This window comes from Oncorhynchus nerka, linkage group LG27 (genome assembly GCF_034236695.1).
Source record: "Oncorhynchus nerka isolate Pitt River linkage group LG27, Oner_Uvic_2.0, whole genome shotgun sequence".
Taxonomy (NCBI): Eukaryota; Metazoa; Chordata; class Actinopteri; order Salmoniformes; family Salmonidae; genus Oncorhynchus; species Oncorhynchus nerka.
In genome coordinates, this window is record NC_088422.1 from 85,382,562 (window position 1) to 85,525,941 (window position 143,380).

The window sequence follows — 143,380 nt, forward strand, 5'->3', positions numbered from 1 at the left end:
GACTCACATTAAGCATCTCCAATTCAACAAAGCCTCCTTCACTCATGCTGCCAACCATACCCTCGTAAAACTGCCTATCCTACCAATCCTTGACTACGGCGATGTCATTTACAAAATAGCAAATTTGATGCAGTCTATCACAGTGCCATCTGTTTTGTCACCAAAGCCCCATATACTACCCACCACTGCGACCTGTATGCTCTCGTTGGCTGGTCCTCTCTACATATTTGTCGCCAAACCCACTGGCTCCAGGTCATCTATAAGTCTTTGCTAGGTAAACATCCACCTTATCTCAGCTCACTGGTCACCATAGCAACAACTACTCGTAGCACACTCTCCAGCAGTTATATTTCACTGGTCACCATAGCAACAACTACTCGTAGCATACGCTCCAGCAGTTATATTTCACTGGTCACCATAGCAACAACTACTCGTAGCATACGCTCCAGCAGTTATATTTCACTGGTCACCATAGCAACAACTACTCGTAGCACACTCTCCAGCAGTTATATTTCACTGGTCACCATAGCAACAACTACTCGTAGCACACTCTCCAGCAGTTATATTTCACTGGTCACCATAGCAACAACTACTCGTAGCACACTCTCCAGCAGTTATATTTCACTGGTCACCATAGCAACAACTACTCGTAGCACACTCTCCAGCAGTTATATTTCACTGGTCACCATAGCAACAACTACTCGTAGCACACTCTCCAGCAGTTATATTTCACTGGTCATCCCCAAAGCCAACACTGCCTTTTGCCTCCTTTTCTTTCCAGTTCTCTGCTGCCAATGAGTGGAACGAATTGCAAAAATCACTGAAGTTGGAGACTTATATCTCCCTCACTAACTTTAAGTGTCAGCTGTCAGAGCAGCTTACCGATCACTGCAGCTGTACACAGCCCATCTGTAAATAGCCCATCCAACCAACTACCTACCTCATCCCCATATTTGTTTTTTTTTTCTGCACTTTTGCACACCAGTATTTCTACTTGCACATCCTCATCTACACATATATCACTCCAGTGTAAATTGCTAAATTGTAATTACTTCGCCACTATTGGCCTATTTATTGCCTTACCTCATTTGCACACACTGTATACAGATGTTTCTATTGTGTTATTGACTGTACGTTTGTTTATTCCACGTGTAACTCTGTGTTGTTTTTGTCTCACTGCTTTGCTTTATCTTGGCCAGGTCGCAGTTTTAAATGAGAACTTGTCATCAACTGGCCTACCTGGTTAAATAAAGGTGAAATATATATATATTTTTAAAAGGTACCAGTGTGGAGGCATATATGTACTGTATCTTTCTCCCACCATACTACAGGTATGAAGGCTCTGACCTGGGAATGGTACGATCTGGATCTAAATCCATCTCTCTTTTCTCAGGACCTGGAGTCCAGCTGTTTCAGTCCTCCATACACACTCTTCAGAAAATATTCTATGGGCGATGTAATACTAAAATGAGGAAAAGAGACGCACAACAAATATATAGGGGCAATAGATTTATCCAAAAATTGGGGAATGATTAGGCTACACTGATGATGATTCCATCTGTCCAGCAAAATCAACAATTTATTTGAGAAACCACAATCTTTTGGGTAAGACCCTTCAGACCTTAGTACACACTTCAGTTGATAGCCAATCACAAGTGAAGTGTGCTTCCTTCAGCCCCTTGTTGCATAATGATTGTATTCATCTGCACATTTACACTTGAAGCCAAATGGCAGTTCAAAACTGAAATGCCAAAATGTCAAAGCCAATAATAATGAAGCATTTGCTTTATATTGAATTGCCATTGTCCTCCATGAGAGGCTGGGTATTTGCACATGTCTGAGACAGTCGAGACGGCCATGATGACTATGCACTACTCTACCAGGCAGCTCAGTATTAGTATTCTAGTCACAGACGAGGGAGGGAGAGAATGAGGGAGAGGAGGAGAGGAAGGAGGAGGGAGAGAAGGGGGGCACAAGCAACATAAGCTATTGACTGCTCCTGCATTATCTTGAAAGCACAGAGAGTGATTTTCCACAAAAGAAGTAGCAGTCTCTTTTCTGTCCAACAGGTTAAAGCAAGTTGACAATAGTTTTAATTATCTGAAATGCAGTGGACCAATTGAATTGCAACAACAAATGGCAACAAGCTGAATTACTAGCACAGGTGACACTGAAAAGAGCATAACAAACAACACTGACAGATAAAAATATAATTGAAAGTTTGTGTGAGCTTGGAGTAGCTCTCAGTAATGGGACCTGGCATGTTCTTTTGGTTAGAGATGATCGAGGCAGACACTTCTACGTCTCTCTCTCTCTCTCTCTCTGTCTCTCTCACTCTCTCTCTCTCTCTATCCTCTCTCCCCTCTCCTTTTCTCTATCTCTCTCTCCCTCTCTCCCTCTCCTTTTCTCTCTCTCTCTCTTTCTCTCTCTCTCTCTCTCTCTCCTTTTCTCTGTCTCTCTCACTCACTATGTCCCTGTACAGTCCTCTCACTCTCCCTACAGCCTCCTGCTAGAAACACACTCTGTCAATCATCCTATATGTGATGTGTTTATTAACAAGATGATTCTTAGCAAGATGACTCTAGACTGTTCTGACTTGTTCTGAATATGTGGACAACTATAAATACCTAGGTGTCTGGCTAGACTGTAAGCTCTCCTTCCAGACTCACATTACGCAACTCCAATCCAAAGTTAAATCTAGAATTGGCTTCCTATTTCGCAACAAAGCCTCCTTCACTCATGCTGCCAAACATACCCTCGTAAAACTGACTATCCTACCGATCCTTGACTTTGGCGATGTCATTTACAAAATAGTCTCCAACACTCTACTCAGCAAATTTGATGCAGTCTATCACAGTGTCGACCCAAACTGTACTGTGCTGTCTCAGATATTTTCATTTCACCTTGTCCTTTACAGAATGGTTCTACTTTAGCAACAATGGTGGATATGTAACCAGCTCAGTAAAGCACTAAAGCTCAGCTCAGCTTTGTTCAGCTCAGCTTGGTTCAGCTCAGCTCAGCTCAGCTCAGTTCAGCCCAGTAGTTTGAAAAGGGAAATAGACATTGAACATTTTGGCATGAATAGAAATCTCTTGTCCCAGTTAGTTTTTTATTTACCTCAGTAAGGTCTTACATATGGTTTAGGCATTGATGATCACTGTCTTGTCTGTATAATTATGATCTACAGTAACATCTTCTTCCACATGAGTGTGGATGAAGGGAAAGATACGAAGGAGAGGAGGCATATTTAGACCATATTTAGACTATTGAGTTGCACCCCATCATGACCTTAAAGAGTCCATCCTGGTTAGGGTGGGGTTGACAGGAAAGGAGCGATAGCTCGGCAGAGGACTACTGAAGAGCAGTGACACACACACAAACACAGACACACACACTCTCTCTCTCTCTCCTAGTTTCACTGCCTTCAACGTCAAATCGATTTATCCTCTGTGACCTTTCTAAGCCAATGAGAGTCATTTCACGCAATTCACACCTTCTTCCCACAAGGCTCACGGCTTACTGGTCTGTGAAAGGACTTTCCTAAGGGTCTAATGGAGACCCAGTCAACTTCACACATAATACCAAAACCAATACACCATGAAATAAAACACAATACATTTCTGGGTACAGTACATGACCTATAGGAAGCAGAACATACTTCTGACTGAAACAAGCACCCATTTACTGCTATATAGATATTTATTACTATATTCATTATTATGTCATTTGCTCAGCACCTTCGAATTGTATTGGTCACATACACGTGATTAGCAGATGTTATTGGTCACATACACATGGTTAGCAGATGTTATTGGTCACATACACGTAATTAGCAGATGTTATTGGTCACATACACGTAATTAGCAGATGTTATTGGTCACATACACGTGATTAGCAGATGTTATTGGTCACATACACGTGATTAGCAGATGTTATTGGTCACATACACGTGATTAGCAGATGTTATTGGTCACATACACGTAATTAGCAGATGTTATTGGTCACATACACGTGATTAGCAGATGTTATTGGTCACATACACACGTTCAGCAGATGTTATTGGTCACATACACGTGATTGGCAGATGTTATTGGTCACATACACGTGATTAGCAGATGTTATTGGTCACATACACACGTTCAGCAGATGTTATTGGTCACATACACGTGATTGGCAGATGTTATTGGTCACATACACGTGATTAGCAGATGTTATTGCGGGTGTAGCGAAACGCTTGTTCTTCTAGCTCTGACAGTGCAGTAATATCTAACAAGTAATATCTAACAAATTACACAACATATACCCAATACACACAAATTGAAGTAGGAATCTATTAAGACTATATACTGTACATATGGACGAGTGATGTCAGAGCGGAACGGACTAAGATACAGTAGAATAGTTTCAAAAACAGTATATACATATGAGATGAGTAATACAAGATATGTGAACATTATTAAGTGAATGAGATACTGTAGAATAGTATAGAAAACAGTATATACACATGAGATGAATAATGGAAGATATGTAAACATTATTAAGTGACTAAGATACCATAGCATAGTATAGAATACAGTATATACATATGATATGAGTAATGAAAGATATGTAAACATTATTAAGTGACTAAGATACAGTAGAATAGTATAGAATACAGTATATACATATGAGATGAATAATGGAAGATATGTAAACATTATTAAGTGACTAAGATACCATAGCATAGTATAGAATACAGTATATACATATGAGATGAGTAATACAAGATATGTAAACATTATTAAGTGAATGAGATACTGTAGAATAGTATAGAATACAGTATATACATATGAGATGAGTAATGGAAGATATGTAAACATTATTAAGTGACTAAGATACCATAGCATAGTATAGAATACAGTATATACATATGAGATGAGTAATGAAAGATATGTAAACATTATTAAGTGACTAAGATACAGTAGAATAGTATAGAATACAGTATATACATATGAGATGAGTAATGCCAGATATGTGAACATTATTAAGTGACTAAGATACAGTAGAATAGTATAGAATACTGTATATACATATGAGATGAGAAATGCCAGATATGTAAACATTATTAAAGTGACTAGTGTTCCATTCCTTAAAGTGGCCAGTGATTACTAGTCTATGCCTATAGGCAGCAGCATCTAATGTGCTAGTGATGGCTGTTTAATAGTCTGATGGCCTTGAGATAGAAGTTGTTTTTCAGTCTCTCTGTCCCTGCTTTGATGCACCTGTACTGACCTCACCTTCTGGATGATAGCGGGGTGAACAGGCAGTGGCTCGGGTTGTTGATGTCCTTGATGAACTTTTTGACCTTCCTGTGACATCGGTTGCTGTAGGTGTCATGGAGGGCGGGTAGTTTGCCCCCGGTGATGCGCTGGGCAGATCGCACCACCCTCTGGAGAGCCTTGCGGTTGTGGGCGGTGCAGTTGCCGTACCAAGCGGTGATAAAGCCCGACAGGATGCTTTCAATTGTGCATCTGTAAAAGTTTGTGAGTGTTTTAGGTGACAAGCCAAATTTCTTTAGCCTCCTGAGGTTGAAGAGGCTCTGTTGCGCCTTCTTCACCACACTGTCTGTGTGGGTGGTCCATTTCAGTTTGTCAGTGATGTGTACACCAAGGAACTTGAAGTTTTGATTGATCCCTCTCTCATATTCATCCAAACCAGTGGAGTGAGTCAGACTCGCCTGAGATTTTCGGTCACCGTGGTAACATCGCCTTAGGGAAGCACTGTTCCAACCCAGAAGAAATTAGCCATTGTGATGAATTGATTTCCCCCCAACCCTTTAACCAACATCTCTGCAGGGATCCAAATCATGATGACAGATCTGAAACACATCTGATATTTATGGAGTTATCTGTTTTCCTTTGGTGTCAGGATCATTGTTAGCCTCCAATACATACAACACATGTTTTGTATTCACAGATAGTTCTGGATGAGAGCGTCCGCTAAATGACTAAATGTAAATGTGTGTCTTATAAGAGCTGGTTTGGAACAGACACTTATTCTTAGGTATCTCTTGATGTTGTTGGCCTATTTGAAGTGCTGACTGTGGAGCAAAGCCTTTGAACCTGACCTTCTAAACCCATTTTATGTTGAGAGATCTGTAGGGACCCTTAAAGGCTGAATATCCATAGTTCTCTCTCTACTTACACATTAGAGACTCTGCCCTGTAGCCTCACATTCTCTGTATGTCTCTTTCTCTCTCTACCCTTCCCTTGCTCTCTTTCTCTCCCTCACTCCCTCTGTATCCTCTTCTCTTTCTCTCTCTACCCTTCCCTTGCTCTCTTTCTCTCCCTCACTCCCTCTGTATCCTCTTCTCTTTCTCTCTCTACCCTTCCCTTGCTCTCTTTCTCTCCCTCACTCCCTCTGTATCCTCTTCTCTTTCTCTCTCTACCCTTCCCTTGCTCTCTTTCTCTCCCTCACTCTCTCTGTATCCTCTTCTCTTTCTCTCTCTACCCTTCCCTTGCTCTCTTTCTCTCCCTCACTCCCTCTGTATCCTCTTCTCTTTCTCTCTCTTCCCTTCCCTTGCTCTCTTTCTCTCCCTCACTCCCTCTGTATCCTCTTCTCTTTCTCTCTCTACCCTTCCCTTGCTCTCTTTCTCTCCCTCACTCCCTCTGTATCCTCTTCTCTTTCTCTCTCTACCCTTCCCTTGCTCTCTTTCTCTCCCTCACTCCCTCTGTATCCTCTTCTCTTTCTCTCTCTACCCTTCCCTTGCTCTCTTTCTCTCCCTCACTCCCTCTGTATCCTCTTCTCTTTCTCTCTCTACCCTTCCCTTGCTCTCTTTCTCTCCCTCACTCCCTCTGTATCCTCTTCTCTTTCTCTCTCTACCCTTCCCTTGCTCTCTTTCTCTCCCTCACTCCCTCTGTATCCTCTTCTCTTTCTCTCTCTACCCTTCCCTTGCTCTCTTTCTCTCCCTCACTCCCTCTGTATCCTCTTCTCTTTCTCTCTCTACCCTTCCCTTGCTCTCTTTCTCTCCCTCACTCCCTCTGTATCCTCTTCTCTTTCTCTCTCTACCCTTCCCTTGCTCTCTTTCTCTCCCTCACTCCCTCTGTATCCTCTTCTCTTTCTCTCTCTACCCTTCCCTTGCTCTCTTTCTCTCCCTCACTCCCTCTGTATCCTCTTCTCTTTCTCTCTCTACCCTTCCCTTGCTCTCTTTCTCTCCCTCACTCCCTCTGTATCCTCTTCTCTTTCTCTCTCTACCCTTCCCTTGCTCTCTTTCTCTCCCTCACTCCCTCTGTATCCTCTTCTCTTTCTCTCTCTACCCTTCTCTTGCTCTCTTTCTCTCCCTCACTCCCTCTGTATCCTCTTCTCTTTCTTCCTCCAGAAGTTGGTCCTTCCCTCCCTCTTCCTCTCTTTTACACACACCACAGAGTCTTTTCCCACTGCCCAGTGACAGAGACAGCCGCACAGCGCCTCTCCCTGGCTTTAAAAGTCCCAGAGTCCTCTGGGACTCTGCACTCAGACTCTGTTTCATCCTGCCTCATTCTGGACACTCATCTCATTCATCTGTAGTTTATGCTTTGTACCATTTGAGTCCTCTCACATTCTCTGGAGTTGGGGGGGGGGGGTAAGAAAACATGGTTCATATTCAATCAAAAAGAAAATAAGGGCTAAATGGTCATACAAAGTGTTGCACGACGTTTTAACGAGTGCAAGGCTGTAGAGTGTGGTCATCCGCAGTGCTACTTGAATCATTTAGAAGGATCAACTATAAACACAATTTGTTATAACAATATGATCATCTTTAACAAAACTGGCAAGCATTGGTGCTCTTAATGTCTGTACACATCCAAACACAATCTGAACCAAATCCTCAGATTGATTGTAATAGAATCCCGAACACACTTTCTATATTTGGCCAGCGCTTCTGGTGCAGTGATTAACCGACACACTTCAGCTTCCTGGCAGTGTTGATTTAACTCTGCTAGAGCAAACACACCTCCATTCACACTGGTGATGAACTGTTTAGCATGGCAGGTATTCAACTGCCTTGTCTATCAAACCTGAGAATATATTAGATAACAATTCACCTGAGTGAGGCCCTCGTTCATGTACTTTATCTGGTTGTCTAAAAGGAACCAATGATCTGAGAGGTTGTAGTTATGACGGTGTGTGCCACATGATGTATTCTTTAGGATGATCATCAGTGAATACTAGTTCCTATAACATATTTAGTGGTAGAAGAGGAATGGAATCAAGAAATACATCAGAAAACAGATCAGATGCTTTGACAGGGGTGTTCAAATCTTACCCTGCGACGTCCGGAACAACTGCTGCTTTTCTGTTCAAAAAGGTGCCATCTAAAACCTAAACGGGTTCTTCGTCTGTTCACATAGGAGAACCCTTTGAAGCACCATTTTTTGTTCCATGTAGAACCTTCTTGGGTTCCATGTAAAACCACAAAGGGTTCTACATGGAACCAAAAAGGTTTCTACCTGAGGTTCTTCTATGGGGACAGCTGAAGAACCCCTTTGGAAACCTTTTTTCTAAGAATGTACCTGAAAATGACTTGCACCCACCTGGTAGCCCCGGTCTAAATCAGTCCCACTCCCTGATTAGAGGGGAAGAATGAAAGAAAAGCTGTGGAACTGGCTTCGAGGTATAAATGATAATTTGAGGGACCTATACTGAGCATTAATGCAGCACTAAGCATCATTTCAGTTAGTTAGCTTGACTAGTCCTAGTCACATGATACAGCTAACCTGCATACTGTACACATGATACAACACATTTAATATACAGCAGTTACCAAACACAGTCCTGGGGAGCCCAAACATTCTGTTTGTTATTCCCTAGCATTACTGTACATAGCTCATTCAAATAATCAAAGCATGATGATGAGTTGATTATTGGAATCAGCTGTGTCGTGTTAGAACAAAACCCTAGGACTGAGTTTGGAAACACTGACGTACAAGGTGATAAACTGAAGAACATACAAGGTGATAAACTGAAGAACATACAAGGTGACAAACTGAACAACATACAAGGTGATGAAGTGAAGAACATACAAGGTGACAAACTGAAGAACATACAAGGTGACAAACTGAAGAACATACAAGGTGATAAACTGAAGAACATACAAGGTGACAAACTGAATAACATACAAGGTGATGAAGTGAAGAACATACAAGGTGATGAAGTGAAGAACATACAAGGTGATAAACTGAAGAACATACAAGGTGATAAACTGAATAACATACAAGGTGACAAACTGAATAACATACAAGGTGATGAAGTGAAGAACATACAAGGTGATGAAGTGAAGAACATACAAGGTGATGAAGTGAAGAACATACAAGGTGATGAAGTGAAGAACATACAAGGTGATGAAGTGAAGAACATACAAGGTGATGAAGTGAATAACATACAAGGTGATAAACTGAATAACATACAAGGTGACAAACTGAATAACATACAAGGTGATGAAGTGAAGAACATACAAGGTGATGAAGTGAAGAACATACAAGGTGATGAAGTGAAGAACATACAAGGTGATGAAGTGAAGAACATACAAGGTGATGAAGTGAATAACATACAAGGTGACAAACTGAATAACATACAAGGTGATGAAGTGAAGAACATACAAGGTGATGAAGTGAAGAACATACAAGGTGATGAAGTGAATAACATACAAGGTGATGAAGTGAATAACATACAAGGTGATGAAGTGAAGAACATACAAGGTGATGAAGTGAAGAACATACAAGGTGATGAAGTGAAGAACATACAAGGTGATGAAGTGAAGAACATACAAGGTGATGAAGTGAAGAACATACAAGGTGATGAAGTGAAGAACATAACAAGGTGATGAAGTGAAGAACATACAAGGTGATGAAGTGAAGAACATACAAGGTGATGAAGTGAAGAACATACAAGGTGATGAAGTGAAGAACATACAAGGTGATGAAGTGAAGAACATACAAGGTGATGAAGTGAAGAACATACAAGGTGATGAAGTGAAGAACATACAAGGTGATGAAGTGAAGAACATACAAGGTGATGAAGTGAATAACATACAAGGTGATGAAGTGAAGAACATACAAGGTGACAAACTGAATAACATACAAGGTGATGAAGTGAAGAACATACAAGGTGATGAAGTGAAGAACATACAAGGTGATGAAGTGAAGAACATACAAGGTGACAAACTGAATAACATACAAGGTGATGAAGTGAAGAACATACAAGGTGATGAAGTGAATAACATACAAGGTGATGAAGTGAAGAACATACAAGGTGACAAACTGAATAACATACAAGGTGATGAAGTGAAGAACATACAAGGTGATGAAGTGAAGAACATACAAGGTGACAAACTGAATAACATACAAGGTGATGAAGTGAAGAACATACAAGGTGATGAAGTGAATAACATACAAGGTGATGAAGTGAAGAACATACAAGGTGATGAAGTGAAGAACATACAAGGTGATGAAGTGAAGAACATACAAGGTGACAAACTGAATAACATACAAGGTGATGAAGTGAAGAACATACAAGGTGATGAAGTGAATAACATACAAGGTGATGAAGTGAAGAACATACAAGGTGATGAAGTGAATAACATACAAGGTGATGAAGTGAAGAACATACAAGGTGACAAACTGAATAACATACAAGGTGATGAAGTGAAGAACATACAAGGTGATGAAGTGAATAACATACAAGGTGATGAAGTGAAGAACATACAAGGTGATGAAGTGAAGAACATACAAGGTGATGAAGTGAAGAACATACAAGGTGATGAAGTGAAGAACATACAAGGTGATGAAGTGAAGAACATACAAGGTGATGAAGTGAAGAACATACAAGGTGATGAAGTGAAGAACATACAAGGTGATGAAGTGAAGAACATACAAGGTGATGAAGTGAATAACATACAAGGTGATGAAGTGAAGAACATACAAGGTGATGAAGTGAAGAACATACAAGGTGATGAAGTGAATAACATACAAGGTGATGAAGTGAAGAACATACAAGGTGATGAAGTGAAGAACATACAAGGTGATGAAGTGAATAATATAGAAGCTCTCTCTGTATTGTCCCTGCTGTGTTCTGCCAGTAGCAGTCTCAAGAGTTTGCCAGTAACAGTCTATGGGGGTCTGCCAGTAGCAGTCTCAAGAGTTTGCCAGTAACAGTCTATGGGGGTCTGCCAGTAGCAGTCTCAAGAGTTTGCCAGTAACAGTCTATGGGGGTCGGCCAGAAACAGTCTATGGGGGTCTGCCAGTAACAGTCTATGGGGGTCGGCCAGAAACAGTCTATGGGGGTTTGCCAGTAACAGTCTATGGGGGTCTGCCAGTAACAGTCTATGGGGGTTTGCCAGTGACAGTCTATGGGGGTTTGCCAGTGACAGTCTATGGGGGTTTGCCAGTAACAGTCTATGGGGGTTTGCCAGTGACAGTCTATGGGGGTTTGCCAGTAACAGTCTATGGGGGTTTGCCAGTGACAGTCTATGGGGGTTTGCCAGTAACAGTCTATGGGGGTCTGCCAGAAACAGTCTATGGGGGTCGGCCAGAAACAGTCTTTGGGGGTCTGCCAGTAACAGTCTATGGGGGTCTGCCAGTAACAGTCTATAGGGGTCTGCCAGTAACAGTCTATGGGGGTCTGCCAGTAACAGTCTATGGTGGTTTGCCAGTAGTAGTCTATGGGGGTCTGCCAGTAGCAGTCTATGGGGGTCTGCCAGTAGCCATCTATGGGGGTCTGCCAGTAGCCGTCTATTAGGGTCTGCCAGTAGTAGTCTATGGTGGTCTGCCAGTAGTAGTCTATGGGGGTCTACCAGTAGCCATCTATGGGGGTCTGCCAGTAGCCATCTATGGGGGTCTGCCAGTAGCCATCTATGGGGGTCTGCCAGTAGCCATCTATGGGGGTCTGCCAGTAGCCGTCTATTAGGGTCTGCCAGTAGTAGTCTATGGTGGTCTGCCAGTAGTAGTCTATGGGGGTCTACCAGTAGCCATCTATGGGGGTCTGCCAGTAGCCATCTATGGGGGTCTGCCAGTAGCCATCTATGGGGGTCTGCCAGTAGCCATCTATGGGGATCTACCAGTAGTAGTCTATGGGGGTCTACCAGTAGCCGTCTATGGGGGTCTACCAGTAGCAGTCTGGGGGTCTGCTAGTAACAATCTATGGTGGTCTGCCGGTAACAGTCTATGAGGGTCTGCCAGTAGCAGACTATGGTGGTCTGCCAGTAGCAGTCTATGGGGTTCTGCCAGTAGCCATCTATGGGGGTCTGAATGTAACAGAACACTGAGCAGTAACAACACAGGAACCCACCACCGAGTTGAGGTCTTATTCAGTGCTGGCAAGGGTTAATGGTAATGCCACCTGCCAACCTCAGAAATATGGTGTCTTTCTCAAAGCAAAGCCTGGATCCAAGGCTGGGCTGGAGCAGGTCTGAGTTATTGCTCTCTGCCTGAAAACAGGGGGCTCAGGGTGAGCGATGCTACTTTATGCAGACCTCAGCACTGGCACCTACAAGCCCCATCGTGCTTTAGTCAAGCTTCACTCACCCAAAGAGAGAGAGAGAGAGAGAGAGAGAGAGAGAGAGAGAGAGAGAGAGGGGGGGCAGGGAGGTAGGAGAGAGAGGGTGAGGAGTGAGAGAGGGAGATGAAAGATGTTAGGAAGTGAGAGAGTAGAGCTAAAGACAGAGATATAGAGGAGGAGGGCAGTGAGAGAGTAGAAGAGAGAGAGAGAGAGAGAGAGAGAGAGAGAGAGAGAGAGAGAGAGAGAGAGAGAGAGAGAAAGAGAGAGAGAGAGAGAGAGAGAGCGAGAGAGAGAGAGAGAGAGAAAGAGAGAGAGAGAGAGAGAGAGAGAGAGGCAGAAGAGAGAGGCAGAAGAGAGAGAGAGAGAGAGAGAGAGAGAGAGAGAGAGAGGGAGGTGGGAGGGAGAGAGGGAGAGAGGGAGATGAGAGATGGTATGTAAGAGGGAGAGAGAGAAAGTAGGGAGAGTGCAAAGAGAGAGGGACTGTGAGAATAAATAAAAAGAGGTGGTGAGATGGAGGGAGGATGAGAGAAAGAGAGAGGTGGGAAGGAGGCGTTTAATTACTGGTAAAATCATCATTAGTGTAGGACATTGTTTTGTTCATGAGAGAGCTGCAAGTATAGAGGGAGAGTAATAATGGAGGGATGTAGATAGAAGGGGACAACAAGTAAGGGAAATATAGGAGATAAAAGTGTCAGATAGACAGATAGAGAGATCCAGGTAGGTAAAACAGTCAAGTAAAGGAATAAGTGTTTGTCAGGTGTTGACAGACAGAGTACCCAAAACAGCCACCCTGACTGCGACAGTGCATCCTAATCAAATGGATTTGGATTGGTGGATTGGTCCAATAGCAACCTGATGTGAGATACAGTCATTTTCACTTCACACTCACTTCTATGCTAAATGCCTTATTTCTTCCCTTGCCAATTAAAAAGCAATACTGTTAATATAACTTGTGGGTTTTCAGTGAATTTATGTAAATCACAAAGCTCATCTGCATTTCTCAGCAACAAAAGAGTGATCAAATTAAGATCCTACCTCTGTAGCATCAGAACACTGGCCCTTGTGAAATGAGTGGGTGGATGGAGAGAGATATAGAGATCTAGAGGTTCCTTTGATCAGTTTCTCACACGGGATCATGGGAAGTGGCAACAACATATGCTCAACTCTGCTGCTGTGTCAATAATGAGATATATCAGTGTATATCAGAAATAGACACACAAAAATAAAGAGTATTTCAGTGACTGCTTATACAAGAATGACCAATGAGGAGGAGATGGAGATGACATAAACTCATGGTTTGACAGTTGCTGCTGTAAGCAACAGGCAGGGTAGTCACCAGAGAAGCATGCTAGAATGGACAAAATAATAATAAGCAAGCATGGTTTCTAGGGTTAGGGTTTGGGTTAAGGCCAATCCTAGACTAAGGGTTAGGGTAGGTTATCAAATCTGCATTTGTGAATAGAAGGCATTGTACTTCCGTCTCCTCCAGCATGGACGGATAGTGATGACCCACAGACATACAGTAGTTCCACGGCTACACTGGCTCACCACAGGCCCTAGTCTCATCTTCACCCAGGGAAGATGGTGTTCACTTTGACATTAGAGCCATTGATCCACAGTCTGGTCGATACTCCCCATATCATCTATAGCTCATTTCCATGGTGCCTTCTCTTGTCTGGAGAATAGTGACTCCATTCCAGGGCAGCATTCCAAATGGCACCCTATTCCCTACATAATGCTATGGGCCCTGGTCAAAAGTAGTGCACTATATAGGGAATAGGGTGCTATTTGGGATGCAGACTAAGAAATTACAATAATATAGATGTCTCTACACAAGACATGCAGACACAAGACATGCAGACTAAGAGATGACAATAATAGAGATTTCTGCTGTCTCAGCAGACATCTCTATTATTGTCATCTCTTAGTCTGCATCCCTTGTGTCTGCATGTCTTGTGGGGCTGTTCCGGAAGCCCAGACTCGACACAATCTGATAACTAATCAACCCTCTGTATTTTCAAGTATTTTGGTGGTAGCATCATGTTATGGGTATGCCTATCCCCTGCAGGGACTGCGGTTTGTCAGGATCAAATTAAATGTAAAGGAGCAAAGCCTAGGTAAAAAGTGCAGAAAACATGCCTCAGTCTTCTGAAAACCTAACCCTGGGATAGAGATGTATTTTTCAGTGGGACAATGAACACATTAAAATACCAAAGACTTAAATCTCCTTGAAAATCAGAGACAGGGCTGAATATTGCTGTCCATATTTTGACTCCCAACCAAACTTACAGAGCTTGAGCAATTTTGACAAAACAATGGATATATGTTGCCCTAAGGGTTGGTAGAATCTCATTAGAAGTGATTTACAGTTGTAATTGCTGCCAAAGTTGCTTCCACCAAGTAATAACTCTGGGGTGTGAAGACATAGAGTTGAAGTTGGAAGTTTACATACACTCAGGTTGCAGTCATTAAAACTCGTTTTTCAACCACTCAACCACAAACTATAGTTTTTGCAAATTGGTTAGGACATCTACTTTGTGCACGATTGTCACGACTTCCACCGAAGGTGGCTCCTCTCCCTGTTCGGGTGGCGCTCGGCAGTCGTCGTTGCCGGCCTACTAGCTGCCACCAATCCCTTTTCTTTTTCGTTTGGTTTTGTCCATCTTGTGTTCACCTGTGTCTAGATTAGGCTAATCAGTGGGGTATTTAATCTCGCCCTACCCGCTAGGTTTTGTGTGGGATTGTTTGTGTTACTGTCGTTGGCTTGTGTTGCGTTTTTCCCTGTTAAGCAGGTTTATTTCACGGGACTGTTTTTCCCGCACCTTAGTTTAGTAGAGGAGTGTGTTCCTCTGTTTTCGACTAGACTGCGTTCCTGTTTTCTAGTGGCTGCTTTTGTGGTCCTCTACCTGTTTTGTTGGTGGACTAGTAAATAAAATGCTCTTCTTGAAATTCTTGCTCTCCTGCACCTGACTCCACACCCACCTCTCCTAGGGAGATACTGACAGAATCACGCACCAAAAAATCATGGAGTCAGTAGGAGCAGACACGCCCTCCGTGTCCATGGAGGAGCGTTTCCTCCAGCATACCACCGTTTTACACCGTCTGGGGACGGCTATGGATCAAGTGATGGCGAGAATGGAGAGATGGGAGAGGAGCGGCCTCCCTACCCCGTCTTCAGCCACTCTCCAGCCTGCACCACCACCTTCTCCGGCGGCATTCGGACCCAGCTGGATTTGGCTCGCGCTCCCGAGGGAGTACGATGGGATGGCTGCCGTCCCAAGGGGTTCCTGCTCCAGCTGGAGCTTTACCTGGCAACCGTTCCCCCGACTCCCTTGGGAGGGGAGAGTGTCAACGTCCTCGTCTCCTGCCTTTCGGGCAAAGCCCTGGAGTCGGCCAACGCAGTCTGGGAGGGACCCTTACCCAGAGTTCACCCACCGCTTCCGGGCTGTGTTCGACCACCCACCGGAGGGCCGAGAGGCGGGTGAACGTCTGTTTCATCTGAGGCAGGAGACGAGGAGCGCACAGGAGTTCGCGCTGGAGTTTCGGACCCTGGCTGCCGGCGCAGGGTGGAATGACAGGGCCCTGATGGACCACTATAGGTGCAGCCTACGGGAGGACGTCTGCAGGGAGCTAGCTTGTTGAGACACCACCCTCACTCTGGACCAACTGATAGACATGTCCATCAGGCTGGACAACTTGCTGGCTGCTCGCGGGCGTCCAGATCGGGTCCTGTTCGTTCCATCTCCCAGCACTCCCGCTACGACACCCATGGAGTTAGAGGGTGCTGCAGCTAGGGTGACCGGAGGAGGAGTCTCCTCCTGCACCAGTTGTGGTTGGAGAGGGCACACTGCCGACCGGTGCTGGAGGAACTCGTCTGGGAGTCGAGAGGGCAGACAGAGCACTGCTCGGACACCCCAGGTGAGTCAGCACCAGGCTCACCCAGACCGCATTGCGGCCTTGCATAATTGGCCGACTCCGACCACGGTAAAGGAGGTGCAGCGGTTTTTAGGGTTTGCCCATTACTACCGGAGGTTTATCCGGGGTTTTGGGCAGGTGGCTGCTCCCATTACCTCACTGCTGAAGGGGAGGCCGGTGCTTTTGCGGTGGTCAGCGGAGGCGGGCAGATATTTTGGTCGTCTGAAGGCTTTGTTTACCGATGCTCCCGTATTGGCTCATCCGGACCCCTCTTTGGCATTCATAGTGGAGGTGGACGCGTCCGAGGCTGGTGTTGGAGCCGTGCTGTCTCCGTAGGGAGACCGGGCAAAGGGTGGAGATGGCAGGACTTAGAAAACCGATCCACAATGACCAGGATCGTGGTGTTGCCCTATGAGGGAGGAAGATCCGTCAGGAAGTCCACCGACAGGTGCGACCACGGCCGTTGTGGAACGGGTAGGGGTTGTAACTTCCCTCTGGGCAGGTGCCTGCGAGCCTTGCACTGGGTGCACACTGAGCAGGAGGAAACATAAACCCTCAAGTCCTTGGCCAAGGTGGACCACCAGTACTTCCCACTAAGGCAACGCACCGTCCGACCGATGCCAGGGTGACCAGAGGAGGCTGACGTGTGGACTCAATAGATCAAACGGTCGCAGACAGCAGACGGAATGTACAGGTGCCCAGCTGGACACTGGGGGGGAGTGGGCTCTGTGCGTAACGCCCGCTCGATGACTGCGTCCAGCTCCCACACCACCGGTGCCACCAGGCAAGAGGCCGGAAGTATGGGAGTGTGATCCATTGACCGCTTCTCTGTGTCATACATCTGGGACAGTGCGTCTGCCTTAGCGTTCTGGGAACCTGGTCTGTAGGACAGAGCGAAAACAAAACGGGTAAAGAACATGGCCCACCTTGCCTGGCGAGGGTTCAGTCTCCTCGCCGCCTGGATATACCCCCGATTGCGGTGGTCAGTCCAGATGAGAAAAGGGTGTTTAGCTCCCTGAAGCCAATGTCTCCACACCTTCAGACCCTTGACAACAGCTCCTGGTCCCCCACATCATAGTTTCGCTCCGCCGGGCTGAGCTTCTTCGAAAAGAAAGCACAGGGGCGAAGCTTTAGTGGCGTGCCCGAGCGATGAGAGAGCACAGCTCCTATCCCAGCCTCGGACGCATCCACTTCCACTATGAACACCAAAGAGGGATCGGGATGAGCCAGCACGGGAGCCAAGGTAAAGGAGCCTTCAGGTGACCAAAATCCCTGTCCGCCTCAGCTGACCACTGCAGTCGCACCGGTCCCCCCTTCAGCAGTGAGGTAATGGGAGCTCCGGTAGTAGTTGGCAAACCCTAGAAACCGCTGCACTTCCTTTACCGTGGTGGGAGTCGGCCAATTACGCACGGCTGAAATGCGGTCACTCTCCATCTCCACCCCTGACATGGAAATGCGGTACCCTAGGAAGGAGACTGACTGTTGGAAGAACAGACATTTCTCAGCCTTGACTTACAGGTCATGCTCCAACAGTCGACCAAGAACCCTGCGCACCAGGGACACATGCTCGGTTCGTGTAACGGAGTATATCAGAATGTCCTTGATACACCACTACACCCTGCCCGTGCAGGTCCCAGAAAATCCCATCAACAAAGGCCTGGAAAACTGATGGAGCATTCATCAACCTGTACGGCATGACAAGGTACTTATAGTGCCCTGAGGTGGCACTAAATGTCGTCTTCCACTTGTCCCCCTCCTGGATACGCACCAGATTGTAAGCGCTCCTAAGATCCAATTTTGTGAAGAAGCGCGCCCCGTGCATTGCCTTGATCGCACTGGCGAAGAGAGGCAGCTGGTAGCTGTACCTCACAGTGATCTAATTTATACCTCGATAGTCTATACACGGGCGCAGACCTCCATTCTTCTTCTTCACAAAAAAGAAACACGAGGAGGCAGGTGAAGTGGAGGGCCAATGGAGGCAGGTGAAGTGGAGGGCCGAATGTATCCCTGCCCCAGGGATTCGGAGACATATGTTTCCATAGCCGCTGTCTCCTCCTATGACAGAGGATACACGTGACTCCTGGGAAGTGCTGCGTCTACCAGGAGATTTATCGCACAATTCCCCCCGTCGATGGGGTGGTAATTGAGTCGCCTTCTTCTTACAGAAAGCGAGAACCAAATCGGCATATTCTGAGGGGATGTGCACGGTGGAGACCTGGTCTGGACTTTCCACAGTAGTCGCACCAATGGAAACCCCTACACACCTCCCTGAGCACTCTCGTGACCACCCCTTGAGAGCCCCCTGTGCCACGAAATAGTGAGATCATGACAGGCCAACCAGGATAGGCCCAGCACCATGGGAAACGCAGGAGAATCAATAAGGAAGAGACTGATTCTCTCCTTGTGACCCTCCTGCGTAACCATGCTAAGTGGAGCGGTGGCCTCCCTAATCAGCCCTGACCCTAATGGTCGACTATCTAGGGCGTGCACAGGGAAGGGAAAATACACAGTAACAAGGGAAATCCCTAAACTATGGGCAAATGAACGGTCAATAAAATTCCCAGCTGCGCCTGAATCTACCAGCGCCATATGCTGGGAAGAGCACCTTATGCTGGGAATGTGGGGAAAACTCAGGAAATTTGATAAACACATACATGTGGGCAACAGAAGGCTCTGGGTGAACCTGGTGCCGACTCACCTGGGGTGACACGATAGTGCCCTGCCTGCTGCCTCGACTCCCTGAGGAACCCCCCCCCTGCACCGACCAGCAGTGTGCCCTCTGCGTCCACAGATGGTGCAGGGAATGGCCCCTCCTCCGTTCTCCCTAAGCGCAGCACCTCCCAGCTCCATGGGCGTCGGAGCGGCGGTGCTGGGGGATGGAACTGACAGGCACCGATCCGGACGTCCGCGGGTAGCCAACAGGTTGTCCAGCCGGATGGACAGGTCCACCAGCTGGTCCAACGTGAGGGTGGTGTCTCGACAGCCCAACTCCCGACGGACATCCTCGCGCAGACTGCACCGGTAGTGATGATCAGGTCCCTGTTGTTCCATACCGCACTGGCGGCCAGGGTTCGGAAGTCCAAAGCGAAATCCTGCGGGCTCCTTGTCCTCTACCTCAGGTGGAACAGACGTTCACACGCTGCTCAACCCTCAGGCGGGTGGTCAAAAACTCTGCGTAATGGTCCAATGCTGTGTCTCTTTCACTCCATACGGCATTTCTCATTCCAGGGCTTTGCCTGAGAGACAGGAGATGAGGGCGGACACACTCTCACGTCCCGAAGGAGCCGGACACACTCTCACGTCCCGAAGGAGCCGGGTGGACGGTCGCCAGGTAGAGCTCCAGCTGGAGTAGGAACCCCTGGCATCTGGCAGCCGTCCCATCATACTCCCTCGGGAGGGTGAGCCGAATCCCGCTGGGACCGGGTGAAGGAGGGCTGGACAGTGGGGCCTGCTGTAGTGGGGCTGGCGGAGGTGCTAGACGACCTCCTCCTCTCTCCCAACAATCCATCGTTTGCAGCACGCGATCCATGGCGGTGCCCAGACGTTGCAACATGGTGGCGTGCTGCTGGACGTGCTCCTCTACTGCCACAGGGAGGGCGTCTGCTCCTGCTGACTTCATTCCAGGTGAGTAATTCTGTCATGCGTTCTGTGTGTAGCTGGTGTAGAGGAGTCAGGTCGCAGGACAGCAGATATGAGTAAATAAACTTACTTTACTCAAAATATACAAATGCGATACAATAAAGAGAGCCCACATTAACGGACCGTACTACATACAAACAATTACTCACAAACAGACATGGGGGAACAGAGGGTTAAATAATGATGTCATAAGGTGAATGCACCAATTTGTAAGTCGCTCTGGATAAGAGCGTCTGCTAAATGACTTAAATGTAAATGTAAATGTAAAAGTAATTGGGGAATTGAAACCAGGTGTGTAAGACGAAGACAAACGCTGCCCGAACAAGGAGAGGGACGACTTCAGCGGAAGTCGTGACTGTGGGCAGAACTGAAAAAACGTGTGCGAGCAAGGAGGCCTACAAACCTTACTCAGTTACACCAGCTCCGTCAGGAGGATTGGGCTAAAATTCACTTATTGTGGGAAGCTTGTGGAAGGCTACCTGAAATGTTTGACCCAAGTTAAAGAATTTAAAGGCAATGCTAATAAATACTAATTGAGTGTATGTAAACTTCTGACCCACTGGGAATGTGATGAAAGAAATAAAAGCTGAAATAAATAAATCTTTCTACTATAATTCTGACATTTCACATTCTTAAAATAAAGTGTGATCCTAACTGACCTAAGACAGGGAATTTTTACTAGGATTAAATGTCAGAAATTGTGAAAAAATGAGTTTAAATGTATTTGGCTAAGGTGTATGTAAACTTCCGACTTCAACTGTACGTAATCAAGGCGTACACTTTGAAAATGTTAAGCAGGTTGTGTAGATGCAAATTTTTATTATTCCTTTTCCTTTTTATATTTAATTTTAAGTCAGCAAAATGTGACAACTGTGCAAGGAGTGTGTAGACTTTCACTAGGCACTGTAGGTGTGTATATGTGTCCTTCAGCAGTCACAACCGCAGACAGACAGGCAGGTGGATGTCAATGATAAGGCCCCTGCAAGTTCTTGCAGCAACTAACTACAGCTCTGAAAGAACCCTGTTCTTTGGCCGAAGTGTTGGTAAAAAAACACAGCAGTAGAGATGAGTGTGCGACTTCCTTTAGAGCCCTTTAAGGAACCAGGCCTCTGGTCAAAAGTAGCGCACCAAATAGGGAATAGGGTACTATTTGGGACGCAACCCATGAATTCTCTCAAACGGCTCCTGTCACCAAACGTCATATTTATTCTGGCAAAACCTTTCAAAAGCTAGTTAGTGTAATAACAGAGCAAAGCTGTCCAGATGGCATCAGGGCTGATGTATCAACGTTTTATCAATTAGGCTCATAAGGAGGAAATATGAGAAAATGTTACATCTGTTTTTCAGCTTTTTCTGTAAAATGTGGTAAACACACAAACCAAGCAGACATGACACACAGAAACACTAGACTCAAGACAATGGGATGACACTGTTTGTCAGTTCCTCTCCTCTCCTTAGTATGTATGTTTGAGATTGACTGACTATATTGCAGTCGGACTGCTCAGAATCACTGATCGACAAATTCCCTTGCATCCCGAAAAGCGACTCATTATGTGATCAAGATGAGTGATTCTGCGCCTCGCCTTCCTCAAACGGATCCCTTTGAACGTGCTAATTTATTGCAAGGTCCGTTTGTCCATGTGAGTTGTGCAACCCCAAACTGTCACCTTTGATCCTGAACAGGACTGACCTTTGACCTCTGAGGAGAACTGGGCAGAGTGTCGCGTCGCGAAGAGCTGTAGCTCTCTGTTCAGGTCGCACAGAGTTAGATCGATGTCCCACGACCGCAGTCCTGTTAACACACAATAACAAATGTAGCATGATGCACTACATGACCCATAATGCTCTATAACTATACAACAAACACATTACTGTTGGAGTGGAGGGGCCTGTCTAGGGTCTGATTTCTACTGCGTGACCAAATGAACATGACCCTGCTGGTTGTTATTTCTCCTTGGCACTGATTGGTAGGTTTCTACTAACAGGCTGGAGAGGGCACACACCTGTCTTTCACCATCTTAATCAACCGCTGAATCAAAGGCATGGAATAAAAACCATTAAACACCATGGCCTTCGAGCACTGAGCTGATAACCCCTAATGTACAGTAACATCGGAAAATGACTGGGTGGGAAATAACCTCTTGTAGGAAGATGATTGTTATTAATATTGGCAGTTATATGATGCACCTGATTACGCCCCCTATAAACAGTGAGCTACTCAGTATGCAAGCTGTTTCCCTGAATGATGCCAGTTCTTATTTAATAGAGTGTCTATTGGGTCAGGAAGAGACATCAGGGCAGGGTTTGTTTTTAGTCTTGATTGGCCAGTGTGTTGCCTCCATGCACAACCGTATTCTATTCAACGACCCGTCACACTTTTCTCTACAATCATTTATCATCATCATATTCACATCAGGTTTTTTTGTCTGGAATTATTTCCGGTCATCTATATTCCAGTGTTTCAGATAACCCAGTAGGGCCTACTGATTGCACATTTGAAAATTCTTAGTTATTCTAGCCAACTGCAATAACTATGGAGAATAATCCATTGCAAACTATAAAGAGTAATTCAGCCCTTTATTCCAGAAACCATTCAGGATATCACATACAGTAGAATAGTTTTGTGTTCCGTATTGCTATATTCAGCCATATAGGGGGCTATACATCTGGTGCAGTGTCCTCTATGTATGCATTACCAAACAGCTCTGTTCAATGTGAAATCCAACCCACTCATGCTGCAGCCTACGTTTGAGATGTAGGCGTCATCCGCTCCCTTTTAGATCCGCTGCAACGGATGAATTAGATGACAATATTCCTAACAAAGTCACAGCTTGTTCTAAAAAACTATTTGGTTTGACTTTTGTCGTACATTTAAATATTGCAAGTGCAGGCCAATGCATAGGGGTCAAGCCTCTGACATTTAAACAAACTACATTTTTACATAGTAACAAAATCTTTGTGGGCAATCTTGAACTTCAACAGTTTAGAAAGATGTGTAGTAAAGACTTATAATACCCAGTCAAGTAGCCCACTCACCCTGTTTTATGTGTTTTTTGGCAGACTGAAGGTGGTGGTCTGTTGAGATTTCTCCGATAACTATCAGCATATAAAATCTCCCGTGGTTGAACGGCGGTCTGGTCCTATGGTGCTGTCCACGGTGAAAGGGTAGGGCGGGCTCGCGCTGCTCCTCCGGCTCTCCTGGCGCTACAGAGAGCGATGCTGCTGCCACGGGGATTTCCATGGCAACAGCACGACGAGTGGAAGCTGGGTCCTTTTCCATCTCCATGACAACTGCATCCGGTGGCAGCACAGTGCATGAGGGATGGCTGGGGGGAGGACCAGTGGGTGTGGCTTGTGAGAGGGACGCGATTTGATTGGTGCAGGGTTATGTGGCTATTTGATGTCACAGCACGCCATTGGCCAAATCCGACATGGGGATTATGATAATATTTATCAAGTTTATCTGAATCGACTGTCTTGCATAGGTAGTGGTTGTGATGATGATGATGATAATGAATATGATGATGAATATGATGATGTTGTTGATGAGTGGTATACCACATGGTCCTCCTCATTTGTTACATCAATAAGTTAGTTAACATAGTTAAGTTCCAAAATACAAAATGGGTCAAATAAGCATAGCTGTAAACCACTAGCATTAGGCCTACTACAACTAGTGCTGTAGTTTCCTAATAGGCCTACTACAACTAGTGCTGTAGTTTCCTAATAGGCCTACTACAACTAGTCCTGTAGTTTCCTAATAGGCCTACTACAACTAATCCTGTAGTTTCTAATAGGCCTACAACTAGTCCTGTAGTTTCCTAATAGACCTACTACAACTAGTCCTGTAGTTTCCTAATAGGCCTACTACAACTAGTCCTGTAGTTTCCTAATAGGCCTACTACAACTAGTCCTGTAGTTTCCTAATAGGCCTACTACAACTAGTCCTGTAGTTTCCTAATAGGCCTACTACAACTAGTCCTGTAGTTTCCTAATAGGCCTACTACAACTAGTCCTGTAGTTTCCTAATAGGCCTACTACAACTATTCCTGTAGTTTCCTAAAATCCCTACTACAACTAGTCCTGTAGTTTCCTAATAGGCCTACTACAACTAGTCCTGTAGTTTCCTAATAGGCCTACTACAACTAGTCCTGTAGTTTCCTAATAGGCCTACTACAACTAGTCCTGTAGTTTCCTAATAGGCCTACTACAACTAGTCCTGTAGTTTCCTAATAGGTCTACTACAAGTAGTCCTGTAGTTTCCTAATAGGTCTACTACAACTATTCCTGTAATTTCCTAATAGGCCTACTACAACTAGTCCTGTAATTTCCTAATAGGTCTACTACAACTAGTCCTATAATTTCCTAATAGGCCTACTACAACTAGTCCTGTAATTTCCTAATATGTCTACTACAACTAGTCCTGTAATTTCCTAATAGGCCTACTACAACTAGTCCTGTAGTTTCCTAATAGGCCTACTACAACTAGTCCTGTAATTTCCTAATAGGCCTACTACAACTAGTCCTGTAGTTTCCTAATAGGCCTACTACAACTAGTCCTGTAATTTCCTAATAGGCCTACTACAACTAGTCCTGTAATTTCCTAATAGGCCTACTACAACTAGTCCTGTAGTTTCCTAATAGGCCTACTACAACTAGTCCTGTAATTTCCTAATAGGCCTACTACAACTAGTCCTGTAGTTTCCTAATAGGCCTACTCACCAAATATCTCAGGGAACACGTGTTCCTGTAAGACCGTCTTTGATATATCTGGATCTAGAGGAACTGAAGTTGTTTCTCTTGAATAAATAGATGTATTTATATCCCTGTCTCTGGATGTACCACCAGGAGATGTTTCCAGTAGGCTTCCACACTGACACTTCTTTGTTCCCTCCCTGAACACAACAACCCTTCATCTGTGCAGAGACGTTCACAACAAAAGGCCTCAGAGACAAAGCTGAATAGAATATGTTTTTGTATAATGTTAATGTATTTCATTATCTCCTAAAATAGCTGGATAATAACCAAATTAGCTACAGAGGGGAAAAGCTGGCATGAAATTACCAGAAAATTGGAGAGTGTTCATTGAGTTCTCCACTTGCCATGTTTTATAACAGGAAACTCGTTGTTGTGGGACATAAATTATCTTGAATCAGGATGCATATTAGCCTACATATACAGTTGAAGTACATTGACCTTTACTTTGGAAACTGAGAACTAAATGAATAGTAAGACTTCATTCTTTTTCACCTTTGATTGACGACAATGAATTAAAAGGGTTGTTTGTCCTCATAGCAGGCCTATGTAACTCATATAGTCACCCTATGACAGAAACATTCAGGTAGAGATGAAATTCAGCGCCAGAATATGAACATTTATTTCAGATTTCGATCTGTTTGATTGTCATTTTAAGGCCATTTTGAAATTATAATTGAAAAACCAAAATCACTGTTTGACTTTGACCCTTATAGTTGACACTATTGTACTATAGGTTCAGTTTCAGACTCATTGCGAGCTCACAGAACAGGGCTCCGGGCAGCCGAGCGGAAATGGAGGAAAACTCGCCTCCCTGCGGACCTGACATCCTTTCACTCCCTCCTCTCTACATTTTCCTCTTCTCTCTCTGCTGCTAAAGCCACTTTCTACCACTCTAAATTCCAAGCATCTGCCTCTAACACTAGGAAGCTCTTTGCAACCTTCTCCTCCCTCCTGAATCCTCCTCCCCCTCCCCCCCCCTCCTCCCTCTCTGCAGATGACTTCGTCAACCATTTTGAAAAGAAGGTCGACGACATCCGATCCTCGTTTGCTAAGTCAAACGACACCGCTGGTTCTGCTCACACTGCCCTACCCTGTGCTCTGACCTCTTTCTCCCCCTCTCTCCAGATGAAATCTCGCGTCTTGTGACGGCCGGCCGCCCAACAACCTGCCCGCTTGACCCTATCCCCTCCTCTCTTCTCCAGACCATTTCCGGAGACCTTCTCCCTTACCTCACCTCGCTCATCAACTCATCCCTGACCGCTGGCTACGTCCCTTCCGTCTTCAAGAGAGCGAGAGTTGCACCCCTTCTGAAAAAACCTACACTCGATCCCTCCGATGTCAACAACTACAGACCAGTATCCCTTCTTTCTTTTCTCTCCAAAACTCTTGAACGTGCCGTCCTTGGCCAGCTCTCCCGCTTCTCTCTCAGAATGACCTTCTTGATCCAAATCAGTCAGGTTTCAAGACTAGTCATTCAACTGAGACTGCTCTTCTCTGTATCACGGAGGCGCTCCGCACTGCTAAAGCTAACTCTCTTTCCTCTGCTCTCATCCTTCTAGACCTATCGGCTGCCTTCGATACTGTGAACCATCAGATCCTCCTCTCCACCCTCTCCGAGTTGGGCATCTCCGGCGCGGCCCACGCTGGATTGCGTCCTACCTGACAGGTCGCTCCTACCAGGTGGCGTGGCGAGAATCCGTCTCCACACCACGTGCTCTCACCACTGGTGTCCCCAGGGCTCTGTTCTAGGCCCTCTCCTATTCTCGCTATACACCAAGTCACTTGGCTCTGTCATAACCTCACATGGTCTCTCCTATCATTGCTATGCAGACGACACACAATTAATCTTCTCCTTTCCCCCTTCTGATGACCAGGTGGCGAATCGCATCTCTGCATGTCTGGCAGACATATCAGTGTGGATGACGGATCACCACCTCAAGCTGAACCTCGGCAAGACGGAGCTGCTCTTCCTCCCGGGAAGGACTGCCCGTTCCATGATCTCGCCATCACGGTTGACAACTCCATTGTGTCCTCCTCCCAGAGCGCTAAGAACCTTGGCGTGATCCTGGACAACACCCTGTCGTTCTCAACTAACATCAAGGCGGTGGCCCGTTCCTGTAGGTTCATGCTCTACAACATCCGCAGAGTACGACCCTGCCTCACACAGGAAGCGGCGCAGGTCCTAATCCAGGCACTCGTCATCTCCCGTCTGGATTACTGCAACTCGCTGTTGGCTGGGCTCCCTGCCTGTGCCATTAAACCCTACAACTCATCCAGAACGCCGCAGCCCGTCTGGTGTTCAACCTTCCCAAGTTCTCTCACGTCACCCCGCTCCTCCGCTCTCTCCACTGGCTTCCAGTTGAAGCTCGCATCCGCTACAAGACCATGGTGCTTGCCTCACGGAGCTGTGAGGGGAACGGCACCTCAGTACCTCCAGGCTCTGATCAGGCCCTACACCCAAACAAGGGCACTGCGTTCATCCACCTCTGGCCTGCTCGCCTCCCTACCACTGAGGAAGTACAGTTCCCGCTCAGCCCAGTCAAAACTGTTCGCTGCTCTGGCCCCCAATGGTGGAACAAACTCCCTCACGACGCCAGGACAGCGGAGTCAATCACCACCTACCGGAGACACCTGAAACCCCACCTCTTTAAGGAATACCTAGGATAGGATAAAGTAATCCCTCTCACCCCCTCCCCCTTAAAAGATTTAGATGCACTACTGTTCCACTGGATGTCATAAGGTGAATGCACCAATTTGTAAGTCGCTCTGGATAAGAGCGTCTGCTAAATGACTTAAATGTAAATGTAAATGTTTCTATGTCTGGTAATTACAGCGTATAGGTGGTTTAGGAGCTATATGACCAGGAGCTTTACGTCATATAATCTCCCTGGAGAGTACTATGCACTGTACCAAACAGACCAATCTGGGTAATTATCCAAGAAAGAACAGGAGAGAGGATGGAGGACAGGACTGGAGAGATTTGGGGAGTAAAACAAAGATTTACACAATTTGTGATGTCATGCTCAGCATTTGAACAGCTATCTCAGAACATAAATAATTGCTGAGTTATAAATACATTCTCCCCATGGAGGTTTTGTTTGACAACCTATACCACATGACCTAATCTGAATACGAAGGGACGTCTCGTTTTTTCATCATTCACTTGATTGGTCTCTGATCTGACGTTCAATATCTGACTGTATTATACACGCATGAATAGTTGAACATTGAGCGTTGAAAGGACACAGCAAATCAGGAAGAGATTGTATTAGTATTTAGTATTTTATAAGTATCTCCATTAGCTGTTGCCAAGGCAGCTGCTACTCTTCCTGAGGTCCAAACAGGAACAAATCAACACATCACAACAAAACAATAGTCTACATCATAAATAAAACATCACATCACAACAAAACAACAGTCTACATCATAAATGAAACAACACATCACAACAAAACAACAGTCTACATCATAAATAAAACATCACACCACACAAGACATTGTGCAATATACACATGTTCACCACTCCACCATTACAAATGTACAATATCAAATGTACAATATTACAACAATACCATTTTTAAAATGTGTGTGTTTTGATCTTACTTTGACATGAAGTATGATCATAAAAAGTTTTTGGATGGTGAAGTGAGAATTTAAATACAAAGAAAGCAATATTTGTAAACAATTAGTAAACAGGAAGCAGTGGGCCTATAGCCATTCACTGTCTTTTCACATGGTGGCATTTGATTCACCCTAGCCTTCCTTCTTCAACACATTTACATGTGCATGGATGCTCTCACTTTATATATCTACCAAGCACACCACAGTGTGCTTTAGGTTACTCTAAGGCTGCTGTGTTTGGGAGGTGCCTGTCAGATGGTGACGTCTCCCGCAGCAGTGAGAGATGGCTGGGGTTGTTAATACTCCACTTCCCTGCTCTGGAGTAAATCTCCCTCCTCTCAGCAGGACAGTGTTTGTAACCCAAATGGTACCCTATTCCCTATTTAGTGTACTACTTTTAACCAGAGCCCTATGGAAATAGGTTTCCATTTGGGACACAGCCTGCCAGTGTTACAGCCCTCAATGAGTCAGCACTCCTATTGATCTCACACTGAGACAGGCCTGAGCCAAAGATCCTCTAAAACTGAACCTGCTGTGTTTGAGAACAAGAGTATCTACTGCCCTCTGTAGGACTAAATGAGAACCCTTTTGGTTTGATTGCTTTAAAAAAAATATTTATTAAGAATAAGTGTAATATTAAGTCCATTGGTTTACTAATAGACAAATCAGTACCGTAAATTAAAATATTAATGTTCATTTTCTTACATAATTTCTCTAAATGAAGTAAACGACTGTTACAATGTTGATTGCTATGCAAGATATTTCAGAATGTGGTTTAGGTTGTACACAGTTAAAGCACAGACCAAAACCAACATATTGGTGTGACAAGTTGAAATGTTTTTAAAACAGTCCCGTAGGCCAGTAGACTCTTATAAGCTTTTAGCTTGTGAATCAGGATGGTTCGTACGAGGCTAGTAGGCCAGTGGTTCCCAACCTTTTTCAGTTACTGTACAACCAACTGAATTTTGCTGTGCCAGGAGTACCCCTGAAGTACCCCATCATGTGCATTTTACCAGTAGACCCATGGTCTCATGATACAGATTCAGAGTGTTTAATAGTCACATGTACAGGGTTACAGGTGTGATGGCAGGATACAGTGAATATCTTAGGCTTTGAGCTCCAACATGCAGGACTAAGTGAAATACAATAACGAAAATGGTAATAAAACAACAATAGTAATAGAAATAGCACTATATAATAATAACAACTGTAGCAGTGATGAATAAATAAATGTCCATGGGTTGGCGGCAGAGTAAAGACTGTTAAGGGTGTGTGGGGAATGACCATAGGGGGAGCAGCAGCATGATCATTGAGGGTGTGTGGGGAATGACCATAGGGGGAGCAGCAGGATGATCATTGAGGGTGTGTGGGGAATGACCATAGGGGGAGCAGCAGCATGATCATTGAGGGTGTGTGGGGAATGACCATAGGGGAGCAGCAGCATGATCATTGAGGGGGTGGGGAATGACCATAGGGGAGCAGCAGCATGATCATTGAGGGTGTGTGGGGAATGACCATAGGGGAGCAGCAGCATGATCATTGAGGGAGTGTGGGGAATGACCATAGGGGAGCAGCATGATCATTGAGGGGGTGTGGAGAATGACCATAGGGGAGAAGCAGCATGATCATTGAGGGGGTGTGGGGAATGACCATAGGGGGAGCAGCAGCATGATCATTTAGGGGTGTGGGGAATGACCATAGGGAGCAGCAGCATGATCATTGGGGAGTGTGGGGAATGACCATAGGGGAGCAGCAGCAGGATCATTGAGGGAGTGTGGGGAATGACCATAGGGGGAGAAGCAGGATGATCATTGAGGGGGTGTGGGGAATGACCATAGGGGGAGCAGCAGCAGGATCATTGAGGGTGTGTGGGGAATGACCATAGGGGGAGCAGCAGCAGGATCATTGAGGGTGTGTGGGGAATGACCATAGGGGGAGCAGCAGCAGGATCATTGAGGGAGTGTGGGGAATGACCATAGGGGGAGAAGCAGGATGATCATTGAGGGGGTGTGGGGAACAAGTGAAAAAAAATCAATACAACAATATAACAAAATTCTAGAATATATACTGAGCAAAATTATAAATGCAACATGGTCCCATGTTTCATGAGCTGAAATAAAAGATCCCAGAAATTGTCCATATGCAGCAAAAAAAAGAATAGCTTATTTCTCAAAAATGTTGTGCACAAATTTGATTACATCCCTGTTAGTGAGCATTTCTCCTTTGCCAAGATAATCCATCCACCTGACAGGGGTGGCATATCAAGAAGCTGATTAAACAGTATGATCATTACACAGGTGCACCTTGTCATGATGCTCCTGTACTGCCCGTGTCTGAGTGATTGAAGAGGGGAGAACAGGGCATGGCTTGGATGGCTGGGGTCGCTGGTGATGTTCTTAGCCTTTCTGTGACACCTGGTGTTGTAGGTGTCCTGTAGGGCAGGCAGTGTGCATCCAATGGTGTGGTCGGCTACATGTATCACCCTCTGAAAAGCCTTGCGGTCCGCGGTGGTAGAGTTGCCGTACCAGACTGTGATATAGCCCGACAGTATGCTCTCGATGGTGCTCATGTAGAACACTTTGAGGATCCTCAGGGACAGGACGTATTTCTTCAGCATCCTGAGGTTGAAGAGTTGCTGTCGTGCCTTCTTCACCACGGTGTCCATGCGGTTAGAGCATTTCACCTTCTCTGAGATATGTACGCCAAGGAATCTGAAGTTATTAACAGTCTCCACTGCATACCCGTTGATGAGGATGGGGGCGTGTCCAGCCTGGTTCCTCCCGAAGTCCAGACTCAGCTCCTTTGTTCAGCTAACATTGAGGGAGAGGTTGTTTACCTGGCACCACGTCGTCAGAGGGCCTACCTCCTCCCTGTTGGCTGTCTCGTCGTTGTTGGTAATCACGCCTACTACTGTTGTGTCGTCAGCAAACTTGATGATGGAGTTGGAACTGTGTGAGGACCCTCAAGTACCCCTGTGGATAGGCCAAGTGCCCCCAGGGGTCCTAGTACCCTCTGTGGATATGCCAAGTACCCCCAGGGTCCTAGTACCCTTGGTTGAGCACCCTAGATTTTACAATTCTAAAATCAGTGAATCAGACAGCCTAAATACATTGAATAAATTGGATTCTCAAACTTGAGCTGTCCCAGTAGGCTACATCACATTTTCTTCTGGATTAGATATTCCATAAACCTGTACCATACAGCTAATGACAGTACAGAATAGTTATAGAACCAACCACAATATAGAACCAACCACAGCATTACCCTACTTTTATTATTTTAGTGCACATTTTTGTTAATGCTCACTTTGCCAAAAGTGATGAAAATATAGCCTAACATAATTACATGATCAACAGTTTAGATTTATTAAAAGTAATCCTAGTCCCACAATAAATAACACACGTGTCATCCTGCACTTTTAGAAGAAACAAAGTTCCAAAAGGGGTCTTCGGCTGGCCACATAGGAGAAGCCTTTTTTGTTCCAGGTAGAACCCTCTGTGGGAATGGTTCTAGATTGAACCCAAAAGGGTTATACCTAGAACCAAAAAGGGTTATTCAAAGTGTTTTCCTATGGGGACAGTCGAATACCCCTTTTAAGTTCTAGATGGCCACTTTTTTCTAAGAGTGTGCGCACCTCAGCACCTACATGCTCTAATTATGCCAACATGTTAAAAATGCCATTGCATCTTTAAGTGGTAGTGTCTGTATCCACACCCTGTCTTCCTGGAAAAGAGGGGGGGGGGGGGGGGGGCGAGAGAGAGAGATGTGAACGCAGTCGACGCGCACCATTATTGCTGCAAAGGGGGCAATACAAATCTCATACATTCTGCTTGCAAAAGAGGAAATCAACTTTTCAGGTAAAGCAATAGTTTGTACTTTCTAGCGCCTAAAACATTTTGGAGGGAAACGTGTCATCATATAGGCCTATTTGAGCATCAATGTCACTGGTTTGTGTTCAAGGACAGGTTCAGAATAGTGTCTTGCGTTTGGATTTTCGTTCTCCAGCTGCTGCGCATTTCATATTTTCGGTTCCAACTCAACTGGTCAGCTTGGCGATATGACGCGCCAACACGATGCACCGCACCGTGTACGTATGTGTCGCCTATAGCCATATGATTTCCATATCAGTGGTGCTGTGTTTAGGGTTGGGCTTGAAGAAAAGTATGCACGATCTAATGCTGCTGTTCCGTTTTTTTATTTAAAAAAATGTAAATAGTTAAATCATATTTATGTATAGGCTAGCTTATTTTAAACATTTTGATTAAACATTTTATGCATATATTATATATTGTTTATCAACGAAATTAGGCTATAAATAATATCAGCTCATGAGGTTGCATGCTGTCCAAGGACAACCCAAAATGTGTCATCTTCATTGCAGGGTAGGAGTGTATTATGGGTGCCTCATTAATGTGCCAAATATAGCCTACTTGTGATTGCTATTGAGTTGTACTGGCTCAAATAACCTTTCTGTGCTGCATGTAGATACACGTTTAAACAAATCTAATCATTTGAATAAAATATCTCAGCCTAAGCTATTCATTCCCATGCTACACTGTTCTTTCTCAGCTGAGGTGGTTTATGAAGACTCAGAGTGCCAGTGGGTCAACTAGACTCAAGGTTCTCTGTGTTAAGATGTAAAGACTAAAGACTTTGTTATAAATACTTATTTCAATAGTTGCCATAGCATCACTAATGGACTTGGTGTCCTCTGACAAAAAATAAGTGAGACGTTTCAGAGTCAATTCCCTGAGGATGTGGGAATTTGTATAAAGCGTTTTCCTACATTCAAACATCAAGCCCTTTTCTGTGGCCTATCTTAGAATGAGATACAAATGTGCCTATAGCAGCATTTTAAATGGCACCCTATTCCCTAGCCATTTCAGACACAGCACATGTCTGGGTAGATGATAGTAGATTATATTGTGGAAACTATCAGTAACCGTAATGTACCATCCTACATCTGATCCAATTGATTTCATTAGTCACACATAGGTAAGCAACTGCATGCTGATTACATACTTGGTTAGAGATAAATGCTAAATGTCCTGGGTCTTGATGCATGTGAAATATTTTCTAATGCTGCCCTACTTTTGTGAGGAACAGATTGTGGCGTCACCATAGAAACAGAGGAAGGTTAAAGTAGTCCTGAGTATCCATGGGACTGGTTTGATTAAACAGATAGTTCACCTATGTCATGAAATTAAATGAAAAGAAGTCCATGTTAGACGAGACAGCAATCCCCACATTGATTTTGTTTACATAGCCAGGGCTGCCACGGTGCCACCAGCTGCAAACACTGGCAATCTTTACCCTAAAAAACTGGCTGAGTGAATGAACTCCAGGCATACAGGAATCCTGTTCAAATAACTTGAAATAAAATAATTCATCTATGTACAGATTATATATACCTAGTATATTATGCTCAAAATGTGTGTATGAGTTATTTCACTCAGCTCCCTTATGGAAAGACTATCCACCTTTGGTTTCACTTCTAACATGCTCATAATGGGGAGAGCCAGCAGGAATTCACTTCTAACGTGCTCATAATGGGGAGAGCCAGCAGGAATTCACTTCTAACATGCTCATAATGGGGCGAGCCAGCAGGAATTCACTTCTAACATGCTCATAATGGGGAGAGCCAGCAGGAATTCACTTCTAACATGCTCATAATGGGGCGAGCCAGCAGGAATTCACTTCTAACGTGCTCATAATGGGGAGAGCCAGCAGGAATTCACTTCTAACGTGCTCATAATGGGGCGAGCCAGCAGGAATTCACTTCTAACGTGCTCATAATGGGGCGAGCCAGCAGGAATTCACTTCTAACGTGCTCATAATGGGGAGAGCCAGCAGGAATTCACTTCTAACGTGCTCATAATGGGGAGAGCCAGCAGGAATTCACTTCTAACGTGCTCATAATGGGGAGAGCCAGCAGGAATTCACTTCTAACGTGCTCATAATGGGGAGAGCCAGCAGGAATTCACTTCTAACGTGCTCATAATGGGGAGAGCCAGCAGGAAGGAGATGAGGAAAAAGAGGTCATTTCATAGCCACCGACAGGTCTGATTGGAGTGCCATGTTATAATGATGGATTGCATTTAGGTTTTTTACCAGTGTCTCAAGCACTTCATATTCTGGGGGCAGCTCACCCCATCTATACAACTGCTATTGAACACAGCCTGTGACTAACCCTAACCTAACCCAGTGTCCTGTATCCACACATCCCTCCTTCAAAGCTCCACTCTACCACATGTAGCCGATACATCAACCAAAGTTCAAATATACATTGTCAGTCATATTATATTTTTTACTCCCAACAAACTGTTTATTACAAGAAAATGCAAACATCATTACAGATATTGTGTAACCTAACTCTCCAGACAGAGGATCTCTTCTTCTTCTGTTGGGTTGTAGAAGGCAGCTGTGTGCTGTTGGGAGATCGAGGGGAATGAGGGAGGCGATGGCTGACTGGGTAAACTCTGATCCGTTAACACCTTCTCTCTCATAAAAAGGTTTCCTGAGAGCCCCCTCGTCTTCCTGTCCTCCTTCCCAATGTTCCTGAGCATGCTGGTTATCTGGCGCCGGCACTTGACCCAGTCTTTACCACATTGACGCATGTCTAAACGGCGAAACTTGGTGGTGACAAACTGTCTTATGGCAGAAAGTTTGTCCGGGTCCAGTTTGTTAAGGCCCAGTGCAGGGATGCCCTTGAGATTGCTGGTGGCGAGTTCACATTGGGAGAAGACCGCGTGTAGAAGGTATTGCACTGTTGCCCTAGGCGTCTGAAACTTGTGTGCGGTTCTAATTGTGCTTGCAGGAAGACGCACATTCCACTTCATGTAGCCCAGCCAAAGCAACTCATCCCTCTCTGTGTGTGTAATGCTTCTCTGAATTTGTTTGCCTGCAACAGGTATCCTTTGAGCTGACAGAGGAGTCTTCTGCAAAGCCTCAGCAGTGGTTTGGCTGCCAGGCAGATGGTTCGTCATTAGGTGGCTTTCTACTACAGCTTTGGCAAGCTGGATAGTTTTATCCTTGGGGACATGAATTGGCAACCTGCGAGAGACATTGGTCACTTTGTCTTGACTAGCCAAGGGGCTACAGATTTCTATTTGGACCTGTTGCTCTGCTTCCTTAATCGACATTTGATCATAGTCCACCTCAACCTTCACAGAACATTGGTCGTTGGTTTTGGCAAGCTGGATGGGTTTATCCTTGGTTACCTGACTTGGGGGCCTGGGGGCTACCACCCCGGTGAGTGACATTGTGTTGACTATCTGGATGGGTTTATGCTGAGCTAACAGACATGGTCGCCTGGTGGCCTTCATAATGTTGCTATGCTGGGTAGGTTTATCCTGGGAGACATGGGTCACTTTGTCCTGACTAGCCAAGGGGCTACAAAGTTCTATTTGGACCTGTTGTCCCTCTTCCTTAATCAACACTTGATCATAGTCCCCCTCAACCTTCACAGGACAAAGCTCCTCAACCTTCACAGAACATGACCCCTCAACCTCCATAAGACATGGCTCCTCAACCATCCCAGTACATTGTTGGTTCATACCATTTGGTTTAGCCATGCTTGGCACGTCTCTCACGGTATGCATTTGATTGTCTCCGTCTGTAAAGGTGTCAACAAAGAGAGAGGATTGAGATGTGTTATCTTTGTAAAAGTCTCTCTCCGCCCTGAGATTGACAGCTTCGACTTGCAGAGCATCATGCCTGGACTGCAAATCATTTAAGGACTTCCTCAGGGCCTCACACGATACACAGGTGCCCAGGTCCTGCTCTTCAGTTTCTTCTGTGGTGTCAACATAACTGTCCCTCAGGTCAGCACCTCCAACCTCACTAAGGTCAAGACACTTCTTCTTCTTCCCTGCCCTGTCATAGCTCTGCAGGTTTCTTTTCCCTTCTGTCTGAGCTGTGTTCGGACTCAAGGCATCGTCCTCTGGGCGAAGGAAGAGGGATGGGGCAAAATCAGGGTGGTCCGGATGTAGGTTTGGTTTTTCTGAAATATGAACTCAAATTAGATTTCAGTCTCTTCAGACAGACACTTAAATTATTGCACTGGAAATGTGGTGTTCTATGCAGTTGCCTGTGTGAACTGTCTGACAGTTTACCGTACATCACTTCCTTCATGAAATCTCTGTAGCTTGCTAGCTCTTTGTCGGGAAGCCAACCACTGTCACAGGAAATGCATCAAATTGACTGGCCAGCAGATCGACCAGCTTGCTCACAGCTGCACTAGGGTCAGACAGGCTTGTTTAGATTAGAAATGGCTTGTATAATGTACCTCAATCCAGGGATGGAAAATTAGTTGTTCTCCGAATTGTCCCATTATCTCAACTGTTACACCGAGAAGTTTGAGCTGCTATTTTTTTGTTGCATTTGTTCAATCTTTTAGGTGTAACAGTTGGGATAATGGGCCAATTCGGAGAACAACGCATTTCTCATCCCTGGATTGAGGTATGTTTTCCATGCCACCCCCCCCCATTGTCTTAATCTACACCGGAAGCCTGTCCTATCCTAGCGCAGCTGTAAGCAAGCGGTTAGGATCTGTTGGCTACGAACTGACCATCAACTTACTTAAAACAAAGTGCCTCCCACAAATGCGAGAGGAGGTAGTAGGGTGCCAGTCGTTTCCCATTTGGAGTACCAATTTACCACCCAAACGGGAAGGCAGATCTGGTTCGGGGTTTTCAATCTTTACCATTTTTATCCAAGTTTTCCTTTGACTTTGAGCAATTTCGTTCTCTCCAGTAGGGAATCGGAAAAACCCTAACCCTCCTCATTCAGATATTGGGCCTTGCACCCCCAAACACAACATTGCATTTTGAAGGTCCGTAGCTAGGTGTTCAATTCTGGTTAACGACGTTAACTAACTAGCATTAGATAGCTAAACTGTCGTATGTTTATGCCAAATATTTCCCCTGTGAATGCGTTTGCGGGTTTCCGATTTCGAAGTTCTGCTGCCAGAACAGCCTTGTTTACAAATGTTACGATTTCGTGAAATATAGCTAGCTGTAGAGTATGACGCTAGTAGTTTTGCTGTTTTATGTTTTACTCAGCAAGCGTCTCAAACCGCGTCTTCAAACTGTTTTGGTATGACGACAGAGCCAGAAGCGTCCCAGATCAATCATAACCATCCTTCTGTGTAGTTTTACGGCGAAAGGGGGATGGGCTAATGAAATTATTGGGCAGTTGTTGGACCACCAAGGTAACTAGCTATGCCAAAAGGACACCAGCTCAAATTGTGATTGCAATCGTAATTCGTAATTTTTAGCAGACTAGCTAGCTAAGTGAATAAATATTATACATGGCTGGTTTTTTATGGACTAAATAGTGTGCTCAACGTTTTGCTCTCAGTCATGTGCTGTGCTCTCACTTCCTAAACGTAGCTAGGCTAACTCGTTATCGGTAGCTAGCTTGTTAGACTAGCAAATTCTGTTATGGTCTTCTAACTAGCTATTTATCGGAAAGAGGACTGCAAGTCCATGGCACCAGAAGGATCGATTCAGTTATTATATTGATCATGTTTACCTAACACTCGGGCAGTTGTTCCTATAATATCTGCATTCGCTCTTTGTTTTGGCGCAGCAGCTACGCTACCTGCTGTCCTTCCATGCCATAACCCGATGGATCCTAGCGGAAGTGACCTGGATTCGAGTCTGCCCCATGCAGAGAACCCGTGCCTGATCGTGGAGGACTCCCAGCCCGACAGTGCGGCACTGGAGGACGACCCGGACAGTAGCTACCGCGCCTTGCTCGCCCGCCGCTTGTCCAGCCTGCAGCCTGCCACCTCCCACAGCCCTGTACTGGTGAGTAGCACTGTGTAGAGACAGCGGGAGGTAACGAGTGAAGATGGGCTTGAACCAGCAACTGTGGTTACAGTAAACCTCCTGTGCCAAAATGATCCATGTCTACTGGCAGGAGTAGTACCGTAGATGAAGAGAGAGAGAGCCATAACGTTAGATTAAAATATCTCTAGGATATATATGACTGGGGGCTTGGGAGGTTGCCCATCTGTAGAATTACTTTGCCCTACTTGCACCAATGTCACTTGATGTATCCATAATTCTATGCAAAGATGGTAATTTCTGACTGCAGCGTGGGTATCGGGAGAGTAGCCCCCGAGGACAGCCAGCCAGAGCAGGGCTTGAACCAGCGACTCGGAGGGCAAGTACGCTAATGTTGCATCCTGTAACATAAAGGTCTAGAGATCTTTTGAGAGGCGGTAATATGCTTTCCAGTCATACAGGGAGGGGAGACGATAGGGGTATTGTTTTTGTCAGTTCCTCCTAGCCTGGTAACAGATCAGTTTGTGTTTTTGCCCACTCCATTGTCAAGCAAGAGAGCAGAAATAGACTGTCACCCAGGCTAAGTTCCTCCTGCTACCTTAGTTTGTTGTCCGATGACCTCAATGGAACTTTGGGGCATATCAACTTAGGTTGTGACATGACATTACTTACCTCTATAAGTCTTTACAACTGATCTAGGACTGGTTTTGTTGTGAAGCTCATATTCATTAATGTTAGACGTGTGGGGATAACAGATCTCAAGTCAGTTGTCAAAAGCAAAAAATATCACTTGGCTCAATTTGAATCCATTTAAGATGCATCCCTCCATCCTACCTGCCATGGAGTCAATACTGACACAATTGGATAGGTGACAGCAGGGTTTTCATCAAATAATCCAGTCATGTCAGATCAGTGCTTGTCCTACTTCATGGGAAGGAGTGATGCCTGTTGTTCTCATATGAACAGGGCCACTGAATCCAGCCTTCTCTCTCCCCAGGAGCTGATGTCATCTCCGGCAGGAAACCGATACTCCGAGACAGACAGCCAATCAGAGAGGGTCCAGAACAACAATCACAACGGGCCAGGTTGGTCTCTCAAACTGTGACCACAAAGGACAGAGATTGGATACCTGGAGCCGTATGTATGAGGCATCTCAGAGAACGAGTGCTGATCTAGGATCAGTTCCCCCTCTCCATGTAATCATATTCACTGGGATCTAAAAGGCCAAACTGATCCTAAATCAGCACTCCTACTCTACGTTTGATACATATGACACCTCTCCATTTGAAGCTGTGGTTCTCTGTATGTGACTGCTGTGATGAGTATCCTTGCCTGGGACCTGAAGAGTTGCATTGGGTTTTTTAGTTGGATAATGCACTCTTATGGTGTGCAGGAAACTCGTGTTCGAACCCTGCTGCTTACATAGATTTGGAACATTTAGTGGGGTGTTGGTCACTCCTATAGCAAACTAATGTACCCTCAGAAACACTAAAAGTCCAGGCTGCTAAGTTAAGGGCACAGAAAATATTAAGTGTGAAATGTAAACTCTGGTTTCAACCATTGCAGCCATTATCAGAGTAATAACAATCATATAGCCTATTGATAGCGCTGGTAACATTGAAAGCAGTTGATAGCATTTGTCTCCCCATAGCAGACATTATATTCTGTCTTAAACCTATTGAATGTATTTTCTTTAGTCAACCAGGAGGAAAGTCAAGTCCTAGAAGTTTGCTCCAATACAAGGAGGTAGGTACTAGGATAACATTGTCACCAAGATGCAGTGAATTGAAGTGTTTGTAAGAGCATTGAGACAGCCAGCTGAGATGTTTGAGAAGTATGCTGCATTCCAAATGGACCCTGGCCCCTGTCTACTACCTAGACACTACTGTAGATCTGAGAGGATTGGATAGGTGGACGCAATATGGTGACATTTCCACCTAACCAATCAGAAGGCAAGATGACTCTATAACGCTTATATCTTTCCAATCACCTCCAATCTACAGAGGTAGCTAGGTTGTAGGGGGCAGGCTAGGGGTCGGTTTGGAATTCAGCAATAGTCTGCTTTACGTTGACATCTTGATCCCTGAAACCATCAGGTGTGCTACAGAAGACATGGCCACGGAGTCTGGGGCGGACTCCACTACACAATGCGCCCAGCCTGAAGGTATGAGCAGTTTTTAACAGAGGAAGAAATAACCATCTGAGACATGTCTCTGAGATAATATACTGTAGCTGTGTAAGTTTTGAAATGCTCCAACAATGCTCTTGTTGGAAACATTATTTTTAGGCTGTGCCACTTTTTCATCATCACCAGGTCAGTATTGCATTTCATGATTTTGAGCTGTGCATGTTTATGTTGTGTGTATTTTAGGGGGAGTGTCCAAGTTAGATTTTCTGGAGCTTTCTGAGAGCCAGGGTCCGGGTGACGTGGTGGGGAACAGTCAGGAGGAGGAGGGCCCTACTGCTGCCCAGACAGACAGCCAGAGACACAACCAGCCAGGTAACAATACTAAGTTATCTTTACTTCTCTTGAGTCCATGGTTGTGTTTAGTAGGTGGAAAACCATTTTAAACGGGGAGAAACAGGGTGGTACTACCTGGGTCGTATTCATTAGGCAACAAACTGAACTTCTGAGGAAAACGGGAAAAAACTACCTGAACTTGTCCAGTAAGAAATGTGCTTTTATTTCATTTTCTGTTGCAAAATGTTTTGCTACAGTGTGCCTAATGAATATGACCCTGAACATGTCCATGAAGAATAAGAACACAGACTTATTTTTATTTTACATTGCAAAATGTTTTGCTACAGTGAATTGGACCCAGTTGAAATGTTGACCAAAGTGAAACATATTTTGTTGACTTGTCATTGTTTTGTTGTCACTAGGTGAACAGAAGAACACAACCAGGGGCTTGCCTTCAGGCAGTCAGGACAGAAAATCCAAGAGGTGAGAATATCCATATCCAGGATGCGTACCTACAAGATCATATTTAGTCATAAAGCCTCCGTGTACCACAAGGGCTCGAGAGTCAAGCTTTAAAGGTCCAGTGCAGTCCAAAATATGATTTCCTGTGTTTTATATACATTTCATCATGATCTGGTTTGAATAATCCTGAAATTGTGAAAATTATGATGATGCCCTTTTAGCGTAAGAGTTGTTTGAAAAGGCAGCCTGAAATTTCTGCCTGTTTTGGTGGGATGAAGTTTTCACCTGCCTGGTGACATCACCAGGCGGTTAATTAGTTAATAGACCAATAAGAGTTCCAAACCTCTCTACCATTAACAGCTAGTTTTCAGTTTTCCCCTCCCAGACAGTCCTAGCTGGGAAATAGCTTTTTTCTAAAAAGCTATTTTTGTTTCTTTTGACCATTTTAATTGAAAACATAGTAAGATACTTAATTGTTACCCAGAAATGATTTGATATTGAGATCAAAACTGCTGCATTGGGCCTTTTAATAAGAAGGGCTGAATCTGTACATGAAAAGTGCACACCTTAATTGGAAGATTCACGTGAATCACACATTGATGTTAGTGGGACATTGGTAGTCATTTTATAAAGCTAGGATTCGGCCCCAAAATTATTGATCCATACCTCACAGATTTACACATGCTAGTTCTGTTGCTCAATCCCAAATCGACTCCTAGACAATATCTTATGCACCTGTGGAGCTCTGGGAAGATTTGATAGATGTAAGCAATATGGTAATGAGTCTAAGTTGCCCAATAGGCTAGGTGGATTGTTCATCATATTGCTTTACACATCAACTTCTCTCAGATCTCCAGAAGTAAATAAAAGGTCCAAGCGTTGATTTGGAATTGTGCATTAGTTAAATAAAGTGTCTGGTTCTTGCCCCAGGTCGGAGGTGAGCTCTAGCAGCTCGTCGGAGCCCCTGGGTCGTGCCTGCCGGGAACTGAGTGTCCAGGCTTTGCTCCACTCCCAGGGCCTGCAGGCCTCCGAGGACCAGGATCCCAAAGGGGACGACTCTGAGCTGCTGTCCTCTCAGGAGGACCTCTTCGACACTGACAAGACAGGTGGGCCGTCCATCTATCCACCCATCCAAACTATCTGTCTGTGTTATAGACATATACTGCCAGGGCTTACAGCACTTCTCCAGTTTCTCCACTTCTCCAGTTAAAACAAGTGTAGTCTGTTGTTCACACAACCATTTGAAGGCGAGCAGGTCACAACTGTTATCAACAGTTCACATGAACAATTGATCACAAAATTAACAGATGATAATGGAGTTCTCTCTCTCTCTCTCTGTAGGCACAGGGGTGGACAGCACAATGTCAGAGGCAGAGAACCAAGGCATGCCCACCCTGACCCCTGCCCACACCCTGCGTCTGCTGCACCTCTCTGGGCAGGGCACCCTGGTGCAGGAGAGCCTCTCCCAGTAAGACCTCTCTCGCCTCAACACTATACTGCACACTCCCACTGAGTTGCAGGGATGCAAACTAGTCACCTTTCGGTGAAATTCGCCGTTTTGAAGCCAAAATAGGTGACCTATATGATTCATGTAGATCAGATGAGAAAAGTCTTTTTTTTTGGGGGGGGGGGTTGGATCACTACTGGCTGTAACGATCGAGTGTTGCGCGTTTGGAGCAATACTGTCTGTATCCAAGGCTCAGCAGATCGTTTACATAACAATAGAATGCAGCACAGCACGCGACTGAAGAAAGAGGAGACAAACAATTTACTAGTTACAGCATCAGCGCGCGCTCTGGAAAGGCAGCGCGCCAGTTACAGCAGCGCGCCCCCTGAACGAGAAAGAAGAGGTACGTTAGGCGAGAAGCCTGACCACGGAGACGGGGTGAGAAGGTGATGAAGCGTATTTCATGAGCTGTAACCGGAAAACAACTGGCATTTGAAAAGTTTGAGGTGAGGGAGATTGTGGTGGAATAAGTATTAGTATTGTTATGTATCTTGCTAGCTGGATCGAATTATCCGTTAGCTAGTGTTACCTTTCTTGCCTCCCCTCCAGACCGTAGTCGGGACGGCTCAGGGGAGCCTTCACTTGCTAGCTCCAAGGCCAGAGCAATGTATGGATGCTCTGGGGTAATTCTCACATTTGGGGATCTTATCCTCTGCTAATGACGTGTTAGCCTGGAATTCCACTGAAGTAGTTAGCGTTTATTAAAACTTGTACATCATTTGAGGTAGTCCGAATGACAAAATAAAATAGTGGGCAAACGGAGCAAAACAGTCCGGCTACATCCCCGTCACACACAATTGCATTCAAACCCGAAAGTTAACTTACTACGTTACCCATAATGCACGTCTGTGTTTAAAAGCTCTACCCCTACTTTACCAACACTAGCCAGAGAAATATTGAGCAACATTAGTCAACTCATCTGATCAAGCAATTGAGTTTATGGTGTGAAAATGAGCTTGCTAATAAAGTAAGACAGCTAACGTTAGCTAGCTAACATTAGTAACCTTACCAATTCGCTATAGTATCAACTGATATTCGACTCCTTGCCGTTCCTCAAATTATAAAGCGTTAGTTGCTTACTGGACCCTGGAAATCTGTGTGAAATGTTAACTAATGTTTCCCCTCTGCAGTATGTGGTTCATTTTCAGAATGAAAATAGAGGTGAAAGGAACACGACACACTTTCCCTCTCACTTTTCCTGGCACATTGTAGAACAGATGTCCACATGCAGAAAGTGTACAATGTAACACTATTCAGTGTAGCCCAAAGATATTGTTTTTGTTGTGTTGAACTTGACAGTAACACATGTGTGTGAGTGAGGGAGGATTATATATTTTTTTACTCAGTGAAAGTTATTTTTGCACACGTAACCTTGTGCACTTGATCACTTGATCGATGTATATATTGGCCACTATAATAGAGCAAAAATAAAATGAAACAAACAGGCATTATATTTCTACTTTAAGAAGATTTTTTCCCAAGTGCAATATTTATACTGATCATGTAGATCATATTATTTGTTGTTTTTAATGAGTTAAAACCTGCCTTTCCCCCTGGCAGGGATTTTCTTTGCATGTTTTCAGTGCAAATAAAAAGTGTCACCTTTTTGGGCCCATCACGAGTTTGCATCCCTGGAGTAGTTGCCCTGTTGTTTGGGTTGGCCTGGGTTGTGTTCAGTAGGACAATAGGAAAATCTGTGTTCCAATTGGTCAAGTTGAGGTAGTACTTTACCATTTCAAAACGTTTTGTCCCTACTGAACACAGCCAGCGATTCTGTTTTGTCCTCATCAGAGGAAGAATGATTGTTGCATTCATCTTTGCCTTCCCTTCCTATAGAAACTCTGAGTTTGTAGCACCCACCCAGGAAAACTTGAGCCAAACACCTTTCATCGTCCCCAATTCACCGACAGGACAAGAAAATGAACTGGGTAACTAAACATTATTTTATCCAGTTGACATGTCAGTTGTTTTAGTTTCTATTCTGAAAAATAGAACTCAGTGATAGACTTCTGGTAACCCCGCAGGTGCCGACGAACCAATGGACACGTCTATGCCTCCGGAGGACCAATCGGATGGTAAGGAGGAGGAGCCAATGGACATGGACCCAGCTCCTAAGTCACACCCCTCGGCATCCACCCCAGTATCCCAGAACTCCCCAGGTTTTGTGTTGGAGAGGACCCTCTCTCTGCCTACCCAGCCTGAGTTCTCTCATGTACGTATCTTTAATCCATTGACCAGATAGTGGGGGAAAAATAGATTCAGTTAGCACTGAACTCAATGGCCGTGTCCGGTTATCCGTTTTTGCGTACTAAATAGTAGGCTGTTTGGGAATGTGAAAAATATCATGTTTTATAGTAGGAGTCATTTCGAAAATGTAGTTTGCTTTAAATGCCTGGATGTCATACGCATGGCTTTTCATGTAGTAGGAACTCAGACCAATGTGTGTTTGACAACAGCTGATAATCATGTAAGGGTTTGGGCTGTACCAAAATGAAAGCATGGTGGGGAACAACCAAATTGCATTAGATGACGTCTTCTCAGTATGGATGAGCCTAGTATTATTTTTTTGACAGTTTAGTCATTTAGCAGACGCTCTTGTCTAGAGTGACATACAGTTAGTGGATTCATCTTAAGATAGCTAGGTGGAACAACCACATGTCATAAGTACATGTTTCCTCAAAGTCTGACACACAGTATGTTGCTTACGGCGTATGTTTTTACTAAACAGTTTGATTATATACTTTTAGAACGTATTAGGCAAGAATGAAGTCTTTACATTTTTCTGTACACAACTTTCACCTTTGAATGTAACTATATCCATTTTTTTTTTAATTGAAATTTTAGTGGTTTAGCAGACACACTTGTCCAGAGTGACTCACAGTATTGAGTGCATACATTTTCCTACTATTATTTTCTCCTACTAGTCACCTCGTGGCAATTGAACCCACAACCCTGGCATGGCAAGTGCCGTGCTCTACCAACTGAGCCACATGGTACCACATAAATGGAGACCAGGGATCTACCCTTATCTCTCTTTATTCTTCCCTTATTATGGATTATGTTGGTTTATTATGATGATCAAGAATCTCATTATTCAATCAGGTTAAGTCCTATAGGTTCATAAAACACCAATTTAGTTTCTTCTTTTTCCCTTTCCAAAGGATGTATTTGTCCCAACCCAGAGCCAAGAGGCTGGAAGCAGTAGCATAGCTCCACAAGAGACGCACAGCAGGAAAGTGACATCATCATCCCAACCCACAGCACTGGATTCAAGCTCACCCAAGATGGCCGCTGCACCCGCCCAGTCCAAAGCACCCACAACAACTGACCGAGAACACTCTATGACTGATTCTTTCCAACTGGAGCTGTCTGTGAATACTCAGAGCTGTAGTCTGTCCCAGCAGGCTTCCATGCAGGCTGGGGGGAAGGATGTCGAGGAGGACAGTCAGGCTACACAGATAGAAGAAGGTCTGGACGGACGCCTACGGATAGACACCAGTGACTCTGTGATTTCACGTAACAGCCAGAAGAGGGAAAGTAACGGGGTCCCCTCTGACCCAAAAACACCTGCTATTTTGCCTAAAGTTCCTCAGGTGCCTGACTTACTGAAGACTAGCGGAGAAAGTACCAGGAGAGAGGAATGTAACACTTCACAGAAGTCTGACACGCACAAACAGACAACCTTGAATGTACGCAACATGAATATAGGCAACGATGGTATCAATGTGACCAAAACAGAGAGTTCTCAGAAGCAGGATGCCAAGGCCTCTTCCCCCTCTCCTTCCTCCCAACAGAAGCTTGAAACCATAGACGTATTCACCCCTAGCAGCTGTGTGCAGGAGACGCCTTCTTCCTCGAATAGCGCTGCCTGTAGTTTAGCCTCCCTGTCTCAGTCTCAATCCCAGTCTGTTTTCCCACAGATGTCTCACGTGGGATCAGTGAAGGCTCTCTCTCCGAGTCCAGGTGTTTGTGTAGACTCCAGAAGAGATGGAGGAGGAAGGAGAGACATAGGAGGAGGAGGGGGAAGCCCGACGAGCTCACAGAAAAACAGGGACCCGTCTAAATCCATACAGTCTTTATCGCAGGAGCGTGGAGGCACTGCTACCAACAGCCCAAAGGAGAAAAACAAAGCAGATGAAGAAGGGATGGAGGAGGGGGGAGAGAAGCAGCACGACAGCACGTTGGGACCCGAGGGCTCAGGCCTTTATCTGTCTCTCTCTCAGAGCCAGGTGCTTTCTCCAGAGCCCATGGAGGAAGAAGAGGAGGAAAAAATAGGGAAGTTCCCTGTCTCGCACTCCAGGAGCGAGGGAGGAGTAGGAGAGGAGGAGAGCTGCAGCAGCATCATTGTGCTGGAGGAGAGTGAGAGGAGCTCCCAGCTACTGGAGAAGGAAGTGAAGTCGCCGTCTAACATGGGCACGTCTCAGCCAGTGGCAAGCCGGTGGGGGTCAGTGTCGTCCAATGGCACAGGGTCACAGCTGAAGGACACCCAGCTGGTACCAATCGGACTCACCCAGGCTGATAAGGAAGGGTCTAGGGAAGCAGAGGGGCTCCGAGACAAGAGCCTCAGTGACAGCTCTGGAGGTGAGAGGCCTAGATGCCTGTGGAGATATCAGGTGACTCAATAGCATTTCCTTGTGTCCTCCTTTCTTTCCTTCTCAAAACACATTGTAGGAAAAGATCAGAGGGGAGGAACCTCAGACCTTCTTCCCTCACCTCCACTCCAATGCCTTTTGAGGAGCGAGGACACAAGGAAACGATGAAAGACTATTAAGAAACCATGAAGTAGATAGAAGTTTGTTTTTGTCCAATATATTGTGTGTAGACCGAGGTTGGGGGATGGGGTGGGTCACCAGGGGTATGTTTGGGATGGTGGTGGGGGGGAACACCAAGGGTATGTTTGGGATGAGGTGGAACACCGGGGTATGTTTGGGATGGGGTGGGGGGTGGTGGGGGGAACACCAGGGGTATGTTTAGGATGGGGTGGTGGGGAACACCAGGGGTATGTTTTCGATGGGGTGGTGGGGAACACCAGGGGTATGTTTAGGATGGGGTGGTGGGGAACACCAGGGGTATGTTTAGGATGGGGTGGTGGGGAACACCAGGGGTATGTTTAGGATGGGGTGGTGGGGAACACCAGGGGTATGTTTAGGATGGGGTGGTGGGGAACACCAGGGGTATGTTTAGGATGGGGTGGTGGGGAACACCAGGGGGGGTATGTTTGGGATGGGGTGGTGGGGAACACCAGGGGTATGTTTGGGATGGGGTGGTGGGGAACACCAGGGGTATGTTTAGGATGGGGTGGTGGGGAACACCAGGGGTATGTTTTCGATGGGGTGGTGGGGAACACCAGGGGTATGTTTTCGATGGGGTGGTGGGGAACACCAGGGGTATGTGTGGGATGGGGGTGTTGGGGTTCAAAAACATGTGTAATTTTGTGGGATGGGGGGGTTGTTCAAAAACGTATTGATTTTTAACAGCTTTTGAAGTGATTCAATAAATAAGTAGACCCCCCCCCCATTTGCTTGCTTGCTGACCACTGATAGTTGAAAGATTTGATAGATTTTCATCTAGTTGCTTTCATGTGTCCTAGTCCCTTCAGATCAGTGGCCATGAAGGGAAGGCGGTGATAAAAGACTCTAATTCAAAGTGTTTTGTCCCTGCAGTAAATCCATTGGGCTACCAGGGCTATATAAGCCTGTCGTCATTTCAGTCTGTTCAGAGATCGTAATGGTTTTTGTTTGTATTAATATTTGTCCTCTGCAGAGATTCCATTCCACTTCACTCTCCCCAAAGAAGGCGAGCTGATTGGCCCTCGTGTGAGTGCCACTCCCCCTCTGATCAGCCAGTTGAAGCAGACACCAAGACACAGCACTCCGATTGGTGGGTTCCTCCCCCTCAAGAAATACTATCAACTGGCTCTCTCCATAGCCAGCTTTACCATGTGAACTGAAACAAAGTATTCTAACCACCAACCTATATAGTCTCACACATCACTTCACACTCACTCTCTATCCCACACACACACACACACACACTCACACTCGCCCTCATACATCAACACACACTCACGCTCTCTCTCCGATTCACCCACTCAGGTACACACATACTCTCTCTCTTTGTCGCACCCACCCCCTTTACACAAACACAGTTGTTCTCCCAGTCACCTCACCTCATCATTCCAATATCATGGTTCGCTAGTAGGATCCCCCAGAGAGGCTCTAATCTGAGCCAGATTACATCGTGGTGGTCGTCGGCTCTTTTTGTTTTCCTCAGACATGACTTCCTTCTCTGAGAAGTCCGCGGCGGTGGGTGATGTTTCCACGGAGACAGCGATGGCGACCAGTGAAATCACGGCGGGGGAGAGTGGCGAGGACACGGCCGACGGGGCTGATGGGAAACTGAGTTTGCGGATGAAGCTGGTGACCCCTGTGGAGGAGGGCAGCTCAGAACACTTCAGCCTGCAGAGTAAGAGCTGTTATAGGCCGATTATTAATGTGTTATTACCACATTATTCAAAGAACAGAAATAGGACAGCACTCCGGTAAATAAACTTAAATTGACATTTTTATTGCCGCACGAACGTTTGGGGTATGAGCCCTTCAGCGTGCAAGGCAATGGCAATCAATGTCACAACAAGACCACACAGGTGGGTGTAATTCTAAATTGCCAGTCAGTACTGGCCCAGTGGAGATCCCAGCAGAGGGAGCTGTGGGGGAAACATGACAATCAAATAAAGATCCACAATACAAAGACATTATGGTGTCATTACCTAAGTGTTTGGCCTGTTTAGAACCTACAAAAGACAAGAAAAATAACATTCCTCATTAAGGCCTGCTGGGTTACCATGTTATTACCAATGGAATAGGAATTATAGCTGTTGTAGTGGTTTATATTCCAATGCCTGCTTATAAACGTGATATGACCATGTATGTGACCTATTTGTTTGCCTATGGATGTTCAAGACATCTGTATGTTATTTTCTTGTGAATCTGTGTGTTGATACCATGGAGGGACAAGGGACTATCTTTCAGATGGTACGGTGGTCCATAGAAAATGCAAACAGCATTAAACAATATCCAACAACTGTGTACATGGAATTAAAAGGGTTTCATATGACTACTGAAGTGTATCCATTGATGTATAGAAATGTGACATCTGCTGACTCTCACACCTTTACTGCAAGAATAGACGTCTCTGTTTGTTTCTTTATTTCTTTTGTTCAACCCCCCAAAACACCAAATTAAACACTTTTCTTTTCCTCCCAGAGCCACCGCAATCAGACGAGGAAGGCTCTGTCTCCAAGGTTACCACCGTTGTCAAGGCTGTAACCAGGTAACCCGCTTTGGTTTCTATGCAAGGCAGCCCGATTTCAGGCTTTTTCCCCTGCCTGGGATTTGACTGTGTCCCAAATGGATTTTTACATCTCATCATCACGATTCAGCTTCATTTAATATTATTTTGTTTACATTTTAGTCATCCAGAGCCACTTACAGTAGTGTGTGTGCATACATTTTCATACTTTTTTCATACTGGGATGCCTTTTTGTTCACAACTCTGTACCCCAAATAAGAGCACTGTTGAGAATATTATAGAATAATGTGTATATATACAAAGATGCTTAATACAGTATGTTACAACCGTCAGTGAATGATCATGGCTGACATTTGCATATATTTAAATGTATTTACGTATACATGTATTACCTGACTTTGTCAGGTCATTTGGTTTCCATGGTTTGTATCAAATCAAACCAAAGTTTGTCACGTGCGTCGAATACAACAGGTGTAGACCTTACAGTGAAATGCTTACTTACAGGCTTTAACCAATAGTGCAAAAAAGGTGTTAGGTGAACAATAGGTAGGTAAATAAATAAAACAACATTAAAACAATAGTAAAAAGACAGGTTATATACAGTAGCGAGGCCATAAAAGTAGCGAGGCTACAGGCACCGGTTAGTCAGGCTGATTGAGGTAGTATGTACATATGGTTAAAGTGACTGCATATATGATGAACAGAGAGTAGCAGTAGTGTAAAACAGGGGTTGGTGGGTGGCGGGACACAATGCAGATAGCCCGGTTAGCCAATGTGCAGGAGCACTGGTTGGTCGGCCCAATTGAGGTAGTATGTACATGAATATATACAGTGGGGCAAAAAAGTATTCAGTCAGCCACCAATTGTGCAAGTTCTCCCACTTAAAAAGATGAGAGGCCTGTAATTTTCATCATAGGTACACTTCAACTATGACAGACAAAATGAGAAAAAAAATCCAGAAAATCACATTGTAGGATTTTTAATACATTTATTTGTAAATCATGGTGGAAAATAAGTATCTGACCTCCAGTGTTCAAATCAAAATCAAATTTATTTTATATAGCCCTTCGTACATCAGCTGATATCTCAAAGTGCTGTACAGAAACCCAGCCTAAAACCCCAAACAGCAAGCAATGCAGGTGTAGAAGCACGGTGGCTAGGAAAAACTCCCTAGAAAGGCCAAAACCTAGGAAGAAACCTAGAGAGGAACCAGGCTATGTGGGGTGGCCAGTCCTCTTCTGGCTGTGCCGGGTGGAGATTATAACAGAACATGGCCAAGATGTTCAAATGTTCATAAATGACCAGCATGGTCGAATAATAATAATAAGGCAGAACAGTTGAAACTGGAGCAGCAGCACAGTCAGGTGGACTGGGGACAGCAAGGAGTCATCATGTCAGGTAGTCCTGGGGCACAGTCCTAGGGCTCAGGTCCTCCGAGAGAGAGAAAGAAAGAGAGAATTAGAGAGAGCATATGTGGGGTGGCCAGTCCTCTTCTGGCTGTGTTGAGGATCAGCGTGGCAGATGTGTTGCTACCTACCCTCACCACCTGGGGGCGTCCCGTCAGGAAGTCCAGGATTCAGTTGCAGAGGGAGGTGTTTAGTCCCAGGATCCTTAGCTTAGTGATGAGCTTTGAGGGTACTATGGTGTTGAATGCTGAGCTGTAGTCAATGAATAGCATTCTCACATTAGTGTTCCTTTTGTCCAGGTGGGAAAGGGCCGTGTGGAGTGCAATAGAGATTGTATCATCTGTGGATCTGTTAGGGCGGTATGCAAATTGGAGTGGGTCTAAGGTTTCTGGGATAATGGTGTTGATGTGAGCCATTACCAACCTTTCAAAGCACTTTGTGGCTACGGACGTGAGTGCCACGGGTCTGTAGTCGTTTAGGCAGGTTGCCTTTGTGTTCTTGGGCACAGGGACTATGGTGGTCTGCTTGAAACATGTTGGTATTACAGACTCAATCAGGGACATGTTGAAAATGTTAGTGAAGACACCTGCCAGTTGGCCAGCACATGCCCGGAGCACACGTCCTGGTAAACCGTCTGGCCCCGCAGTCTTGTGTATGTTGACCTGTTTAAAGGTCTTGCTCACGTCGGCTACGGAGAGCGTGATCACACAGTCGTCCGGAACAGCTGATGCTCTCATGCATGCCTCAGTGTTGCATGCCTCGAAGCGAGCATAGAAGTGATTTAGCTTGTCTGGTAGGCTTGTGTCACTGGGCAGCTCGCAGCTGTGCTTCCCTTTGTAGTCTGTAATAGTTTGCAAGCCCTGCCATATAAGACGAGTGTCGGAGCCGGTGTAGTATGATTCAATCTTAGCCCTGTATTGACGCTTTGCCTGTTTGATGGTTTGTTGTAGGGCATAGCAGGATTTCTTGTAAGCTTCTGGGTTAGAGTCCCGCACCTTGAAAGCGGCAGCTCTACCCTTTAGCTCAGTGCGAATGTTGCCTTTAATCCATGGCTTCTGGTTGGGGTATGTACGTACAGTCACTGGGGACGACGTCCTCGATGCACTTATTGATGAAGCCAGTGACTGATGTGGTGTGCCCCTCAATGCCATTGGAAGAATCCCGGAACATGTTCCAGTCTGTGATAGCAAAACAGTCCTGTAGTTTAGCATCTGCTTCATCTGACCACTTCTTTTTATAGACTGAGTCACTGGTGTTACCTGCTTTAATGTTTGCTTGTAAGCAGGAATCAGGAGGATAGAGTTGTGGTCAGATTTACCAAATGGAGGGAGAGCTTGGTACATGCCTCTGTGTATGGAGTAGAGGTGATCTAGAATTTTTTCCCCCTCTGGTTGCACATTTAACATGTTGATAGAAATTTGGTGGAACTGATTTAAGTTTCCCTGCATTAGTCTCCAGCCACTAGGAGCGCCGTCTCTGGGTGAGTGGTGAGTGCTCATCCTTTTACCGAGTTGACACTCGGGTTATGAAAGTAGTTTTGAATTCGCTGGGGGGTTGCTGGTGTCCATATCCTAGATGCCGACTCCTGCCGTTTTGCCTTCTAGTAAGGGACTGCTCAGGGTGTCTCCGCGTGTGTGTCTCAGGGGGTTTGGTTCTAGTATAAAGACACATTTCCGTTCTTCCCCAAGGAAATGGAGAATACTGCATTGCAAGGCAATTTCATGACATTCTATTGGCTTGTTGTATGACCAGTGTCCCTGTCCCCAGCCCCTCTGTGTTCAGCAGGGTGAGGGAGGCCCACAGACAGGTGATGGAGGACCAGGCCGAGGCCCATCCCAGTGACCCTGGAACCCCTGTCAGGTAAACAACGTGTATGGCCTCTGACATGGGTTGTGTTCATCAGGTCAGTGTGGCACAACATTTAAAAAATGTCACGCAATGCAAACCTTAAAACGAGCGTTTCTTAGTGGACAAATTTGGATTGTAGGCTACCTCCCAGTTTCGGACTGATCTCTTCGGATGCATGAGAAGGATAGTTCCTTTCAGCACGCCTTCAAAAACTAAGGTTTGTCTCTGAGCATTTGGTGCCAACTTGAAGTATAGTCAGTTGATTCCCAGTATAATAGCTCCCCCTGCTGGCTGAAATGAGAGCCTAGTAGTAACACAAGCCTAATGTCTATTGTGGCCTCAGAGTATCCCTTCTGTTTTAAAGTCCTGTAAAACTTCAATTAAACCTAGTCTCAAATAGCAGCTTGTCCATTTTAAAAGCCGGGCAGTGGCACACATTTCAGCAAATATACGCCTGTTTCAAATAAACGCCTGTTTCAAATAAACGCCTGTTTCAAATAAACGCTGGGTCTAAATGAATTGTTTACAAGGTTACGATGACTTATTTACAAGGTTTCATGTTTGATTTGTTACATTGAATAATTCAGTAATGACTAGAAAAAGTTATGTCAGTCATCTGTTTTTATCAGCAGTAAGAAACTGCTAGCCGTTGGCTGCTAACAGCTGAGAACTGCTAGCTAACTGGCAAACACAAAAACAGTCAACTCCTGGAGTACAGAACCCTAGAAATCGGCTGATCGCACACTAGTGGCGAAAGTAAGAACTGCCAAAATTGCACAGTCAAATAGGAGAATAAAAAAAATACAAAAATTTTCAAAATAGAGGCATACTAAGACAGAGATGTGACAGTGTGTAAATGATAACACATTAGTGCAGAAAATGAAGAACATTTATTAAAATGCTAGAAGTGAATTAACTATGCAAGTGAGCAAAAGCTGTGTGCATTATTAAGGAAATAGTTGTTTAGCTCAAATAGTCTCCTGTCTCTAATAAGCGCCTGTTGTGTTGAGTGATTTTAAGCAAATAAACACCCATGCTATTAATTAGAGTTTCACGGTTTGTCCGATTTGAGATAAACAAGGGACATTAATTGTCTGCTCCAATCTTGTGTCCATTTGACCTTGACAGCCCTCTACCTGTCCTGGTATATCTTTAGAATTCAGGAAGTAGGTTGAGTGTGTGTGCGTGCGTGTGAGAGAGACCTACTTCTCTGCTATTTTGGGTACCATTCATGCCCCCTTAGAGAGATATAGTCTCTGTTTGGTTTTGTCCTGTGGAGGTGTTATAACAAGGTCTTTTTCAAGGTGTCCACACAACACACCACAGCCCTAGTTGGACCTGCTTCTCGGTCCTACCATTACAGGACTACAGAGGCAATATTGAAACCTTTATTAACATTTGGCAAAGGATGATATCAGCCGTTCTGTAAGTTTATATACATTGCCTTCAGAAAGTATTCAAACCCCTTGACTTTCTCCACATTGTGTTGTGTTACAGCTTGAATTTAAAATGAATTAAATGTATCTTTTTTTGTCACCAGCCAACACGCAATACCCCATAATGTCAAAGGGGAATTCTGACTTTTTACATTTGAACAAATTCATTAAAAATGAAAAGCTGAAATGTCTTCAGTCAATAAGTATTCAACCCCTTTGTTATGGAAAGCCTAAATAAGTTCAGGAGTAAAAATGTGCTGAACAAGTCACATAATAAGTTGCATGGACTCACTCTGTGTGCAATAATAGTGGTGAACATAATTTTTAATGACTACCTCATCTCTGTACCCCACTCATACAATTGTCTGTAAGGTCCCTCAGTTGAGCATAACATTTCAGACAGATTCAACCACCAGGGAGGTAAAAAAAAAAGAGAGAAAAAAAGCAGACATTGAATATCCCTTTGAGCCTGGTGAAGTTATTAATTACACTTTGGATGGTGTATCAATACACCCAGTCACTACAAAGATATAGCTGTCCTTCCTAACTCAGTTTCCGGAGAGGAAGGAAACTGCTCAGGGATTTCACCATGGGGAGGCCAATGGTGACTTTTAAAACAGTTAGTTTCATGGCTGTGATAGAAAACTGAGGATGGATCAACAACATTGTAGCTACTCCACAATACTAACCTAAATGACAGAGTGAAAAAAAGGAAGCCTGTACAGAATTCAAATATTCCAAAACATGCATCCTATTTGCAACAAGGTACTAAAGTAATACTGCTAAAAATATGGCAAAGCAATTCACTTTTTGTCCTGAATACAAAGTGATATGTTTGGGGCAAATCCAACACAACACATTACTGAGTACCACTCTATTTCAGTCATAGTGCTGGCTGTTATGGGTATGCTTCAGGACTGGGGAGTTTCAGGATAAAAAGTCAACGTAATGAAGCTAAGCACAGGGAAAATCCTAGAGGAAAACCTGGTTCAGTCTGCTTTCCACCAGACACTGGGAGATTAATTCACCTTTTAGCTGGACAATAACCTAAAATACAAGGCCAAATCTACACTAGAGTTGCTTACCAAGAAGACAGTGAATGTTCCTGAGTGGCCGAGTTACAGTTTTGACTTAAATCTACGGCAAGACCTGAAAATGGTTGTCTAGCAATGATCAACAACCAATTTGACAGAGCTTGAAGAATTATGAAAATAATAATAGGCAAATGTTGCACAATCTAGGTGTGGAAAGCTCTTAGAGATTTACCCAGAAAGACTCACAGATGTAATCACTTCCAACGGTGCTTCTTCAAAGTATTGACTCAGGGCTGTGAGTACTAATGTAAATGAGAGATGTCTGTATTTAATTTTCAAAAGTTTCAAAAAATATGTTTTCGCTTTGTCATTATGGAGTATTGTGTGTAGATGGGTGAGAAAACAAATGTATTTAATCCATTTTTATTTCCGGCTGTAACACAACAACAGGTGGAATAATTGAAGGGATATGAATACTTTCTGAAGGCACGGTATATTTCTATGTGCATACATGTATTTCTATTAGTCCTGAAAGGGCTTTACAGTGTAGGGACTCACCCCATCCATGTGTAGCGCCCCTCTGGGTGATGCACGGCAGCCATTTTGGCTCTTGAACGCTCACCACACAATGAAAGTGGTTGATTGTGCCATTGACATATGAAATGTCTCTCTCACCTTTCACAGAGGGGAACTGTTCATCTCACCCTCACAGCAGAAAAGCTCCCAAAGACCCTCCATCCCCTCTCTCTCCCTGGAATGCATCAGCCTCCCCAACAGCCAATCCGAGCCCCTCTCCAGCCCCCGCCAGGAAGTGAAGCATACGTTGCCATTGGGGCTCAGAGAGAAAGAGCCTCCTGCTGAACCATCCACCCCAGGCCGTCCAGCAGTGAAAACACCACAAAAAGGCACCGCAGCTGGGGATAGAGAGCCGTGTGGGCCCCCGGAGCCATCCACCCCCACCAGAGCCGCTGCCATCAGACAGAGGGCCGTGTCCCAGCAGACAAGCTTTGACAACACCATCTCTCCCAGTTCACCCAGTAAGGTAAGAGCCACTGGGTTAGCTACAAGGATATGGTTGATCATATTGCAAGGGGATAGAAAGTGATGAGATTCCTGTCCGTTATTCTTCTAGTCTAACCAACATTTCCCCCCCTTGTTCTCTCTCTTTCTTTTCATCAATCTTGCTTGTCTCATGTTCTCCTGTTTTGTTGTTTCTCTCTCACTCTCTTCATCCACCTTGCCTTTCTCATGTCCTGCTGTTTTGTCGTCCCCCCTCCCTCTTTCTTACACTCTCTTCATCCACCTTGCCTTTCTCATGTCCTGCTGTTTTGTCGCCCCCCCCTCTTTCTTACTCTCTTCATCCACCTTGCCTTTCTCATGTCCTGCTGTTTTGTCGTCCCCCCTCCCTCTTTCTTACTCTCTTCATCCACCTTGCCTTTCTCATGTCCTGCTGTTTTGTCGTCCCCCTCCCTCTTTCTTACACTCTCTTCATCCACCTTGCCTTTCTCATGTCCTGCTGTTTTGTCGCCCCCCTCCCTCTTTCTTACACTCTCTTCATCCACCTTGCCTTTCTCATGTCCTGCTGTTTTGTCGCCCCCTCCCTCTTTCTTACTCTCTTCATCCACCTTGCCTTTCTCATGTCCTGCTGTTTTGTCGTCCCCCTCCCTCTTTCTTACACTCTCTTCATCCACCTTGCCTTTCTCATGTCCTGCTGTTTTGTCGCCCCCTCCCTCTTTTTTTACACTCTCTTCATCCACCTTGCCTTTCTCATGTCCTGCTGTTTTGTCGCCCCCTCCCTCTTTCTTACACTCTCTTCATCCACCTTGCCTTTCTCATGTCCTGCTGTTTTGTCGCCCCCCCTCCCTCTTTCTTACACTCTCTTCATCCAACCTCGCTTGTCTCATGTGTCCTTTTGCTTCCTCCTCTCTGACTCTAGCTTTGTCAGAGAGTGGCGTTTCAGCAGACCAGTTTTGAAGCGGCTGGCCCCAGGTCTCCAGCAGCCAGCGTAAGGGTCCTTAGTTACCTCACACTTCCTGTCCTTCTTACAATGTCAAAATGGAACAATAATAACATGTCCGAATAACAGAAACAACCATTGTCCCTTCTGCTAGCCCCTACTCCTTAACGGTTAGCAGATCAAGATTGGCATCCTGTTTGAAATTAAATTCATAAATTGACAATTGCTTATTGTATTTTATGATTTTATCTCTGACAGAATATAAAACTGGAGTGACTTTGTAGCAGATCAAGGGCTGAATGTATCAAACGTCTCAGGGGTGCTGATCTAGGATCTGGTCCAACCTGCCCATGTAATCTTATTCATTATGATCTCTGAGGCACAACTGATCCTAGATCAGCACTTCTGCTCTGAGATACTTGATACATACAGCCCCTGATGAGTGTAAGCGAAGAACGCATTCTGAGGGTCAAGGGTTAACTCCACCCCCTTCTGTGTGACAGGACGAGCCAGAGACCCCACCCTCGAGGGCAGCTGCTGGTCCCGCCCATCGCAGACACGTGCGGACCATTCAGGAAGTGCGGACGACGGTCACACGCATCATCACAGACGTGTACTACGAGGACGGGAGAGAGGTGGACTGTAAGGTCACTGAGGTGGGGACCAAGCCATTTAGCTCATAGACCTTTCAACTCTTTCTTTTTTACATTGATTACGTGTGTGTGTGTGTGTGTGTGTGTGTGTGTGTGCTTTCTCTTCCTCAGGAGTCGGAGGAGCCGGTGGTGGACAGCCATGTGTTGGAAAGCGACATCTCTCCGTGTCGCACCGGCAGCTCCATGACCTCTGGTGACCTGGGTGATGTCAGCTCTCTGTCCTCCAAAGCTTCCAGCCTGCAGCACAGCTCCGGGGGCACCAGCATAGTCACGGGTCCTGCCCAGAGGGGCCCCGAGTTTATCATGCCGCCCAGCCGAGGGGCCAAGTCTGCCAGGTACTGTAATGGACATGGGTTTGAATTGGATTGTATTTTTTTTATTTTTATGATGCATGCAGTTAATTTCCTGATCTGAATTGACCTTTTCCGTCTAGTGACTGCCTTCTGCCTTCTTGTATTGAGTGGCCCTCAGTCTAGTCTTCTGTAACATGATCTATATACATGCTCTAACACTTTATTGTGCTTATTTCTTAGTCTTAATCTCTGTTGTCTTTACATGCACATTTTCACACCTGTCAACAACAAACATTAGAGAAACAAAATAATTCCAAACTAAACAAGGGTTCAGTATCTAAGTACCCTCTTAACCATAGAAATAGAATTACTAGAAGTGACATTCTATGTCTATGCTTTTAACCACTCTTACGTGTTGACAGGTATGCATGCATATGTCAGTCTTTGACTTTGTCCACTCTAACTACCCCTCCGCCACAACCCCCCAACCCAACACCCAGATAAGTTATTCTAAGGCCCTGTCCACAACTGCTCCCCTAGATGGACCAACCCATATGGTCACAATAGGGGTATCCATCAGCTGCCCCATTTCTGCTGTACTGACCGTCCTTCTCTTGGTAGAACTTGGCCTGGGCATAGATCTAGGATCAGCTAACCCTCCCCAACCCTAACCTCAACCATCATAGGGAAAAATATAAAACTGACCTTAGTTCAGCTTTTACGGGATGATTCATCCTTCCCTGTCCCTCTCCTCTCTGTCTGCAGCCCCAGGAGGGGGAGTGGGCCACAGCAGAGGGGCCACAGGGGTCAAACGGCAGGGTCAGAGTTCATGAGAGAGAGAGTTCAAGGACTCCATGGGTCACGGGCCTTCACCCCATTGACGCCCCGCGGAAGAGCCAAGAGGGGCAGACCTCCGTCCCGCTCACCCCTGTCCAGGTGAGCTCTGTCTAGGGACGCCACTGGAGCTGTAGTGGGTCAGAGTTTCAGAAACACCTAGTGACATCATCAAAAGCAGACATTGGGTGCATGAACAAACACAACTACATCCACGCCAGCACGTACGTAGCCAATTGTGCCTTCCCAAAATAGTAATGCAACGCGATTCAACCGGTGTGCGACGCATGGACGCATTGGAGTTGGTTGCTTCCCGACATCATTCAGCATTCTAAAACGTGTGGGTGCGTTTACATTTTTTCCAACCTTTCGGCTTCCATTTTGAAAACAAGTCAACCTGAGATGAGACACTGAGATAGTTTAATGAAACCTTAGAATTGAGTACAGAAATTGAACATTTTGGGTTCCTAGCTTTAGAACAAGGATCCTCCATCCTGCTGTTTCTAGAGAGCTGCAGTAGCCCAGGTATTTGTCTCTCCAATCCCACAGGGTCCCTGCTGACATTATCCTTTTCCTGTCTTCACTAATCATCTCAATGCAACACAGCTGTCTCCTTTTCCTGTCTTCACTAATCATCTCAATGCAACACAGCTGTCCTTTTCCTGTCTTCACTAATCATCTCAATGCAACACAGCTGTCTCCTTTTCCTGTCTTCACTAATCATCTCAATGCAACACAGCTGTCTCCTTTTCCTGTCTTCACTAATCATCTCAATGCAACACAGCTGTCTCCTTTTCCTGTCTTCACTAATCATCTCAATGCAACACAGCTGTCTCCTTTTCCTGTCTTCACTAATCATCTCAATGCAACACAGCTGTCTCCTTTTCCTGTCTTCACTAATCATCTCAATGCAACACAGCTGTCTCCTTTTCCTGTCTTCACTAATCATCTCAATGCAACACAGCTGTCCTCTTTTCCTGTCTTCACTAATCATCTCAATGCAACACAGCTGTCCCCTTTTCCTGTCTTCACTAATCATCTCAATGCAACACAGCTGTCCTTTTCCTGTCTTCACTAATCATCTCAATGCAACACAGCTGTCTCCTTTTCCTGTCTTCACTAATCATCTCAATGCAACACAGCTGTCTCCTTTTCCTGTCTTCACTAATCATCTCAATGCAACACAGCTGTCTCCTTTTCCTGTCTTCACTAATCATCTCAATGCAACACAGCTGTCTCCTTTTCCTGTCTTCACTAATCATCTCAATGCAACACAGCTGTCTCCTTTTCCTGTCTTCACTAATCATCTCAATGCAACACAGCTGTCTCCTTTTCCTGTCTTCACTAATCATCTCAATGCAACACAGCTGTCCCCTTTTCCTGTCTTCACTAATCATCTCAATGCAACACAGCTGTCTCCTTTTCCTGTCTTCACTAATCATCTCAATGCAACACAGCTGTCTCCTTTTCCTGTCTTCACTAATCATCTCAATGCAACACAGCTGTCCCTGTCTAACATGTATGTTTCTTATTGACTAAAAAGAGCCCAAACTTTAAAGCACTGTGTGTGCAGTATATAGAACATGACTGGTCTGTTCCACTGGAGGAGTAACGCTGATCTATTCTTTACATAACGTTTCTAAACATATGTCTTTAATGCTCAAAATGTTGATGGTGCTCTTTGTCCTATTGACTCCCTCAGGGGTGCCGGGGTCCCTCGTGCCAATGCCCGCGGCCAACCACTGTCCTCCTCCGAGGATGAGCCCTACACCCGCCTGTGTCCCACCCCGCACATCCCAGACAGCCCAGTGGTCCCCAGCCACTCCTCCACGTCTCTCCTCACCACCATTTCCCAAGATGAAAGCAGCCCAGCTGGGAGCAGCTTCGTGGGGCTTCGCGTGGTGGCCAAGTGGTCCAGCAACGGCTACTTCTACTCAGGCCGCATCACCAAGGACCTGGGCGAGGGGCGTTACCGGCTGCTCTTTGATGACAGCTATGAGTGCGAGGTCACGGGCAAGGACATCCTGCTGTGCGACCCCATCCCCCTGGACACTGAGGTCACGGCACTGCTGGAGGACGAGTACTTCAGCACAGGTGATTCTGCGTTCAAAACAACTGGGAACTCTGAAAAATATGAGGTCAAATCTTGACGTCAGTGATCTTCAGGTCGGAAAGTCGGAGCTCTAGAAAGAGACCTGAGTTGGAATGACCGTTCAAATAGATTTTTCCCAGTCCAAGCTCCTTTTCTTTCCTCGTTCCCAGTAGTTTTGAAAGCAATAAAGTCGGAAGTCAGAGAGTTCCCAGTTGTTTTGAAAGCGGCATGAGAAGGGGAAAAGAGAGGACAGATTGTTTGCACTCCCAAAGTTTCCACTTGAACAATCCCTGACATGGATTTAAAAGCATCTGATTGGTTTGGTGTAAGCATTAACTGGAGGAAGTTTCTCCCATGGTTAAACGCATGACGGGGAGTGTGAAAACACGTGTGGAGAATCTGGACGCAGGACAGGAGAGGACAGGAGAAGAGAGAATGGGGTTGGAATGGGTTTGGAGTGGAGGATAGAAAAATAAGACAATTCGAGTCTCAACACAGACCCATGGCTGAGAAGAGGTCAGGCTGTCACTGGAAACTCATTTCCCTTCATGTGGTTGGCCCTTTTCCCAATTCTGTCTTTAAATGGAAAAGAAGCTCCGGCACATTGGTGATCCTGACTCTCCACAAATGTAATGGATCTTCAGTGGAATGTTATTATCAGTGTACTGTAGTCTCTCTTCAATTGACTGTTGTTTTTCTCCATGTAGCTGATATGATGCAAATTTGACTGCTTATCAACCCTTCTCTGGCTTTGCCTTGTCTCCCCAGGTCGAGTGAAGGGCTACAAGAAGGAGGGCGAGGACTTGTTCTACAGTGTGGAGAAGCAGGGCCAGACTACAGCTGTAGAGAGGGAGGGCCAGACTACAGCCACTACAGCTGTAGCGAGGGAGGGCCAGACTACAGCCACTACAGCTGTAGAGAGGGAGGGCCAGACTACAGCCACTACAGCTGTAGAGAGGGAGGGCCAGACTACAGCCACTACCGCTGTAGAGAGGGAGGGCCAGACTACAGCCACTACAGCTGTAGAGAGGCAGTGGTACAGCCGCAGTTCTGTCATCCTGACCATGGAGCAAGGCAACAGGCTGAGAGAACAGTACGGCCTGGGACCCTACGAGCCCTCCACACCCCTGGCCAAGGCCTCTGATATCAGCCTGGGTAAGACAACCACAAAGCTTTGAGGATTGACTGAGTGAGAACCATATAGCCGTGCCCTGGCAAGAACCACAAGTACCCTTTCCACACTGAGCCGAGATGTACTGCACTGGCCTGGTTACGCTAACACAATAGTTGCTGGAACTCTTCTGGAAAGGACAGTGTGAAACTAAATGATTGGACCTAGCACAGTAGCATACCACCCAGCATCCCACTGCTGGCTTGCTTCTGAAGCTGAGCAGGGTTGGTCCTGGGTGGTCCCTGGATGGGAGACCAGATGCGACGAAGTGGTGTAAGAGGGCCAGTAGGAGGTACTATTTTCTCTGGTCTAAAAAAATCATAAAAAATATCCCAATGCCCCAGGGCAGTGATTGGGGACATTGCCCTGTGTAGGGTGCAGTCTTTCGGATGGGACGTTAAACGGGTGTCCTGACTCTGTGGTCACTAAAAGATCCCATGGCACTTATTATAAGAGTAGGGGTGTTAACCCTGGTGTCCTGGCTAAATTCCCAATCTGACCCTCATACCATCATGACCACCTAATCCCCAGCTTCCAATTGGCTCATTCATCTCCACTTCTCTCCCCTGTAACTATTACCCAGGTCGTTGCTGTAAATGAGAATGTGTTCTCAGTCAACTTACCCGGTTAAATAAAAACAGTACAGGTTGGGTTGGCATGATAATGTTAAAATGGTATAATGTGAGTACTGCCCAATAAGGAAATATATTACATTACTCCTCTTAAGTTTGAGTTGAGTCATCTCTACGTTTCACATAGCTTGATAAAGACTCCCAAGTCTCTGTGAAAACAGTGATTCCTTCATACAGGAAGAATCTGCTGAGTGTTTCATCAAACAGAAGTGGGGTTAAATGTTAGTGTCATTTCCGTGTCAAGTGTGATGACGTGTGACATTGCTGTGCCCGCCCCCACAGATTTAAGTAGAGATATAATGAGTACATTCTATGGCGCTGTCTTCCACAGATAACCTGGTGGAGGGGAAGAGGAGACGCAGGGGGATCACAGGGGGGGCCAGCCCCCTCACCCCTGGCCCCTCTGGGAAGAGGAAGCTGATCAGCTCTGAGGACAGGGACAGGACCCCGGCTAAGCGAGGCCGCAGAGGGGGAGCCAGAGCCGGTACGGAGACCAAGTCACCCTAAACTTGACACCATACCTTAACCCTGACCCTACACCTAACCTCTGTGTCCAAGCCTAAACTCTCAACTGTAACCTCTAACATTTAGGTTCAACTTAAATGTCAACCCAAAACCTAAAATTCCCACCTCCAACCCCAGTCTATTTAACACTAAGCCACAGCCCTAACCTCAACCTCAGTAACACTAAGCCACAGCCCTAACCTCAACCTCAGAGCATAGATCACTGAGCAAACCATACAGACCTGACCCCAGAACAGTGGACTGAGAGCCCTTGGTGATGGTTTGGATAGGTGGAGGCATTTTATACATTCTAGAAATTTATATTCTATATTTATTAACATAATTGGTCTCAGTGGGGTGCATAATTTTTAGACTGCTGCAATGTACATTTTAACTATTTATTAATACAATTGGTTTTAGTCAGTATTGGTCGTTTTTATGAATGTAATTATGAACTATAAGAGCAGGGCACGCATTGAAAATGTAATGTTTTTTTTAACACAATTTAAAAAAAATAAAGATTTGGATATTTGAAATGATTTTCTGTAAAGAGTATTCTTAGTATTGCTAGCTCTCTATAGAGATTACAGTATATAACCAGTCATAAAGCCTTTGAGTTTGTATTCAGACCTACAGACATTTTTGACTACCACAGTGCACTGCAACCACCACCCTCTCCTTATAATATAATAATATATGCCATTTAGTAGACGCTTTTATCCAAAGCCACTTAGTCATGCGTGCATACTGCATACATTTTATGTACGAGGTGGCAGGTAGCCTGGTGGTAGTGTTGGACTAGTAACCGAAAGGTTGCAAGATCGAATCCCTGAGCTGACAAGGTAAAAAGTCTGTGGTTCTGCCCAAGAACAAGGTAGTTAACCCACTGTTCCTAGGCTGTCATTGAAAATAAGAATTTATTCTTAACTGACTTTCCTAGTTAAAGGTCAAATAAAAAAATGTTTTCTTTAAAATGGGTGGTCCTGGGAATTGAAACCACTATCCTGGCGTTGCAAGTGCCATGATTTACCAACGGAGCGACAGAGGACCTTAGGCTGAGTTGGTATGTGAATAACTACTAATAGACTTGGTGTTGGTCCACATGTGTAAAGGAAACAGGTAAAGGTGTGTTTTTATATTATCCACTGAATATTTGCTTAGAGGGGTGTCTTTCCATAAACCTTTCACTCCTTTGAACCGCGCACGGATCCCAAAAACTTGTTTTGAGTGACGGCAGACAATGTTTCATGACATTGAGAGAAGTGTCAAGTCAAACCTGTTTTCCTTTAGTTGTTTGAAGAGCTGAAGCTCATGTTTTACTGCACTGGTGGTGTTTGAAGAGCTGAAGCTCATGTTTTACTGCACTGGTGGTGTTTGAAGAGCTGAAGCTCATGTTTTACTGCACTGGTGGTGGTCGTGTTCTTCCTCAGTCTGTTATAAAGCTCTTTTTCTTCATAGACCTTTTCTCTCTTGAAATACACAATTCCAGCTGTTTCATTGATGGTTTCTAATTTCTGCCGTCTCTCTATTTCTCTCTCTCTGTGTGTATGTGTCTCTGATTGGGCGTCTGTATGTGTCCATCCATTCATTTCTCTCCACAGGTCAGCGGGTTGGTGTGTGTAACACCTCAGGCAGTGGCACCGACCTGCCCTGGGACCATAGTGACCTGGCGGAGACTCACGGCCCGCTGCCCCAGAGTGCATCTCTCTTCCTGGGCTTTGCCTTCATGCTGACCGCATCATCAGAGAGCGACCGCCAGACCAACCAGACAATCAGCGATGGCGAGGAGGGTGAGAAGTCTATGGCCCAATCCCAAATCTACCCCTACGCCCTTGTGGAGATGGGAGAGGATTTGATTGGTATAAGCAATATGGTGAAACTCCATCTGGCCTATCAGAGGACAGGGTGGAGCTATAGTACTATCAAATTGCAAACACCTCTCAAATCCAGTCAGATCTCCACATGCATAAAGCATAGGGTCCAGGGGTCGTTTCTGGATGGGACCCTTGTGTATTCCCAGACAGTGGAACACCCCTTAAAGGGATAGTTCATTCCAGTGTTCAAATTATACATTGTCTTTTGGGGGTGCACAACATTGAAATGTTTGACCTTTTGGGGGAGCCCCACATTTATATTTGAATTATTATGGGGTCTCTAATTTGATGTTCATTCCAATATTAATGTTTGACAGATATTCATAAATCGGCGGAATCCTAACTTTGAGACTTTGATGTTAATAATTGAAAATTATGGGAAACTTGCAAGAAAAAAATTACTGAGTGTGTGGATCTCAAGTAAAACTTCTGCCCAGGAATCTGGTTAGTTTTAGGCAAAGGTCTTCCACAGTGGTCTGTGCGGCCTCAATGAAATGTATTTAATGAATTTAAGACACACCGACATCCTTTTTTGTTTATCTAAATGACAGCTAAAGATCTGTGTATGTTAACATGTTTTATGTTGTCCTTTCCCTCCAATAGAGTATGTGCAGACGGCCCCCTATCACAAACGCTACACTGAGACCCAGCTGGAGGCCGGAGCAGGCTTCATCCTCAACGACTTCAACGAGGAACAGGTGACATGGAACCCCCATAGAGATAGGATTACTAGAAGGGACAAAGCCTCTCATTTCACTGCAATTCTATTTCTATGAGCACACTTCTACAGCCATGTCAGTTCTCATGGAATATGGAGAGAGAAGCGACAATAGGGAGGCATTACTTTATGTAGGCACACTACATCCTCTGCACCTACAGTTGAAGTTGGAAGCCTATGATGAAGCCTACACTTAGGTTGGAGTCATAAACTTGTTTTTCAACCACTCCACAAATTTCTTGTTAACAAACTATAGTTTTGGCAAGTCGGTCAGGACATCTACTTTGTGCGTGACACAAGTCATTTTCCCAACAATTGTTAACAGACAAATTATTTCACTTATAATTCACTGTATCACAATTTCAGTGGGTCAGAAGTTGACTATGGATTTAAACAGCTTGGAAAATTCCAGAAAATTATGTCATGGCTTTAGAAGCTTCTGATAGGCTAATTGACATAATTTGAGTCAATTGGAGGTGTACCTGTGGATGTATTTCAAGGCCTACCTTTAAACTCAGTAGCTCTTTGCTTGACATCATGGGAAAATCAAAAGAAATCACCCAAGACCTCAGAAGAAAAATTGTAGACTTCCACAAATCTGGTTCATCCTTGGGAGCAAAACTGCCATAAAAAAGCCAGACTACGGTTTGCAACTGCATATGGGGACAAAGATCATACTTTTTGGAGAAATGTCCTCTGGTCTGATGAAACAAAAATAGAACTGTTTGGCCATAATGACCATCGTTATGTTAGGAGGAAAAAGGAGGATGCTTGCAAGCCAAAGAACACCATCCCAACCGTGAAGCACGAGGGTGGCAGCATCATGTTGGGGGTGCTTTGCTGCAGGAGGGACTGATGCACTTCACAAAATAGATGGCATCATGAGGCAGGAAAATTATGTGGATATATTGAAGCAACATCTCAAGACGTTAAAGCTTGGTCTCAAATGGGTCTTTCAAATGCTTGGGGTCATTGTCCATACTTCCAAAGTTGTGACAAAATGGCTTAAGGACAACAAAGTCAAGGTATTGGAGTGACCATCACAAAGCCCTGACCTCAATCCCATAGAAAATTTGTGGGCAGAACTGAAAAAGCGTGTGCGAGCAAGGAGGCCTACAAACCTGACTCAGTTACACCAGCTCTTATTTATTTTATTTTTATTTCACCTTTATTTAACCAGGTAGGCTAGTTAAGAACAAGTTCTCATTTGCAACTGCGACCTGGCCAAGATAAAGCATAGCAGTGTGAACAGACAACACAGAGTTACACATGGAGTAAACAATTAACAAGTCAATAACACAGTAGAAAAAAATGGGCAGTCTATATACAATGTGTGCAAAAGGCATGAGGAGGTAGGCGAATAATACAATTTTGCAGATTAACACTGGAGTGATAAATGATCAGATGGTCATGTACAGGTAGAGATATTGGTGTGCAAAAGAGCAGAAAAGTAAATAAATAAAAAACAGTATAAAAACAGTATGGGAATGAGGTAGGTGAAAATGGGTGGGCTATTTACCAATAGACTATGTACAGCTGCAGCGATCGGTTAGCTGCTCGGATAGCTGATGTTTGAAGTTGGTGAGGGAGATAAAAGTCTCCAACTTCAGCGATTTTTGCAGTTCGTTCCAGTCTCAGGCAGCAGAGTACTGGAACGAAAGGCGGCCAAATGAGGTGTTGGCTTTAGGGATGATCAGTGAGATACACCTGCTGGAGCGCGTGCTACGGATGGGTGTTGCCATCGTGACCAGTGAACTGAGATAAGGCGGAGCTTTACCTAGCATGGACTTGTAGATGACCTGGAGCCAGTGGGTCTGGCGACGAATATGTAGCGAGGGCCAGCCGACTAGAGCATACAAGTCGCAGTGGTGGGTGGTATAAGGTGCTTTGGTGACAAAACGGATGGCACTGTGATAGACTGCATCCAGTTTGCTGAGTAGAGTGTTGGAAGCCATTTTGTAGATGACATCACCGAAGTCGAGGATCGGTAGGATAGTCAGTTTTACTAGGGTAAGCTTGGCGGCGTGAGTGAAGGAGGCTTTGTTGCGGAATAGAAAGCCGACTCTTGATTTGATTTTCGATTGGAGATGTTTGATGTGAGTCTGGAAGGAGAGTTTGCAGTCTAGCCAGACACCTAGGTACTTATAGATGTCCACATATTCAAGGTCGGAACCATCCAGGGTGGTGATGCTAGTCGGGCATGCGGGTGCAGGCCGCGATCGGTTGAAAAGCATGCATTTGGTTTTACTCGCGTTTAAGAGCAGTTGGAGGCCACGGAAGGAGTGCTGTATGGCATTGAAGCTCGTTTGGAGGTTAGATAGCACAGTGTCCAATGACGGGCCGAAAGTATATAGAATGGTGTCGTCTGCGTAGAGGTGGATCAGGGAATCGCCCGCAGCAAGAGCAACATCATTGATATATACAGAGAAAAGAGTCGGCCCGAGAATTGAACCCTGTGGCACCCCATAGAGACTGCCAGAGGACCGGACAGCATGCCCTCCGATTTGACACACTGAACTCTGTCTGCAAAGTAATTGGTGAACCAGGCAAGGCAGTCATCCGAGAAACCGAGGCTATTGAGTCTGCCGATAAGAATATGGTGATTGACAGAGTCGAAAGCCTTGGCGAGGTCGATGAAGACGGCTGCACAGTACTGTCTTTTATCGATGGCGGTTATGATATCGTTTAGTACCTTGAGCGTGGCTGAGGTGCACCCGTGACCGGCTCGGAAACCAGATTGCACAGCGGAGAAGGTACGGTGGGATTCGAGATGGTCAGTGACCTGTTTGTTGACTTGGCTTTCGAAGACCTTAGATAGGCAGGGCAGGATGGATATAGGTCTATAGCAGTTTGGGTCCAGGGTGTCTCCCCCTTTGAAGAGGGGGATGACTGCGCCTGTTGGCCGAGGTTGGAGTAGCCAGGCGGAAGGCATGGCCAGCCGTTGAGAAGTGCTTATTGAAGTTTTCGATAATCATGGATTTATCGGTGGAGACCGTGTTACCTAGCCTCAGTGCAGTGGGCAGCTGGGAGGAGGTGCTCTTGTTCTCCATGGACTTCAGTGTCCCAGAACTTTTTGGAGTTGGAGCTACAGGATGCAAACTTCTGCCTGAAGAAGCTGGCCTTAGCTTTCCTGACTGACTGCGTGTATTGGTTCCTGACTTCCCTGAACAGTTGCATATCACGGGGGCTATTCGATGCTATTGCAGTCCGCCACAGGATGTTTTTGTGCTGGTCGAGGGCAGTCAGGTCTGGAGTGAACCAAGGGCTGTATCTGTTCTTGGTTCTGCATTTTTTGAACGGAGCATGCTTATCTAAAATGTTGAGGAACCTTTAAAGAATGACCAGGCATCCTCAACTGACGGGATGAGGTCAATGTCCTTCCAGGATACCCGGGCCAGGTCGATTAGAAAGGCCTGCTCACAGAAGTGTTTTAGGGAGCGTTTGACAGTGATGAGGGGTGGTCGTTTGACTGCGGCTCCGTGGCGGATACAGGCAATGAGGCAGTGATCGCTGAGATCCTGGTTGAAGACAGCGGAGGTGTATTTGGAGGGCCAGTTGGTCAGGATGACGTCTATGAGGGTGCCCTTGTTTACAGAGTTAGGGTTGTACCTGGTGGGTTCCTTGATGATTTGAGTGAGATTGAGGGCATCTAGCTTACATTGTAGGACTGCCGGGGTGTTAAGCATATCCCAGTTTATGTCACCTAACAGAACAAACTCTGAAGCTAGATGGGGGGCGATCAATTCACAAATGGTGTCCAGGGCACAGCTGGGAGCTGAGGGTGGTCGGTAGCAGGCGGCAACAGTGAGAGACTTATTTCTGGAGAGAGTAATTTTCAAATTAGTAGTTCGAACTGTTTGGGTATGGACCTGGAAAGTATGACATTACTTTGCAGGCTATCTCTGCAGTAGACTGCAACTTCGCCCCCTTTGGCAGTTCTATCTTGACGGAAGATGTTATAGTTGGGTATGGAAATCTCTGAATTTTTGGTGGCCTTCCTGAGCCAGGATTCAGACACGGCAAGGACATCAGGGTTAGCAGAGTGTGCTAAAGCAGTGAGTAAAACAAACTTAGGGAGGAGGCTTCTGATGTTGACATGCATAAAACCAAGGCTTTTTCGATCACAGAAGTCAACAAATGAGGGTACCTGGGGACATGCAGGGCCTGGGTTTACCTCCACATCACCCGCGGAACAGAGAAGGAGTAGTATGAGGGTGCGGCTAAAGGCTATCAAAACTGGTCGCCTAGAGCGTTGGGGGCAGAGGATAAGAGGAGCAGGTTTCTGGGCATGGTAGAATATATTCAGGGCATAATGCGCAGACAGGGGTATGGTGGGGTGCGGGTACAGCGGAGGTAAGCCCAGGCACTGGGTGATGAGAGAGGTTGTATCTCTAGACATGCTGGTTGTAATGGGTGAGGTCACCGCATGTGTGGGAGGTGGGACAAAGGAGGTAACAGGGGTATGCAGAGTGGATCTAGGGGCTCCATTGTGAACTAAAACAATGATAACTAACCTGAACAACAGTATACAAGGCATATTGACATCTGAGAGAGACATACAGCGAGGCATACAGTAATCACAGGTGTTGAATTTGGAAAGCTAGCTAAAAACAGTAGGCGAGGCTAATCAGCTAGCACAACAAACAGCAGGTAAAATGGCGTTGACTAGGCAACGGGGCTGACAGGTAAAACAAACAAGCAGAATGGAGTACCGTGATTAATGGACAGTCCAGCGTGCGTCAGCTATGTAGCCAAGAGATCAGTGTCCAGGGGGCAGCGGTGGATGGGCAGGGAAGCTGGGCTGGCGAGTGTTATCCAGGTTTAAAAAAAACTAACAATGACTAAATAGCTTGTAGCTAGTTAGCTGGTTACCGTCTGGAGGTTCTTGAGTGTGTCATAAAATTAAAAGTAATAGCGATTCCGTATCACATTGGGTGAGGCAGGTTTCCGGAAGGTATAAACAAATTAAAAATCAAAAAGAGCTCTGTCAGGAGGAATCAGCCAAAATTCCCCCAACTTATTGTGGGAAGCTTGTGGAAGGCTACCCAAAACGTTTGACCCAAGTTAAACAATTTAAAGGCAATGCTACCAAATACTAATTGAGTATGTAAACTTCTGACCTACTGGGAAAGTGATAAAATAAAAGCTGAAATAAATTGCTCTACTATTATTCTGACATTTCACATTCTTAAAATGAAGTGGTGATCCTAACTGACCTAAGACAGGGAATTTTTACTAGGATTAAATGTCAGGAATTGTGAAAAACTGAGTTAAATGTATTTGGCTAAGGTGTATGTAAACTTCTGACTTCAACTGTATATGTCACAGGAGGTAGTGTACTTGCTCTGTAAACAAAGGGTCCCTGGTTCAAGTTCCATTTCAGCATTCTTCCCTCAATTGCTCCACTAAAAGAATGCAATGTTTAGCTTTCCTTCTACATATTCAATTTCTAATATTGCCCATCGTGAAGTGTCCTCTCTTGTGATTCCCTCCCGCCGCAGTGCAAGGCGGCCTATCAGAGCCTGCTGATCACCGACCAGCATAGCCGAACCAGGAAGTACCTGCTGTGTGTGGCCAGTGGCGTGCCGTGTGTGTCTCACATCTGGGTGAGGGACTGTTGCAAGGAGGGCAAGCTGCTCAACTACAGGAACTACCTGCTGCCTGCCGGAGTGGGCCCTGACGAGCGCATAGTGGAATGGTGGGGATTGTAGTTGTTTATATCCAAAAATTGTCAGACTACACCTGTCCCTATCATATAGGAATAATGCAGGCACTTTAAGTCGGCCCTCTCAAGTGATACAAATGTAAACTCTGGTAGTCTACTATTATAATGGCATCCACAGTCTATCAATCAAACACATTTTATAAACCCCTTTTAACAATAGCAGTTGTCACAGTGCTTTACAGATACCCAGCCTAAATCCCCTTAGAGCAAGCAATGCATAAGCACAGTGGCTAGGAAAGACTCCCTGGAAAGGCAGGAACCTAGAGAGGAGCCAGGCTCTGAGGGGTGGCCAGTCCCTGGATGTACCAGGTGGAGATTTTAAGAGTACTTGTGCCAGATGTGTTCAACTGTTCCTAGATGACCAGCAGGTCAAAACAAATAACCACGGTGGCTATAGAGTCATGCATTCAAAGTGAACAAAACACTTCAAGAATGAATATGTTCCTGGTGCTGAGGGGAATGCATTGAGTGCTTTTGTTTATTTTGATCAGGCATCCGCGCTGCAGCCCGTTTAAGGCCCTGCGGGTCTTGTTGGTATTTGAGGAGCCGGCGGAGCTGTGGTCTGAGCTGCTGATGATGAGTGGAGCTTCCTCTGTGAGACAGCATCAAGCAGAAAAGGACAGCTCTGGTACGTACAGTACAATACATGCTCTCCTGTCCCAGCACTGCTTGAAAATTAACATGTTGGTGTGTCTGTATGGTAACACCCCTAACACTTATTAGCCCTGAAGGTCACGGGTTCAATCCACCTTTTCCACTTTGTTCTCCTGTGTTACATTATTGTCAAGCTAATGTTTCTAATCTTGATCCCTATGCAACAAGTAGTTCAAGATGATCACTAGGTTACATTCTAGAGTAAAAGCCAAAAAGATGACCATGAGCCTTGAGTAGAGACAAATGCATGTTCTGGATGTCTGCTTTCATAACGCGTCTTATGTTTGCGTCAACAGACATTCCTGTGGGCAAGTTTGATGTGGTGGTCACAGACCGCACCTGTCCGCCATTGGTTCTGAAGAGTGTGACATCACAGGAAGTACCCATGGTGTCGCCCGAGTGGCTAATCCACAGTCTGATCTGTGGGGAGCGCCTGGGTTACCATAGCAACCCCCAATATCATCATGACTACACATCCCCACCCTCATCCTAATCCAAGCCTCCCTTCGCACACAAAGGTTTATTGTAGGTAGAAGATGCTCTTATCCTTAGATCTGGGATCAGTTTCCCAACTCGCAATCATAACCATTATGAGGGGTGATATCTGACCCCGTGTCAGTGCTTAGGAGCAACTTGTACCTACATACACACCGTCAACCACGTTAAATGTATTGTCAGTTCTATTGCATGCTACTGTATATAGTTTTAACCTGTCTGTTTTTATGGAATAATAAACTGACTTTCATTTTAATGATGGTTTATTTGTCTGTTTCTTCATGAAAAGGCACACACATTAATGATACAGTATTTACAATTTATACAATAGGGTAAGTAACAGAGCTTGTATCTGATTGAAACAGCCTGTTCTCAAATCAGTTTGTGCTGTATAGCCAACTCATACAGAGCAAACAGATCTGGGACCAGGCTAGAGGAACGAAGAGGTTTCAGGACACAATGGGGTTATGCAACAACATACTGATTTTCAAGTCCTTCCATCCGACTTGAAGATAAATGGTCTGGAACGCTTGTTACTCAAGACCTCATCTGGAAATCATCCTCCATTTTCTCTCCCAATCAGAAACTGCAAATGAAGGCAAAATACAGGTATCAGTGTTTTTTATTTTTATTTTACCTTTATTTAACCAGGCAAGTCAGTTAAGAACACATTCTTATTTTCAATGACGGCCTGAACAGTGGGTTAACTGCCTGTTCAGGGGCAGAACGACAGATTTGCAGATTGCATTTTCCCCACCAGAGCCGAGCAGCCCTATACGCAAGTTGCGTAGGGCCCCGCCTCCCCTCGTGTCAAAGCGGAACTATCCTTCTGGTCACGAAAGGAGAAAACACCATGAGAGTGAATTGCGGGATCAGCAATCAGGTAAACTTGTTTGATGTCAGCAAATAACAGTAACGTTAAGTTGATGTACTAGCTTGCAGTGCATCTCCTGGTCTGTCTGTTGCTTGCCAGACACTTCCAGGGCTGTGTTCTGTGACTTTGTGCTTGACAAATTAAAGTGAAATACAAATGGCAACTGCAGCTCAGAAAAGATGTGCACGAAATGAAACTCGCGCTTTCCAGCAGCAACCTCTGTAAAAGCCAGTCCAGACAATATATGGGCGTGATGGCACTGCTCATAGGCACACAATGATTCTCTCAGTCAACGTTTAGTTACAACTCTGGACTAATGCAAGATGGAAAGCAATAAATTGACATTGACATATATTGGATTTAAAAGTTGATTAGCTGGGCAATATGGATGCACATCTCTCAGTAATAATAACCAAGTATTCAGCCAAGCCATAGTGTAAATAGTATTTTCTATTTGAAAATGTATAAAAGGAAATCTGGGGGAGCCAGTTTGAATGGGTCTGATGCAGAGGATCAAATGAATAGTATTCATCTATAATTTACAGGTGCTTTGCTTCAGTTTGTCAGTAGAGGAGATGCTGGATCATCAGTCAGTACAAGCACAGACTCAGTTGATCCACATCCAGCCTCAGCCAGAACTAGACCCAGTACTGCCGTCTTCAGCAAGTACTAACACAGACCCAATACAGCAGTCTTCGATAAGTACTAACACAGACCCAATACAGCCGTACACAGGGTGTAGTGTCATGTCTGGTCCCTACCTGCCCAGGGTGTAGTGTCATGTCAGGTCCCTACCTGCCCAGGGTGTAGTGCCATGTCCCTACCTGCGCAGGGTGTAGTGTCATGTCAGGTCCCTACCTGCCCAGGGTGTAGTGCCATGTCCCTACCTGCGCAGGGTGTAGTGTCATGTCAGGTCCCTACCTGCCCAGGGTGTAGTGTAGTGTCATGTCAGGTCCCTACCTGCCCAGGGTGTAGTGTCATGTCAGGTCCCTACCTGCCCAGGGTGCAGTGTAGTGTCATGTCAGGTCCCTACCTGCCCAGGGTGCAGTGTAGTGTCATGTCAGGTCCCTACCTGCCCAGGGTGTAGTGTCATGTCATGTCAGATCCCTACCTGCCCAGGGTGTAGTGTAGTGTCATGTCAGGTCCCTACCTGCCCAGGGTGTAGTGTCATGTCAGGTCCCTACCTGCCCAGGGTGTAGTGTCATGTCAGGTCCCTACCTGCCCAGGGTGCAGTGTAGTGTCATGTCAGGTCCCTACCTGCCCAGGGTGTAGTGTAGTGTCATGTCAGGTCCCTACCTGCCCAGGGTGTAGTGTCATGTCAGGTCCCTACCTGCCCAGGGTGTAGTGTCATGTCAGGTCCCTATCTGCCCAGGGTGCAGTGTAGTGTCATGTCAGGTCCATACCTGCCCAGGGTGTAGTGTCATACAGGTCCCTACCTGCCCAGGGTGTAGTGTAGTGTCATGTCATGTCAGGTCCCTACCTGCCCAGGGTGTAGTGTCATGTCTGGTCCCTACCTGCCCAGGGTGCAGTGTAGTGTCAGGTCCCTACCTGCCCAGGGTGTAGTGTCATGTCAGATCCCTACCTGCCCAGGGTGTAGTGTAGTGTCATGTCAGGTCCCTACCTGCGCAGGGTGTAGTGTCATGTCAGGTCCCTACCTGCCCAGGGTGTAGTGTCATGTCAGGTCCCTACCTGCCCAGGGTGTAGTGTCATGTCAGGTCCCTACCTGCCCAGGGTGTAGTGTCATGTCAGGTCCCTACCTGCCCAGGGTGTAGTGTAGTGTCATGTCAGGTCCCTACCTGCCCAGGGTGTAGTGTCATACAGGTCCCTACCTGCCCAGGGTGTAGTGTCATGTCAGGTCCCTACCTGCCCAGGGTGCAGTGTCATGTCATGTCAGATCCCTACCTGCCCAGGGTGTAGTGTCATGTCAGATCCCTACCTGCCCAGGGTGTAGTGTAGTGTCATGTCAGGTCCCTACCTGCCCAGGGTGTAGTGTCATGTCAGGTCCCTACCTGCCCAGGGTGTAATGTCATGTCAGGTCCCTACCTGCCCAGGGTGTAGTGTCATGTCAGGTCCCTACCTGCCCAGGGTGTAGTGTAGTGTCATGTCAGGTCCCTACCTGCCCAGGGTGTAGTGTAGTGTCATGTCAGGTCCCTACCTGCCCAGGGTGTAGTGTCATGTCAGGTCCCTACCTGCCCAGGGTGTAGTGTAGTGTCATGTCAGGTCCCTACCTGCCCAGGGTGTAGTGTCATGTCAGGTCCCTACCTGCCCAGGGTGTAGTGTCATGTCAGGTCCCTACCTGCCCAGGGTGTAGTGTCATGTCAGGTCCCTACCTGCCCAGGGTGTAGTGTCATGTCAGGTCCCTACCTGCCCAGGGTGTAATGTCCAGGTCCCTACCTGCCCAGGGTGTAGTGTCATGTCAGTCCCTACCTGCCCAGGGTGTAGTGTAGTGTCATGTCAGGTCCCTACCTGCCCAGGGTGTAGTGTCATGTCAGGTCCCTACCTGCCCAGGGTGTAGTGTAGTGTCATGTCAGGTCCCTACCTGCCCAGGGTGTAGTGTCATACAGGTCCCTACCTGCCCAGGGTGTAGTGTCATGTCAGGTCCCTACCTGCCCAGGGTGCAGTGTCATGTCATGTCAGATCCCTACCTGCCCAGGGTGTAGTGTAGTGTCATGTCAGGTCCCTACCTGCCCAGGGTGTAGTGTCATGTCAGGTCCCTACCTGCCCAGGGTGTAGTGTCATGTCAGGTCCCTACCTGCCCAGGGTGTAGTGTCATGTCAGGTCCCTACCTGCCCAGGGTGTAGTGTAGTGTCATGTCAGGTCCCTACCTGCCCAGGGTGTAGTGTCATGTCATGGCAGATCCCTACCTGCCCAGGGTGCAGTGTAGTGTCATGTCAGGTCCCTACCTGCCCAGGGTGTAGTGTCATGTCAGGTCCCTACCTGCCCAGGGTGTAGTGTCATGTCAGGTCCCTACCTGCCCAGGGTGTAGTGTAGTGTCATGTCAGGTCCCTACCTGCCCAGGGTGTAGTGTCATGTCAGGTCCCTACCTGCCCAGGGTGTAGTGTCATGTCAGGTCCCTACCTGCCCAGGGTGTAATGTCATGTCAGGTCCCTACCTGCCCAGGGTGTAGTGTCATGTCAGGTCCCTACCTGCCCAGGGTGTGTAGTGTCATGTCAGGTCCATACCTGCCCAGGGTGTAGTGTCATGTCAGGTCCCTACCTGCCCAGGGTGTAGTGTCATGTCAGGGTGTCAGGTCCCTACCTGCCCAGGGTGTAGTGTCATGTCTGGTCCCTACCTGCCCAGGGTGTAGTGTCATGTCAGGTCCCTACCTGCCCAGGGTGTAGTGTCATGTCAGGTCCCTACCTGCCCAGGGTGTAGTGTAGTGTCATGTCAGGTCCCTACCTGCCCAGGGTGTAGTGTCATGTCAGGTCCCTACCTGCCCAGGGTGTAGTGTAGTGTCATGTCAGGTCCCTACCTGCCCAGGGTGTAGTGTCATGTCAGGTCCCTACCTGCCCAGGGTGTAGTGTAGTGTCATGTCAGGTCCCTACCTGCCCAGGGTGTAGTGTCATGTCAGGTCCCTACCTGCCCAGGGTGTAGTGTCATGTCAGGTCCCTACCTGCCCAGGGTGCAGTGTAGTGTCATGTCAGGTCCCTACCTGCCCAGGGTGTAGTGTCATGTCAGGTCCCTACCTGCCCAGGGTGTAGTGTCATGTCAGGTCCCTACCTGCCCAGGGTGTAGTGTCATGTCAGGTCCCTACCTGCCCAGGGTGTAGTGTCATGTCAGGTCCCTACCTGCCCAGGGTGTAGTGTCATGTCAGGTCCCTACCTGCCCAGGGTGTAGTGTCATGTCAGGTCCCTACCTGCCCAGGGTGTAGTGTAGTGTAGTGTGTAGTGTGTCATGTCAGGTCCCTACCTGCCCAGGGTGTAGTGTCATGTCAGGTCCCTACCTGCCCAGGGTGTAGTGTCATGTCAGGTCCCTACCTGCCCAGGGTGTAGTGTCATGTCAGGTCCCTACCTGCCCAGGGTGTAGTGTAGTGTCATCTCCCTACCTGCCCAGGGTGTAGTGTCATGTCTGGTCCCTACCTGCCCAGGGTGTAGTGTAGTGTCATGTCAGGTCCCTACCTGCCCAGGGTGTAGTGTCATGTCAGGTCCCTACCTGCCCAGGGTGTAGTGTCATGTCAGGTCCCTACCTGCCCAGGGTGTAGTGTCATGTCAGGTCCCTACCTGCCCAGGGTGTAGTGTCATGTCATGTCAGGTCCCTACCTGCCCAGGGTGTAGTGTCATGTCAGGTCCCTACCTGCCCAGGGTGTAGTGTCATGTCAGGTCCCTACCTGCCCAGGGTGTAGTGTAGTGTCATGTCAGGTCCCTACCTGCCCAGGGTGTAGTGTCATGTCAGGTCCCTACCTGCCCAGGGTGTAGTGTCATGTCAGGTCCCTACCTGCCCAGGGTGTAGTGTCATGTCATGTCAGATCCCTACCTGCCCAGTAGAGTAGGCCCAGGGTGTAGTGTCATGTCATGGTCCCTACCTGCCCAGGGTGTAGTGTAGTGTCATGTCAGGTCCCTACCTGCCCAGGGTGTAGTGTCATGTCAGGTCCCTACCTGCCCAGGGTGTAGTGTCATGTCAGGTCCCTACCTGCCCAGGGTGTAGTGTCATGTCATGTCCCTACCTGCCCAGGGTGTAGTGTCATGTCTGGTCCCTACCTGCCCAGGGTGTAGTGTAGTGTCATGTCCCTACCTGCCCAGGGTGTAGTGTAGTGTCATGTCAGGTCCCTACCTGCCCAGGGTGTAGTGTCATGTCAGGTCCCTACCTGCCCAGGGTGTAGTGTCATGTCAGGTCCCTACCTGCCCAGGGTGTAGTGTCATGTCAGGTCCCTACCTGCCCAGGGTGTAGTGTCATGTCAGGTCCCTACCTGCCCAGGGTGTAGTGTCATGTCAGGTCCCTACCTGCCCAGGGTGTAGTGTAGTGTCATGTCAGGTCCCTACCTGCCCAGGGTGTAGTGTCATGTCAGGTCCCTACCTGCCCAGGGTGTAGTGTCATGTCAGGTCCCTACCTGCCCAGGGTGTAGTGTCAGGTCCCTACCTGCCCAGGGTGTAGTGTCATGTCATGTCAGATCCCTACCTGCCCAGGGTGTAGTGTAGTGTCATGTCAGGTCCCTACCTGCCCAGGGTGTAGTGTCATGTCAGGTCCCTATGTCAGGGTCCCTACCTGCCCAGGGGTGTAGTGTCATGTCAGGTCCCTACCTGCCCAGGGTGTAGTGTCATGTCAGGTCCCTACCTGCCCAGGGTGTAGTGTAGTGTCATGTCAGGTCCCTACCTGCCCAGGGTGTAGTGTCATGTCAGGTCCCTACCTGCCCAGGGTGTAGTGTCATGTCAGGTCCCTACCTGCCCAGGGTGTAGTGTCATGTCATTCCCTACCTGCCCAGGGTGTAGTGTCATGTCATTCCCTACCTGCCCAGGGTGTAGTGTAGTGTCATGTCAGGTCCCTACCTGCCCAGGGTGTAGTGTCATGTCAGGTCCCTACCTGCCCAGGGTGTAGTGTCATGTCAGGTCCCTACCTGCCCAGGGTGTAGTGTCATGTCAGGTCCCTACCTGCCCAGGGTGTAGTGTAGTGTCATGTCAGGTCCCTACCTGCCCAGGGTGTAGTGTCATGTCAGGTCCCTACCTGCCCAGGGTGTAGTGTCATGTCAGGTCCCTACCTGCCCAGGGTGTAGTGTCATGTCAGGTCCCTACCTGCCCAGGGTGTAGTGTAGTGTCATGTCCCTACCTGCCCAGGGTGTAGTGTCATGTCTGGTCCCTACCTGCCCAGGGTGTAGTGTAGTGTCATGTCAGGTCCCTACCTGCCCAGGGTGTAGTGTCATGTCAGGTCCCTACCTGCCCAGGGTGTAGTGTCATGTCAGGTCCCTACCTGCCCAGGGTGTAGTGTCATGTCAGGTCCCTACCTGCCCAGGGTGTAGTGTCATGTCAGGTCCCTACCTGCCCAGGGTGTAGTGTCATGTCAGGTCCCTACCTGCCCAGGGTGTAGTGTCATGTCAGGTCCCTACCTGCCCAGGGTGTAGTGTAGTGTCATGTCAGGTCCCTACCTGCCCAGGGTGTAGTGTCATGTCAGGTCCCTACCTGCCCAGGGTGTAGTGTCATGTCAGGTCCCTACCTGCCCAGGGTGTAGTGTCATGTCAGGTCCCTACCTGCCCAGGGTGTAGTGTCATGTCAGGTCCCTACCTGCCCAGGGTGTAGTGTCATGTCAGGTCCTACCTGCCCAGGGTGTAGTGTCATGTCAGGTCCCTACCTGCCCAGGGTGTAGTGTCATGTCAGGTCCCTACCTGCCCAGGGTGTAGTGTCATGTCAGGTCCCTACCTGCCCAGGGTGTAGTGTCATGTCAGGTCCCTACCTGCCCAGGGTGTAGTGTCATGTCAGGTCCCTACCTGCCCAGGGTGTAGTGTCATGTCAGGTCCCTACCTGCCCAGGGTGTAGTGTCAGGTCCCTACCTGCCCAGGGTGTAGTGTCATGTCATGTCAGGTCCCTACCCTGCCCAGGGTGCAGTGTAGTGTCATGTCCCTACCTGCCCAGGGTGTAGTGTCATGTCCCTACCTGCCCAGGGTGTAGTGTCATGTCTGGTCCCTACCTGCCCAGGGTGTAGTGTCATGTCAGGTCCCTACCTGCCCAGGGTGTAGTGTAGTGTCATGTCAGGTCCCTACCTGCCCAGGGTGTAGTGTCATGTCAGGTCCCTACCTGCCCAGGGTGTAGTGTCATGTCAGGTCCCTACCTGCCCAGGGTGTAGTGTCATGTCAGGTCCCTACCTGCCCAGGGTGTAGTGTCATGTCAGGTCCCTACCTGCCCAGGGTGTAGTGTAGTGTCATGTCAGGTCCCTACCTGCCCAGGGTGTAGTGTCATGTCAGGTCCCTACCCTGCCCAGGGTGTAGTGTAGTGTCATGTCCCTACCTGCCCAGGGTGTAGTGTCATGTCTGGTCCCTACCTGCCCAGGGTGTAGTGTAGTGTCATGTCAGGTCCCTACCTGCCCAGGGTGTAGTGTCGTGTCATGTCAGGTCCCTACCTGCCCAGGGTGTAGTGTCATGTCAGGTCCCTACCCTGCCCAGGGTGTAGTGTAGTGTCCCTACCTGCCCAGGGTGTAGTGTAGTGTCATGTCAGGTCCCTACCTGCCCAGGGTGTAGTGTCATGTCAGGTCCCTACCTGCCCAGGGTGTAGTGTCATGTCAGGTCCCTACCCTGCCCAGGGTGCAGTGTAGTGTCATGTCCCTACCTGCCCAGGGTGTAGTGTAGTGTCATGTCCCTACCTGCCCAGGGTGTAGTGTCATGTCTGGTCCCTACCTGCCCAGGGTGTAGTGTAGTGTCATGTCAGGTCCCTACCTGCCCAGGGTGTAGTGTCATGTCAGGTCCCTACCTGCCCAGGGTGTAGTGTCATGTCAGGTCCCTACCTGCCCAGGGTGTAGTGTCAGGTCCCTACCTGCCCAGGGTGTAATGTCATGTCAGGTCCCTACCTGCCCAGGGTGCCTCCTGACTGGGTGTAGTACTTGTTGTAGTCCAGCCTGAGCAGCAGCTGAGCCAGGTCAGAGTTGATCTGGTGGTTTCTGACACCTGACAGGATCTTGAAGAGCAGGAAGGACTGACGACTGAAACCCTGAAATTACAGATGAAGTACTTCATTGTTTGCATTGGCCATTTAGCACCAAAGATTATAAGCAATTACTATAATAGAGTAATATAGGCGTGACAATGGGTGAAAGGTTATTGTTAGCAGTTCTAGCAGACTTACCTTGACCAAGATGTCCAGTTGGGCTGTTCCTCTCTCATCCAGCGGAGCCACGTTCTGGCTGACCAATGAGCAGAAGTTATGACACAGCTCCAGGATCTCATTCAGACAATGGAACACCTGGGATAGGAGAGAAGACATTGGACAAAATTAAAAAATGAATGGGAAACCATAGCTAAGTGGTCATTCAAGGCTGAATCCTAATTTGATAGTGTTGTTATGCATGATTAGCACTCAACACGCAATAACACGTTCAAGGTTGTCTTCATTTCAGTCGCGTTGTGCCATTGGGTCAGGTAAGTGGTTACCTTGTCAGGAACCATATCAAAGTGACATGGCAATCTGATCATCTGCATAACGTGACTGCAATAAAGAAGTCGTTGAAGTGGCCTTAAATTACTGCCACATTGTATTCACGTCAAATGCTAATAAATTGAGACGCTAACCGGCTTGAGCAGGATGAAGGACTGTGCTAGCAGGTTGCTAAGGAAGTGGTCGTGGGCCAGCCGGATGCTCTCAAAGTCTCTGGTGGAGTTGATCTGCTGCAGCAGCTGAGAGAACTGAGACTCCAGTACGTCCACCTGAGAGAGGAGGGAGGAGAGAGTAGAGAGGAGGAGCAGCACAGCCATGTTAGAAATATGGCACCAACAACAAGGTCATTCATAGCCTGGTCATAGGAATAGATGTGTTGTCTTGCCAACTCCTATGACCACCTTTGAGCTGGCTATACAGATATGGGACCAGTTTTGAAAGAGGGCCCGAGCAGCAAAAACAAATGTGCATTGTAGTTGTAGAACAAAGAAAGGAATGCTTGTTTGCATTAATATGGCCGTGGTAAACTGAGTGTGGTGCATTTAGCCTCTCAAATTTCCTCCCAAAGCTGAATATGAACAGGTAAAAAAATTATACAGTCTTGTCTTTACTACTGCTCTCTATTCTTAAAAACAGACCAGATGCACTGTACAGTACTTAGTCTTTGGATGTACAGATGACACGTGGTTGTGGTTCCGTGTGGCTCAGTTGGTAGAGTATGGCACTTGGAAAGCCAGGGTTGTGGGTTCGATTCCCACTGGGGGACAAGTATGAAAATGTATGCACTCACTACTGTGACAGAGTCTGCTAAATGACACGTGTCATTTCCTGGAGATATAATCACCTGTAGGTAGTACTGCAGGTTGTCCACCAGGAAAGCCATGTGGTTACGTAGCCTCCACTTGACAGCGTCTGTCTGGTTGGATTTGAGGTGTTTCCTCTGCATCTGTAGAGCCCAGCAGTGCTGCAGCTCAGACTGCACCCGACGCACACTCAGCAGGTAACGAAATATTACATTATACCTGGGAGACAGGACAGAGTCAGGGATATTACATTATACCTGGGAGACAGGACAGAGTCAGGGATATTACATTATACCTGGGAGACAGGACAGAGTCAGGGATATTACATTATACCTGGGAGACAGGACAGAGTCAGGGATATTACATTATACCTGGGAGACAGGACAGAGTCAGGGATATTACATTATACCTGGGAGACAGGGTTATTACAGAGTCAGGGATATTACATTATACCTGGGAGACAGGACAGAGAGGGATATTACATTATACCTGGGAGACCTCCAGGGATATTACATTATACCTGGGAGACAGGACAGAGGGATATTACATTATACCTGGGATATTACATTATACCTGGGAGACAGGACAGAGATATTACATTATACCTGGGAGACAGGACAGAGATATTACATTATACCTGGGAGACAGGACAGAGTCAGGGATGGGATATTACATTATACCTGGGAGACAGGACAGAGTCAGGGATGGGATATTACATTATACCTGGGGGACAGGACAGAGTCAGGGATATTACATTATACCTGGGAGACAGGACAGAGTCAGGGATATTACATTATACCTGGGAGACAGGACAGAGATATTACATTATACCTGGGAGACAGGACAGAGATATTACATTATACCTGGGAGACAGGACAGAGATATTGCATTATACCTGGGGGACAGGACAGAGTCAGGGATATTACATTATACCTGGGAGACAGGACAGAGTCAGGGATATTACATTATACCTGGGAGACAGGACAGAGATATTACATTATACCTGGGGGACAGGACAGAGTCAGGGATATTACATTATACCTGGGAGACAGGACAGAGTCAGGGATATTACATTATACCTGGGGGACAGGACAGAGTCAGGGATATTACATTATACCTGGGAGACAGGACAGAGTCAGGGATATTACATTATACCTGGGGGACAGGACAGAGTCAGGGATATTACATTATACCTGGGAGAGGACACTAGTCCAACGCTGTAACCACTAGGCTACCCTGCCGCCCCAAATATGACCAGAGAACTTGTGAGGAATGCAATACGAAAACATGACGGTACTAACAATGGTTATATACACTCACTGACCAGTGTATTAGGTATACCCATCTAGTACTGGGTCAGACACCCCTTTGCCTCCAGTGGTTATATACACTCACTGACCAGTGTATTAGGTATACCCATCTAGTACTGGGTCAGATACCCCTTTGCCTCCAGTGGTTATATACACTCACTGACCAGTGTATTAGGTATACCCATCTAGTACTAGGTCAGATACCCCTTTGCCTCCAGTGGTTATATACACTCACTGACCAGTATATTAGGTATACCCATCTAGTACTGGGTCAGACACCCCTTTGCCTCCAGTGGTTATATACACTCACTGACCAGTGTATTAGGTATACCCATCTAGTACTGGGTCAGACACCCCATTGCCTCCAGTGGTTATATACACTCACTGACCAGTGTATTAGGTATACCCATCTAGTACTGGGTCAGATACCCCTTTGCCTCCAGTGGTTCTATACACTCACTGACCAGTGTATTAGGTATACCCATCTAGTACTGGGTCAGACACCCCTTTGCCTCCAGTGGTTATATACACTCACTGACCAGTGTATTAGGTATACCCATCTAGTACTGGGTCAGATACCCCTTCGCCTCCAGTGGTTATATACACTCACTGACCAGTGTATTAGGTATACCCATCTAGTACTGGGTCAGACACCCCTTTGCCTCCAGTGGTTATATACACTCACTGACCAGTGTATTAGGTATACCCATCTAGTACTGGGTCAGATACCCCTTTGCCTCCAGTGGTTATATACACTCACTGACCAGTGTATTAGGTATACCCATCTAGTACTGGGTCAGACACCCCTTTGCCTCCAGTGGTTATATACACTCACTGACCAGTGCATTAGGTATACCCATCTAGTACTGGGTCAGATACCCCTTTGCCTCCAGAACAGCCAAATTCACTTTTTGAGTTAATAACCGAATACAGACCTAAGAAACAACAACTTACAGATGCACACAATCAACGACTACATCTCCTCTGTCCAGACCCGCATGTTCACACCTCCATCCACAATGCACTGTTGTTTACCACATGGCCTGAAACAGCACTGTTTTGTTTCTCTCCGTAGCCCCAGCTCTTTCAATATTTAAATAATAAATCATTATGTTTTTTCAAGATGAGTTATGAGCCTGAATTCTTTGGGGAATGGATTCTACAAGCCGGAAATGTTCCACAGGGATGTTGTTCCATGCTGACATGATGGCACCACACAGTTACTGCAGATTGGCTATGGTCTACCAGCATGCATCGGACTGTACCATTGACACCAGGCAGGATGGGTTCCATGCTGACATGATGGCACCACACAGTTACTGCAGATTGGCTATGGTCTACCAGCATCCATCGGACTGTACCATTGACACCAGGCAGGATGGGTTCCATGCTGACATGATGGCACCACACAGTTACTGCAGATTGGCTATGGTCTACCAGCATCCATCGGACTGTACCATTGACACCAGGCAGGATGGGTTCCATGCTGACACCACACAGTTACTGCAGATTGGCTATGGTCTACCAGCATCCATCGGACTGTACCATTGACACCAGGCAGGATGGGTTCCATGCTGACACCACACAGTTACTGCAGATTGGCTATGGTCTACCAGCATCCATCGGACTGTACCATTGACACCAGGCAGGATGGGTTCCATGCTGACACCACACAGTTACTGCAGATTGGCTATGGTCTACCAGCATCCATCGGACTGTACCATTGACACCAGGCAGGATGGGTTCCATGCTGACACCACACAGTTACTGCAGATTGGCTATGGTCTACCAGCATCCATCGGACTGTACCGTTGACACCAGGCAGGATGGGTTCCATGCTGACACCACACAGTTACTGCAGATTGGCTATGGTCTACCAGCATCCATCGGACTGTTCCATGCTGACACCACACAGTTACTGCAGATTGGCTATGGTCTACCAGCATCCATCGGACTGTACCATTGACACCAGGCAGGATGGGTTCCATGCTGACATGATGGCACCACACAGTTACTGCAGATTGGCTATGGTCTACCAGCATCCATCGGACTGTACCATTGACACCAGGCAGGATGGGTTCCATGCTGACATGATGGCACCACACAGTTACTGCAGATTGGCTATGGTCTACCAGCATCCATCGGACTGTACCATTGACACCAGGCAGGATGGGTTCCATGCTGACATGATGGCACCACACAGTTACTGCAGATTGGCTATAGTCTACCAGCATCCATCGGACTGTACCATTGACACCAGGCAGGATGGGTTCCATGCTGACATGATGGCACCACACAGTTACTGCAGATTGGCTATGGTCTACCAGCATCCATCGGACTGTACCATTGACACCAGGCAGGATGGGTTCTATGCTGACACCACACAGTTACTGCAGATTGGCTATGGTCTACCAGCATCCATCGGACTGTACCATTGACACCAGGCAGGATGGGTTCCATGCTGACACCACACAGTTACTGCAGATTGGCTATGGTCTACCAGCATCCATCGGACTGTACCATTGACACCAGGCAGGATGGGTTCCATGCTGACACCACACAGTTACTGCAGATTGGCTATGGTCTACCAGCATCCATCGGACTGTACCATTGACACCAGGCAGGATGGGTTCCATGCTGACACCACACAGTTACTGCAGATTGGCTATGGTCTACCAGCATCCATCGGACTGTACCATTGACACCAGGCAGGATGCGTTCCATGCTGACACCACACAGTTACTGTAGATTGGCTATGGTCTACCAGCATCCATCGGACTGTACCATTGACACCAGGCAGGATGGGTTCCATGCTGACATGATGGCACCACACAGTTACTGCAGATTGGCTATGGTCTACCAGCATCCATCGGACTGTACCATTGACACCAGGCAGGATGGGTTCCATGCTGACACCACACAGTTACTGCAGATTGGCTATGGTCTACCAGCATCCATCGGACTGTACCATTGACACCAGGCAGGATGCGTTCCATGCTGACACCACACAGTTACTGTAGATTGGCTATGGTCTACCAGCATCCATCGGACTGTACCATTGACACCAGGCAGGATGGGTTCTATGCTGACACCACACAGTTACTGCAGATTGGCTATGGTCTACCAGCATCCATCGGACTGTACCATTGACACCAGGCAGGATGGGTTCTATGCTGACACCACACAGTTACTGCAGATTGGCTATGGTCTACCAGCATCCATCGGACTGTACCATTGACACCAGGCAGGATGGGTTCCATGCTGACATGATGGCACCACACAGTTACTGCAGATTGGCTATGGTCTACCAGCATCCATCGGACTGTACCATTGACACCAGGCAGGATGGGTTCCATGCTGACATGATGGCACCACACAGTTACTGCAGATTGGCTATAGTCTACCAGCATCCATCGGACTGTACCATTGACACCAGGCAGGATGGGTTCCATGCTGACATGATGGCACCACACAGTTACTGCAGATTGGCTATGGTCTACCAGCATCCATCGGACTGTACCATTGACACCAGGCAGGATGGGTTCTATGCTGACACCACACAGTTACTGCAGATTGGCTATGGTCTACCAGCATCCATCGGACTGTACCATTGACACCAGGCAGGATGGGTTCCATGCTGACACCACACAGTTACTGCAGATTGGCTATGGTCTACCAGCATCCATCGGACTGTACCATTGACACCAGGCAGGATGGGTTCCATGCTGACACCACACAGTTACTGCAGATTGGCTATGGTCTACCAGCATCAGCATCCATCGGACTGTACCATTGACACCAGGCAGGATGGGTTCCATGCTGACACCACACAGTTACTGCAGATTGGCTATGGTCTACCAGCATCCATCGGACTGTACCATTGACACCAGGCAGGATGGGTTCTATGCTGACACCACACAGTTACTGCAGATTGGCTATGGTCTACCAGCATCCATCGGACTGTACCATTGACACCAGGCAGGATGGGTTCTATGCTGACACCACACAGTTACTGCAGATTGGCTATGGTCTACCAGCATCCATCGGACTGTACCATTGACACCAGGCAGGATGGGTTCTATGCTGACACCACACAGTTACTGCAGATTGGCTATGGTCTACCAGCATCCATCGGACTGTACCATTGACACCAGGCAGGATGGGTTCCATGCACTCATCCTACATCTGCCATCAACATGATGCAACAGGACACGGATTCGTCGGACCAGGTAATGTTTTTCCACTCCTCAGATGTCCAGTGTTGGTGATGGCGTTGCCCACTGGAGCCACTTCTTCTTGTTTGTACCTGTTAGGAGTGGAACCCAGTGTGGTCGTCTGCTGCAATAACCATCTGTGACAAAGGTTGGAGAGTTCTGTGTTGCGAGAAGCCGTACTGCAGACCACTGTTGTACTGCGCCGTTATTTGCCTGTTTGTGGCCCAACTGTTATATTGCATGATTCTTACCATTCTCCTTCAACCTCTCATCAACGAGCGGTTTTTGCTCACAGGTCTGACGCTGACTGGATGGTTTTTGTTTGTCACACCATTCTCTGTAAACCCTAGACACTGTTATGCGTGAAAAGCCCAGGAGGGCAGCCGTTTGTGAGATACTGGATCCGGGACACCTGGCAGCGACGATCATACCACGGTCAGTCATTTTGCCCATTCTAACGTTCAATCGAACAGTAACTGAATGCCTCAATGCCTGTCTACCTGCATTATATAGCAAGCCACAGACTCACTGTCTGTAGGGAGATCCATTTTGGTGAACGGGGTGGTGTACCTAATAAACTGGGAGTGTAATGTTCAAATATTCCATTGTCTGTTTGCACAAACATTTGCTAATGGATATCACTTCATGTTAAAGGTAGAGTCAGCAATGCACAAAGTAAAAAGCAATATTGTGTCAATTTCCACAACTACTAAGAGCATTGGAGCACGAGGCTAAACTTCTCCACTGTTACGGGTCCTGCGGCGATCACATTGGGCCCTGGTCAAAAGTAGTGCACTATATAGGGAATAAGGGACCATTTGAGAGGCAGACGTTGCCTGCTGTACAATACTCACTTCTCCAGAACGGCAGGGGTGAAGAGGATGTGCAGGGGCCACTGGACCTTGTAGGCCAAGCCCAGAGCAGCCCAGCCCGTAGGGGGCACCTCCCTGGGGGAGGACTCCTGTGGGGGAGTGGCCCCTTCCCTGGTCCCTGTGGCATCTGAGAACACAATCATACCGTTAGCCACAGGATGACTCCACACCAGAGTATGTCAGGAGAGTTGAGCGGTTTGAAATCTCACTCATGGAACGGTCTTAGTTAACCACTCTGCCGCTCAACATCCTTCCTCCTGCTCTGCTAAAAAAATATTTTTAAAACGCTCACAGGAACAAACAAATAAAACTGCTGCTCCAAATTCACCCCATTTATTTTTTGGTTAAAAAGAATTTAACAAACACCCCATATACTTTTGTGACTATGTACCATTTGTTTTTGAAGTAGGCTGTCATAAATAAGAAGGTTCAACATAGGCTACTAAACAAGCACCTACCTAGGTGATAGGTTGTGGCCACTGTGTTAAAAACAAGTAGCTTTTTCTCTAATCGATTGATGATCAGATACGTCAGTTGTAACTGGTTCTGTTGAACTCAAATTTTACACTTGATAGACAACTTTAGTAATGTTACAAACTTAAGACTATTTTTTAACAATAGCCTATATAGAAACCAAAACGTCTCTGGTGCAGCTGCATGGCCCCATTGGTTGTCTTGTCATCAATTATACAGTCTGACAGATTTCTTGGTTGACTCATATCAACATCTCTGCGCATTAGTGGTGGGGTAGGCTAAATAAATACAACAGAACAGACCTTAATAAAAGAATGGTGATGAAGGAAATTAAAAATGGTGGACAGAGCATGGCCTGAGGTCGTGGCTGAACAGTACCGGAGCGCAATTGGGAGAGAAGGCCAACGATCCTACATTTTTTAAAATGAATTTATTATTATTATTTTATTTTTTGTTATTCAGCCAAATAACACACACTCCATTCCTCTCTCCACATCCTCTGATCCACTCCATCACATTGTTCACAAGATGGCACACACTGGGTAGAAGACATAGAAGAATGTACCATCCCAAATAGCACCCTATTCCCTATGAAGTGCACTACTTTGACCAGAACTTTGTGAAGAATAGTGCACTATTATGTGGATTAGGGTGCCAAGTTCAACAGCCTTGTTTTCTCGTCTGCTTTTAAAAAGATACCAGGTGACTTCCCAGTACACATCCATCAGATTGCCTTCTCTCATCTGGTGTTCCCAGGTTATAGCAGGAGAGATGAGGGAGAGATGACCAAGACAGGCATAGACTGTCTTACAGTTAGCCACCAGATGGCAGCAACTGGTTACAAGAAAATATACTGGAGCACACAGCCGCTGGTCCCAATATGTTCCTTACCCCTTCCCCTTGGCCCTGACCTTTCCATGTTTACAGATCTGAATGGTATAAAAAGGTATAACAAGTGTCATGGTGGACCTTCCGCCATATTACAGATCTGCAAACATGGAAGAGTAAGTTAGGGCCATGGGGTCGTAGGGAGCAGACCTGTGTTCAAATGCTATTTAGGGTATTTCAATTACTTTCAAAAGACATTTCAAAGTAATTATTTTCTTTGAAAATACAACTAGCTGAATATTGGAATGTATTTGGAAATACACTTAATGTATTGGCATGTATTACAAAATACACTAAAAATAAGTATTTCAAAAACAAATACTCAGGGAGATCCAGGTCTAGTAGGGAGTGAAAAGAGAACTCTAAGCAGCTCTAGTTAAACATACAGTTAGATTTCCTAGACTCCTAGTAGAGGGTTTCTGCTCCAATGAAAAGCCACTCTGAGGAACAAACCTTTGCTCTCCTTCCCCTGGTAGTCGATGGTGAGGTGCAGGAGAGGCAGGAGGTTATCGTCGTCCAACAACACCTTGTGGGCAGCCTGCTGAAAGGCCACATTTACGTCTGTGGAAGAAGGGGTGGAGAAAACAGCCACTGTTAGATCCAAAGAATGACTGCAATACACATGAACCTGTTCATATTCTTCTGTACGGCATCCTTCCATCCTTCCTTCCTTCCTTCCTTCCTTCCTTCCTTCCTTGGAATAACAACAATCAGAAATGACTGGGTTGGTGAAAGATATTTACTGGAACCCCTACTTTGACCTAGCCACAGTGTTAGATCAGTGATCACTTCAAGAAAGGGAGGAAGTTAGGATCCAGTTTAAACTGCATTTTTTAAGTATTCCAACAGGACCATGGTTTGTGATTCAATAAAGGGGGAATTTTCCATAAGATGAAGTAGGCCCGTAGGAGGTAGAATGCGCTATCAAGTTTAGATGTCTGTTAGAGTAAACTGATCCTGGATCTGTAAACATACCGTGTTCAGTGACAGCCGTGGGCGGGGTCTTGAGCATGTGCTGAGCGTGGTCAATGAACACCTGGTACAGCTCTCCACGGCCCAACAGGTAAAAGTCCTTTATGATCTACAGGGAAAGAGAAACGGGCATGTTTGAGGGGTCAGCTTTAACAAGGCGAGGCACAGAATCACTCATCTTGGTCACATAAGGAGTAGTTATTTGAGATGCAAGGGGATTTGTAGATAAGTGATTCTCAGCAGTCCGACAGCAATGTAGTCGAGCTCAAACATGACCACTAACAATCTGAAATCAACTGTAAACTGTCACAGCTAGATAGTCCAAATACAAACCTTCAGTTGCCCCAGGAGATCAGATTCCTCCACCATTAATGTCCACAGGTGCTGCAAATAGAAGGATACATTCATTCACCAACTGTTGATTGGATTCACATACCGACGACTAATGTATGGAGTTATTGAGATGAATATGGCCCTAGTATCAACTGAATAGAACAGGACCTTTTTGTCCAGCTGATAGTGGGAAGTTGCAGCAGACATTACAAACACATATCTGACATTTCCTCAGATATGTTGAAGTGCGAAGCCCACCTCTGCCACGGTGCTGCGGATGCCGTCGATGAGGTTCTCAAAGTCCACTAGGCTGAAGAGGGGCTGCTGTTTGAGACGGTGCAGCTCTGTTGCAAACATGTCCTCCTGGTGCTTCAGTATAGAGCCTGGACACAAACACACACAGAGGGAGGAAAACATGATGCATCAAATCTTCCAAAATCTTTCATTCCAAGTTGAACGTGGATCTCCTGAAGTGATATTGTCGCAATACGTTACATTGAAGTAGTGCTCGGCGAGATAGTTGTGATTTTTTTTGTTGTTGAAGTTTTTAGAGAAGCGTAGCAACCAAAGCAAACCAAATAGATGCCACAATCAGCAATAATACTAATGGTGCTTACCTGAGTGAGGGTGAAAAGACAGAAAACGCCCCCTTTCTCCTCCCTCTACTGTTTCCCTACTGTAGCTAAATCATTAACAAGTCAACGTGAAACGTAGCTACAGCTAATAACAAAGGTACATGTGTGGACCAGGTTCTCACCAGCTCTGGACGGGCTGTGGTTGTGGTTCTCAAACATCTGGACGGACTCCCCCACGAAGAGGATCTTCTCAGCCACGCGGATGGGGACGTAGGAGGGCAGCATCTCAGCCCGCAGAGAGAACTGCTGCAGGGACGGAGCCAGCATGTTCTCTTCCTCTATCAGCCTCTACAACGGAATACAGACAACAGCATCGTTCATTAGGGAACACAATGGAAAACATTTTCAAACAGAAAACCAAAATGAGCATGTCTTATTGGACCAGTCTGGGTACTCACTCCCTGTTTCAGTTAGTTTTTCCCTGCTTTGTGCCTTATGAAAATGACCCAAATCAGCCGCCTGAAACTGACTGGAAGTACATACAGACTTTTAGATCTTATCCATCCTACAATCTTTACTCTAACAGTAGTGGTGCAAGCTTTACTCTAACAGTAGTGGTGCAAGCTTTACTCTAACAGTAGTGGTGCAAGCTTTACACTAACAGTAGTGGTGCAAGCTTTACTCTAACAGTAGTGGTGCAAGCTTTACTCTAACAGTAGTGGTGCAAGCTTTACTCTAACAGTAGTGGTGCAAGCTTTACACTAACAGTAGTGGTGCAAGCTTTACTCTAACAGTAGTGGTGCAAGCTTTACACTAACAGTAGTGGTGTAGTGGTGCAAGCTTTACACTAACAGTAGTGGTGCAAGCTTTACTCTAACAGTAGTGGTGCAAGCTTTACTCTAACAGTAGTGGTGCAAGCTTTACACTAACAGTAGTGGTGCAAGCTTTACACTCAAGCTAACAGTAGTGGTGCAAGCTTTACTCTAACAGTAGTGGTGCAAGCTTTACTCTAACAGTAGTGGTGTGGTGCAAGCTTTACTCTAACAGTAGTGGTACAATCTTTACTCTAACAGTAGTGGTGCAAGCTTTACTCTAACAGTAGTGGTGCACACTAACAGTAGTGGTGCAAGCTTTACTCTAACAGTAGTGGTGCAAGCTTTACACTAACAGTAGTGGTGCAAGCTTTACTAACTAACAGTAGTGGTGCAAGCTTTACTCTAACAGTAGTGGTGCAAGCTTTACTCTAACAGTAGTGGTGCAATCTTTACACTAACAGTAGTGGTGCAAGCTTTACTCTAACAGTAGTGGTGCAATCTTTACAACAGTAGTGGTGCAAGCTTTACTCTAACAGTAGTGGTGCAAGCTTTACTCTAACAGTAGTAGTGGTGCAAGCTTTACACTAACAGTAGTGGTGCAAGCTTTACTCTAACAGTAGTGGTGCAAGCTTTACACTAACAGTAGTGGTGCAAGCTTTACTCTAACAGTAGTGGTGCAAGCTTTACACTAACAGTAGTGGTGCAAGCTTTACTCTAACAGTAGTGGTGCAAGCTTTACTCTAACAGTAGTGGTGCAAGCTTTACTCTAACAGTAGTGGTGCAAGCTTTACACTAACAGTAGTGGTGCAAGCTTTACACTAACTAACAGTAGTGGTGCAAGCTTTACTCTAACAGTAGTGGTGCAAGCTTTACTCTAACAGTAGTGGTGCAAGCTTTACTCTAACAGTAGTGGTGCAAGCTTTACACTACAGTAGTGGTGCTAAACAGTAGTGGTGCAAGCTTTACTCTAACAGTAGTGGTGCAAGCTTTACTCTAACAGTAGTGGTGCAAGCTTTACACTAACAGTAGTGGTGCAAGCTTTACTCAGTAGTGGTGCAAGCAGTAGTGGTGCAAGCTTTACACTAACAGTAGTGGTGCAAGCTTTACTCTAACAGTAGTGGTGCAAGCTTTACACTAACAGTAGTGGTGCAAGCTTTACTCTAACAGTAGTGGTGCAAGCTTTACTCTAACAGTAGTGGTGCAAGCTTTACACTAACAGTAGTGGTGCAATCTTTACTCTAACAGTAGTGGTGCAATCTTTACTCTAACAGTAGTGGTGCAAGCTTTACTCTAACAGTAGTGGTGCAAGCTTTACTCTAACAGTAGTGGTGCAAGCTTTACTCTAACAGTAGTGGTGCAAGCTTTACTCTAACAGTAGTGGTGCAAGCTTTACTCTAACAGTAGTGGTGCAAGCTTTACACTAACGCAAGCACTTCAAATCCAAGTGGACAGATAAAGTGCCAAGGTATGAAGTAGGATGAAATTACCCATAGACACTGATCTTAGGTCAGTTTTGCCTCCCCACCCGATATTTAAGTTTAGGATTTTGGGGAAGATATAAACTGAACCTGAAGCTGTGCCTAAGGGCAACTTCTACCTGCCATCTCATTAGATTCTGTAGTTCTCTCAGCTGGAAACATGGATGCAATTGACAATAGATGCTGATCTAGAATCAGTTTTTCCTCTTACCTTAGATCAGCCAGTTAAGATTTGAGGAAGATATAAGCTGATCCTGAATCTTAGCATAAGGGCTCTCACCAGGTCCTGTAGTTCTTTCAGCTGTTTACCGCTGAGGCCTCCAATCCCCAGGTCCTCCTCGTCCTCCTCCTGGTTGGCGGCGGCCCCTCCAGCGCTGGGCCCCTGCTTCACATAGAACTCCTCACTCTGGTCCAGCAGCAGACCGTGCAGCATCCACGCCGCCAGCTGCTTGTACATCACCCCGTGGCACACCGCCAGGATCCTGAGTAGACAGACAGAGATCCTTTATGTTGTGTTGCCCTGAGAAACACCAGCCAGGTATCAGTATAGATTCAAGTGTTTATGTGTAGGAGGGGATGACATGTGTCATGGGAATAATTTATCCAGGGGAGAAATAACGAATTTTAAAAAAATACACACTCCGGGATCTTAACCGCTTCAGGTTTTGCCTGGAAATATGGCATGCATATTTCACTCTGCAGCATCAGTTTCAGGATGACACCACACATGCAGCATAGATCCAAGTAATAGCATAAACAATGCATAAAGCTTCTATAAGAGGCTAACTTCACATTTGATTGAAAAAGTTGTGGCCGTAACTTACTTCTCCAGGGCCATGCGAACAGGGGGCAGACCTCCACAGCTGTGCTTGTACACCGTCTCCAGGATCTGACAGCCGTGGATCTAATTAGGACAGACAGGATATGACCTCATTTCCATATTCCACACTAATTGATTCAACTGTGCCTACCCAGGATGCACTCTGCTCTGAGCGCTGTGACAACTTTGTGCCCCTGTACCACAGCAGCCACCATGATGAACTTTAAATTGGGAGAAAGATGGTATTGTTACAGAAAAATTCTAAACTAAGTCACATTAGAAATGTGTTGACCTTTGAGAACACAAATAGTTTTTGGAGAGCGCTATGGGTGTATGAAAAGTGCTTTATGAGCGTCTTAAATCATTTCCTCCAAAGTAATTGTGTTTGTGTGATTTCTCAGTCATATCAGAAGGAGAGTGAATACTTGTGTCTCCAATGTAATGCCCTTATCTTCTGGGACTGTATTGTCTCATCTCCATTGTAATGCCTTCACCTTCTGGGACTATTGTCTTGTCTCCAATGTAATGCCCTTATCTTCTGGGACTGTCTCGTCTCCACTATAATGCCTTCACTTTCTGGGACTATTGTCTTGTCTCCAATGTAATACCCTTATCTTCTGGGACTGTCTCGTCTCCACTATAATGCCTTCACTTTCTGGGACTATTGTCTTGTCTCCAATGTAATGCCCTTATCTTCTGGGACTATTGTCTTGTCTCCATTGTAATGCCCTTACCTTCTGGGGCTTTATTGTCTCCATTGTAATGCCCTTACCTTCTGGGGCTTTATTGGCCCTTACCTTCTGGGACTGTATTGTCTCTTTATTGTCTCCATTGTAATGCCCTTACCTTCTGGGGCTTTATTGTCTCCATTGTAATGCCCTTACCTTCTGGGGCTTTATTGTCTCCATTGTAATGCCCTTACCTTCTGGGGCTTTATTGTCTCCATTGTAATGCCCTTACCTTCTGGGACTGTATTGTCTCCATTGTAATGCCCTTACCTTCTGGGACTGTAATGTCTCCATTGTAATGCCCTTACCTTCTGGGACTGTATTGTCTCCATTGTAATGCCCTTACCTTCTGGGACTTTATTGTCTCCACCACCACCATAACAGAGGGAAACAGCAACTGAAACTGGAGAAGAACAACATGATTACATAAAATGATGGTATATTGTTAAATTAATATTTTATTTCCTAATTCCATTCATGACATACTGAAAGATACTGTGGATCTTGTGACTGTAGGTGTGAAAGTTCACATTTAAAGATGGAATGCGCATTAGGGGAAACAGCACCACTGTCTGAATTGGATGCTGTGGATGAAAATCCAGCACTTGGAGAAAGAGGAAATAGGAATATATGTATAATTAGTAAACTACATGTACAGTACATGTGAGCGAAAGTAGCAGTAGAAGTATTTTTGTCCGTTAGTTTACTCCAACCAGGGGAGGGGTGGAAGGGTGGCAGCACCACTGTACACCCCCAGCACTTTGTTATTGTTTTTGTCCGTTAGTTTACTCCAACCAGGGGAGGGGTGGAAGGGTGGCAGCACCACTGTGTACACCCCCAGCACTTTGTTATTGTTTTTGTCCGTTAGTTTACTCCAACCAGGGGAGGGGTGGAAGGGTGGCAGCACCACTGTACACCCCCAGCACTTTGTTATTGTTTTTGTCCGTTAGTTTACTCCAACCAGGGGAGGGGTGGAAGGGTGGCAGCACCACTGTACACCCCAGCACTTTGTTATTGTTTTTGTCCGTTAGTTTACTCCAACCAGGGGAGGGGTGGAAGGGTGGCAGCACCACTGTACACCCCCAGCACTTTGTTATTGTTTTTGTCCGTTAGTTTACTCCAACCAGGGGAGGGGTGGAAGGGTGGCAGCACCACTGTACACCCCCAGCACTTTGTTATTGTTTTTGTCCGTTAGTTTACTCCAACCAGGGGAGGGGTGGAAGAGTGGCAGCACCACTGTACACCCCCAGCACTTTGTTATTGTTTTTGTCCGTTAGTTTACTCCAATCAGGGGAGGGGTGGAAGGGTGGCAGCACCACTGTACACCCCCAGCACTTTGTTATTGTTTTTGTCCGTTAGTTTACTCCAATCAGGGGAGGGGTGGAAGGGTGGCAGCACCACTGTGTACACCCCCAGCACTTTGTTATTGTTTTTGTCTTGTGGATGAAATGGAGGTGAGGTGCGTTGAGCAGTGTGGTCAAAGAAAAAAGTGCAGTACATATTGTTCTGTTTTATCGCGTACAATGACGTTCGAGGGGGAAAAACAGTGTTTGTAGCTTGCAGTAACTTTTTTGTTGCTGTAATATCCTAAACTGTTTCACCATTAAGGATTACCGCTTTAAAGGTCTAAAACAATTCATTCTACTTCAAATGTACAACAAGCAAATCTAAATCAGAAAAACTAGTAAAAACAGTAACTGGCATTACCTGATCCAACATATAATTCACATGAGATATGGAGAGATGCGGGTCGCCAAGAAACTGCAATGAAGAGGACAATAGTGGGATTGATTATGAATGTACATTAATTAGTGCTACAATGCATTTTGTAAATGATCTTCGGTACCTCTTGTTCGAGGTCCAGGAGAGCCTGTCTATAAGGCTGCAGCATGGAGTCCAGTCCCGTGCAGAAAGCCCGCAGGTAAACCCCATTGAGTCCGGCCTGGTTTGTCTGAATGGAGTGGTGCTCCTGCAAAGTACAATCACAGCTTAAGACTATAGTATTTAGCTATATCTGATTAGTATTTGCGGTAATACTAGTACATCTCAATCTAAAAAACAACAACACATGGCACTCACTCTAAAGTTGGTTTAGATTCATTGTCACCGACTCTCACAGAATTTAACCAGTTAATCAGGATTAAAAAATATAAACCCATCTAAGGGGAGGTTTCCCGGACACAGATTAAGTGTTTTCAATGGAGATTCTCCATTGAGTTGTGTTTTTAGTCCAGAGAGGTATACTATGAATCAGGTTTGAGGAGGTAGCAAAGTAACTGTGTTCAACCTGGAATAACCTGGCAAGATGAAAGAGGCTCACCTTTTAGCCAGGTACCTTTCTATGGCAATGAATCCTTCAGAACTAACCTGTTCTGGGGTAGGATAACTCAGGGCTTACTATATTTATCCTGAATGAAGTGTCTGATGCGTTAAATACAACTAGGAACACGGATAAATTTGAGGTCAAATCATAACGTCAGTGATCTAAGGTCAGAAAGTCTGACTTTTAGAAAAAGGCCCGAGTTGGAATTCCGAGTTGGATGATCATTCAAATCGATTTTTCCCCAGTCAGAGCTACATTTTTTTTACATTCCCAGTTGTTTTGAATGTACTGAAGTCAGAGATGTACGAGTTCCTAGTTGTTTTGAATGTACTGAAGTCAGAGATGTACGAGTTCCTAGTTGTTTTGAATGTACTGAAGTCGGAGATGTACGAGTTCCTAGTTGTTTTGAGCGATTAAATATGTAATTAATCAAGCGTTTGTGTAAAAAAATATATATATTAAGACACCCATCACATTACACATTTAGTAATGACAAGATGCATTTGAAGGTTCACCCACAGTAAAACTTTTGCATGACAAAAACATTTTTACTGATAGGATTGGGGAAAAGGGTGCTTGTGTGCATTGATAAGCACACCAAAGCACATCAAAGAAAGCATTATTAGCCTGTCACATCATAGCCTGCTGAATTTGCAAGATAACTTATCTTTCATGTTAATTTCGGTAGAAATTCAAATGTGGCACTGACTCTCCCATTGATTGATGGTTTCAGCATTGTCTCAATGAAGAGTTTGGCGTTCGACCAGCAACATGCGACATGCACGTGTAGTTACATGCCTGCTAGAGTTAGCGGCATGCGGACGAGCAACATCCACCGTTGTAGTACTGATGAAGTATGAGCTGGAATGTGAAGCTAATTGAAGCTGGCTAGTTTTATAAAAGCCTGAGTATATCGAGCTTCAATCGTAGTTTTCCTCAACTCTTCACCTTATCAAAAAGTAAGAGATAAGCAGGGAGAACATTGGAGAAGGAACCCCAGATATCCTTCAACGGTCTCCTCGCTTCCAAATCAAATCACATTTTATTGGTCACATTCACATTTTTAGCAGATGTTATAACGAAGGAAGTGAGAAGAGGAAAATGCTTTTGGCACTCCATCTTCTGAGTATTTATCTCACCTGCTGGTGGACATGGCCTGTGTGTTGCTCTATGAACTCTGTGAAGCGAATGTAATCGGATCCCAGTTTGCAGAGGCGGTTCAGGACACTGGTCTCACTGGGATGGAGAAAGGGCAGGTCCTGGGAGACCTACAGGAGTAGCAGAGGTTCAGTTAACCCCTTACTCATAACTCCTTAACAGTGCATTCTTGAAAAAAAAAAAAAACTAGTGATGGATGCCATCAAAAGCAGAAAATAAAACAATTCATAAGGTTACTAGCTAATTGCACTAGCTAGCTACTTGAGAAAAAAAAAGATTCACATAGCTAGCCAGCTTCTTGCAGCGGTGTTTGTACTTTGTAGAGCTAGCTTTGTACTGTAGTTAGGTAGGTGACGTTATCCCGATATACCTGTAAACCTGTCCGTTTGTTCCATGTGAATATAGTCCCAGGGTATCCACTTAACGCCAACAAGAGCTCGTGAATCATTTTAATTAACTTAAAATTCGATATCAGGTAAAAGTTTACATAAATTGCAGTGTTGAGCCTGTCATTCAATCACAACACTGCCGATTCTGTCGCCGCCGCAACCCGATGACGTTTCAATGACGAGGGTGAAGAATTATGGAAATTGTAGTCTTTCCTTTGGTTTCCACATAAGTTCATTAAACGTTTTCTTCCCTTGTACGATTGATTTAGCTACTGTAATGATAATTTTTTTCTATCTAAAACCACCCAACATATATATAAATTATCTCGAAGTAGCTATATCTTTGATCAAAAACATGTGGTATCTGTTGTTGCGCATTCGTGTGGCAGTTGTAGTTCGACAGTCAACTTGTTTGCATCACTGGTCATGACTCATACAGCAACGGCGCTGCCTGGACAGCTTGAGGTTTGTTCTGAACTATATATTTGCTATCAATAAAATATATTCTGCAACTTTCTATGATATAGTTATCCAGTAAGGTATATGTTGCTCAAATAAAGCTAACGTTAGCGTAGTGCAGCCACCAACATACGTTTGTTGTGTTTGCTAGCTAGGCTAATACCCGGCGTTTGTTTTAAAGTCTTATGCTAATTCAATGCTAGCTAACTAGCTAGCCACATTGGAGGATGGCTAGCTATGTAAAATATATTAACCCGGTTGATGTTAAGTTACTCACCGAATGATATGTTTGGATTCACTTCTGATGATAAATTAGCTAGTAACAACAGAGACGGTAATGTTAGATAACTGGCATTGCAACAAACTAACATTGACTTCCGTAAACAAGCGGTTTTCTGATTTGGCCCTACTAACGTTACGTGATATTTGTTATGAAAGCTAAATCGCCCTCTCCCCACAATCTCGAAGTTGCTTGGTAGGCAGTGATGACAATAATCACAAATAATAGATGCCAGCAGTGACTTTAAAAGATGTCAGAAGACGACTACTTCAGCTTCCGTAGCGTTATACTATTCCTTCTTAACAAGCCGCTGCTGACAAATTGCAGGTGAAGGACTCTGGCTATAACCATATTTCTGGTGTTATAACTATCATGGAACAGCAACAGCTTCCAGTGCCTGATAAATCTGTTGATGCCATGCCTCTAGAAAAACATGATAGACAGAGCACAAAACACACTGGATTTACTTAGTGTGGTATATAATTTCCCATCAAATCAGCTGATTTGATTTGAGTCTTGAGTAGCCTGTTTTTGCCTCTAGTCACTGTAACACTGATATAGCCTAACACACTGTGTCCTGTGTCTCTGCTCTGTGTTACAGTGATGGCGCAGGGGAGGAGTGGAGAGGACATTGTTTCAGAGTACCTGGACCAGAACCCTCACCTGGTCGAGTGGGTGGAGTCACTCCGAGGAGGGCATGAGACCAACAAGCAGTGGCATGCCAGACGAGAGTTTTTCCTGAGGAACATGGAGACGTTCCCCACAGTCCAGCCGGGCTTCCCCAGCCCCAGTCTGGACAGGCTGCTCTCACTGTCCATATGCTGGGCCAACCACATCTTCTTGGGCTGCAGGTATGTGTATTGTAGCCTGGTCCCAGATCTGTTTGTGCTGTCTTGTCAACTAGATCTCAAACAGGCGATATTTGAGGAATGGATAGAGGAACTTAGTTTTAATGGATTTCGATGTGGAGCGTTACTGTAATATAATTTTCACACTTCACACAAAATGTATGCACATACTACTGTAAGTATATCTGGATAAAAGCATCTGTTAACTGGCGTATACTACTATTTTATTTATTTTTTTTTATTTCACCTTTATTTAACCAGGTAGGCTAGTTGAGAACAAGTTCTCATTTGCAACTGCGACCTGGCCAAGACAAAGCATAGCAGTGTGAACAGACAACACAGAGTTACACATGGAGTAAACAATTAACAAGTCAATAACACAGTAGAAAAAAATGGGCAGTCTATATACAATGTGTGCAAAAGGCATGAGGAGGTAGGCAAATAATACAATTTTGCAGATTAACACTGGAGTGATAAATGATCAGATGGTAATGTACAGGTAGAGATATTGGTGTGCAAAAGAGCAGAAAAGTAAATCTTTTTTTTTTTTTTAAACAGTATAAAAACAGTATGGGAATGAGGTAGGTGAAAATGGGTGGGCTATTTACCAATAGACTATGTACAGCTGCAGCGATCGGTTAGCTGCTCGGATAGCTGATGTTTGAAGTTGGTGAGGGAGATAAAAGTCTCCAACTTCAGCGATTTTTGCAGTTCGTTCCAGTCACAGGCAGCAGAGTACTGGAACGAAAGGCGGCCAAATGAGGTGTTGGCTTTAGGGATGATCAGTGAGATACACCTGCTGGAGCGCGTGCTATGGATGGGTGTTGCCATCGTGACCAGTGAACTGAGATAAGGCGGAGCTTTACCTAGCATGGACTTGTAGATGACCTGGAGCCAGTGGGTCTGGCGACGAATATGTAGCGAGGGCCAGCCGACTAGAGCATACAAGTCGCAGTGGTGGGTGGTATAAGGTGCTTTGGTGACAAAACGGATGGCACTGTGATAGACTGCATCCAGTTTGCTGAGTAGAGTGTTGGAAGCCATTTTGTAGATGACATCGCCGAAGTCGAGGATCTGTAGGATAGTCAGTTTTACTAGGGTAAGCTTGGCGGCGTGGGTGAAGGAGGCTTTGTTGCGGAATAGAAAGCCGACTCTTGATTTGATTTTCGATTGGAGATGTTTGATGTGAGTCTGGAAGGAGAGTTTGCAGTCTAGCCAGACACCTAGGTACTTATAGATGTCCACATATTCAAGGTCGGAACCATCCAGGGTGGTGATGCTAGTCGGGCATGCGGGTGCAGGCAGCGATCGGTTGAAAAGCATGCATTTGGTTTTACTCGCGTTTAAGAGCAGTTGGAGGCCACGGAAGGAGTGCTGTATGGCATTGAAGCTCGTTTGGAGGTTAGATAGCACAGTGTCCAATGACGGGCCGAAAGTATATAGAATGGTGTCGTCTGCGTAGAGGTGGATCAGGGAATCGCCCGCAGCAAGAGCAACATCATTGATATATACAGAGAAAAGAGTCGGCCCGAGAATTGAACCCTGTGGCACCCCCATAGAGACTGCCAGAGGACCGGACAGCATGCCCTCCGATTTGACACACTGAACTCTGTCTGCAAAGTAATTGGTGAACCAGGCAAGGCAGTCATCCGAGAAACCGAGGCTATTGAGTCTGCCGATAAGAATATGGTGATTGACAGAGTCGAAAGCCTTGGCGAGGTCGATGAAGACGGCTGCACAGTACTGTCTTTTATCGATGGCGGTTATGATATCGTTTAGTACCTTGAGCGTGGCTGAGGTGCACCCGTGACCGGCTCGGAAACCAGATTGCACAGCGGAGAAGGTACGGTGGGATTCGAGATGGTCAGTGACCTGTTTGTTGACTTGGCTTTCGAAGACCTTAGATAGGCAGGGCAGGATGGATATAGGTCTATAGCAGTTTGGGTCCAGGGTGTCTCCCCCTTTGAAGAGGGGGATGACTGCGGCAGCTTTCCAATCCTTGGGGATCTCAGACGATATGAAAGAGAGGTTGAACAGGCTGGTAATAGGGGTTGCGACAATGGCGGCAGATAGTTTCAGAAATAGAGGGTCCAGATTGTCAAGCCCAGCTGATTTGTACGGGTCTAGGTTTTGCAGCTCTTTCAGAACATCTGCTATCTGGATTTGGGTAAAGGAGAACCTGGAGAGGCTTGGGCGAGGAGCTGCGGGGGGGGCGGAGCTGTTGGCCGAGGTTGGAGTAGCCAGGCGGAAGGCATGGCCAGCCGTTGAGAAGTGCTTATTGAAGCTTTCGATAATCGTGGATTTATCGGTGGAGACCGTGTTACCTAGCCTCAGTGCAGTGGGCAGCTGGGAGGAGGTGCTCTTGTTCTCCATGGACTTCAGTGTCCCAGAACTTTTTGGAGTTGGAGCTACAGGATGCTACAGAGACGAGCTGAGCTGCAATGGCCTGGTTATGCATCCACCATAGTAGTTGAAAACCTGCTGGAAAGGACAGTGTGAAAAGGAAATATCCGAGACAGTACAGTATATGGTTGGGGTCTGCACTGTTGATAGGTTGAAAAGAGTATTAGTTAGAGTTATAATGGGGGGTGCTGCTGGTGTTCTTCCATAGCATCTGGTTTAAAATAGTTCAACACTAGAACATATACTCTCCAGTTTGGACCAACCAGAATGAAAAACTACTACAGTATTTCAAAAAAGTAAACCAATGTAAAAACAAACAAACAAAACAGGAGACAAGGGTCAACTGTCCTAAAAGGAATTTAGTCTTCTTCTGACTGTTGTTTTGCAGATACCCTCAACCTGTCATGGACAGGATCAAGGAAATGGCAGAGGGAGTGGTTGTCAATGATGCTCCAGTTCGAAAGACCAGAGATGAAATCTTGGGGAAAGGAAAGAGGACTGCAGGTATGATGCTGAAATCCTACTGTATATTCAGTTGTGTACATACTTCTCAAAGCTAGTTTTTATTACTTTTTCCCCCTTCTAATTTTTATTACTACTTGTTATTTAGGACTTTGTTTGACATTTGATCCTTGATTGATATTGTACTGCATTGTTGAAGAGAGTTAGCAAGTAAGTATTTCACTGTACTGTTTACACCTGTATCCTGTGCACTTGATCAATAAACGTTGATTTCATTTGAATTTGAAACTATTTAAAGTTTAGATTCCTTGAATAGTTTAGAGAGGCCAACTTTAAACGTTTGAATTGACGCTAATATTATTGCCCTACAAAAACAAATGGCCTGTCTTTGCTTCAGGGTTGTACAGTATTGTTAACTCATAGAAGTGATTCAGTACACTGAACGATAATTACTGTGATGCTGTATATCCATTTCTGTATATTTGTGGGACAATTAAAGTGGGAAAAGTTCTGTACTTTTCCATCAAACATACTCTACATTGTTACGGTTAGATGAATCATACAGCAGTATTTTTTCTGCTGCTTTTGTTTTGGCCTTGAAGTAAACGCTGCCTATCCGACGCCTCCCTCACACCGCTGGAATCTGTCCTCTGCAGGTGACGCCAGTGTTGCCGGGAAGAATCCCTACTCAGTTGTCTTTTATCTCGCTGATTCTCAGGGGGCGACGACGACAGCTGCGGCAAGCGGACCAAGCCTGGGAACCCCTTCAAGCAAGGCCCACCCCCGCAGGCACCTGCCGAACACCAGCCCTTCTTCAACCGCCTCTACAAGGCTGTGGCGTGGAAGCTGGTGTCGGCAGGGGGCTTCGGCCCCAACCTGGACCACTTTGAGATCCTGCGTGCCTGCACTGAGTCGTCCAAAGAGAGCCTGAGCTGCGTCTTTGTGCCCCTGAAAGACATCCCCGACCTGCCTGCGGCGCGCTCCCAGAAGGAGGGCCAGGTGTGCGAGCTGCGCTGCCAGACAGTCTATCTGGGCACGGGCTACGGGCGTGACGAGGCAGCCGCCAGGGCCATGGCATCCAAGGAGGCCCTCAAGGCCTTCCAGGGGCGCAAGGTGACGGTGAAGATCTGCCGGCGGCGGTTCAATGGTAGGGATGTAGAGGATCTGGTGCTGCTGGATGATCAGCCCAGGAACCCGGGCTTCCCTCCCGCTATCAGCTACCCCTTCCAGCCAGAGCAGCAGGGAGACGGGCCTTCGTAGCACAGCCATGGGTCATAGAGTATCCTCCGGGGGCCTTTCCAGGGTCATGTTCAGTAGGCATCAAAATTTAGTAAAATGGGGACGTAGGAATGGGGGTTTGAAATAATTTCACAATTTGAATAGTATAATCAATTTTTTGTCAGATATTTGAAATACATGTGTTATTGTATTTTTATTTTTTTTACCTGAGCACTGCTGCGGGAGGGAGAGAGGCTGGCGCTCTATTGCTGCAGCTGCAGAGGGGGCGAACAGGTGGATGGAGGGAGAGAGGCTGGCGCTCTATTGCTGCAGCTGCAGAGGGGGCGAACAGGTGGATGGAGGGAGAGAGGCTGGCGCTCTATTGCTGCAGCTGCAGAGGGGGCGAACAGGTGGATGGAGGGAGAGAGGCTGGCGCTCTATTGCTGCAGCTGCAGAGGGGCGAACAGGTGGATGGAGGGAGAGAGGCTGGCGCTCTATTGGCAGCTGCAGAGGGGCGAACAGGTGGATGGAGGGAGAGAGGCTGGCGCTCTATTGCTGCAGCTGCAGAGGGGCGAACAGGTGGATGGAGGGAGAGAGGCTGGCGCTCTATTGCTGCAGCTGCAGAGGGGGCGAACAGGTGGATGGAGGGAGAGAGGCTGGCGCTCTATTGCTGCAGCTGCAGAGGGGGCGAACAGGTGGATGGAGGGAGAGAGGCTGGCGCTCTATTGCTGCAGCTGCAGAGGGGGCGAACAGGTGGATGGAGGGAGAGAGGCTGGCAGCTGCAGAGGGGGCGAACAGGTGGATGGAGGGAGAGAGGCTGGCGCTCTATTGCTGCAGCTGCAGAGGGGGCGAACAGGTGGATGGAGGGAGAGAGGCTGGCGCTCTATTGCTGCAGCTGCAGAGGGGGCGAACAGGTGGATGGAGGGAGAGAGGCTGGCGCTCTATTGCTGCAGCTGCAGAGGGGGCGAACAGGTGGATGGAGGGAGAGAGGCTGGCGCTCTATTGCTGCAGCTGCAGAGGGGGCGAACAGGTGGATGGAGGGAGAGAGGCTGGCGCTCTATTGCTGCAGCTGCAGAGGGGGCGAACAGGTGGATGGAGGGAGAGAGAGAGACACCAAGGCAATTCAATGTTATTTATTATCCTATATAACAGTGCCTGTCTTGACTGGAGTAGTCTAGAGAAGCTAGCCAGCTATAGCTAGCTGGGCTAATTGAGGCCACATGCTGTGCTTTTCCCCCAACCCCATTCAGATAAAACAACAGCCTACCTGTTGGTTGTTATTCTTTCACATTTCGCTACATTTTAATTCAGTCATTTTATTCCATCTTGCATTGCATAAGTGAACTTTCATTCCACTTGTTACACATTTAGCCTCTTTTCCACGTTGATTGGCCTCCATAAACAACAAGCTACACATGGCTACCGGTCGGCTACCGGTCGGCTGCCGGTGCACAGTGCACCTCATAAAAACAACATTAAAAAGTTAGTTTTATTAAATTAATCATTTGAAATGGCATGGTATATCCTTGTATGTAACAATGTCCCATGGATATTTTAATTTAGAAAAATAATTTTCTGTGTAAAATAGGCCTATATTTCTTTTTTCTCACAAAATTGTATACTCACACAAGTATTCAAATACTAACGTCTGTTCGAATATTCGAATAACCATGCACATCCCTAACTGGGAGGAACTACCTCTCCTGGTCCAATAATACATGCTAATTTCAGTTTCTCGTTCCGAAACGTTTTGCTACTGTGTGCCCTAATGAACACGGCCCTGGTATTTAGAAGTTGTGTGGGTTTGAATGGAGCTGCTCTATGAGTCATACAGTACCACTGAATGGATGGACTCAATGCATCACCACCACTTAGTAGTTTTTATGCTTTTATTATTCTTGAGCGTATACCCAGTTCTTGTTCCATAGGTCATTTGGATTCCTTCAGAGTGGGGATGGTAAGAAGTTCAGTCCCTTTTAGTATCGGTTGTGCCTGTCTGCTGCCTACAACAATGGAGAAATGTACACACTTCGTAAGGGTGTGGTTCACAAAATGTCACCACATTTTCCCTCCCTTTGCTTGGGTCTATAGTCACGCCATGCACTTTCCTTCTATGTCCTCTAGCTCAGGGCTCCGGGGTGAAGTTCCCCCTAGATCTAGGATCAGCTTCCTCTCCCTCAATCCTAACCTTAGCCATTAGTCAGGAAAATGCTAAACTGACCCAGGATCAGCCTCTAGGTGCAACTTAACCCTACACCTAGCTCAGGACTATGGTGGATAGTGCGGCTGCACTGGGTCTGACCCTCAAGCCATTTAATCAGCTATCTGATTAACAACCCAACCACTAGACGAGGGACATTTCTACCGTTTATCAATACCGTTAATAACATGCAACTAATGAATCCTGTGTGGCTCGTCATTCGAGTTTTCTATTGATGCTTCAAATCTCCCTGAGTGATCACATTACAAATGTTATGCTTTTTTTGTTTAATGAAGTTACAAAGTTAGTCATGGAATGAGAATGAGGTATACTTTTGATCATTTAACACCGGCTCTCGTATTTAAAATGCACAAGTCCTCTGACAGAATCATTATTTCAACTGTTGTTTTCTGTTCACAGTAGAATGCATTGTCACTATTATAACTCAGTGTGTTTGTCTGAATACAAACGGAGGCATCTTGTTTAGTTGTTCTGCATGATGTAGATCTTGTTGATGATGGAACTTTGACATTCATTTAAAACCACTCTGTTCTATTTTGTGTGAGGAAAGCTGTTGAGAAAATGTCGGTTTTTGTTATGTTTCTGAATTGATTCAGTAATTCTAAAGGAGATGATTGGCGTTAAGCCAGGTTCATAGAATTGTATGATATGTTTGATAGTGCTTGAGTCTTTACATTCAAAAATCATCAATGGAAGATCGCTGCTGTAATGTTTTGCTTTTCAAAGCTGAATGATATGAAATGGGTTGCGTTGATGTGTAAATGGCCACAATATTTAGTGACATTTTACATTTCTATGAGCGGTCCCTGTTTCTATATTTTTGTTAATAAAAGTAATTTAAGAATGTTTTTCATCCAATGATTGTCTCTTATCCACACTGACATGAAGAGGGTGAAACACATTTATCAAAGTCCCAATTATGGTAAGGTTGGGTTGCCATCAAGTCTTTGGGGTTTGAATTTTGATAGTTGTAGCCTTATTGATTATTGACTGATAGATTATTTCAATTCATCCATACAGGTTTTGGAGAGGTGCAGGGGCCTGCCACACTGGGCGCCCGGGGAGCTGTTGTTGTAGGGGATAAAGTGCCTTGCTCAAGGGCACAAGGGTTGCTGGCTCGTCTCCCTAACCGCTAGGCTACCTGTCGCCCATGTAGTATGTCTCAAGCATAATGACTCAGGGTAATGAAAACACATGCTAGGATATATTTAAGCAATACGGCACGAGAGGGTATTGTATATGGCCAATATACCATGGCTAAGGGCTGATCTTAGGCACGACGCATCGCCTGGATACAGCCCTTAGCCATGGAATATTGGTCATATACCACAAACCCCCGTGGTGCCTTATTGCTATTATAAACTGGTTACCAACATAATTAGAGCAGTAAAAATAAATGTTTTGTCATACCCGTGGTATACGGTCTGATATTCCACGGGTGTCAGCCAATCAGCATTCAGGGCTCGAAACAACCCAGTTCATAATAATCAGATAATGTTCTTGCCATCCACTTTTTCTCATTACAGTCCTTAGAGTCTGCTACTGATTTACAAGTAATTGTGCCTAGTCACTCTCCCTGGCATCTTCATTACGTTCTTCTCTCAATAGCCGTAATAATAATGTAATAGATGCACCCATCAAAATACATTTTGAGTCACCCTTGGTCGGCTCCTTGTTCCCGCTTAATAGGTGTTATTTGCTTTACAAGCCAAGTCAAGTACTTATAAATCGTGATTTAATTGGCATATTGGTGGCTGACCTCATCCTGACCCGCCGCTGTCTTGCGTCACCATCATAGTGTTTCCTTTAGGTTGTTGTAGTACTGCTGGAGAGTTAGTATGTGTTTACGCTACTCACAGCTAGTTAACTGTGGAATATGTTCCTTTAGATATACACTGAGTATACAAAACATTAAGAACACCTGCTGAATATTAGGAAGGTGTTCCTAATGTTTGGTATACTCAGTGTATAATACTCAATGAGTGAAGGGAAAAGGATGTTTTAGCACAGCATGGTTACATACCATATGTATGTAGTGTGATTGTAACAACAAGGCATTGAGGGTCCTTTGGAATGAACATTATTGTATGTGGTGGGGAAGTGAATCTGATGGAAAAGTGTTCTGTACAACCCACAGATGGTGTTTCATAGATAGTGATAACACTCACACACATACATGAGTGCATCTGACCCTTGTCAATTTGATGAGTCAAATATTTTAATTGTACCTGTCTCACTCCCTATCAAATAAAGACATATGCCAGAACTAGCAACAGAGCAAAATACTGCATGAAAGACAAGGCTGTGTTTAGGTTATGTAAAGTTTATGTAAATAAGCCAGCTGCAGCATAATTTGCTATGTGACCTGATTTCTCTGGCTCTAAACAGCCCATTATTAACTACCATGTTTGTCCTCACATCTGAAGTGTCAGCCGAATAGTTATTTAAAGGCCCAGTGGAGTCAAAAAACAACCTTCTGCACAACAACACTCCCCACTCTGAGCCAACTCCTGTGCTCTGTTGGGTGAGACTTTTGAGCTTTGAGTGGCATGTGTTCTTGCACTGAAGATGAAGAGTTTGAGCTCTGCCCTGGACAGAACTGAATGCACGCTGCCAGTGGCGTGTATTCATGGGTGGCAAGGGAGGCCAGGCTTCCCCCCAAAAACGGACCAAGAAAAATAAAACAAATCTTGAGTCTTTATGTGTTTCATAATTTTCGAAACAGCGTCCCTCTGTCTTGGTATATGTAGGCCATCTATTTGATGCCCCTTGGTCCAAAAGAGTATGGCGATGTTGCTGCAAGCCAGCGAGCACCCTTGAATAAAAAAGTATCAAATAATAGCTATTCAGCATTGAGCTAAACTGAGTGAGCTCAACTGTGAATGGTCCTGGCATTCCAAAAAAGTGTCAAGGGAAGCCAGTTTGGATTTGGTTTCACTCCTATCAAATCGCATTGAGAGCATAGGTCATTGACAGAAACAACTTGAATTGTTGCACCTCCTTTTGATTTCCTCCAGCGGCTAGCTAGCTAAAATTGTCCCTTTCCTTTAGGCCTATACAGTATATCACGGTCACAAGGCATATGAACCAACAGATTATAGAGCAAACCACGCAATTATCACAACACATAGGTTGTAACCGCTACTGTCTGTTACACAAACATGTTCAATCATAGAGACATGTACAGATATCAAGCTTGTTGTTGGCCAACTTTTTTGGAGAAATTAGATTTTATTTGTCTCCACTATTGACTTAACGTTGTTTATGACCAGGCTCTTTGCAGGAAAGTAAGTTTGATGTGCGTCAGTGCATGCCGTTAACATTGCCATCAGCAGGTAACTTTCAGATAATGGTCCTTTTTCCAGTCTCATTCATCATCACTGTCCCGAGTGGGCTTCTCTGTGTGTACATCCATCAGACTATACTGTCAACCAGAGAGTTCCCCCCTCCAGCGATCTATTCAATATTAATAAACATAAAGGAAACTAACGTGTAGAGAAGTAACACCATGTGTGTGTATTACATGGGTATGTGTGAAACTCACTCCCCAGACTGAAGTAGCCCCACTTATGGCACGACTGGTAAGATGCTTCAGCAGGACGGTCACGTACGTTTGCAAGGAAAGGTCCTGGGCTCGAGCCTAGGTATGAGCCCATTCAGGAGGAAGCGGTACTTGCTAGGCAAGCTGTGTGAGGTCCATTACAGGTGGTGCGGTGACCCAGATCTGCAGTTTCGCTCAGATCAATGCTGGGGACTGGGGTTGCTGTAGAGTAAGTTGGGGGGGTGAATGTAGAAACTCACTCCTTAGCCTGAAGTTGTGCCGGTGAGGAGCTTGCTTTTCAGTGACGCGACTGGTAAGACGATTCAGGAGGGCGGACAGTGTGTTTGAAAGGCAGGTGCCAAATAGACCGAAAGAACATTCTGTTCAGTTTATTTGTGTTGTAGAATGCAACACAATCTAGAGGAAAAAGAAACACACACCTATTTAGGCGAGGTGCTGGCTAGCAGAGTGGAAAACTTGAAAATAAAGGAGAGCCGCACACTCTAAGAGCTCAGATGCAAAAAATGAATGCCCAACGTTTCGACAGGCAAACTGTCTTCACCAGGGTATGAACGCAACACATTCATTATTAATGAGACATGGGCCCATCGGAAAAGAGAGAGGAGAGGAATCAGAGAGACAGCCTGGACAAGTGAGGGATGGAGGTGGAGATGGTGGAGATCAACCGCAGTGGGAGAGGATGGGTAAATTTGAGCTATTTAGGTATGTGGTGTTGTAAGGCAATCCACAACTATGAACTATGTCAGCAATCCCACCTCCTGCCTTACAACACCTATCTCGGCGTCACCGATTGCATTTATATAATTAGCTGATATGACCTCACAGCCTAACAATGTCCTACGATTCAGTCCTATGTTTGAATCAGATACACACCTTGGTGTGATAATATGTGAGAATATGTGTTCCAAATGGCAACCTATTCTCTATACACTGCTCTACTTATGACCAGAGCCCATCAACAACAACTTGATTTACAACATGTTTTGCAAACACCAACTGTCAGGTTTGTGAGCCACTTTGGGTGGAACAGAATGGAAAAATTCAAACCAGCTACTTTTGTGTTATTTCAGGAAATACTGTAATAAAAGGGTTTGCTTTCCTCTAACCGAGTAATATTGGTTACCTCACAACAATGCAAAGACACCCCAAAAAAGCCTGGAGTGACACCAATGCTTCTATGGAAAAACACCACAAGGGAAATAGTTCAATAACACACTTTTTATTCACTTCAAAACCATAAAATATTCTCTACAAGTTGAACTATTGTGATTATATAACTTTTATTTATCTTAATGAAGGTAGTGTAAATGTCTAATGCTCTAAGTAAATACTATTTATAAGATTAAACAAATGTACATACACTACTGTTTTGTTTATGTCCGACCATATCTCCATTTGACCTAAAAATGATATTTAATTCTCAGTCCAGACAAGACTCAGCCCTCATGAATCCATGTACTTCATGACTAATATTATCGGTAGGTATTTTTTACTTCATGAGTTTATAGGAAATAACCCATTACATTATCGCACACAGCATTGCGCATCATCTTTATTCATGTGGATCATGAAATGATTGGAGCAAAGAGAGACCACTCAGACTGCTTTACAAAACCAGATAGAACGCTGTTTATTCATAGCACAACTCATTTTTGGTTACAGAAACATCCAGTTGAAAATAAAACATTTCAGAACTTCAAAAGAAGCCTTTTTGGGGACAATCCTCAGAATGCAACCTGTCACTCTCCGGAAAATCCTATATTGTAGTATCATAACAATATTCCTATATCACATATCGTTCTGATGTAACAGTTTTAGTTTGCCATCAACTTCTAACTTACATTCAGACCAATTCAATTCACAAGCACTTGAGCAGGTAAGAGTTGCAGAAAGCTCCGCGAGGACAGTCGCACATTTTGCCGATTCTCGCGCCCTTTCTCACTGCGCACTGCTCTCCAACGTCGCACTGAAAAAAAGAAGGTCGACAAAATAAGACCGTGTGCGACATTTTTGCCAACAGATGCAAAGTTCTGTGGGGCCATATCCACCTGTCACCACATCAGATCACATCATCCACAAAACATGGCACATGAACGCATTTAGTGAAAGTTCAAATGTTGAAATGTAGTTTTACGCGCCAGTTTAGGCAATCCGTTTTTCGAAATATAGGTCGTTCCATGTTTAGAAGGTTCGTTCAAATTGTTAAATTTACCGTAGGGACTTGGCCGAATTTCTTTTCCCAGAATGGAAGTCTCTTGGTCTGCAGCTTTTTAAGAACGTCATGTAGTGCTCCAAGCTGTGGGAAATATTGACACATTAGAATGAGACATCCTTCCAAAGCAGACCTTTCAAATAGACAAAAATCTAATGCTCATTAACCATTAAAGTCGCAGGTTTTACTAGATAGAATAGAAACTAGCTAGAAACTTACCAGTTGCTTTTCGTTGGTCAAATTCGGATCTTTGGGGTAGAAGTCTCTCACACTTCTTGTGTCGAGGTCCAATTCGGAATCCGAGTAGTCAATTTCAGCACTAAGAACGATGGACAGCAACACCGCGCAAACCACCGCTCTGGTCCATAGCCTGGAGCTCTCCATGGTCCTAATGAGATTGCGCACAGTAGAAGATATCTTTCGTCTCCAAAAGGTCCCGTTCTAATACTCCAGTTACCGCAATCCAAACACCTTTTATCTGTGTACCGCCGTGGCCGAAGTCTGTGACTTCCGTTGCGCCACCTTAACCATAGATTTTTCATGCGTAAGAGAGATGGCGTGGGTGAGTCATTACGTAAAGTTGGATGGCTTGTAATTGCTTAAAGTTGTGGGCGCTCCTACAAGGCACAGCTTACTCACTTTTTTTTCATTGACGACATGAGATGTTTTCTATGACATGGTACAGTGCCTTCGGAAAGAATTCAGATCCCTTGACTTTTTCCACATTTTGTAATGTTACAGCCTTATTCTAAAATGGATTCAATTGTTTCACACCTCATCAATCTACACACAATACCCCATAATGACAAAGCAAAAACAGTTTTTTTTAAACGTTTGCTCATTTATTTAAAAAAAATGAAATATCACATTTACATAAGTATTCAGACCCTTTACTCAGTACTTTGTTGAAGCACCTTTGGCAGGGATTACAGCCTGGATTCTTCTTCGGTATGATGCTAAAAGCTTGGCACTCTGCAGATCCTCTAAAGCTCTGTCAGGTTGGATGGGGAGTGTTGCTGCACAGCTATTTTCCGTTCTCTTCATAGATGTTCGATCGGGTTCAAGGCCTTGGTTTTGCTGGGACACTCAAGGACACTCAGAGACTTGTCCCGAAGCCACTCCTGCATTGTCTTTGCTGTGTGCTTAGGGTCATTGTCTTGTTGGAAGGTGAGTCTTTGCCCCAGTCTGAGGTCCCGAGCGCTCTGGAACAGGTTTTCATCAAGGATCTCTCTGTACTTTGCTCCGTTCATCTTTGCCTTGTTCCTGACTAGTCTCCCGGTCCCTGCCGCTGAAAAACATCCCCACGGCATGATGCTGCCACCACCATGCTTCACCGTAGGGATGGTGACAGGTTTCCTCCAGATGTGACACTTGGCATTCAGGCCAAAGAGTTCAATCTTGGTTTCATCAGACCAGAGAATCGTGTTTCTCATGGTCTGAAAGTCTTTAGGTGGCTTTTGGCAAACTCCAAGCGGGCTATCATGTGCCTTTTACTGAGGAGTGGCTTCCGTCTGGCCACTCTACCATAAAGGCCTGATTGGTGGAGTGCTGCAGAGATGGTTGTCCTTCTGGAAGATTCTCCCATCTCCACAGAGGAACTCTGGAGCTCTGTCAGAATGACCATTGGGTTCTTGGTCACCTCCCTGACCAATGCCCATCTCCCCCATTGCTCAGTTTGGCTGGGTGACCAGCTCTAGGAAGAGTCTTGGTGGTTCAAAACTTCTTCAATTTAAGAATGATGGAGGCCACTGTGTTCTTGGGGACCTTCAATGCTACAGAAATGTTTTTGTACCCTTCCCCAGAGCTGTGCCTCGACATAATCTTGTCTCGGAGCTCTACAGACAATTCATTCGACCTCATGGCTTGGTTTTTGCTCTGGCATGCACTGCCATCTGTGGGACCTTATATAGACAGGTGTGTACATTTCAAATCATGTCCAATCAATTGAATTTACCACAGGTGGACTCCAATCAAGTTGTAGAAACATCTCAAGGATGATCAATGGAAACAGGATGCACCTGAGCTCAATTTCGAGTCTCATAGCAAAGGGTCTGAATACTTATGTAAAAAAGGTATTTCTGTTTTTTATTTTTAATGCATTTGCAAAAATGTCTAAAAACCTGTTTTCTCTTCGTCGTTATGGAGCATTGTGTGTACATTGCTGAGATGTTTTTATTTCATTTATCCATTGTAGAATAAGGCTGTAACTCCAAAAAATGTGGAAAAAGCCAAGAGGTCTGAATACTTTCCGACGGCTCTGTTTGTACCAGAAAGACCACCCCCATATCCATGTTGGACGGGATGACGAAGTACATTTGGAGAGGGGTCATTTGTTGGCAGAGGAAAGACGGAAGAAAAATAGTTTCTCGGATAGAGCATGGTGCTTGCAACGCCAGGGTTGAGAGTTCGAATCTCACGGAGGACCAGTACAAAACGTATGTACTCACAACTGTAAGTCGACCTAAATAATAGCGTCTGCCAAATTACGAAAATAGTTACGCTATATCACTGTAGGTGATTTTATCAAATAATTACACCAGTTTTATAGTGTATTTTGGACACATTACAGATTACACGTGAAAAATAAAATGTAGGACTATAGTTTTAGTTACCTCTGGTGCCATGTGCTGTAAGTTTATGTCACATTTTCTCGCCAAATAATCATGGCATTCAGAAATCATCTTACGGCAAATATGTGACCCTGTCTTTGTGTGTCACCTCTCCCCTCGTTCTGTGAAGAGACTTGGTTGGGAAACAGACTGAACTGGTCAGAACTGCACATGACGCACTAGCCTACTCATCTTTAACCATTCTGTGCATTAAGACAATTAACCACAACACAAGCAGGGTTATCGTGTAGAGATGATCATTGACACAGATCACAGAAAGATATACTGTGTTGCTGTCTTGCGGTTACATTTTGTTTTGTTCTTGATCATCTCGGTTTCTGACGGCAGCATCAAGTGTCTCCGGGTTCGGAGCTGGCTATTCACGAAACATCCGAGACATCTCTTTTGATCTCTTATTTCCGCGATATCCCAGTTTCCTGTCTGTCAGCCCGAGACGGAGATGAGGACTAAAGCGCTTTGATTGCGCTAGGGCTGCTGCGCGTTTGTGAGTCACTACTCTATTTTCCAATTACCGACTTAGACGCCGATAGGCCTATTAAAACATTTTTATTCACAGCAGATTTAAAAAAAAAAAAAAAAACGTTTATTAGCAGTGGTGGAAACGTACCCAATTTGTCATGGGCAACTTTGTCTCAAGTAAAAGTGAAAGTCACCCAGTGAAATGCCACTTGAGTAAAAGTCTAAAAGTATCTGGTTTTAAATGTACTTAAGTAAAGTGGTGGAAAAAGTACCCAATTGTCATACTTGAGTAAAAGTTTAAAAAAAGAGGAAAAAGTAAATGATATTGGCTACATCAAATGTTTTAAATAAGCAAACCAGTTGGCACAATTTTCTTATTGTTTAAAAACAAATCTGGGACAATCGGGTGCAGGTTTCTTACCGTTCCACTCAAGCCAATTTCAATAACTAATTTGTTATTATTTGTGATCAGTTTGCTTTGCTTTTATTGAACGTAGGCCTACGCAAAGATGTCTGCATTTGTGTTGAGTTGTGATGTTTTGCATTGTGTTGTTGCCATGGTTTTATTCAACAGCAAATCAGCTGCTAGGAGAGCTTCTCCTCTCATTCATGTATTTCCTAACTAGACCCAACAACAAAGCACCAATTAACCTACAAATGGAGGGTCAAGGAAATGAAGCTTTTTATTGATCATGGAGGCAGCCAAAGCCAACCCACATTCTGGGAAATTCAGATAATTAGAACCAGATTTCTGTCAGACCAAATAAATCAACCTTGGTGATATACATAGGGCCTACTTCAATCCATCAATGTAGAAGGCGTCAGGCACTGACTGCAAAACTTAGTCTGGCTCTACTTTTTAGTGCAACAACAGTAGTTACTCCATATATGCTTTTTTAAATCTACAATTGAATGGAAAAGTTTCATTAGACAAGACTCCAATATTTGTATTGATCTGTCACACATAAAACACAAAAATACCAACAAACACAACAAACACAGTCAACACCACACAATGTCATATAAAGAGCTCCAGACCATGATATTGATTGATTGATTTTATTTTATGTTTGTGTGTGTTTAGGAGTGCAATAGGGAGGAGACAAGTGAAAATACAGTAGAAAAGTACAAGAGAGAGAGGATCCAGGTTAAATGTTATCCAACTTGTTTGCACTGAGTGAGGGATTCTGTTATGATGGTATGAAGGCACACTTCCTTTCTCAGCTCTTCTAAGAGCCATCAAATCAAATCAAATGTATTTATATAGCCCTTCGTACATCAGCTGATATCTCAAAGTGCTGTACAGAAACCCAGCCTAAAACCCCAAACAGCAAGCAATGCAGGTGTAGAAGCACGGTGGCTAGGAAAAACTCCCTAGAAAGGCCAAAACCTAGGAAGAAACCTAGAGAGGAACCAGGCTATGTGGGGTGGCCAGTACTCTTCTGGCTGTGCCGGGTGGAGATTATAACAGAACATGGCCAAGATGTTCAAATGTTCATAAATGACCAGCATGGTCAAATAATAATAATCACAGGCAGAACAGTTCAAACTGGAGCAGCAGCACGGCCAGGTGGACTGGGGACAGCAAGGAGTCATCATGCCCGGTAGTCCTGAGGCAAGGTCCTAGGGCTCAGGTCCTCCGAGAGAGAGAAAGAAAGAGAGAAAGAGAGAATTAGAGAGAGCATATTTAAATTCACACAGGACATCGGATAGGACAGGAGAAGTACTCCAGATATAACAAACTGACCCTAGCCCCCCGACACATAAACTACTGCAGCATAAATACTGGAGGCTGAGACAGGAGGGGTCAGGAGACACTGTGGCCCCATCCGATGACACCCCCGGACAAGGCCAAACAGGAAGGATATAACCCCACCCACTTTGCCAAAGCACAGCCCCCACACCACTAGCCATGCATCTACACTGCAGCTGTCATCCACACGAAGAACACTATATACTGTATATTTACTGAACAAAAATATAAACGCAAAATGTAAAGTGTTTGTCCCATGTTTCATGAGCTGAAATAAAGGATCCCAGATATTTTCCATCTGCACAAAAAGCTGCACAAATTTGTTTACATCTCTGTTTGTGAGCATTTCTCCTTTGCCAAGATAATCCATCCATCTAACAGGTGGCATATCAAAGGCTGATTAAACAGCATGATCATTACACAGGCGCACCTTTTGCAGGGGACAATAAAAGTACCACGGATGTCTCAAGTTTTGAAGGAGCGTACAATTGGCATGATGACTGCAGGAATGTCCACCAGAGCTGTTGCCAGAATGTTGAATTGAATGTTAATTTCTCTACCATAAGCCGGTTGGCCTGATGACTGCAGGAATGTCCACCAGAGCTGTTGCCAGAATGTTGAACGTCGTTTTAGAGCCTCCACATCCGGCTTCTTTATCTGAGACCAGCCACCCAGACAGCTGATGAAACTAGGCAGTATTTTTGTGTGTAATAAAGCCCTTTTGTGGGGAAAACTAATTCTGATTTGCTGGGCCTGGCTCCCCAGTGGGTGGGCCTGGCTCCCAAGTGGGTGGGCATTTGCCCTCCCAGGCCTATCCATGGCTTTGCCCTTGCCCCTGTGAAATCCATAGATTAGGGCATAATTCATTCATTTCAATTGACTGATTTCCTTATATAAACTGCAACTCAGTAAGATGGTTGAAATTGTACCATGTTGCGTTTACTGTTTTTCAGTATATATATATATATAGTTCCATCTGTTTTTCAGTACATATATATATAGTTCCATCTGTTTTTCAGTATATATAGCTACATCTGTTCTTCATGCACACATTCCAGATAGAACTGCAGCCAAGTTGGAGGGCGAAGTTGCCCTAGAAACTGATCTTGGTCAGCTTTCCATTGCCTCACTAATGGTTAAGGTTAAGATTGGTGGAGGGGACACTGGATCTGTACCTAGGGGAAACTTCACCCTGGAGCCAGTTACAATCCACATTCATAGTCCACATTTTGCTGACCTGACAGAAAAGTTGTTAACTTTCCACTAATCCAAAACTTTCCAGGTTTCCAACACCCAGCAATAATTATGTTTGTTGCAGATACTAAATTAAAAGGCCATAACAATTGTTTGTGTGTGTGTGTTACAGCCTGTGGTGTGAGTGTGTGTGTGTGTGTGTGTGTGTGTGTGTGTGTGTGTGTGTGTGTGTGTGTGTGTGTGTGTGTGTGTGTGTGTGTGTGTTACTGCTTGTGTGTATGTGAGTGTGTGTTACTGCCTGTGTGTGTTATTGCCTGCTTGTGTATCAATGTTGCCTTCCTGTCTTTGAAGTAAATTCCTAGCTGAAAGGCACTGCTGTTGTGTAGGAGATCTCATCCTTCATTATTTCCTCCCTTAATTATCCCTTCCTCCCCTCTTCCTCCCCTCTTCCTTCTCTCTTCCATCTCCCTCCCCTCTTTCTCCCTTCTTCATTCTCTCTTCCTCCCCTCTTCCTTCTCTCTTCCATCTTCCTCCCCTCTTTCTCCCTTCTTCATTCTCTCTTCCTCCCCTCTTCCTTCCATCTTCCTCCCTTCTTCATTCTCTCTTCCTCCCCTCTTCCTTCTCTCTTCCATCTTCCACCCCTCTTTCTCCCTTCTTCATTCTCTCTTCCTCCCCTCCTCCTTCCATCTTCCTCCCTTCTTCATTCTCTCTTCCTCCCCCTTTCCTTCCATCTTCCTCCCCTCTTTTTCCTTTCTTCATTCTCTCTTCCTCACCTCTTACTTCTCTCTTCCTCCCCTCTTTTTCCTTTCTTCATTCTCTCTTCCTCACCTCTTACTTCTCTCTTCCTCCCCTCTTCCTTCCATCTTCCTCCCCTCTTTTTCCCTTCTTCATTCTCTCTTCCTCCCCTCTTCCTTCACTCTTCCTCCCCTCTTCCTTCCATCTTCCTCCCCTCTTCCTCCCCTCTTATTCCCCTCTTCCTCCCCTCTTCTTCCCCTCTTCCTCCCCTCTTCCTCCTCTCTTATTCCCATCTTCCTCCTTTCTCCCTAATAAGATCCCACTTCTGCTGTTGTTTGTCTTATCGAGACTCCCAAATCCTCCCTTTGTAGCCTTTCTCCCCTTGTGTGTGTGTGTGCTTGCGTGTGTGTGCTTGCGTGTGTGTGTGTGTGTGCATGTGTGTGTGTGTGCTTGCGTGTGTGTGTGTGTGTGTGCGTGCATGTGTGTGTGTGCATGCATGCGTGCATGTTTGTGTGTGTGTTTCAGTAGTGTCTAATTATCAAGCCAAAAAGGACTTTGCGATGCTGCCATTGATTCTACGTGGGGGTGGATGATTACGTCCTTCTCACCTCAGATATTTAAATGTTGTTTACTCTCTCACAGTAGAGGGCAATCATAAGATCTGGGCTCAAATGAACACAAAGAAGATGGCTGAATCCCAACTGGCAGCCTATTCCCTATATGGCTTTGCTCAAAAGTAGAGCACTATATATACAGTATAGGGAATGTGGTGCCATTTGGGACGCAGAGGAGAAGACAGCATCCTGCTCTGCACCCAGCTGCTGCGTCATGGCAGAGGGAGTTGGAACAAAGCTAGAAATCTTGTCTTTTGTGGGAATAAACTTGGACTTGCGCCTCACGTCTTTCTTGAGAAGGTTCACTGTATGCTCACACACGCACACGCACGCGCGCGCACACACACACACACACACACACACACACACACACACACACACACACACACAGTCTTCTTTATCTGGATCCCCATCAGCTGATGCCGGGGTCCAATTCTTCTCTGATCTGTGAGTTGAGTTTTTAGTTCAGTTTAGTTTTATGTAGTATATGGCAGCTAAAAGCAGGGTTGCCAAAGTTACACCTTGTTTGGAAAGCTCTGGGAAAAGTAGACTTTCAATATGCAAGAAAGTTAGACTGCCTCCTCTCTAATCTTCCTGTCTATTTCCGTGGAACCTCTTGAGCTTTGCTGTGGTGAAGCTGTAATTACCTGCACCACCAAGTCAAATCTGCTCTATCCTCATCTCTTCTCCATCTCCTCTCCTCTCCTTCATCTGCACTGATTGGAAAATACTTGGCAGGTGAAAACAATATGGTGGCTGCTCATCATTAGGCTGGCTTACACCTGGCCAGTCCTTTCAGATAAGAGCAATCAAGGAGAGGAGATGAGGATAGAAGCGGTTATGGAGCGGGCCAAGAGCTTCAAGTTCCTTGGCATCCACATCACTAAGGACTTAACATGGTCCACACACACCTACACAGTCGTGAAGAGACCTGTAACTTCTTCTTTAAGAGGCTCCTCTGTCCTCCACTCGTTACCTGTATTAATGGCACCTGTTTGAACTTGTTATCAGTATAAAAGACACCTGTCCACAACCTCAAACAGTCACACTCCAAACTCCACTATGGCCAATACCAAAGAGCTGTCAAAGGACACCAGAAACAAAATTGTAGACCTGCACCAGGCTGGGAAGACTGAATCTGCAATAGGTAAGCAGCTTGGTTTGAAGAAATCAACTGTGGGAGCAATTATTAGGAAATGGAAGACATACAAGACCACTGATAATCTCCCTCGATCTGGGGCTCCACGCAAGATCTTACCCCGTGATCACAAGAACGGTGAGCAAAAATCCCAGAACCACACAGGGGGACCTAGTGAATGACCTGCAGAGAGCTGGGACCAAAGTAACAAAGCCTACCATCAGTAACACACTATGCCGCCAGGGACTCAAATCCTGCAGTGCCAGACGTGTCCCCCTGCTTAAGCCCATAGCCATGTCCAGGCCCGTCTGAAGTTTGCTAGAGAGCATTTGGATGATCCAGAAGAAGATTGGGAGAATGTCATATGGTCAGATGAAACCAAAATAGAACTTTTTGGTAAAAACTCAACTTGTCGTGTTTAGAGGACAATGAATGGGGCCATGTATCGTGAGATTTTGAGTGAAAACCTCCTTCCATCAGCAAGGGCATTGAAGATGAAACGTGGCTGGGTCTTTCAGCATGACAATGATCCCAAACACACCGCCTGGGCAACGAAGGAGTGGCTTCGTAAGAAGCATTTCAAGGTCCTGGAGTGGCCTATCCAGTCTCCAGATCTCAACCCCATAGAAAATCTTTGGAGGGAGTTGAAAGTCCGTGTTTCCCAGCAACAGCCCCAAAACATCACTGCTCTAGAGGAGATCTGCATGGAGGAATGGGCCAAAATACCAGCAACAGTGTGTGAAAACCTTGTGAAGACTTACAGAAAACGTTTGACCTCTGTCATTGCCAACAAAGGGTATATAACAAAGCATTGAGATAAACTTTTGTTATTGACCAAATACTTATTTTCCACCATCATTTGCAAATAAATTCATTAAAAATCCTACAATGTGATTTTCTGGATGTTTTTTCTCATTTTGTCTGTCATAGTTGAAGTGTACCTATGATGAAAATTACAGGCCTCTCTCATCTTTTTAAGTGGGAGAACTTGTACAATTGGTGGCTAACTAAATACTTTTTTGCCCCACTGTAGGTGGAGAGAGGAAAGAGAAAGGTGGAGAAAGGGAGGAGGGAGAACAAGAAGGGGAGAGGTGGAGAGAGAAACAAAATGAGTCTTATCAAGAGAGGAGAAGTGATCTCTGTCCAGTGCTATAATTACAGCTGGCCAATGCCACTGTCACCTACATGCTTCGTTAGTACAGGGCCCATCACTGCCACAACACGCTTTTATGGACCCTGATGTAAGAGAGGGAGGAGGAGGACATGAGGGCAAGGTGAAGCTGCTCCTCGGGTCGGTCAATTGTTCTGTGTCTGTGATCTTAACTTTTTCTCTTCCTCTCTATCTCTCTCTCGGTCTCTGTCTGTCTTTTCTCTTCCTCTCTATCTCTCTCTCGGTCTCTGTCTGTCTTTTCTCTTCCTCTCTATCTCTCTCTCGGTCTGTCTGTCTTTTCTCTTCCTCTCTATCTCTCTCTCGGTCTGTCTGTCTTTTCTCTTCCTCTCTATCTCTCTCTCGGTCTCTGTCTGTCTTTTCTCTTCCTCTCTATCTCTCTCTCGGTCTCTGTCTGTCTTTTCTCTTCCTCTCTATCTCTCTCTCGGTCTCTGTCTGTCTTTTCTCTTCCTCTCTATCTCTCTCTCGGTCTCTGTCTGTCTTTTCTCTTCCTCTCTATCTCTCTCTCGGTCTCTGTCTGTCTTTTCTCTTCCTCTCTATCTCACTCTCAGTCTCTGTCTGTCTTTTCTCTTCCTCTCTATCTCTCTCTCGGTCTCCGTCTGTCTTTTCTCTTCCTCTCTATCTCTCTCTCGGTCTCTGTCTGTCTTTTCTCTTCCTCTCTATCTCTCTCTCGGTCTCCGTCTGTCTTTTCTCTTCCTCTCTATCTCTCTCTCGGTCTCTGTCTGTCTTTTCTCTTCCTCTATCTCTCTCTCGGTCTCTGTCTGTCTTTTCTCTTCCTCTCTATCTCTCTCTCGGTCTCTGTCTGTCTTTTCTCTTCCTCTCTATCTCTCTCTCTGTCTCTGTCTGTCTTTTCTCTTCCTCTCTATCTCTCTCTCGGTCTCTGTCTGTCTTTTCTCTTCCTCTCTATCTCTCTCTCGGTCTCTGTCTGTCTTTTCTCTTCCTCTCTATCTCTCTCTCGGTCTCTGTCTGTCTTTTCTCTTCCTCTCTATCTCTCTCTCGGTCTCTGTCTGTCTTTTCTCTTCCTCTCTATCTCTCTCTCGTCTGTCTTTTCTGTCTGTCTGTCTTTTCTCTTCCTCTCTATCTCTCTCTCGGTCTCTGTCTGTCTTTTCTCTTCCTCTCTATCTCTCTCTCGGTCTCTGTCTGTCTTTTCTCTTCCTCTCTATCTCTCTCTCGGTCTCTGTCTGGGCGACAGGATGCTCTCGATTGTGCATCTGTAAATTTTGTGAGTGTTTTTGGTGACAAGCCAAATTTCTTCAGCCTCCTGAGGCGTTGTTGCGCCTTCTTCACCACGCTGTCTGTGTGGGTGGATTTCAGTTTGTCCGTGATGTGTACGCTGAGGAACTTAAAACCTTCCACCTTCTCCACTACTGTCCCGTCGATGTGGATGGGGGGATGCTCCCTCTGCTGTTTCCTGAAGTCCACGATCTCCTTTGTTTTGGTGACTTGAGTGTGAGATTATTTTCCTGACACCACACTCCGAGGGCCCTCACCTCCTCCCTGTAGGACGTCTCGTTGTTGTTGGTAATCAAGCCTCCCACTGTAGTGTCGTCTGCAAACTTGATGATTGAATTGGAGGCGTGCATGGCCACGCAGTCATGGGTGAACAGGGAGTACAGGAGAGGGCTGAGAACGTACCCTTGTGAGGCCCCAGTGTTGAGGATCAGAGGGGTGGAGATGTTACATTTAACATTTACATTTAAGTCATTTAGCAGACGCTCTTATCCAGAGCGACTTACAAATTGGTGCGTTCACCTTAAGACATCCAGTGGAACAGCCACTTTACAATAGTGCATCTAAATCTTTTAAGGGGGGTGAGAAGGATTACTTTATCCTATCCTAGGTATTCCTGAAAGAGGTGGGGTTTCAGGTGTCTCTGGAAGGTGGTGATTGACTCCGCTGTCCTGGCGTCGTGAGGGAGTTTGTTCCACCATTGGGGGGCCAGAGCAGCGAACAGTTTTGACTGGGCTGCGCGGGAACTGTACTTCCTCAGTGGTAGGGAGGCGAGCAGGCCAGAGGTGGATGAACGCAGTGCCCTTGTTTGGGTGTAGGGCCTGATCAGAGCCTGGAGGTACTGAGGTGCCGTTCCCCTCACAGCTCCGTAGGCAAGCACCATGGTCTTGTAGCGGATGCGAGCTTCAACTGGAAGCCAGTGGAGAGAGCGGAGGAGCGGGGTGACGTGAGAGAACTTGGGAAGGTTGAACACCAGACGGGCTGCAGCGTTCTGGATGAGTTGTAGGGGTTTAATGGCACAGGCAGGGAGCCCAGCCAACAGCGAGTTGCAGTAATCCAGACGGGAGATGACAAGTGCCTGGATTAGGACCTGCGCTGCTTCCTGTGTGAGGCAGGGTCGTACTCTGTATGAAATGTTGTTTCCTACCCTCACCACCTGGGGGTGTCCCCCTGAGCTGCATGCAACTGGAGCTCAGCATGCTAAATGCTGAGCTCCAGTCGATGAACAGCATTCTTACATAGGTATTCCTGTTGTCCAGATGGGTTAGGTCAGTGTGCAGTGTGATTGCGATTGCGTCGTCTGTGGACCTATTGGGGCGGTAAGCAAATTGGAGTGTGTCTAGGGTGTCAGGTAGGATGGAGGTGATATGATCCTTGACTAGTTTCTTAAAGCACTTCATGATGACGGAAGTGAGTGCTATGGGCGATACTCGTTTAGCTCAGTTACCTTAACTTTCTTGGGAACAGGAACAATGGTGGCCCTCTTGAAGCATGTGGGAACAGCAGACTGGGATAGGGATTGATTTAATATGTCCGTAAACACACCAGCTAGCTGGTCTGCGCATACTCTGAGGGCGCGGTTAGGGATGCCGTCTGGGACGGGCGTGTCTTGCGAGGGTTAACACGTTTAAATGTTTTACTCACGTTGGCTGCGGTGAAGGAGAGCCCGCATGTTTTGGTAGCGGGCCATGTTGGTGGCACTGTATTGTCCTCAAAGTGAGCAAAGAAGCTATTTAGTTTGTCTGGGAGCAAGACATCGGGGTCCACGACGGGGCTGGTTTTCTTTTTGTAGTCCGTGATTGACTGTAGACCTTGCCACATACTTCTTGTGTCTGAGCCGTTGAATTGTGACTCTACTTTGTCTATATACTGATGCTTAGCTTGTTTGATTGCCTTGCGGAGGGAATAGCTACACTGTTTGTATTCGGTCATGTTTCCGGTCACCTTGCCCTGATTAAAAGCAGTGGTTTGTACTTTCAGTTTTGCTCGAATGCTGCCATCAATCCAGGGTTTCTGGTTGGGAAGGTTTTAATTGTCGCTGTGGGTTAAACATCACCGATGCACTTGCTAATAATCTCGCTCACCGAATCAGCGTATACATCATTGTTGTTGTTCGACGCTATCCGGAACATATCCCAGTCAACGTGATCGAAGCAATCTTGAAGCATGGAATCAGATTGGTCGGACCAGCGTTGAACAGACCTGAGCACGGCCATTTCCTGTTTTAGTTTCTGTCTATAATTGAGTTGTGGTCAGATTTGCCGAAAGGAGGGCAAGGGAATGCTTTGTATGCATCGCAGGAATTTAGAGTAACAATTATCCAGGATTTTGCTGCAATGAATGCAGCCTCGGGATATGTGGTTTCCAGTTTACATAGAGTCCAATGAAGTACTTTCAGGGCAGTCGAGGTGTCTGCTTGGGAGGGGATATACACCACTGTGATTATAATCGAAGAGAATTCTCTTGGTAGATAATGTGGTCGGCATTTGATTATAAGGAATTCTAGGTCAGGTGAACAAAAGGACTTGAGTTCCTGTATGTTGTTATGATCACACCACGTCTTGTTAATCATAAGGCATATACACCCCCGCCCTTCTTCTTACCAGAGAGATGTTTGTTTCTGTCGGCACGATGCGTGAACAAACCAGGTGGCTGTACCGACTCTGATAACATATCCAGAGTGAGCCATGTTTCCGTGAAACAGAGAATGTTACAGTCTCTGATGTCTGTCTGGAAGGCAACCCTTGCTCGGATTTCATCTACCTTGTTGTGAAGAGACTGGACATTGGCGAGTAGTATGCTCGGGAGTGGTGAGCGATGTGCCCGTATATGGAGCCTGACCAGAAGACCACTTCTTCTGCCCCTTCTGCGGAGCCGTTGTTTTGGGTCGCCGGCTGGGATCCAATCCATTGTCCTGGGTGGTGGACCAAACAGAGGATCCGCTTCGGGAAAGTCCTATTCCTGGTCATAATGTTGGTAAGTTGATGCTGCTCTTATATCCAATAGTTCCTCCCGGCTGTATGTAATAAGACTTCAGATTTCCTGAGGTAACAATGTAAGAAATAATACATATAACAAAATACGGCATAGTTTCCTAAGAATGTGATGCGAGGCGGCCATCTCTGTTGGTACCGGATGTAGTGCAGATAGATTAGTGCAGATATATGCACTAATGACGATTATGTTGGCATGCTCACATGGACAGCCAACAATTTCCTTTCCCAGAATGGGATGGCAAATTACTCAGACATCTGCAATAACTACAGCCTGGTGTCTGTGTGTATTATTTTCTGAGTAGTTGTCATGTCTATTGTGTTCTGAATGAATGACTCATAGGAGTAACTGCCTTGTTGTCTTAGTGCCAGTTTGAGCTGTGATTTAGACAGTGTTTTAAGGATCATCCCCCTCCTCTCTGTCTCTCTCTCTCTGTCTCTTTCTCTCTCTGTCTCTCTCTCTCTCTGTGTCAGGGATTTCCTCCTCTTCTTCCGAAGAGGAGAGGCGAAAAGGATCAGAGGACCAATATGCGGTGTGGTAAGTGTCCATGGTTCTTTTAATACGTAAATGTACACATGAACACTACAAAACAATAAACATGGAAAACGTAAAGAGTCCTATCTGGTGCAAAGACAGAGACAGGAACAATCACCCACAAACACACAGTGAAACCCAGGCTACCTAAGTATGATTCTCAATCAGAGACAACTAATGACATCTGCCTCTGATTGAGAACCATACTAGGCCGAAACATAGAAATACCCCAAAACATAGAAAAACAAACATAGACTGCCCACCCAACTCACGCCCTGACCATACTAAATAATGACAAAACAAAGGAAATAAAGGTCAGAACGTGACACTCTGTCTCTCTGTCTCTCTCTCTGTCTCTTTCTCTCTCTGTCTCTCTGTCTCTTTCTCTCTCTGTCTCTCTCTCACTTTCTCTTGCTTTCTCTCACTCTCTACACATAGAAAACAAAGCCGTGTATAGTTTCTGTGACTGCAGTGGAATGGTCTCTCGGGTCCTCCTCTTTTTTCATATGACGTGGATGTTGATTAAGGTAGCCCTCCAGACCTCCTCTTCTTTCTGATGACGTGGATGTTGATTAAGGTAGCCCTCCACACCTCCTCTTCTTTCTGATGACGTGGATGTTGATTAAGGTAGCCCTCCACACCTCCTCTTCTTTCTGATGACGTGGATGTTGATTAACGTAGCCCTCCACACCTCCTCTTCTTTCTGATGACGTGGATGTTGATTAAGGTAGCCCTCCACACCTCCTCTTCTTTCTGATGACGTGGATGTTGATTAAGGTAGCCCTCCACACCTCCTCTTCTTTCTGATGACGTGGATGTTGATTAAGGTAGCCCTCCACACCTCCTCTTCTTTCTGATGACGTGGATGTTGATTAACGTAGCCCTCCACACCTCCTCTTCTTTCTGATGACGTGGATGTTGATTAAGGTAGCCCTCCACACCTCCTCTTCTTTCTGATGACGTGGATGTTGATTAAGGTAGCCCTCCACACCTCTTCTTCTTTCTATTGACGTGGATGTTGATTACGGTAGCCCTCCACACCTCCTCTTCTTTCTGATGACGTGGATGTTGATTAAGGTAGCCCTCCACACCTCCTCTTCTTTCTGATGACGTGGATGTTGATTAAGGTAGCCCTCCACACCTCCTCTTCATTCTGATGACGTGGATGTTGATTAAGGTAGCCCTCCACACATCCTCTTCTTTCTGATGATGTGGATGTTGATTAAGGTAGCCCTCCACACCTCCTCTTCTTTCTGATGACGTGGATGTTGATTAACGTAGCCCTCCACACCTCCTCTTCTTTCTGATGATGTGGATGTTGATTAAGGTAGCCCTCCACACCTCCTCTTCTTTCTGATGACGTGGATGTTGATTAAGGTAGCCCTCCACACCTCCTCTTCTTTCTGATGACGTGGATGTTGATTAACGTAGCCCTCCACACCTCCTCTTCTTTCTGATGACGTGGATGTTGATTAAGGTAGCCCTCCACACCTCTTCTTCTTTCTATTGATGTGGATGTTGATTAAGGTAGCCCTCCACACCTCCTCTTCTTTCTGATGACGTGGATGTTGATTAAGGTAGCCCTCCACACCTCCTCTTCTTTCTGATGACGTGGATGTTGATTAAGGTAGCCCTCCACACCTCCTCTTCTTTCTGATGACGTGGATGTTGATTAAGGTAGCCCTCCACACCTCCTCTTCATTCTGATGACGTGGATGTTGATTAAGGTAGCCCTCCACACATCCTCTTCTTTCTGATGACGTGGATGTTGATTAAGGTAGCCCTCCACACCTCCTCTTCTTTCTGATGACGTGGATGTTGATTAAGGTAGCCCTCCACACCTCCTCTTCTTTCTGATGACGTGGATGTTGATTAAGGTAGCCCTCCACACCTCCTCTTCTTTCTGATGACGTGGATGTTGATTAAGGTAGCCCTCCACACCTCCTCTTCTTTCTGATGACGTGGATGTTGATTAAGGTAGCCCTCCACACCTCCTCTTCTTTCTGATGACGTGGATGTTGATTAAGGTAGCCCTCCACACCTCCTCTTCTTTCTGATGACGTGGATGTTGATTAAGGTAGCCCTCCACACCTCCTCTTCTTTCTGATGACGTGGATGTTGATTAAGGTAGCCCTACACACCTCCTCTTCTTTCTGATGACGTGGATGTTGATTAAGGTAGCCCTCCACACCTCTTTGATTCAGAGGAGTTTGGTTAAATGTGGAAGACACATTTCAGTTGAATGCATTTATTTGTGCAACTGACTAGGTATCCCCTTTCCATCTCTTTCTGTTTCTCTCCCTCCCCCCTATATTTTTCTCCGTATCTCTCTCCCACCCCCATATCCTCCCTGTGAATGACTGCTCTATATGTTTGTGATAGTTTCACCTTTCCACAGAGGGGTCATATTAGTGTGTAGTCCAAACTGTTGTGACCCTACAGACAGAAGTTGGCAGATCATATGTACCGACTTCAGATGAGTCCTAAGACGCTTGTAGGGGTTGTAGAGTAAAACGGAGAACGCCATCGCGTTCATGAGTCTCCTCTTTCCATAATAGTTGTAGGCCAAGTATTTCTAAGTACCTGGGGGTTGTGATAAGGTACTTTAGTGACACCAAGCAGACAATTGTATCAACATTTCTGGGGCTTGTTGAGTTGGAGGGAGGAGATGCCAAATCTATAGCCCCATGCTGTTGTGGCTTTCCTTGAGAAGTGTTGTCTTAAAAAAGAGAAACTCCTGGGGATAGGGACTGACAATGCCTCTGTTATGACCGGGATTAACAATGGGGTCCATAAAGTGCTGAAGGAGAAGTATGGCCTCATATCTGGTTCTTATTCATTGTGTGTTCCACTCTCTGCAGCTTGCTGTAATTCATGCTTCCAATGACACCATCCCTCGTATTGTGGAGTACTTGGTACGAGAGACTTATAACTGGTTTTCAGTGTCTCCAAAGCGCAGGGAGGCCTACAAGACCATATATGAGACAATCAACTGTGGGGAGAAACCTTTACAGATAACCAAGGTGTGTGCCACGTGTTGGCTCTCCATTGAACCCGCGGTTTCAGCACAGTGGATCTGGGCTGCTTTATATAATTAACATGTATTTCTTTATTTATTTATTTTTCCATAAAATGGTCGTTCAAATAGAACGCATACGGAAGAAAACTACATTTAGATTTCAGCTTTGAAAGTCATTTTGCGCGTTTTCAGTATGGCTACTTGTTGAGTTTAAACAGCCCCATTGGGTGCACGTTTTGAACCCAGCTAATGAACAGCTGGAACCTAGCTAATGAACAGCTGGAACATAGCGAATGAACAACTGGAACCTAGCTAATAAACAGCTGGAACCTAGCTAATGAACAACTGGAACATAGCTAATGAACAGTTGGAACATAGCTAATGAACAGCTCGAACCTAGCTAATAAACAGCTCGAACCTAGCTAATGAACAACTGGAACATAGCTAATGAACAGCTGGAACATAGCTAATGAACAACTGGAACCTAGCTAATAAACAGCTCGAACCTAGCTAATGAACAACTGGAACATAGCTAATGAACAGCTGGAACATAGCTAATGAACAGTTGGAACATAGCTAATGAACAACTGGAACCTAGCTAATGAACAGCTGGAACCTAGCTAATGAACAGCTGGAACATAGCTAATGAACAGTTGGAACATAGCTAATGAACAGCTGGAACATAGCTAATGAACAGCTGGAACATAGCTAATGAACAGCTGGAACATAGCTAATGAACAGCTGGAACCTAGCTAATGAACAGCTGGAACATAGCTAATGAACAGCTGGAACCTAGCTAATGAACAGCTGAAACATAGCTAATGAACAGCAAATGATGACAAGAGTGGTGTCTCAAATGGCACCCTACATAGTTCACTACTTTTGGCCAGAGCCATATGAGTCCTGGGGAAAAGTAGTGCACTACAAGGTAATATGGTGCCATTTGGGAAGAAGATTACATCCACTATTGCTGACTGATTCGCTTGCTGTGCCTTGTACCTTACTGACGAGTGACAACATTTTTAACATTGTTCTGTTATTAAAGGTTCAATCTATATTAATTACTGATGTTCAATGGTCATTTCAATTAATGATAAAGATATACCCATTGACTCCTGAAGAATATGGGGGCTCCCGTTTTGGGGTGGGGGCTCCTGTTTTTCTGGAAAACATATCATAGATTGTGGCTTTAAGATATTAATAACTTCAACATAAACAAATGATTGAATACAAAGCATCAAACGTCTTTTCAAAAAAGAAAAGAAAGAAAACATGAAGAAGACGTCATCAGAACGAATCCAATTCCATCCTCTGCGCTCTGCAACAACTGACCTTGAAAGCGAGGGAGGTAAACTTTAGATTGCGTAACATGCCCCGACTATGTTTATTACTCTCTTGTTTTTCTCCAACTCCCCCTTTTATCTTTTCTCTCAAATAACTTTGCCTTGAATCCTGACCCATTTCATGTTCTCAGGCTGCTGGTAAGGTCTTCCTGTCAAAACCAATCTCCTCACTTTTGGGAGATGTTTTTTTTTTTCTTGTGCTTTAAATTTCTCTCTCATCTCTCTGTCCTCTCAAAATCTGGTCATCTCTTTCTGTGTTCTCTCTCTCCTCTCTCTCTCTCCCCTCTCCTGTTAAAACCCTCTGTATATTTGACATTATCTACGTCTTCAGTCCTGATGCATAATTCAGAAAGAAAGAAAAAGATGGCCTCTTTCACAGTCGAGTGGGTGGAGGCTATGATTAATGCTTAGCTTTGACAGCTACCGACATTAAATGATAACATTGAGATCTTTAAAGGCTGCCTAATAAAGCCAAACACCATCTGTTGAGATGCTAAATGCGTGGGTAGGTAAAGTGTGTTTATAGCTGTGTGTTTGACAAGGCTTTATTATTCAGAATAATACTCGTCAAGAATGGAATGGCATATCATAAGAGCCTGCCTTGTTGGAATAGATAGACTTGTTCAATTGGGTTAAGCAGTTGTTCCCTGGCCTCTTTCTAATAATGACAAAGAGGAAACAAGCAGCAACTCATGAGAGAGAGACAGAGAGACAGAGAGAGAGAGAGAAAGAAAAACAGAACGAGGGACAGCGAGAGAGAAAACGGGAGAGATACCTCAATCCACCCATTCCTTGTCCTCTCATCAGCCCTGAGGCAAATGGAGCAGTGGGGTTCATTGGATCAGTGCACATGTGTACACTCAGAGCACCTCCCCTCGTCGGCCCTGCAGTCCCTCAGCACTGGCCTTGTGCGTCATCTTGAGGTAATTGAGGGTTCCAAGTTCGGAACCTTTCTGTCAGCCTCCACATCTTGGTATTACTATTATTGTTCCTAAAAAGAACATGCTTATTTCTGTATTTGCACTATATGGAAACCTTGGCGTCACAGGAGGTTGGTGGCACCTTAATTGGGGAGGTCGGGCTCGTGGTAATGGCTAGAGCGGAATAAGTGGAATGGTATCAAATACGTCAAACACATGGTTTCCAGCACCCTCAGCACCCATAGTTCCAGTGGCTATGGACAGTAGTAAACACACACACACACACACCTAAGCATTATGGGATGTTAATTGCTTAAAGGAAAGTTCCACCCAAAATCTTTTTATATTTATTTCATTAGTCAACATGACAAAATGTTTAGTCCCATTTGTTCCGTTCCGTCCATTATAATGAGCTGTCCTCCCCTCAGAGCCTCCTGTGCTTGGCGTTGAGTGTGACATTAAACTTTTGTAATGTTGATGAAAATCTTCCTCTCCTTTCCTCGGCTGCAGCCTGCGCAGAAGTACGTAGATGCACACACACACACATGTACACACATGCTGTACATGCACACACACACACACACACACACACGTGCACCCACACATTCACAAACACACAGACACACAAAACACACATGCACACACACGTGCACACCCACACACCGCAACCTTTTTTCATTCACATAACCTTTCACATTCAAAGGTTCGGGCTCTCCACAGCACATTAAACACATGTGACAGAAGAGGTGACATGGAAGAAAATATCATAACATGATAAACACAATGTGTTGTGGTTAAGAAGACAAACAGTCACAGACTGACACACACACACACACACACACACACACACACACACACACACACACACACACACACACACACACACACACACACACACACACACACACACACACAGACACACAGACAGACACACACACAGAATAAAATAGTATGGATTTACTATCTAAATAGTGTTATCAATGAAAATACAGGTAACTGACAAAATAACGGAAACACTTGAATAAATGAGGAATAGAACGTATATTGAAAGAAGGTGCTTCAACACAGGTATGGTTCCTGAGTTAATTAAAGGAAAACTCCACCCAAAAACTATCTTGGAAACTTGAGTGCTGACAAGCAAAACATTTTGGGACTATGTCAACAATGGACTAATGAAACAATTACCAAAATATCATTTTTGGGTGGAACTTTCCTTTAAGCAATTAACATCCCATAATGCTTAGCGTCATATTTAAAAATTCCCAGTTGGTCATTATTTAGCTACCATGACTAGAAGAGATCTAGAAGAGAGTATAGGGTCTTTAAAGGGTGTGTGTGTGTGTGTGTGTGTGTGTGTGTGTGTGTCTCAGTCACCAGATCTTAACCCAACTGAACACGTATGGGACATTCTGGAGCAGTGCCTGAGATAGCATTTTATACCACCATCAACAAAACAACAAAATTAAGGAATTTCTAGTGGAAGAATAGTGTTGTATCCTTCCAATAGAGTTCCAGACACTTGTAGAATCTATGCCAAGGTGCATTGAAGCTGTTCTGGCAGCTTGTGGTGGCCCGGAGCAAATGGAAGGGCATCAAACACCTGGAAACCATGGAAACCATGTGTTGGATGTATTTAATACCATTCCACTGATTCCGCTCCAGTCATTACCCAAGCCTGTTCTCCACAATTAAGGTGCCACCAACATCCTGTGAGTCACAGGTAAATTAATTGACTGGCCCTCCGATTTATGTCAGGCCGAATAATGCTGTTTACCTACGACTATATCCATGATATAGCACTGACTCTTGTGCCTTACTGCTTAATTAATTTATTTGGTTTTAGAAACACCCCTCAAGATGAATCAGTTCTGTCAAAATTCTAAAAAAGCACTCTCACATCTGAGTTAGCTTGTTGCAAGTGTGGGGGAATCATTTAAAGGAAAAGAAAAACCTGCACACTGCTCTTACAAGTATCACTTCTGTGCCTCTTCAATCAGAAAACATCTTCAGCTTGCAGAAAGGAACTGGAAAACATCGATCACCCGTAAAACGTTTCCCACAAACCAGGGTTGTATGTAAAACTATCAGAACCAACATTCTAGGCAATTCCAAATTGAATGTCCTGCCACTTTTATAATAGCAATCCTTCAAACCCCTGTTTGAGCCGTAAGTAGACCAGGACCAACATTAGCCAACCCCAAGACACAGGAACTGACTAATGCCTAAGTTTCATTTGACATTTAAGTAATGAAACTTCCCCTGAGAGCTCAATTGCTAATCACACTGAAGGTGTTTGCGTTGAGTATTTCCATGGATATAAACTTTATTCCCCACTAATTGCCTTACCTCCCATCCCTTAAAATAACAAGCATTTATGGAAATGTCATTCTGAGTCATTGTAATTCGGATTAACTTCAAGGAAGCACCATCTACTCAGATATTGCCTTTGGACTTATTTTCCCCTGGAGGTAGACTGTGACAGGCAGTTGAACTGGGTCGTGTTCATTAGGCACCAAACAGACTGAAAAGGGGAGGGACAACCTAATATTGTCCAATTAGAAACACTTGTTTTCGTTTTCCGTTGCTACCGGTACCTTAATTCAATTACCACAATGTTGCTGCTATGATAATGTGATCAATTCACACTAACATACAATAATTGCTTACTTTTATTCCATGATTAAATCAAATCAAATTTATTTCTATAGCCTTTCTTACATCAGCTGATATCTCAAAGTGCTGTACAGAAACCCAGCCTAAAACCCCAAACAGTAAGCAATGCAGATGTAGAAGCATGGTGGCTAGGAAAAACTCCCTAGAAAGGTCAAAACCTAGGAAGAAACCTAGAGAGGAACCAGGCTATGAGGGGTGGCCAGTACTATTCTGGCTGTGCCGGGTGGAGATTATAACAGAACATGGCCAAGATGTTCAAATGTTCATAAATGACCAGCATGGTCAAATAATAATAATCACAGTAGTTGTCGAGGGTGCAGCAAGTCAGCACCTCAGGAGTACATGTCAGTTGGCTTGAAAGTATTTCTACCGCTCCTGCTGTCTCTAGAGAGTTGAAAACAGCAGGTCTGAGACAGGTAGCACGTCCGGTGAACAGGTCAGGGTTCCATAGCCGCAGACAGAACAGTTGAAACTGGAGCAGCAGTATGGCCAGGTGGACTGGGGACAGCAAGGAGTCATCATGCCAGGTAGTCCTGAGGCATGGTCCTAGGGCTCAGGTCCTCCAAGAGAGAGAAAGAAAGAAAGAGAGAAAGAGAATTAGAGAGAGCACACATAAATTCACACAGGACACCGGATAAGACAGGAGAAATACTCCAGATATAACAGAGTGACCCTAGCCCCCCGACACATAAACTACTGCAGCATAAATACTGGAGGCTGAGACAGGAGGGGTCAGGAGACACTGTGGCCCCATCCGATGATACCCCCACACACAGGGCCAAACAGGAAGGATATAACCCCACCTACTTTGCCAAAGCACAGCCCCCACACCACAAAAGGCTCTGACTGGCCATTTGAATGGGTTATTTCTGACTAAGATGCTTGTGCCATATTTACCCCTTTTAAGTCAGATTGCCATTAGTTCATTGACTCTGGCAAGGGAGAGTTGGGATCTGCAAAAAACACATTTCCAATTTACTCATGCATATTAATACACCCTTGCACATGTGTGAAATATGACAAATATAAGCACCCATTGGATACTAATTGAGAGAGCAAAGGTCATGATATCAATCTGATCTGAGAACAGACAGGTCATGTGACTTTCTGCCAACCTGGAAGACTTGCTCGCTACACACTCTGAAATTCTCAATTGCATGCTCCTCGTGTCCTCTCTCTCTCCTCGTCTCCTTCTCAAAACCCATTGGAGGAGAAGGTCAGAGGGTTTTGAAGAGGAAACAGGACTCAAGAAGTATGCAATTGAGATCCTATAAATGTAGACCTTCTAAATAGAAAATGGATAATCTCTCCTCTCCTCAGGAGAAAGATCTCCTGTTCTTTCCTGTTTATTCCAGTCCAGTCCCTTCTTAGCAATGCAGTTGAAGGAAATTAGACATGGAGCCATTTAGAGTATTGAAATACCATTGGACTGACCACAGGGGTAAAACCGCAACAATCAATCGACCGCAGCCACCTCATATCTACTCCGTTCACTCACTTTATCGATCATTCTCCACTGACTCACTGGGAAGAACCTAAGCCCTCAATATAAAGTCCTCGTCCAACAAGCCTCCAAAGTAATTAGAGACAGTAAATCATTTATATCGAGAGAGAGGTGTTTATTAGAGTTCCTATAATGACTTGCATTATTCACGTAGACCCAGGTATTGAGGTAATGTCTTAGTTTCACAATGTCTTACAGTCACATTAGAATCATTTCTGGGTTTGGGGAATTACCCCTGGCCCCAGAGGTCGTTAGTGACCTGGTTTAATCTCCTCTACTTGGCTATGATGGATGACCATGGCTGCGTGTTCCAAATGACACCCTATTATGTACATAGTGCACTACTTTTATCTCGGCCAAAACTAGTGCACTAGGGAATAGGATGCCATTTGGCCCACTGTCCACGTTTCAGACTGCAGACACTTTCTGTCTGGTGGGAAATATAGTTGGACGGACGGCGCCCAGAGAGAGAAAGACAAGAACAAAGTGGCCATTGATTAAAGTGAATCACATGATTAAAACCAAAATGTCTTAATTTGCTTTTGTCGAGTGAAAAAAGCAACAAATTGGTCTTTGCCAATCACCATTCATTTAAAATTGAACATAAATTAAAACATGATAAAAGGTAGACCAATACTTCTGCCGAGCCTATTATAATTGGTACATACAGAAACAAATGTAAAATACAGTAAGGGAACTTTAAACATGCATGCACAGTCACAGCATAATCCTACAACTCATTTAAAATACAGTAAGGGAACTTTAAACATGCATGCACAGTCACAGCAAGGACTTTTTGTCCTTTCTTGTCAAAAGTAGTTTTCCTCAACATTTGACATCTTTCTAACCTGATGAGACTCCGAAAAATACACGTTTGTTTTAATGTTTTTTTATGTTTGGGGTGGATTTTTTTTTGAATACATATATTTATTTATTTTGTATTGTATGAGCACCGTAGTAGAAATAAGTCATTGTTTGATAGTAAATCTGAAAACTGTGGGTACAATAGGCATAAACATAATTGCTAGCTCTGCTGTCCACTACAGAAGACATTTATAAACAAGCTTTTATTTAGTTCTCATTAAATGTGGAAAAAAAGATCACCAAACTATTCCTGGGATAATTGCTTACTAAAAGAAATTTGAATAAAAAACTCACAAAAAAATATAATTACACAATAACACACACCTTTCTTCATACCATAAAATATGCTAATTGTGTTGGCAGCCATTTTAAAAAACCAGGAGGAGAAAATGATCCAGGTCACACATGTGATATCACTGAAAAGCCCAGAATGTCCTCTCAAAGGTACAGCAGTACTTAACACAGTGGCATGTATGGCCTTAGAGATGCGGAACAACAACGAATGTCCGCTAGAGAGGACATAAATTCATTGCTGGGTCTCAGGATGATATCAGTCCTTTCTAAGTTCACTAACATCTGGTGATTTCTCTCTTGGTCTAAGGTATATTTAATAACAAAAGAGCGCCATCTATTGGTCAAAAAACAGAATACAGCAACTCAGTCAGACTATACAATGAATAGCAGCAGCAGTAGAATTGAAACCACTCACTTTTGAAGATGGATCAACCAAAATATAATGTTCTTAATATTTGAGAGAAATGACTTGGTTTGTAAAGCCTTGTTTATAAATATCCTACTTTTTAAGATATTAGTAGTGGTAAGCAATTAGTGCTTTTTGAGGTGGGTTTGGGTTCGGTTTCGGTTAGAATAGATTATACAAAAATAATCATGGTTTTCTGGTTGACACAAAAAAAACATGATGGTAGTGACTGCAAATGACTGCTAATCACTTATTAACCATAATTTATTCACATTAATAAAATATTTCAGTTGCTGTGTATATTACATTTGTTTTATTTGATGACTTTATTATTTCATTCCAAGTCTTTATGTAGCTGCTGTCTATGCAGTCTGACAAAATGTTGTATTTCTTCAAAGTAAATAAGGTATACTTTTATGACTGCGGAATACCAACTATCAATCACTTTGATAATGTATTTTCAGGTAGAGACACCAAGCAAAAGCTGCGTTATTGTCTCTTCCGTAGCAGGCATAAAAGAAACACAGACAAGTAGATGCACAATGGATTATGGTAATTGAAGTTAATTACCACGTGTTATGCGCTAAACTATGTTGAATATTGGCCTGTTGGAAACTACAACTCCCTACTACATCACACAGTTCAGGCTTGATTTGATTTATCCATAGAGAAACTGTGTAACGTGTGCAATGAGCTCACAGAAGAAAAAGGATATGTTATTCTATATATATCAATAAGAACAGTATATAGGACTATTGAATATGATTGTAACTATTTACTTTACTTACAGTATGTCAGGTTAGAAAGAAACAAAGTTATGTCAAAAAAGTTGACATAAAGTGAAGAACTTGAGTACTTAAATACAATACACACAATACAATGCAGGGCTCCTGAGTGGTGCAGCGGTCTAAGGCACTGCATCTCAGTGCAAGAGGTGCCACTGCAGTCTCTGGTTTGAATCTGGGCTGCATCACATCCGGCTGTGATTGTGAGTCCCATAGGGTGGCGCACAATTGGCCCAGCGTCGTCCGGATTTGGCCCGGGGTAGGCTGTCATTGTAAATAAGAATTTGTTCTTAACTGAATTGCCTAGTTAAATAAAGGTTACATTTAAAAAGTGGCAGTGGTGTCACAGAAAGGATACATTCATTAGACTGAATCGTTCACATACCGTATAACAGACAGTTGTGCCCCCAGCAGAACCAGCTGTCACAGAATGCTGTGCAGCATGTGGAGGCCTGGAAGTGGCTGATGGATAGTCTTGCCAATCAGAAAAGTGATCCAGCCCAAGAGGCCTAAACTGGTTATCTGGTTATCCCAGACCACAGAAGCAGCAGTGACAGAGGAAGAAGCCCACCACCGGTACATCAGATGAGGCGTCTGGCAACAGGTGGCAGCAGAGCAGCCAGCCAGAGTGAAGGAGGAGACCTCAGCTCACCCAAGCGCTTCCTCAGTAGCCCCCTCAGCCAGAAAGAAGAGGGATGTAGTCACTACTGTTCACTCATACTGATATGGATACATCAGAATTGTGGTCAATTCCATTTCAATTCAGTCAATTCTGGAAGTAAACTGAAATTCCAATTCTAAACGTACTCCTAGAGAGGCATTAACGAAAATTGGAATTTAAATTATAGTTTACTTCCTGAATTGACAGAATTGAAAAGGAATTGACCGCAACCGAGGCAAACAAACATGAGCATACATTAGTCAGTCATGTGTTTTTATTTACCATTTAGATTTGAGTTACATTTATGTAAAAGTAATGATTTTCATGAGAGATTAGAAGCACAGCACATCAAAATGGCCCTGATAGCAAAAGGTTCTTCAACCTTTTGTTGCCCAGGGACCCCTCCCAGGAAAACTGGCAACCCAGGGACTGCCATCATTATGTTAGCAAAACAATTCCATGTCTTGTATTATCATCAGGTAAATGATAATGACAAGGAGAAGTAGTTAACAATTTAGAATGAATACATTTGGTAGATAGTTTCCCATTATTTTGATCTCCCCACGTTACAATCAAAGATACTGGTAAATAACACAAGATACACCACCGGTGAACAAGCAAGGAGGTGGGCAGAGCCAAGCACGAGCTAGTGCGATCCTATTGGTGCGTTCTAGCAGGTATTTGCATATTTCCATTAGGCAAAGCCTACTCTCTGAAGTGTGCATGTGCAGTAACTCCACTCGCCACATTACTCCAAAAACATTTTTTTCCTAACTTTTAGAAAGGGTCAAGTCAAAACATAGTGCACTCTGTTCACAACAGATTCTAGTTTTGGGAGCAGAAAACACTTGCAGAATATTTGGCCAAGTTTAATCTAGATCCATCTCCCACTTCACGCCAGGGGACTTCCTCTCATCACCATATTTGGTGGTGAGTGGACGTTCTAAATGGAAGCTTCAGATTTATACATCCGTTGTAACATCTGTCTCCGACTTCTATCTGTTATAATTGGAAGAGGAAGAAGTGTAAACTCTAACATAGTCTATTAGCTAGAAAGGTAACTCCAAACACATTTCAACTAAGAGCAGTTATAGCTGGTTAAACAAATGTGTTGGCAAAAATGTTCAAGTCAACAAAGCTTACCAGCAGCCCTTTCACGGGTGCTTTTTCAAAGCCTATGTTAGATACTGCAGTGACTGTATTGACTCCAACGAGTGTAATTTGGTCAATATTAGGAGTTGAGAAATAAAGTTGAGAAAGAAGATATTCTCTTATTTTCTACTGTAGGTATGCAAGTCAAAATGTGTTTATTCTGTTGTTACTAGAGATATTCATAAAAACATTGAAAAATGTTTCGTTTTTTTATTCATATTTTCGCAGACCCCTGGTTGAATACCTCGGGCCATAGAGTGGTAAAATATCACTCTGAATGGAGTGACTGTGTAAAAACCAACTAGCTTTTATTAAAAAACAATAATGATCCAGACCAGGAAACACAATCAAAAGAATGTTGGCTCGTACTGGTCAGGGGTGAGTTTCCCAAAAACCTAAAGATCATGTTTAGCATTAAGATCATCATTCCTTCATTGCCTACCAATCTTAAAGCTATGTGCTGTAGTCTTAGTCTATTACCTCATCAGTTTAAGATATGAAGCCTATTTTTCCTCTTGACTGTTGTTCCCCTCAGGTGGACTGGGATGGCTGACACATTATTACATCTGTGAAACACACTAAAAGACACAAACCATAAAATATGAAAGATGACCTTGCTGAGCCACCCTGTTGTGGCATCATACCTCACATACACATGTGTAATCTAAGATGCTCTATATTGCATTTATGTCACACTGTGAACAGAGGTTTGTCCCACAGGCACAATCACATGAAAACTCTTCCTATCTATGCTATCGAAGAAAACAAGAAAGGGAAATGTATTAAAAATGCCTACAGTCCATGCACTTTCAAATCAAATGGATGCATTCTTTGTTATTTCAAAGCTCAATCTGCTCTATGATAGTACAGAAGGGTATTAAATGACTTTTTAGACACAGAGGCTATACAGTACCTGATGGATCATTTGCCTAAGTTACTTTCATTAGAGCCCTGCAGGTGTCATTTGAATGGTTTAACGTTTGCTCTGAGAGTACATTGGAACATCGAAAGGCAGTGCATGATGGGAAACCAACTCTAACAGGTATATTAATACATAATGTTTGTTTAATCTCAGATCGACGTGTAAGATAATACTTTCTAGAAAATGTTCATCGTGACTTGTGATTAAAAGGCATAGTTAAAACCTTTTAAAGGGATCATTTACATTTGTCAAAGTTTTTCACACCTCAAACCTTATCTAAAGAGTGAAGGCCATTTGCACGTCATTTATTGCGTAGGTAGA

At 45.3% G+C, this 143,380-nt stretch overlaps 5 protein-coding genes and 2 long non-coding RNA genes across 13 annotated transcripts in view; 3 read left to right on the forward strand and 4 right to left on the reverse strand.

The window, feature by feature from the left end:
- Nucleotides 1–32,287: 32,287 nt before the first annotated feature.
- tp53bp1 (tumor protein p53 binding protein, 1) lies at nt 32,288–73,560 on the forward strand. 6 transcript variants are annotated; one of them, XM_065012164.1, is made up of 30 exons: nt 38,076–38,258; nt 39,235–39,322; nt 39,935–39,983; nt 40,334–40,401; nt 40,609–40,737; nt 41,121–41,181; nt 42,091–42,266; nt 42,502–42,628; nt 44,504–44,595; nt 44,692–44,879; nt 45,829–47,248; nt 48,431–48,547; nt 48,941–49,132; nt 49,933–49,999; nt 53,152–53,244; nt 56,387–56,744; nt 57,639–57,707; nt 58,163–58,315; nt 58,424–58,647; nt 59,371–59,541; nt 61,142–61,533; nt 62,300–62,391; nt 62,437–62,469; nt 62,515–62,686; nt 63,666–63,818; nt 65,440–65,628; nt 66,316–66,410; nt 71,932–72,128; nt 72,647–72,783; nt 73,106–73,560. In XM_065012164.1, the coding sequence occupies exons 1-30, from the start codon at nt 38,076–38,078 to the stop codon at nt 73,300–73,302; spliced, it is 5,682 nt and encodes a 1,893-aa protein (XP_064868236.1). In that variant the 3' UTR covers nt 73,303–73,560. The 6 variants fall into 6 exon arrangements, with proteins under 6 accessions (XP_064868233.1, XP_064868236.1, XP_064868235.1 ...); XM_065012161.1 differs by adding an exon at nt 32,288–32,303 and having other exon boundaries at nt 38,038–38,258; nt 62,300–62,686; XM_065012163.1 differs by having other exon boundaries at nt 62,300–62,469.
- LOC135565383 (uncharacterized) lies at nt 34,745–37,153 on the reverse strand. Its single transcript, XM_065012168.1, has 2 exons — nt 37,027–37,153; nt 34,745–36,448 (listed from the first exon to the last, which is right to left on the reverse strand). The coding sequence occupies exons 1-2, from the start codon at nt 37,151–37,153 to the stop codon at nt 34,815–34,817; spliced, it is 1,761 nt and encodes a 586-aa protein (XP_064868240.1). The 3' UTR covers nt 34,745–34,814.
- A 2-nt stretch (nt 73,561–73,562) lies between the features above and the next one.
- On the reverse strand, nt 73,563–100,577 carry tubgcp4 (tubulin gamma complex component 4). The gene is made up of 18 exons (XM_065012167.1): nt 100,384–100,577; nt 99,995–100,123; nt 98,379–98,501; nt 98,240–98,293; nt 96,879–96,935; nt 95,809–95,888; nt 95,265–95,466; nt 92,874–93,039; nt 92,375–92,499; nt 92,117–92,167; nt 91,787–91,892; nt 91,265–91,372; nt 89,432–89,576; nt 83,095–83,272; nt 82,385–82,519; nt 81,942–82,058; nt 81,667–81,806; nt 73,563–73,890 (listed from the first exon to the last, which is right to left on the reverse strand). The coding sequence occupies exons 1-18, from the start codon at nt 100,459–100,461 to the stop codon at nt 73,884–73,886; spliced, it is 2,001 nt and encodes a 666-aa protein (XP_064868239.1). The 5' UTR covers nt 100,462–100,577; the 3' UTR covers nt 73,563–73,883.
- A 185-nt stretch (nt 100,578–100,762) lies between these two features.
- On the forward strand, nt 100,763–106,416 carry cdkn2aip (CDKN2A interacting protein). Its single transcript, XM_065012170.1, has 4 exons — nt 100,763–100,867; nt 101,743–101,992; nt 104,781–104,896; nt 105,573–106,416. Exons 2-4 carry the CDS (start codon nt 101,745–101,747, stop codon nt 106,112–106,114), a joined length of 906 nt encoding a protein of 301 aa, XP_064868242.1. The 5' UTR covers nt 100,763–100,867; nt 101,743–101,744; the 3' UTR covers nt 106,115–106,416.
- A 180-nt stretch (nt 106,417–106,596) lies between these two features.
- Nucleotides 106,597–109,141, forward strand: LOC135565384 (uncharacterized). The gene is made up of 2 exons (XR_010461601.1): nt 106,597–106,825; nt 106,871–109,141. It is a non-coding gene; the product is annotated as an uncharacterized LOC135565384 (long non-coding RNA).
- Nucleotides 109,142–113,469: 4,328 nt separating this feature from the next.
- Nucleotides 113,470–114,577, reverse strand: cart3 (cocaine- and amphetamine-regulated transcript 3). The gene is made up of 3 exons (XM_029646491.2): nt 114,287–114,577; nt 114,068–114,151; nt 113,470–113,821 (listed from the first exon to the last, which is right to left on the reverse strand). The coding sequence occupies exons 1-3, from the start codon at nt 114,449–114,451 to the stop codon at nt 113,714–113,716; spliced, it is 357 nt and encodes a 118-aa protein (XP_029502351.1). The 5' UTR covers nt 114,452–114,577; the 3' UTR covers nt 113,470–113,713.
- Nucleotides 114,578–136,449: 21,872 nt separating this feature from the next.
- Nucleotides 136,450–143,380, reverse strand: part of LOC115116316 (uncharacterized) — an 8,347-nt gene continuing 1,416 nt past the window's right edge. The window contains exons 1-2 of one of the 2 annotated variants that reach the window (XR_003861526.2): nt 140,710–143,380; nt 136,450–140,588 (exon numbers count right to left, since the gene is read on the reverse strand). The exon at nt 140,710–143,380 is cut by the window's right edge and continues 1,416 nt beyond it. This is a non-coding gene — a long non-coding RNA (uncharacterized LOC115116316). The remainder of the gene's footprint in view (nt 140,589–140,709) is intronic. The other variant, XR_010461602.1, reaches the window with a different exon arrangement.

Excerpts from the sequence above, each read along its gene's own strand:
- LOC135565383 (XM_065012168.1), bottom strand. The coding sequence starts at position 37,153 with ATGGTAAAGATTGAAAACCCCGAACCAGATCTGCCTTCCCGTTTGGGT. Across the intron at positions 36,449-37,026 it reads TGGGAGGCACTTTGTTTTAA|AAAAACCAAACCTACATCCG; the intron begins GTAAGTTGATGG and ends TTCATATTTCAG.
- cdkn2aip (XM_065012170.1), top strand. The coding sequence starts at position 101,745 with ATGGCGCAGGGGAGGAGTGGAGAGGACATTGTTTCAGAGTACCTGGAC. Across the intron at positions 101,993-104,780 it reads CACATCTTCTTGGGCTGCAG|ATACCCTCAACCTGTCATGG; the intron begins GTATGTGTATTG and ends GTTGTTTTGCAG. Across the intron at positions 104,897-105,572 it reads GAAAGGAAAGAGGACTGCAG|GGGGCGACGACGACAGCTGC; the intron begins GTATGATGCTGA and ends GCTGATTCTCAG.
- tp53bp1 (XM_065012161.1), top strand. The coding sequence starts at position 38,076 with ATGGATCCTAGCGGAAGTGACCTGGATTCGAGTCTGCCCCATGCAGAG. Across the intron at positions 39,984-40,333 it reads GTTTGCTCCAATACAAGGAG|GTGTGCTACAGAAGACATGG; the intron begins GTAGGTACTAGG and ends TGAAACCATCAG. Across the intron at positions 58,316-58,423 it reads TGGACTGTAAGGTCACTGAG|GAGTCGGAGGAGCCGGTGGT; the intron begins GTGGGGACCAAG and ends TCTCTTCCTCAG.
- tubgcp4 (XM_065012167.1), bottom strand. The coding sequence starts at position 100,461 with ATGATTCACGAGCTCTTGTTGGCGTTAAGTGGATACCCTGGGACTATA. Across the intron at positions 91,893-92,116 it reads ATCTCCTGGGGCAACTGAAG|ATCATAAAGGACTTTTACCT; the intron begins GTTTGTATTTGG and ends CTTTCCCTGTAG. Across the intron at positions 91,373-91,786 it reads CACGGCTGTCACTGAACACG|ACGTAAATGTGGCCTTTCAG; the intron begins GTATGTTTACAG and ends CTTCTTCCACAG.
- cart3 (XM_029646491.2), bottom strand. The coding sequence starts at position 114,451 with ATGGAGAGCTCCAGGCTATGGACCAGAGCGGTGGTTTGCGCGGTGTTG. Across the intron at positions 114,152-114,286 it reads TGACCAACGAAAAGCAACTG|CTTGGAGCACTACATGACGT; the intron begins GTAAGTTTCTAG and ends TATTTCCCACAG. Across the intron at positions 113,822-114,067 it reads AATTCGGCCAAGTCCCTACG|TGCGACGTTGGAGAGCAGTG; the intron begins GTAAATTTAACA and ends TCTTTTTTTCAG.